At 39.5% G+C, this 144,179-nt stretch overlaps 10 protein-coding genes across 12 annotated transcripts; 6 read left to right on the forward strand and 4 right to left on the reverse strand.

The window, feature by feature from the left end:
* Positions 1-3,471: 3,471 nt before the first annotated feature.
* Positions 3,472-54,494, forward strand: LOC115764907 (myb-like protein U). Of its 3 annotated transcripts, none has more exons than XM_030708204.1 (3): positions 3,472-5,785; positions 31,841-32,321; positions 53,245-54,494. In XM_030708204.1, exons 1-3 carry the CDS (start codon positions 4,068-4,070, stop codon positions 53,671-53,673), a joined length of 2,628 nt encoding a protein of 875 aa, XP_030564064.1. In that variant the 5' UTR covers positions 3,472-4,067; the 3' UTR covers positions 53,674-54,494. The 3 variants fall into 3 exon arrangements, with proteins under 3 accessions (XP_030564064.1, XP_030564065.1, XP_030564066.1); XM_030708205.1 differs by lacking the exon at positions 3,472-5,785 and adding an exon at positions 31,081-31,749; XM_030708206.1 differs by lacking the exon at positions 3,472-5,785 and adding an exon at positions 31,081-31,740.
* A 48-nt stretch (positions 54,495-54,542) lies between these two features.
* LOC115765062 lies at positions 54,543-55,118 on the reverse strand. The gene is made up of 2 exons (XM_030708436.1): positions 54,896-55,118; positions 54,543-54,838 (listed from the first exon to the last, which is right to left on the reverse strand). The coding sequence occupies exons 1-2, from the start codon at positions 55,116-55,118 to the stop codon at positions 54,543-54,545; spliced, it is 519 nt and encodes a 172-aa protein (XP_030564296.1).
* A 1,881-nt stretch (positions 55,119-56,999) lies between these two features.
* Positions 57,000-57,574, forward strand: LOC115765002 (endocuticle structural glycoprotein SgAbd-9-like). Its single transcript, XM_030708348.1, has 3 exons — positions 57,000-57,068; positions 57,129-57,256; positions 57,321-57,574. Exons 1-3 carry the CDS (start codon positions 57,051-57,053, stop codon positions 57,544-57,546), a joined length of 372 nt encoding a protein of 123 aa, XP_030564208.1. The 5' UTR covers positions 57,000-57,050; the 3' UTR covers positions 57,547-57,574.
* A 666-nt stretch (positions 57,575-58,240) lies between these two features.
* On the forward strand, positions 58,241-58,970 carry LOC115764991 (endocuticle structural glycoprotein SgAbd-9-like). The gene is made up of 3 exons (XM_030708327.1): positions 58,241-58,277; positions 58,533-58,660; positions 58,725-58,970. The coding sequence occupies exons 1-3, from the start codon at positions 58,260-58,262 to the stop codon at positions 58,948-58,950; spliced, it is 372 nt and encodes a 123-aa protein (XP_030564187.1). The 5' UTR covers positions 58,241-58,259; the 3' UTR covers positions 58,951-58,970.
* Positions 58,971-61,259: 2,289 nt separating this feature from the next.
* Positions 61,260-66,679, forward strand: LOC115765063. Its single transcript, XM_030708437.1, has 9 exons — positions 61,260-61,374; positions 62,965-63,152; positions 63,213-63,421; positions 63,482-64,039; positions 64,103-64,260; positions 64,390-64,591; positions 64,655-65,784; positions 66,076-66,280; positions 66,343-66,679. Exons 1-9 carry the CDS (start codon positions 61,260-61,262, stop codon positions 66,677-66,679), a joined length of 3,102 nt encoding a protein of 1,033 aa, XP_030564297.1.
* A 1,330-nt stretch (positions 66,680-68,009) lies between these two features.
* On the reverse strand, positions 68,010-69,358 carry LOC115764948 (cardio acceleratory peptide 2b). The gene is made up of 3 exons (XM_030708269.1): positions 69,222-69,358; positions 68,621-68,785; positions 68,010-68,563 (listed from the first exon to the last, which is right to left on the reverse strand). Exons 1-3 carry the CDS (start codon positions 69,298-69,300, stop codon positions 68,343-68,345), a joined length of 465 nt encoding a protein of 154 aa, XP_030564129.1. The 5' UTR covers positions 69,301-69,358; the 3' UTR covers positions 68,010-68,342.
* A 1,121-nt stretch (positions 69,359-70,479) lies between these two features.
* Positions 70,480-75,739, reverse strand: LOC115764976 (transient receptor potential protein). The gene is made up of 14 exons (XM_030708303.1): positions 75,417-75,739; positions 75,117-75,360; positions 74,918-75,060; positions 74,661-74,862; positions 74,317-74,493; positions 74,021-74,255; positions 73,665-73,963; positions 73,039-73,406; positions 72,622-72,979; positions 72,208-72,427; positions 71,963-72,128; positions 71,741-71,901; positions 71,533-71,684; positions 70,480-71,470 (listed from the first exon to the last, which is right to left on the reverse strand). The coding sequence occupies exons 1-14, from the start codon at positions 75,554-75,556 to the stop codon at positions 70,601-70,603; spliced, it is 3,735 nt and encodes a 1,244-aa protein (XP_030564163.1). The 5' UTR covers positions 75,557-75,739; the 3' UTR covers positions 70,480-70,600.
* A 3,384-nt stretch (positions 75,740-79,123) lies between these two features.
* LOC115764943 lies at positions 79,124-81,167 on the forward strand. Its single transcript, XM_030708259.1, has 3 exons — positions 79,124-79,397; positions 80,257-80,553; positions 80,626-81,167. The coding sequence occupies exons 2-3, from the start codon at positions 80,424-80,426 to the stop codon at positions 81,060-81,062; spliced, it is 567 nt and encodes a 188-aa protein (XP_030564119.1). The 5' UTR covers positions 79,124-79,397; positions 80,257-80,423; the 3' UTR covers positions 81,063-81,167.
* Positions 81,168-97,175: 16,008 nt separating this feature from the next.
* Positions 97,176-99,879, forward strand: LOC115765064 (putative uncharacterized protein DDB_G0271606). The gene is made up of 4 exons (XM_030708438.1): positions 97,176-97,205; positions 97,339-98,496; positions 98,557-99,656; positions 99,780-99,879. The coding sequence occupies exons 1-4, from the start codon at positions 97,176-97,178 to the stop codon at positions 99,877-99,879; spliced, it is 2,388 nt and encodes a 795-aa protein (XP_030564298.1).
* A 1,617-nt stretch (positions 99,880-101,496) lies between these two features.
* LOC115764966 (protein kibra) lies at positions 101,497-126,981 on the reverse strand. The gene is made up of 9 exons (XM_030708291.1): positions 126,748-126,981; positions 106,221-106,522; positions 104,090-105,767; positions 103,843-104,023; positions 103,381-103,774; positions 102,999-103,310; positions 102,812-102,932; positions 102,531-102,740; positions 101,497-102,468 (listed from the first exon to the last, which is right to left on the reverse strand). Exons 1-9 carry the CDS (start codon positions 126,963-126,965, stop codon positions 102,072-102,074), a joined length of 3,813 nt encoding a protein of 1,270 aa, XP_030564151.1. The 5' UTR covers positions 126,966-126,981; the 3' UTR covers positions 101,497-102,071.
* Positions 126,982-144,179: the final 17,198 nt, after the last annotated feature.

Raw genomic sequence — 144,179 nt, forward strand, 5'->3', positions numbered from 1 at the left:
TTTGGCCGGAAGAGGCGACTTCCTGAGTGCCATGGAAATCATTTGAAGTGCCTGGCTGAGGAGTTTCCCCCCGCCCAGACAAAGAGCGCCGGCTAGCGGCTAGGCGGCCTCTTATTTGGGGCGGTTCTGTGGCCGGGTTGCCTACCAAAGGCAAATACAACATGTAAGCGTGTTTCAGTCGGGAGTGCTCGACTAGATGATACCCTAAAATCAGCACTGAGCTGCTCCTATAAACATTCCAGCTTCATTCTACACATACACAAAAACACATGTTCACTGCGAGTGTTCTTGTCCCTTACATTATGAGAAATGTATCCTTGATTAGCTTGGGTGCTTGGGTTATCGGCCGATTTTTATACATTTTTCATGATTTGAATATGGCCTTCAAAAGTGTGTGTATAAAAAAGCAAAGGGTTCCACGCTCTGAAATACAGTTAATACAGAAAAAACAAATGTGGAATAAACTTGGTTTGCATGGGAGATCGACGCGACGGACATGGTTAGATCTATAAAGAGATGCTTTATTCTGCGCGGAGCAATCAGTTGCACAAAACCATTCTTCCCCATTTGCTCACTTTCGTTGAATACAGGGTATAAAAGCGGTAATTTCAAGCAGCGACAACGAACGACCCCAGCAACCCCAAAAAGGAGCAAGATTTATATGTAATGTGGAGTTTGGATGTAAGTACATATTTTATCTATGTACGTATAAATGTGTGTGTGCATTACTTTATATATCTGGGCCGACTTGCTTTTGCAATTTTTTGTTGTCTGCTGTCAGCTGTGGGGTTTGAGCCCTGAGTTCTGCCGGCTAAAATAATTGTTTAGTCAGACAGCAAAGTCACTCGAAAGACGATTAGCGTTTATGTTCTTTTTAGCGTCTCCTGCAACATGCAATCAATAAAGATTTACGTATGTAGTTGTTGATGGGTAGGTGGGTGTGTGGAGAGGGGAGAGGGGGCATGGCGTGCCAATGCGGCAACAACAGCTGTTGCAACCGACCACAGCAGCCAGACGCCGGCGTCGGCCCTCAACAGACCCGCTCCAAATGCCAATCAATGCACTTTTGGCCATGTGCCAAGTTGCTCTTTACATAAGAGAGCTGTAAGTGAAATAACAGTTGCAGTTTCTCTTAAGCAACAGCTCAAGAGCATATCTGTTGAGACACACAGGGTAGCAAATAGAATATTAAGTATTTTCTTTCGGCATTCTCGAACTAATATATTATCCCATTTTAATTTGCTTGTTCTACATTTGTGAGAACACCTTTAGCAGCCAAAAACTGTTAAACTGTTAGTTAACAGCCTGCCCTAACAGCGAGCTCAATGTGTTAAGAGAGCGAACACCTTACAACTTAAGCAGAGCATGTTTCAATAGAGATGCACTTAACACTGGCGTGAGCGTGTCGTGAGTAAGCTACTTGGGTAAAGATACGAACTGAAAGCATGCCCCAGGCAAGCTTGAGTGAGCGTCAAAAAGAGAGAAAATAGCAAGGTTTACTAAATCTACATAAATATAAGAAAATATCAATTCTGCTTTTATCTACACAACTGTTTTATAGGCGCACTCGTGTGCGCGTGTAACCTGATTGTTTTTGTCACGCGCACATCATTGGCGTGCACACACTGGCGCACCCACACGTACGCACACACACAGCCAAATATGTAAACACACAATGCGCCGAGATTGAGCAAGGTGCGCTTAGCTCTTACATGCTCTCAGTTTATTTCTGACTCTCGTGCAAAGCGCAACGTCGAAACGGACGGCTCGTACGGTCGCTCGGTCGCTCATGTTGTGTGTGTGTGTTCGGTGTCGGTTTTCGGTGTCGGTGTTTTTTGTGTGTGTTTTTCGGTGCTTGACAAATGCAATACAAATGCAAATGCAGTGTAACTAATTTACATAAATATATATTTATAACAATTTTTGAAACAAGAATTTTTGATCAAAAATAGCCATGCTTGCGTGCGTATGCGAACGTGTTCCATTGAACGCACGACATTGTGTGTGTGTGGGTGACATTCTTTGAGCCTGTTTGCAGCGTCTTAGCACTTAATTAAATTAAACAAAATTTAAATAAAATAAGCCCAATCAAGCGAAGGCTCAAAGTGCAAGCTGCTTGTGCGTGTGTCTGTGTGTGCGTATGTGTGTGTGTCTGTGTTTGTGTGTGTTAATATTTTAATATGACGCTAATTGTTTGTTGCTGTAAGCGTTTTACTGTTATTTATCGGCCAACAATTGTTTGCTTATCGCAGATCGATTAACGTTTTGTGACCTAATATCGAGGCTTAAAGTTCTCATCACGCTTTTTGCTTTGAATTAATAAGCATTTGGCAAAAGAGAAAGAATCTTCAAACGAGTCCCTTATTCTTTTTTCTGAAAACTAAATTAATTTATTAAAACCAGTTTTTGGCATTTGTTCTAAATCATGATTTTGATTTTCTGTTTCATTTTATTTACTACACAAGCTGCGTAGATTTCCATATTCAACTGCTTTATGCATTTTCCTGTAACGGTTTTAAGGCGTAATACAGTGGAAAACGAAAAATCAAATTCTAAAATCGTTTTTTAATGACATTTCGTTAGTTTTCATTTTGTTCCAACAAAAATGAGCTGTGTCTTAAAAGTTTCATTAAATTACAATTTATTCTGATCACATTTGTAGTTCGGGTTTCTATCGTTTTTTTTTATGTGCTTTTTGGCTTAATTAAGCTTTCTAACAATAAAACTTAATTATGACGTGCTTTTTAGACGCCCGCAACGAGACACAAAAATCGTGCAAAAGCCAAACATAAATAAGGAAAAAATTGCTTAAAACACTTTCAAAATGCAACAACAATTATGTCATATTAAAAAAAGTGTGTATGATTAAAAATAAAAGTCATGAAAATTAAATAAGAAGTACAGTGATCGCTCGAAAATTGGAAATTTCCAAAATTTTAGTCGTCCAGAAACTGGAACCGGCATTTTATAACCCTTTCACATCTGATATTTTTAAAAATCCATAAAAATGTCACCACGGAAAGCAGCTAATTTAAATGTTCAATAATTTTAAAAATAGTGAGGTTAAGTTGTTCTTAGTGTTGGATAATTCTACTTTTTTTGAGCAATCACTGTAAGACCTAACCAAAAACAAAAAAACATATTTAAAACCGCAACCCTTTCACTTTAAAAACAAAAAAATAAAAAACTCACAGAGAATTCAAAGTGCAACAACAACAAAAACAACAACGAGCCAAACGAGTTTCAATAAGCCAATAAACCAATAAGCAATAAGCCAAACAGAATACGACAACAACAACAACAGCAACAACAGCAACAACAACAACAACTTTAAGCAGCAACTAGGCCCGTTAGTGCGCCGCCGTGGCCTATATTCAAAATAGATCAGCCGCAGTCGCAGCAGCCGTCGCAGTTGCAGTTGCAGTCAAAATGCTAACAGCAACAACTACAACATCAACGACAACAGCAACAAGAACGCAGCAAAACAAGTTTTATGCTAAATAATAATAAATAAATAAATAAACGCATCGCAATACCAAAATACAAAGCCGCCTTCCAAGTCGAGAAGTTGCAAAGGTGCAAAAAAAGAAAACAAGTCGGAACCTTGCCAAGCGGCAGCCATCGACTGCGCGATACCCTGTGTACAGTGTTGAAAAACAGCTGAAAACTGTTCAACGTGCGTCTGGTGCCTCTAAAACTGTAAGTGCCGATCAGTGACTTTAAAAAACGCGAAAAAAATAAGAACAAATATTTTGGACTCGATCGTAAGAGGAGGTCAACCGTAATTGAACTGCTCAATTTATTGGCTTTATCTTTTCAATTGTGTGTGCTGCAGGTTTTCACGTTTGAACCGCCGCCCTAGTAGGCGTGGTCAACAAATTGGTCGATAAACTAACGCGAATATACAAGGTTTTATATACGCAGTTGTTGGCATTATAAGGACATACTTGGTCCTCTGATCAATATACCCTCCATTCACATTTGTGCATAGGGTATAAAAAGTGACCTACAAATACGGGTTTTGCGCAGCGGAGCCAACAACAACAAGGCGTGAGAACTTGCCGCAAATGGCAACAACAGCAACAGCAGCAACCGAAATGCAGGCAACGCTTGCGGTTAAGCGGCCCGGTCCGCCGGTACCGCCCAGGCCCAAAACAACAGCAACAATGACAACAGCAGCAGGAGCTACGGTAGGTGCAGGGACAGCGGCAGCAGCTGCTGCGGGCACACCCTGCCCGCCACTCATACAAAAGAAGCCCACATTTGTTAGCCAACTGAGCGCAGTGGGACGCACCTTGGTCTACAAGTCGCCTTCGCTGAATCTACAAAAGAAACAGGCGCAAACACAGACGCCCACCATGGCGCTAGTTGGTAGCGCAACAGCAACAGCAACTGCAACAGCAACAGCTGCAACAGCCACAGTTGCTCCCGCAACAACAATAACAACAGCAACATCAACAACAACAGCAACAGTTGCTGCCCCCGCAACGGCGCCCAAGCCACCGTTAAAGCTGCGCAAAGCGCCGGCTGTGCCCACAGCTAAGCCGAGGGAGTCCGTTGTGGCCGTCATCAGCGTGAATCGCGCCAATTCTCTAAGCGCACAGAGCAGTCCGACGCCACACAAGGACACGCGTTTGAGTCTGGGCAAAGTGGATTATGAGCGTGCGGGTCTGCTGCCCACCACACAGCCGTTGCCCAAGCCGCGGAAGATTGTTCAAATTCCGGTCGCCACGCTGGATGTGGACGATGTGGCCGCTTTTGTGGCGCCGCCAGCTACGCCCGCCACTAGCATATTTAGGCGCTCCAAGACCACGCTGGATGGCCCGTTGTCGAGCCAGGGAGGGGGCAGCGGCGGCAGCTTTCTGGGCGGCAAAACGGTGGAGCTAAAGAATAACCTAAAGAATGCCGCAGAGCGTCTCTTCTCGGAGATCATTATAAGCCAATCTCAGAAGCAGACTTTGGCAGATACCACCATTATAACCAAGCATGAGCGCGCCATACAGCATCAGGCGCTGCTGGAGCAGGAGCTGGCGCAGGAGCGCCACAAGCGGCAGCAGATGGAGCGAGTGCGTGAGCGGGAAAGGGCACAGGAGCAGCAACAGTTGAGCCAGGTCATTCAAGCAGCGGGCAACTGCACGCGGATAAACATAAACCCCAGCAACAGCCAAACCCAAACCCAAATCCAACCTCAAACCAAAACCAAGCCCATCAAGACATCTGTCAGCGCTGGCAATACGCCGGAGAAGAAGCCAGCTTTTCATGAGCTGCTCATCTCGGAGCTGGCGGCCATGCGCAATCGTGCCTGCTCCCTGGAACAGTTGCCCACCAAGTGGCAGTCGCAGGACACGCCCACTAAAACAATGACGCGTCAGCGCTACAATTCAATTGAGGATGCCGACACGGAGGATGTGGATGCGGACAATGTGGAGGATGCCGATGGCGATGAGGAGGATACATTGACCTATGCCGTCAACAAATCGTTAAAGGACAATGAAACCCTGAATGGCAACTCAACGCCACGTAAACGCTGTCCCTCCGGCTGCTCCTCAGACTCCTCGCCCTATGGCACAGAGCGCTCGCAGCGCATCCGAACATCCGATTGGATTGAGGTGGGCGACAATGGCAAACAGGTGACCCTCACCAGCTGTCACATCAGTCTCGAGGATTCCGGCATGGAGGATGAGGAGCGACTGGACGATATGTCCTCCTCGGGTGTAGGCGATAGCTGGGATAGCGTCAAGGAGGCCGAACGCGAGAATGAGAAACGTTGTCGCAATGTCAAACGGTGAGTCAGAAATTTCAATATTATTTCTGGGCATTTACGGGCCAGCTATAAAAATGGGCTGGGCACATGTAAACAATTATATTTAAGGAGGTTTTTTTTTGTAATAAACTTTAATGTTTGAAATGCCATCAACGTGAGGAATTGACTATAGATGAGAGATGAACAAATTATGTTTCTCTAGAATATATTATCAGTTGTATTTTATAATTAAAATACACTATACTAGGTATATAATTAGTTAATGCTTATTTTTGGGAACTTGCTTTAAAATGGAATGGTTCGGCTGGATTACAATCATCACAAGTCATCAAATTCAAGGCAAGCAAATCGTATTTTTATTTAATTTTACTTTAGTGGATTGTTTCAAAATAACTATCTACTATCAATTTTGTAGTCCAACATGGGTTGGATATACGGTTCCTCTACCGATTTATTGACATTTTAAACCCAATTTGATAAGTAAGTAGCGCATATTCCGAATAGTTTTTATGCGAACATATGTGAATCACGCGATTACACAGTAATCTTTATTCTTATATACAATAATCATAGGGCACAGGAGAACCAGGGACAGTATTGAAATTTATCAGCGGACTTACAGCAAGCCCGTATATAGTTTTAGCAGGAAATAGCACTTATTCATGTGATATGAATGGCAGAAGTGTGACAACAAGTATATTTAGTTTAAGATGGGGGGAAAAAGGTGAGCAAAGAAATTAATAGCAATATATACAAAATATCAGTCAACTTTATTGCAAACTTTTAATCTCTGATACAGCAATTGCCAGTTTCTCTTGGTTCTTTTCAGTGTTCGACTATAAGCCAAGTTTTCAATGTCGATTTCAATGGCTTACATAACTAAAATACTTCTGCTTGGCTCATTTATCATCCATATATATTTATATATATATTTTTTTAATATAAATATATAGTATAATTTCGGCTTCATATAAACTCACATCGTGACTTTACTGCAGTCTGTAAGCAATATTATTTATGAAAAAATGTGAATTTTAAGCATATACGTGACCTTTAAGGAACTTAAAACAAAAATAAAGTACCCCGAATTGCTCGCATGTTTTCTTTTTAAGGTTTTGCCTGCATTTTCATTGATTAGTTTCTGGGAAATGCTGTCAAATGCCATAAAAATGCTTGTTGACAGGATCAATGTAGTGGAAGAATGGGACATGTGCCCTGAACCTTGTACATTTTGCCTGGCCCTTTTCTTTCTGGCAAAGGACACGTGCAGAGGGTTGGGTCGAGTAATCCTCATTGTCAACGTCATTTTCCTTAATTAGTTGCGGCTGCTGTCAGACCGCTTGACAGACCCTTTAGCTACTCCCACCACAGTCACTACCACTGACCCTGCCTGAGGGGTGAGGGGTCGTAAAAATGTTTTTCGCCACTTGCATTATCAAGCAGAACGTAGAATAAAAATCAATAAATGCTTGGGCCATCAACAGGAAGGCACGATAAGATAAAAGTGCAGCTATCTGACAGATACGAATAACTGTTGCCTGCCTCTGACTGCCATTTACCTGCTGTGGAGGGCTGCTTGGGCTTAGGGGCGTGTCTGTCGCCCACAGTGCGCCTGCTTGCAGATTCGCAACATGTGTAATTTTATTTATGCGCTTACCGCAATTATTTCACCGAGTTTCACTGCGCTGCACTGACACGCTTTACATGCCCTGGGCGACCGCTTGAGATAGCTCGTATCTTACAGATACACACACACATGTGTGCGTGTTGTATCTGTGTGGTGGCCCATTGTCTTTTGTCTCATGCAAATTGCTGGCAACGTTTCGGTTCGGTTCGGGTTCTCTTTTCAGACTTAGATGCGGTTTGAACAGCTTTGCCTGGTTTATTTATGCTATTTTTCATGTTTTTTTTTCTGCCGACTTTTGCTTCTTTATTTTGATAAATTATTGCTGACACCATTTCAAAGGTGTTGTTGCTGTGGCACGTTGCATGTGCGCGCATTACGCTCGATTGCAGTTGCGGCAACTGCAACAGCAACTGCAACATCTTGCAATATTTTCAACAACAGACTTGCCAAGTTAGCGTCTACTTATGTCTCCTATATACCCATACCCATTTATTTACTTATGGATTGTGTGTGTTTAATTTTTCATAAATGCTTATTTCAACAAATCGAAACTCGTTTTGCAGCCACTGTGCGATATTCAAAGCGTTGTTATTATAACTGCGCATATAACTCTGTAACTCTGGCAATGCACGAGGGCAGCTCCTGGGGTTAATTGAATAAATTAATATAAATTGGTAAATGTGATCAAAGTTTGCTTTGTCTCTAACTAGACTAATGTTAGTTATATATTTATTTAGTTAGTTGTGCCATAAGCCTTTCCATTTATATTGTCTCCTGTTCTGGTCACGCAGAATTTTTTCAATACATTATTTTATTTTTGTTGATTTTTTAATCGTAGTCATTAAAGTATTTTCCCTTATACATAGTTTAAGCTTACTATGTTAAATTTTTGATTCATATCGAAAGTTTACTTTGGAAACTAGAAAGATGTGTATTCCCAATTCTGCCCTCGCGCTTATAAGTACTGTGCATATTGTGAGACGTGTTTGCGGTGTGCTCAACGCTGATTATCGTGACTCACATTGTTTGGCATTTGGCTGGCGATCACACACATAACTACGATATATATATATATACACTCTTGCTCATATAGTATTCAATATAAATGCAAATACAATTCGTATGATCGTAAAAACTCATACGCAAAGCTCTCATATGCGGGTCTTGAAGCTTGTGAAACTCGTCCAAGCGTATCGTCTCCCAGAGAGTCTCTATCTGTTTCTCTGTCTGCCTCTCAGTCTGTCTCTGTCCTGCTCTTTATATTGATTAGTCATACAGTTTACGTGCGACGCAATGAGCCAAATGCTATAGTATTTAGCTGCTTTCCAGTCAACACACACACACACACACACACACACACACAGACAATTATGCTACATCGAGTTTTTAGCATGTTCGTAAAACTTGACACCTAGAGAAAGCTGTGAAAATCTTAATAGAACATGCCAATGAATCAGCTGATCAATTCGCACGCTCAAAGCAAAATTGCGTCTATGGGTTATTACTTCTTCTATGAGTAATACCACATTCGCATAGAACTGTTACATTGTGCACATTGGAACTCACAAAGAGACTAAAAAACAATTTAGCACATGCCTCAAAACATATGCTGCATTTAGTTTATACGTTTTGCTGGAAATTATTCGTATCCTCTAATTATGCGATCGTCTTGAATCTTGAAGATATTGATAATTTTTCATCTTCAGTCTTTAGAGTTAAATAAGCGGATGTGTGTTGTTGATGATTGAATTTAATGATTAACTCTTTTAACTTTTCCTTATTGGATGTCTTTGGGTCTCCCTCCTTTTTCACACATATTCATTCATTTGAGCTTAATATATAAATATAATAATAAGTATTATTGATGCTCAAATATGTTAAAAATAATAAATGTGTAGAAAAATAGAAAATTTGTTTTCTAATATATGTATATATATCAATTTCATATGTAACATGGCAGAATGCATTCTTTCGAGCCACTGAACAAGTAGGAAACGCCTCCAAATCCTACCATGGAGTATAAATGTTATGTCTTGGCCGAAGGGCATATTATAGGCAATAATTTGATAATAATAATATGAATTATGATTTCAAAGCCTCATCTAATTATTTGTGCCTCGATCATACAAATAGTTTCAATTTTTGGTCTTTATATTTTATTTTTCCGTTCGTTAAATATTCAAATTGCATCTTAAAGTAACTTATTTTCATTTGTAATAGGTTAAAAGGAGAATATGGGAATGTGAGGTCAAAACGAACGCAAACAGCAAGTTTGCGATTGAAATTAAACCTCAAATCTTTCTTTAAGCAAGAATCAAGCATAATCTTAGGATAGAGTATGCATTTAGTATTGCTTTCAACTGTTATCTGTACTTTAACTGAAAATGTATTCTCTTTTTATTATCTTATACTAAACGAACAATTTATAGATATATAAGAGAAATAAGTTTTATTGGCATTTAATTGACTTAAGCTTTGCTCAATTTTCTATCACATATTTTGTTTTAAGTTCTTTCTTTTCAAATTCTCTATAATCTGTAATCTTCAGGCATAAGAAATTGCAATTGGTTGCTAACAGGGCGCTCCAATTGATTTGTTAATAAAACCTACTCATAGATGCGCCTCAGACCATCCGTGAAAGCTTTTCTATGGTCGCCCGTAACCCGCAGCCGGCTCGAAAACCAATTATCCGTCTTCATATAGCAAATCAATTTGTGAGAGGCCACAAAAAAAACTTATATATGCTCATATGTGCACGTATAGGAAAAACTCTTGATGTGCTTCTTTTGTATCGCTTTCCGATGCAATTTCCTTGTGGCTTCCCCCGCTCTACCCAAAAAAAAAAAACCCAGAAAAAAAAAAAACCGAAACTGATTAAGCCATTAAAAATTCAAGCGCAAACTGTGTGCGCAGACTAACGAGCTTTTGATTAAATGATATGCTGCCCGAAGTATTTCTTTATTTTTTTTTGGGAGCATGATTTAATGCATATACATATAAAGTTATAAAGTAATTTTCAATCTGAATGAACGCAAGCTGAATATGCATGATGAATAAACCAGTTTCATATACTTAAAGCGGGCAATTGAGTTTTTTTGTGTTTGTATAGAAAGGTTTGTTTTCTACAATTTCCATAATTGTTAAATGTGGCACAAAGTAATTTCAGATTTCGTATCCTATTGATATTAAATGGCTGCACAGTTTCTTTAAAGTTGTATATAGCATTAGCATTAGTATAATCAGACAATTTATTTCTAAGTAAAAAACCTGAAGTTTAAGTTATAGGTGAAAATAGTTGAACATTTACTAAATAAGACTCATTTTAATCTTATGATTTACCAGTTTTAGTTTTAAGGTTCGAAAGGTTAAAAGTTTGATTTATACCCTGAACCTCTTGGAAATGGGTAAAAATGGTAGATTGATTTGAAGAGTATCAAGTCTTTACCTTTTTAACATAGGTCCTTTTAGTGCCCGCGCAGTACAGAGAGCTTTCTGATAATCGATAACTTTTTCCGATTCTGAGCGATCGATAATAATCAATATCGAAATTCTGTGTTTCGAGCAAATTTCTTTGCATTTACTGGATAATGTGTGTAGCTTAAAGGTCTATCATGTAAACATTTAATTACATAAAAAACTTGACTTTAAGCTATTTATTTGTGCACATTTCATTAAAAAATGGTGAAGAACAACAAAGAAATGCATTTCTTCTACCCAGTTCGAAGCACTTCCCATGCTCGAACAGCGCACAGCTATTTTTCGTATTGGTAATTGGGACTGTGGCCACATTAGAGCTGTTCTATCATTAGTTTTCACTTTGCATTTTCCCCATTGGAAACGGTTTTTGGGTCCTACATGCTAAGTGCAACTCGTGGTCGGTCATTGGCATTTAAACTGGCAACTTCTTGAATTCATTTCATTTGGCAATTGATGGGCCCATTTCTCGTTGCTGTTGTTGTGCGGCTTTTCACTTGCCCATTAAAGAAAAACAAACGTGAAAATACTCAATTCAATCATAAATTTTTCCAGCCCCTGCCCCCTGCCTTCGCTCGGCCCGCCTGCCCGCTTGCGATAACAATGCTGTAATTTGGCGCGCAGTTTTGTTTATCTAACTAACTCCAATGCAATCCGATGTCGACAATCGCGCCGTGGCGTCCCCTTTAATTGAAGTGTGCCTTTTGTGGCTTTCATTGCACTTTTACTCAGATACTTATGTATGTATCTCGATCTCTATACATACTCCATATCTAGCTGTGTGTATGTGAATGCGTGTGTTTTTGTATTTATGGAGATGTCTATGCCCGATCGATGCGGCACGTCAATGGGCGATTAACAAACCGAATTCGTGCAAATAATTAAAGGGGCTGCCCGCCTGCTGCCTGTTGCCAGATGCCAGATGCCAGTTGCCAGTTGCCCGTTGCCCGTTGTGCAGCATAAATTCAGTGGCAACCACTGTGCAACACGCTGGCAACGCTGTAATTACACGACTCTGGCAGCGACGCATGCGCCGACATTTTTATTGCCGCTGTTTGAGGATGTGGCACAGCAGCAACAGCAACAACAGCAACAACAGCAACACAAGCAACAACAACAACAACAACAACAATAACAATAACACAATAAACCATAATCCAATTTGCAAAGCAAATCCATAGCCAAGAGACTCGTGAGTGTGAGAGAGAAGAATCAACAACAACAACAACAGTCACAGTTTACTATTTATTTAATGCAATTTGCCATTTTCCTTTTTTGTTTTTTTTTTTTTTTTTGTTATTTGTTTTATAGTTATTGTATACCCTTTAAAGGTAAAATGTGTGCAAAGGGTATCCAAAAATTGAGCATCTCTGAAGTATCGGATCTGTTTTAATGCGTTCCTAATTTTAATTGAGTTTGACAATTTTAACTATTTTCAATTGAAGTTAAATTATATAGCATAATTATAACAAATTACTGCACTTGTAAAATAGATCTCTTAATTTATTTCAGTTTATTACAAATAATTTTATTTATTTCTTTGAGCGCTACCAGAAATTTTATTTTGTTGTTCACCAAAAAAGCAATAAAAAGACAAGGGAAAAGAGTGCAATTTTTTTTTTCGTTTTGCTTGTCTTTTTTTAAACGTAATTTCCTCTGGTATTATTATTGTTATTATAACATTTGTAATAATAACTAATATTTTTATTTTTATGATTATATAAAACTAAAAATAAATTTGTTTAATATTACTAATATGAAAATGATTATGATTATTATAATTATTATAAATATTTTAAATATTATTAACTTTTACTTTTATTATTAATATTAATTTTGTTATTATTCTCATTATTATTTTTATTATTATTATTTTTATTTTTATTAGTTTTAATTATTTATTTGGTTGGCTCGAGTTCCGTAAATTTTATTTAAGACAAAAAAAAAACAATTTTGTTTAAAAATATCACCAATAACATGGAAAGGTCGGAAAATCCAGCATTCTTATTATTATTCTTGTTATTAATTATAAATTATTATTATTATTAATATTATTATTATTATAGTAAATATTATTATTATTACTATTACTACTATTACTATTAAAAATTATTAAATTTATTTTTCCATTAATTTAGATCAGCTTGTAGGGTATTTCTTATTCGATTTTCCCCACTAGTTTCTATTTTTGTTATTTATAGTTTTTTTTTGCATTTGTGATTGCAATCGTATTGGAAGGAAGCCGCTAATGCGCATTTGAAAATATGAAATGCCTGAATTTAAATCACACAACTCTCAACTCACAGCGGCGACTCGATTTTACTGCTTATGGCTCTTAAATATATTATTATGCCAATAATATAATTTATCACATGTGTCCATATATACATGTGTCCGCGTGTGTGTGAGTATCTGTCTCTGGAGGCTGTCGGACGCGTCGTTTCCTATGTTCGCGCTGTGGATAAAATGCAAATTGTAAATTGCATCTTACAGATGCAGTTTTCCTATGCCTGTGCATAAGCGCAGTTATATACACTACACACACACACATAGCTGGCTAAGCAGTTGGCATCGTGGATTATAAAATAAATTCAATCAAAGCGAAAGCAATTGCAACACTCGCAACAGGCGGCAGCAGCAACAACAACAACAACAACAGAAGCAACTGCAATGCGATCACCCGACTGCCTGCTGTTATTGTTGCTGTTGTCGTTGTTGCAACTTTATTTTAATTTAATTGCATAACTGAGCAACAGTTGTCCGTTGTCAAGAATTGCCAACCAATTTCCGCACCGCACACAGCATAAACACCTCAGCAGCTCATACTGAGTCAATCAGATTCTAAGTATTTCATAACTTTTGCAATTTCCAATGGAAACTTTCTCACACACTTGACTTTGTCTTAACTAAAGCGTTTAAAGCTGGCAAATATTGTTGTCACCATTTAATCTCTTCTTTGCTTTTGCATATTACATTTAATTCAAGAGAAGACTTTTACCCCTTACACATTTTTGAAACTTGTGCTTTAATGTTTAGAATATAAAAATACATTTTGGAATAATTTAATAACACGAATAACAATAATAATAATAAAACGAATAATGATAATAATAAAAAAATAATAAATATAATAATGCAAATAATAATAATAATGAAAATAATAATAATAATTACATGAGGAACAATAACAATAAAATTAATTATAATAATTGAACTTAATATTAATTGATGAGATAAGGTTTTCTAATATACGATGGAACAATTTAGGCATGTAAACTTTTCCAATTTCAAGCACAATTTTTCTTACATATTGACACAAATATTCACAATTTCTGTGTATTTCTTTGCTTTGCCAAAGTTAAAGTTTAAGTCGCTCGATTGCTTTTTTTTGGACTCTTCCAACTTTTACTTTTCAGCGGATCACTATAATTCAAAGCAAACATGGGCGTCGCTCTATGCGCGTCATCTTAAGAAATATGTTCAAATTTACTAGGAATCAAGTCCCACCCATGCACCCCCGCCGCCCCTGCGCATGCCACAGTCCGTTTTCTATAATTTGAGCTAAAAGTCTTAATTTACATGCTTCAAACATTTCCAGCCATAAGTTTGTTTTTCTTTTCTTTTTGTACTCTCTCGCTGCACATTTTCAGTTTCGTTTGCCTTTGCGATTTGTTTCCTTTGAAAAGCGCTGCGCATGCGCAGCTGCTAGAGCGAGGGGCTGCCTAGCTTTGACTGGGGGAGAGGCCGGTCTAATAGACATTTGCAAATGATTATTAAAAACGAAACGAAAACTGTGTCGTAATAGCGTCGACAACGCGAAAGGCAACTCCAACTCCAAATCCAGCCTCAACGGCGATTCAACGAACAGAGACTCTCAATTTCCAAGCATAATTTTCTGGGAATTGCAACAGCAATAAACAGCAGCAAACTGCAACAGCAACAACAACAAACAACAATCGAAATGTGCCTCTAGCCAAATGCAGTCGCAGTTGGGTTTATTTGTTTCTCTATATTTGCCCATATATCATTTGCATATCGGTTGGTATATTTACATGGAAATTCTTGGATCATAACTGTAGCAATAACCATTTTCTATGCCAAACATTATGCGGTCTCTAAGCCAAGGGTTTCCTTATGCCACTTCAACCGGAAATACTCCGCTCCCTACCAACAGCCTGGCCTCGTATTTGTGCAGCTAAAACAACATCAAATTTTCGAGTGCTTCCTTAACGAAAACGTTGACAAACGAGCAAAACAAATAATGTTATGGTTCAAGAAATAGATTTCATTTGACAGCTGGTCAGTGGCCGGTTCTTCTGTATTTTTAACTTCATTCCATTTTGTTTGTTTTATTTTATATGTACGTGTGGAGGGCTGGGTAGGGGGAGGGAGGGTTCTTGATTGATGAAGTGCTGAAAATAATTGCCATGTTATATTTTACGCACTAACTAAGTAGTTTTAGCTTATTTTTAAAGTCATTAAACTAATTTCAAGGTGAGGATTTGATTGATATTTCATAATAACATTCTTGCAGCGCTGATGAGCTTGACCTTAAGTTTTTCCTATACGCTTCTGGGCTTGGAAATGACATAGGTTGCTTGAATTTAAAGTTTTTAAAATTATGCAGGTTATCTTATGCTCTATTGAAAATATTTGACAAGCCTATAATAAAGTTGCATAGTAGTAAAATATATATATCTCTATATATAAAACTGTTTGTCCTGACTGACTGATTGACTGACTGACTGACTGACTGACTGGAGATCAACGCACAGCCCAAACCGTAAGAGCTAGGAAGATGACAAACGACACCTAACTTGTTCTTCTGAAGTAAGAAAAGTTACATGGTACCATCGAACTACCCCAGGCCATATACTTTGCATATAAACAAATCGACAGAAAAATGAATGAATTCTTCAAATATTTTTTTTTTGGAGATCAGCAGAGTAGTCACACTAAATTCTAATGAAGTTACAAATAGAGTTTATTTCACTTCTTTATAGCCTCTCCTAACTTCTACAATATTGAAGAAGTACAATATTTTTCTACTTGGTATGTTAATAACTAGAAAAGTCAAATGGAGTGGAAAACTCAATTGAATGCACAAATTTCAAAACATATTGTTAAAGACTTAACCCCACATCAATCAAACTACAAGGTTTTGCTATCTATTAAGATCTGTTGATTTCTCAAAATCCCACACTCTGGGCACCTGAACTAAGGATCAATTGTGGACTGTGCGAATCATTACACAAAAGCCATCAATTGAAGCTAATGAATCAGAATTGATTTTAATGATCAGCAGCATTCATAATTCCAAATACAATTTGGCCGCAACGTGCAATTCTCGGGCCAAACATAACCCCCTTTGCCCATGTCTGCCCTGTGTGGGCTGACTGCGTTGGGTCCATGGTGCGAGCGTATGTAGGTGTTTTTATTTCTTTTTTTTTTTACCACAGAGACACGAGCATGGATTCAAGCCAAGTTTAGACTAATAACACAGAAATGTAAAATCACGCAAAGCAATCATAAATTATGAACACTACGAAAGGCTGTGGAACTGCGCGAGCTGAAGCCAAGTCCAACTTTTAGACGTTTGCCAGTGCCTGTGCCTCATGTGGCTGTCATTCAGTCATTCATTCAGTCAGTCACTCAATTGTTGCTGTGGCGGCGTTGTAATTATGATGAGTGCCACTCGCTGCCAAAGATACACACGCCAGATTCGTTTGCCCGAGAGTGTGAGAACCGTTAAAGTATGGCAAAGCGACTCTAACCTGAACAACTGACGGACCGACTGCCGGACTGACTGACAGACTTTTTGACGTACTGTCTGGCTGACAAGTGCTGGCCCTCTGTCTGTTTCAGCTACCAAAATAGTTTTAGATGATGTGACAGAAATGCAGGTTGAACGTGCCGAAAAGCCCAAAAAACAACGGCCAACAGGAGAAAACTATAACCAACAGACTGCCGAAGCTTAAATACCCTCACAGCCAAACAGCCGACGTGGTATGTATTTCTGTACCATATCAGCTAGTTGACGTACATCATAAAGCACACATCATTTTGAGTTTGATGTGGAAAAAAACATTATAGCTGTTCATATAATATGAGTCGATTAAAGGTCCCAATTGTAATTGTGTTTTGTACTATAAAATCGATATGTGCTTGTGGCCAGATCGACACCGAAATATATATTTTTCGCATCAAAAATAAGGGCATGTGTCAAGTCAATATCGACTCGACTCGACCCTGCTGAAGAGCATATTATTTTCATGGCCACGACATCTCTCCTTTAATAAGTTACACATTTCGTGACAAAATAAAAGCACCCTGAGCAAGGGTATAAAGAGACAGCTCGAAATAAGTAGCACAAAGTGCGCGCAGTGTTCAACTCTTAAGTCTGGTTACGGTTATGGGTTATGTCGTCTAAAAGTCAGTTCATTCAGTCAGTTAGTCAGTTAGTCAGTCAGTCAGTCAGTCAGTCAGACAGTCTGCTGTTCTATGTGAAATGTAAGTTCCTCATAATCATCATAATTGCTAAGCATCTGACACTTTACTGTAACTGATTGTAACTTCCAGCTGAGAGTGCTTACAGTGACAGTTGCTGATCTGTTTTATGGGCCTGGGTAGGGAAACTTACTCTGGCAGAGAATTGTGTGTGAGCCGTCACAACACACACACGCACACAATAAAGTTTCAGATTCTTCAAGATTTCAGCGCGTAACGGTATTTTGCCTCTTTGTTTGGGGGCCTGTTCTATGCAGCATTTTCCAGCTGTACAAATATTTGGCTTTGTATTAGCTTTGGGTCAAGTGTAAAACCGCTGCAACTTTCTATACGAGTTTTTAACGCTTTGTAAACTGAGCTATTTTTTTTTCTTGGCTTGTTTGTACAGAATATAACAAAGTTTGGGTTTTTAAAAGGAAACATGTTTTTTTTATGGTACTTTTTTTTAATTTGGTGAAATTTTCTGTTTCTACTTTTTTTTAGAAACATTATTAAATAATGTCTTCTGATCTGTATACAAACATAGATATAATCCAGACGAGTTTATTGAGATTCTCAAACAATTCTCCAGATCTTAAATAGATAACACATAGTATGAGTTCAATTTTCAAATTTTATATTGGAAATAATTGGTTCTTATGTTTTATGTCTGCACTATAAATAGAGAAGACAACTTATCCTTGCTTAAGGTACTGAATGTTTTTGTGCCTGGCATTATTTCAATCCACAGTAGATTTCCCATTCTCCTACTTAGGCAAGAAGTATTTAAGTGGGAGTCCATGTTCTTGTATACATACATATATTTTTAGATACAAGTTTTTTGATATATCTATTTATTTTCAATAACATCATTAACCAAATATAATGGCTATATGTAATTCTTTTGAAAATATAAATTAAACTTTCTTTCTAAAACTTATGCGCATGTATACGTACATATATAAAATTAAGTTCTTTCTGAACTTAAGATATAATTCAGGTCATTAATAATCGATCTTACATTATGTTATATTCTTCTATTCTCTCTTTTTCTTTCACAACTTTCGTAACCTTATAAGTTGCAGGTTGTTTCTGAGATTTAACAACGATAAAAGTACACAACTTATGAGTCATAGATTCTTATATAAACTAAATAAACTTGGAGCGTGGGACTTACATACTTAGAGGGAGGTCGCCGGCTCAAATTCAGCAGAAGCTCTCAACATTTATACTTGTTAAACAAAAAAAAACAACAACAACAAAAATTCATAGTCTTGCCAAATGAGCATAAATTTGTATATGACACTTTGTTGTTTGTAACGTAAGCTATAATTTGGGTCATTATTGATCTATCTTTCATTATTTTCTATTCTTCTATTCTCCCCATTTTTCCACAACTTTTGGCACTCTTAATTTCTGATTGTTTGAATGTCGGCTCAATTTGATTGTTCTTTGTTTTTGAGAGTTATTAAAGACAGCTGGATTTTTGTTTGACTATACCGATTCCTTTCTATCTATTCTCTCGTTAACTTTTTCAATCGATTCGTTTCCCGTTCCCACAATGCGAAAACAAACGCACTTTAAATAGATGTGGACAAGCGTGTAATTAATTTTTTGTTTTGGCCATTTTCTATTATATAGCCTGGCATTAGATAATTAAGCGATTTTTCAGCCGAACTTTGCAAATTTTATGCAAACTCATCGACGTGAGAAAAACAACGAAATAAAAACTGTAAATTTGTAAAAACCGAAAGCTAAGAAAAAAAAAAAAACAGCAGCAGCTGTCACAGATGCGGAAAAATTGGCCAACTATGTGAGCGGGTACCCGTGTCTGGGGCGACCTGGAAGTGGACTTGGATGTGAATGTGGATGTGGATCTGGACGCACATGCGCGTAGGTAGCCCCGACTGTCTAACTGACTGCCTGGCCGACTGGCTGGTTGGCCTGCCTTATATAAACCCACATGACGATACAATTTGTGTTTTTATTTTGCAGTAGTAGTAGTTTTTGTTGTTGTTGTTGTTTGTTGTGCTGTTGCGTTAATTTATAGCATTAACCGTGTGTTTGGCTGCCCAAAAATGAAGCGAAAAGAAAATTGTCAGAAAACTGAAGCCGCTTACGAAATGCGGTGCAAACTTGTGACGAGCAGAGAGCACCACCGCAGCACCACTTGGTCACAAGTGTGTCTGTGTGTGTGTGTGTGTGTGTGTTGGCCCATTGGACTCGCTGTAGTCGCAAGTCGCAGCTACCGGAAGCAATTCGCCAGTTAATGCACTTGAGCTCACAGTTTTGCGCTACAAATTTGAATTTAAATTTCAAATTTTTGAATTTTCGTATTCAGCTTTGGCCAGGCTTGGATTCCGGCTTGCGAGCGAGCTACTCCACTTGCTAGCCGGTTTTTGTTTGCTCGAATCTGGCTGGCCAATTCCTAGCTGAACCCGGCTAACGATTGCCTATCTATCTATCTGTATCTTAAATAAAGTTTTGTATCTTTGCGCACTTGTCTCACCTTTTGCTTTGTTTCTTTCTTTTTTTCGTTTTATTTTGATTTTTTTAAATTTAACTCAAGTGCTTTTGGCTCAATTGAACTTTATGAGTTTGTTGTGTATTACCCCAAAATAGCAGCAACGGCAGCAGCTGCTGCTGCTGATTTGTATCTCATTGATACAAAACGAAACTATGCAGTCAAGTGCGCGCATTGCTCAAGTTTCCTGCTCCAATCGGCCACACTGACTGGCCAAGAGCTTTGACTTTTGTCTAGCTCTTGTTGTTGCGGCATTTCACTTGGCTTAGAAATCGCTCGTTATTAGCCAAATATGTGTACAGCGCTGCCAAACTATAACGATGATTTAGGCACTTCAGATTTGGCAATAAGGCTCGAAAACAACTTGGCGTGCTTTTGCAATATTGATTTGAAGTCAAGAAGTCATTGTTGCGCCAGGGACAAAGTTATTTGATATGTGCAGTTAAACAAGCTATATATGTAGATAAAATAGATAGAAGAATGTTTTCTTTTGACTAAAATTCTTTGGACCCGAAAATTATTGTAATAGAGAGAGTTTTTCAACATTTATATCATATATATATTATACTTATAGCATGTAGGTATATATATAAATATGAGCTTTACGCAATTTTTAACATCAAGATTTTAAAAATTCCTTTCTAATTAATCCATATTGGTACATGAAAAAGTAAAAAACAAATATTTTGATTTTTACCAATATGCAAAATTTTCGTCGGCGTAAGGAATTCTTTTTCTTACTATGAATCAAATCTTGCTTGGAATCAGTTACTTAGAAAAGTCAGCCGAACCTTATCCCTAGTCGAGTAACACATCTAAATAATGTATTAGGCTTAAAAACAATAAGCCAATATTCAAAACAAGGCTGAAAAACAAGATATTATTTTATCGTGAGATTCTTTAAACCAAAAAAAAAAAAAATACAAATGAGTTGTGGAACCGAACCCAAAGGCATGGCATTAATCCCGTCAATATGATTTTGTTCTGTCCTTGAGTTCAAATAAAGTATAAAATGTATATTTGAGTTATAAATTTAAAAGGGCTTACAAAAATACTTGCTATTATACTGCTCTGGTAGGAACGAAAATGTATTTAATACCAAGGTATTAACTTGATTTCCCTTGAAATCATATTTAATTGTCACAAATCCCATTTTTTAACGCATACATTTTTGGTATTCAACAAATGTATAATATAAATATATACTTGATATAAAAGCAAATACATAAACAATATAGGTATTAGCTTGCATTATGAATGGGTTGACACAATAATAGCTGGCTTTTTTTGCATTCAACGTTTGTTGCTTTTCGTGTTGAATTTTTAAAATAAATTTTATATTTTACCTTTTAGTTGTCGTATTTTCGTTGTGCATAATATACGTAAATAATTCACCAAGCATATTTGATATATTACCCAGACGACTTTCGCTTTTGTCTAGTCACAAAAAAAAAAAACCAGGTAGTTTCTAGCCCAAAAACCAAAAACCCATCGACCCAACGTTAAAAGCCAGCGATGACAAGCTGCATAAATTAAGAAAACCCCCCGCCCTGCTATTCGCAAAGGTGTTGGCCACATTTCTCGATGTTTGTTTGGATTTTTGTTGTAGCTGTTGTTGTTTTTTTATTTTTTTGGTTAGTTCTACTAATCAGAAAACCGAAATCAAATTTCGCTTTTCGTTGGACTCGAAAGAGAAACCCGAAACGAATCGTATGGAACGCAGGTCACCGGACTAAACGAAATTTGTTCGTATTTGGTTAACCAAGCCAGCTGCTTATTCTCTCCTCTTCCTCTTGGCTTATTTGCATCTGATTACTGTGAGCTGTTTATTTACAGATTTCACAAATGAGACGAAGCCAGCTTAGAAATCAACTCTTTACAAAATTGGCCCAGAAACCAGCCCAGAAACCTAGGCTATATATATATATATATATATATACCCCAGTGCACGGCGATTTTGCGTATCATTGAAATGAAAGCGAATGTGATATGAAATGAGTGTGTAGAAAGGTGGGGGCGTTGTACGTGAGAGGCCCTGCATATAAATCCACTGATAGCATTTCATTTATGGCTATGAAAGCGCATTCAATTTCAGTCAAAACACACACAACTGAGCTTGACCCTCTTTCTCAGCGTAGCTCGTTAAATGTTTTTATTATTGTTTTTGCGATTCTTTGATTGTTAATACACTTGTATTGGGTATCATAATTTTATCACTAAATGTGTAACATATTGAAGGAGAAGTCTCTGTCGGCATTAAGTATATACTATATTCTTAATCTGTATCAAAAGCTGCATAGTTATAGCTTTATCTGTGTATGTTCAAGCGAATCTTTCATATAGATATATATATATATATATATATAAATATATATCGGAATCGACGAGATTGGATAAATATATCATTAATCTGTCAGGGGGTCAATCGTTGATTTTGAAAACATTAAACTAGACAAATCTTAACATCGAACAGCCTTATAATTTTGCTCCAATGAAAGAATCGAATGAGAAACACATTTTATTGTGATACTTGAAATATCTTGACTAAACTGAACAGACATAAACTTCCCTATTTTAGGAGCGAGAATCAATCTGTCGAAAATAAAGTTTTTTTTATGAAATACTTCTGAGCAAGGGTATTTAATTTTCGTGACTCTATTTGCCTTTTTTTTTTTCTTGCTGGTTATTTACCATTTAACGCACTCGTCATTTGGCTTTTGTTATGTGCAAGGTTTTACCCAAATTACCTAGCAACAATTTTTGTAGGCGACTTCTCAGTTAATTAGCGCTTTAGCTGCTATCTCTTAGAATACAATGGTTAAATTATGGCCCATTAGACAGCGACCCTCTTCCCAGACCCCCTGCAACTAGCTGGCATTGAAAGATTTGAGAGCCATTGTGGGATTTGTTACACACTTTACTCACGCAGCGGCTTTCTGTTGCCAAGTTGAGCTCTAAGCTTTCGTACTGAAGAGTCTTTTATAGTTAATATTCTTTGTGCAGCAGCAATTATTGTGACCTGATTCAGACTTTGGAATCGGTTGAAAATACTTAATAAAGTCGTACATCTGCGATTCTATAAAGTACATATATATTGTCTATATCAGTCAGTGGAAATACCTAATTTTTAAAGGTACGTCATTGTGCTTTGGTATATACCATATTTGTATACCACTTTATCACCATATTTAAGTCCTGAAAATAGTTTAAGGGTCGGACTATAGATACCATAGAGTTAAGCTAGCACACACTTTCTATGCATTGTGTAAGGCACAGGGAAGAAGTTTCTGAATATTGTGATCTTCGGAATCATTTTCGAAATTTTATTTTGAATTTGATATTTTGGGTTATATAAATTGTGCTTAATGCCCGATCACGGTGACCTTATTAGCACTGTGAACCTGATCAAAGTTGCTTTCATATTGAACCTCTGGTTCTCTCTCTTCATACAAATCTCAAAGAATACTTCAAGTTCTTTGGTTTAATCAGACAATGAACTGTGAGCCCATTTGATTTGATGGCCAAAAAAAAGAAGCTTAAACCTTTATTAAGCCAACTTCATAAACGTTTTCATTTCTGGGTCAACTATTGATATTATGATCACGTAGCTTGGTTTGGCGAGAAATCGCCCCGAAACGACTCGAATTGCCACTGGCTGAAAAGGCATTTCAAGATTTATGACAACGTTGCCAGCAAAATGGCGCCATTGTTGTCGCTGTTGCATTCTTTTGAGTCGCAGCGCATCCCGTTCATGCTCCCATTTACCACCTGCGCGATTGCCTGCACTATTTTCGGTGATGCGCCGCTGTGTGGTGCACCACTCGCCGTGTCTCTGGGCGGTGCGTGCGCCGCTTTTCCGAGTTTATTTTTAAAAAATGCGACAACGCGCTCCCAATTCGTTTTACTTCCCGCACACGGGGCAAGGGTGATGGTCTGGTATGTATTTATTATTTTACTTTTTGTTGTTTTTTTTTTTTTTTGTATTTTTTTTATTTGGTATGTTTGTCGACGCTGTCGGGGAGCTAAACAAATTTGATGGCATCCACCTCCTCGTCATCGTCATCAACATGTTTAACAAATTTTTTTGTTGAATGAGCATTGCGTTGTGCCCGATTTAATTTTTGCCCCAGTGTCGTCGCATGTGTTTTTGTTGTTGTTCTGTGAGGTTTTACCCTTTCGCTCAGAGCGGAGAGTAGGCGGAGGCATAAATATGATGTACTACATAGAGAAACAACGTGTTATATTTGTTATTATCTCTATAAATAGATGCAGTAGCGGCTGTCGACAATCGGTACAGGGTGGTCAAGTCATAGAACTATAGTTACGGATCAGCCAAAATACACTGAAATAAAATTACTACAAAGAATTAACATATGCGCGAGTTTCGAAATTTCCCGATCGAGTGTACAGTGTTATTATAACAAAACTTTTTGTTGTCCCCAAGAATTCCCCAACTAAAAATACAAATATTTAGAAAAAGTAAGGATTCAAGAACTTCAGCTCTCCCGACAGTTCATTTCTTTTCAATAAATGTAGACTTAATTCATGAACTTGAGTGAATTTAAAAAAGTTGTTCTCCGTATTATCATTAAACTTTATGCATATGTATACACACCCAATAACTCTTTTACTCTAGCTTAATCTCATCACGCCTTATTGATTTTTTTCTGCCTTAATGATTTTCCAACCCTTTAGATGCTCAATCAAAGACAACATTTAGGTTGAGATAGTTTTATGTTTAGATTTACTTTGCTTATCTCTTAAATGTATCGGGCGACACACCCTGTTTGTTATTTTATTTTTATTAAATCAATACACGCATTTCTTATATATTTTTATCTTTGTCTTGGATTTTCTAATTTTCTCAGCTCTTTCAGCAGTGCTCTGCATCTACGTTCACATATAACTAAATATACATATATGCATCTGATAGATAGAGCTGTGCGCCTTTAGTATCTTTTTCGTATCTCTTCCGCTCGGCGCGAGAGAATGACTCGGGAGATATTCGACGTGGCAAAAAGTCGCCAACGTTTGACTTTTAGTAGCACGCGAATTTCTCAGCGCTATCAAAGCGAACCAACATATTCTCAGTCAAAAAACAAAAAACAAAAAATAAAACAGACCAAATCCAAAAGCGGCATTACAATAAAAAAGCAAATTATATGTTTATAATTCCCATATTGTTTTTACAAATTATAATTAGTGAGTACGCGTCAAAAAGCCTCAGAACACGGCGCGATCAAAATATTTACGCAGCATTTGTTATGGTTTTTGTTGTTGTTGCTGTTGTTGTTGTTGTGTGTGCTCTGTGTGTTCTGTGTGCGTTCTAAAAACAAAACGAGGCTGCATAACAATTAAAAATAATTGTGTTGTATATAAAAAAAAAGATATCGAAAAATATCATTAAAATGTTGCTATGCCTCGCAAATGCGGCTAAAGAACTGAGCCAAAACGTTCGCTGCGAGTTCGAGTTCCGAATAGAGATCTGTATAAATTATATAGTCGTTGTTTAATTTTTGGAAAAAAAATGTGTTTTTCCTTCTTAATTAATAGCAAAACTGCATTCAAACAACATTCAAAGCTGTGCCTACTTACATATATGTGTATATATAATCGTGTATACGTTTATTTTAGAATGTGCTTATACCTCAAGAAATGTCTATATATATATAATACTCATGTATATGTAGCAAAAGTTATTTGTGCTGACCTTAAGCGTACTGCCTGCACGTGGAAAATCTTACATATGTAGTTCTATGTTGTGAGCATTTGTGCCTGAGCTTTATGGCTTTGCTTTGCCTTAACTCCATCTACAGCAATCCAAGTGTCATATCATATTTGTGGAAAGTGGAAAATAGAGACATTTATTCTGTTCTTGTTATCATTTTTATTAGCTGATGAGAATTAAGCAGACGATTTTTAGTGGTTATCTCATGCTTTCTTTTGGTTTTTGTTCACAAATCGGTTTAATAGTCTTTGAAGTCTTATACTAAGTTAAATCGTATCGCCGAGAAATAAAAAGAGTAGTTATAAAACTTGCAGCCTTTTACCCGAGTATTTGGAAGAAGAAAGAAAATATATATAGAGGTCATCATAATAACTGCTTAGAGTTCTCAATTATTGTCGTTATTATACGAACTAGCCCTAGAGCTACATTCTAAGTGCATTTCTCGTAATTATAAACTTTCTTTTTTGTTTATTTTGATATGTTTAAGACTTTTGACAATTCTTGTTTGTCTTAAGAACTTAAAGAGTGGCTGTAAAATGTACTTTGCTATTAAAGCAACTGTTTTTGAGAAATTTTACTATCTGCGGATATTCTGAATATTAAAAATGTTTATTTGCATTTGAATATTTGATAGCATATATTTGGATTTTGAAAATATCTCAAGAATCTTAAGATACATATATCGACTTCTGCTTCTACTTGAACAAAGTTCCATACATGTTATTCTGCTTATACCATTCGAAGTTTTAAACAACTGGACCCTTATTTAATATCTCATAAACATTCCCTATTAAGTCAAAAGGAAATTCTAAGGGATATACAAATACTGAGGAAACGATTTCAATAGACAAGGGCTGACAGCTGTATTGTTCTTATTCCATGACGTAATACAAAAATAATTTCTGGAAGTTCCAAGATGATTCTCTATATACTTACTTTCTTCTTCACACATTTTATATCGTAATACTCGTGTTTAATCGCCCACGCAAAGCTAGCCTCAATCAGACAGTTCAGACCATACCAGAGTCCGGTTGAGTTTTGTTTAAGCCATTTTTGTATGCCTGAGCTAATTAATTAAAATATTTAAAAATTTGTAGCGCGTAGGTCGGCCAACTGCAAAAAGGCGTCACCGTTGCCATAAAAAAAGTGGCTGCCACCAGTTGCTATCAAATCAGAAATCTTCATTCAGAAACCGCCAATAGCCATATAGAGCTGATTAACTGATCAGACCATAAATAAATCAATTTTAATACTTGCTTAAATAGTATGATACGTGTCTGGTAAGACCCCCGAGTGATTAGGTATTGGGGGGCTAATGAACTTGCCATATGAATATGAAGTAATCAGCCAGATGGACGAGGCATAAATAACAACTATGCTCTGCATTTAAGGCATATTTTTCCAATGTAGGCTTAATTAATAACAGTGTACTGAAGACTTGCATGCTGTTGGTTTTGCTGACATTTCGCTGCTTTAGAGCAAATGCAAATTTTTCTGAAAAGTGCCTTTTACCATAATTATCTGTGCACACTAAGTCAGGTGAAATTTCAGGTGCACGCTGTGGAAATGACGGCGCCAGTCAGCTGCCAAATTAACTGCATATTGTTTACGGCTCATGCCGTGCGCCACACAGCAGGCTGTTTTTGTTTTTCTTGCTAATCAACCAGAGTAGGGCAGGAATACCAAACACATATATATAAATACATACATCTGCACTCGTTAAAAAGTACCATACGTACATATCTTTACCAATTAGCTGACAAGTTGGTGCTGCGAGTAAAGCCGTAAATCAGGAAAATAATTTTAGCTTTCCTGCTCCATTTTGATATCGTAATGTCATGCGTGTACAGAGAATTCATGTGCTTTTTCATTAGCTTTTTCATCATGTACAGACTTCATTTCGTTAGTCTTTATGCGAGATGGATTAACGTTAATTTGAATGCATCTAAAACTGCATAAAGTAGCATACTTAACAACAGTGAATGCACAATCGATCATTTTTATCGATCCATATTTTGCGCAGTTTTTGTTAGCATACAAAATGTTTAGGTTATCGATAAGTAAGTGTTATATCTATCGCTAATAAAGAACCAATCATTTTAATTGTCCATTTTATCAATTAGTAAGTATTAGATAAACTGAAATTTTATTAAAACTCAGCCTTAAATAGTATAGAAATCGATTCATAATTAGCCTGACAGAAATCTCGAATATTTCTATCTTATCGGTAGCTTTTATCACTAATGAGAGTTGACATTAGTATCATCTGTAGGAGTAACAAATAATTGCTTGTAATAATTGTACAAAACAAATTTTAAGGTTATTGATCGATTACATAAACTACTATAGCTTTTATCGTATAGTAGCTAGTATAATAAAAATTGCAATTTGTGTAATTGAATTGATTGATTGATTCGAATAAATTTCGCAAGGTACGTCAGACCGAAATTAACGAAGGTGTCACCACAAAGGTAAAACATAAGAAATCGAGTATTTTTTTTATCGATAATTTAGTCTTTGACCAATTGGTGCAAAAATCGTCTTTAATCAATCAAATACATTTGGTACATAGCCTAGCAGTCATCTCTAAAGGTAATAATTAATCGGTTATATTTGTTCACAATGTTGTTGTTGACCAATTGGTACTAAAATCATAACTTTTTACCTTTGGTACTGCTTATTTATAGCTCATATCACGATGATCAATCAGATTTAAGTGCATCGCTAACAGAAGAGTAAACGCTTAATACTTGGCTATAATTTTGTTTCTGGTTTTTTGTTCACTTCATTTTTAATTTTTTGTGCCCATAAGAAAACGTTGTCTTTTGCCTGTTTTTATTGTTTATTACTTTGTCGTTTAAATGCTTCGAACGTGCTAAATATGTATATTGCACTTAATTTTTTTTTGCGTTTTGGTGATTGTTATTCGAGTTAATGGCGAAGAGTTGCAAAAAAAGGTCTGCGGCCGTCGCATCGCTTGAGGTTGTGTTTTTTTTTTGTAGTTGGATAGCAATGTCCGCTTTTGGCAGCTGTTCATAAAAATATACATATTAAAAAATATATAGATACTTGTCTAGCTTAAAATATGAGAGTATTTGCGAGCGAGAATATGCTATCCAAATAAATACATGGCATGGCAATTATGTTACAAAGGCACGCAGCTAAAAGCTCTTAACTTATTTGCGATTATTGCTTCCTGTATTGCAGAATTCTTTGGTTTTATTATTACAACTTTTTTAATATTGTGAGAGCTTGGATTGTTGTGGCGTATTTAAGGTGAAATCGGGCATTCAACTGGCCAAGAAACTGCGGCGAGCTACAAAAAATATCTTTCGCAAATAAAGATACTCTGCTGCTGTCTGCTGCTGATGTTCACACAAATTAGCGATTGGCAAAGCCTAGCTTCTGCTTATTGATTACACAGAGCGCGCAGCAAAAGTCAAGCAATTAGCCAAGTTAAATACATAATGCATTTGTCTGGACTACGCCGTCCGGCACAGTCACTGCGTCTACGTCTTAACTTGGCCAACAAGAGATGCAGCCAAGCGTTCGGTTAGTTTGCTTCGTGCAACCGCAGTAAATAATATCTTAAGCCACGCCGTGACCGATAAATCTGGTAAAACGGGCGAAAAATGATTGCCATGTGGATCTGCAATGGGGTAATCGTATTGTCTGAATCTTTAAGTGTGGCTTTTGGTAGCGCCCAATTTGCAGCTGATCTATGCAAGTTATGTTTGGCGATTACCGTTAAACGGCAGCATATTATCTACCTGAGAGTTAAATCGCCTTTAAATGCTATATACACAACTCCGATTTAACCATTTGCCCAGCAATTGGGTCAGCTGCGAGCTGCGATTTGCGAGCTGTGTGCTGCATGGCAACAATTAAAGTATCTCAAACCGCACGCGGCTCGCATTGGCAAATGGTTCTCATAAGCGTAGCTACTTTTGTATCTGTATCTATGACTGACTTCTGTGGCCTTTGATGCAACTTGTTTTGGACTCGTTTGTTGGCATTCTGTTCGCCAATGCGACTGGCGACAGTGAAGCGTTAAGTCTCAAACTGGCATTCTGCAATGATATATGGATTTCAAGTGCCCGCTGTGCTATTATTATAATAATAATAATATTCAAAATATTGCCAATACCATGCCGAATTTAAGAGCTGTTATGAGAGCATTTATTGCTAGTGTGGCAAAATATAAAAATATAAGGTTTTAAGCTAAGGAAAAATGAGTTCGTCAGAGCCGAAAGTTCTCTTGTGTTGGCAGGTTTAGCTTGAAAATGGCTAATGATTTTAATGACAGAATTAAATCTGAAAGTTGCGAAGAACCTTTTAAAGATATAAAGATAAGCAGCTATATTATATTTCCGCTAGTAAAATTATTTGTATATATATATATATATATATACATTTATTACTCTTAAATAAATAGCTAAACGTAGTATATTTCTTTATTTTCGGCGAATTTCAAGCTATGTCCTCAAAAATAAACATTTCCTTTAAGTCGTCTAAGACTAGCTACAGATACCTCAGATAATCTTTGTCAATTTGTCTCTAATAGTGAAGCCCTTTGGGCTTGATCAGCCTAAAATATCATATGCCGGCATCAGCCGCTAAAAATGCAGCCCAAAACTGGCATATTGTCCGCGCTGGCTCCAGATCGGTTAGCTGTGCCAGTGGCAGTTTTACTTCAGCGTATAGCTGCTGGCCTTGGTTACTGGTTTCTAAGCCGAGTGTCTGGTTGCCTAACTCGAAACACTTGAGCCTATATATATATATATATAAATATATATATATAAAATATATATATATATTATATGTGTGTATACGTATATATATATAACAGACTCTGCGCTTGTGGCTAATAGCAGAGATTGAAATGTCATTGTTGTCAGCTTATCGTATGAATAAATGCCCCGGCGAAAGATCAGCCGCAGCTAAAGCTAGAGCTCAAATTCGAATGCGCTACTTGGTTGCTAATTTTACATTTTTTTTTCATTTTGCTAACACTTCAAATATTTTCGTTGCTCTGTTTATACCCTGTACATCTTGAAATTGGTTAAAAGGGAGTATAGGCAAGCTGCGAATCCACTCATATAGAGTATGTATTCTTGATGAGAAATACGATTCCAATCGATGTATTTATTTCCGTCTGTTTGTCTGAGATGGCCCTTAAGCCCTCCATTCTCCATTTGTGGCATATAAACACATGTTAAGGTCTTTAAGCGCTGAAAATGTTATAAAAATGCAAACTTATGCCCAAAAGGCCTTTAACAATTAGTTTTCCATAGCTTGTTTTCGTGTTGCATATTGCACAGCTGTACATAGGGTATCTGCTGGTCGGGCCATTCGACTAGAGCATTGTTGCTTGTTTGCTTGTGTGTGTGTTGTTGTTAATTTTGTTGCTTCTCTGTTACTTGTTGTTGTGTTTTGAAAACTACCTCAAAGTACTTCAATTCTCAGTTTTTCACACTCACTCGCTCTCGCTCTTACGCTCTCTCACTCTCTCTCGCTCTCTGTGTCGAAAAAAATATGTTTATCGTTATCTTTTATATCGCACACTGTCAATTCACAGCTAATGTCTTAAGTCGTTTCAAACGCAAGCTAACAACTGCAATACGTATGTCCGAAGATCTGGACGAGCTGTTTTTGTCGCCGATACCGGCTCCAACGCCCGTCGAGCTGCAGCAGTGCATCTTGTTTGGCTTCCGCCGGCGCCTCAATCCCGACCAGATACTCGACGAATGCCGCAGCGCGTTTGGGCCATTTGCGCCGACTGCGCAGTATGTGGCCAGATGGTATCAAAGATTTCAAGATGGACTCTTTGCCATAGACGCGCACGACGACGACGACAACGTGGAGGAGGAGTGGTGTGCGGGTATAGGCGCAGGCGCGGGGCGTGGCCAAACGCCCACCACATGCAGCGACTACAACGACGATGATGATATTGACAATGACCATGGCCTGTTGCCGCTGGTCTTGAATGATTTGCTGGGGCATGGGCATAGCGATAAGGATAGTTATAACAATGATGATGATGATTGTAATCATGATAAAGCTGATCATGATGAACTTATTGATGATGGGCACGTTATTAGTTATTGGCAAGGCTACGGCTATTTGGGTGGCAAGAGGTATGCGAGGTATGCCAGGATCAGCAATAGACTAAGTTTTGTAATCAAAGCCACTTGAATGTTTTCCATTAATTTGCATTTATTTTTTTTCCATCCACAGCGGAATGTCAATAAGTGGCTTGCCGCCATTGCCGAAATCTTTGAGTGGATTCAACAAGCTGCTCGGCTCCGATTCGGGCTTATTGAGCGATGTGGAGTTGCAGCAGGAGCTTAACAACAACAACAACAACAACAACGACAACAAGGAGAACGACAGCGGCAACAAATTAGCAAGCCAAATAGTTAGTGATAACAACAAAAGCAACAACAACAACAACAACTTGAGCGGCGATAAGCAGGCATCTAAAGACAGCAGCAAAGATAATGCAAACGATAAATCAGCCACGGCTACAGCAGAGTCTGCAACAGCAACAACAACACCACCAGCAAAGACTTTCAATGCAAATGAAAATGAAAATACATCAACAACAGCAACGGCAACAACTGCAATAGCCACAACAACAACGCCAAGCTCACCTGCTAAACTCAATGTAACGGGCAGCACTTTGGACGCGCAGATAGCGACGCTGCGCAAGGAAATGGTAAGTCGATTGCCCAGCAGTTATACCCATATATATATACTCTAACTTTAGACGGAAAGCAACTTGATTTAGTCAGGCAGTTTGCAGGCAATGTATCTCGTATCTTAATGAAATTTTCCATATAGATAGATAGATTTGAACATTTTCATTATAATTATAGCAACAAGGAAGCTGAAAAAAATGTTTTGTCTTCTCGGGGCTCTATCCTTAAACTTCCCATGAATATAAACAAAAACAAAACATTTCAAATAGTGTTAAATTTCCTTTATAGATTAAAAAAATATGAGGTTAGAAATTTTCATTACTGGCTTATAACGATAAAAAGAGATTTGCTATAGGTCAGCAATATGAGAAGTTATATGTATGTATGTTATATGGAACTGATGTAGCTTAACTACTTATGGTTACTTTGAAAGCATTTTAAAGGGTTTGTCAATTGTCGAAAAGATGTACTTGGCTTGCACTTCGCTGCAACCAACCTTCAACACAATTCTATGAATTTGATAGAGTAATTATTCATGCAACTCATGGGTAGGGTATATGTATTTCGACCAGCTGTAAAGTGATTTATGGTTACTCTTCTTTTGATCATATTGGGGTTTCAGGGAGCGTCATTTACATACGAAATAAAGCTAAGCTAAGCCAAATTCTGTTACAATCAAAGTGAAAATGAATGAAGCGAACGGAAATGTTTTCGATTTGATTTATTCGTATTTGTTTGCTTGTGTGTGTGTGTGTGTGTGCCAGCCTGTCTGCACATGCATTCCAAAAAAAAGCAATTTCAGATTTCACTGTTTGAAAATTCTTCAGATTTTGGTTGCACATTTTTCATATGGATGTGTGAGTGCAACTTCGAGTACTCGTGCTCGGTATCTTTTTGTTAGTTAATTTTTCATATTTTTGTCTGAGCAATAACAGAAAAAATTGCATTTTGGGCGCAACTTTCTACGACTCTGACTGGAGCTTGACTGATGATGTTATGTGGAGGGAATATATTGGTAGATATATTTATATATTATTATTCTTTTTGCACGTGATCAGCTTTGGATGCAGCTGCGCGCATTTCTATAACAGCGAAAAGAAAGTGTAGACCATGTCGCGATAACTTTCGGTTTTGTTTGGTTGGTTCAAAAGTTCATGAATATTTCAGAGCATTAAATATATTCAGCCATGTTTAAACTCTAAACTTTGACATTGTCGCGCTTGGGACTAAGCTGATTTATAAATGGCCATAAAGCGGGCAAATGGCTAGCGAGTTAGGTCAACAAAGCGAAATGCAAATGCAGCTTTAATTCATTAAGTCAAATTGGCAAAGCAATTATCTTACCAGTTCAAAGAGATAGAAAGATAGATAGAGAGAGAAGTGGAGAAATGGCGAGTGAGCGAGCTGCCCCAAAGCCACGGGGCGGCCTTTGGCTTTAAAGTTGACTAGCTCTTTGTTTATGGTTGGAGTTTGGCGGGGCTAGCTGGCATTTAGCCAGACACTCTGTCAAAGTTGAAAGCGCAGACGCAACGCTCATTTTGTCGTTGGGCTCTCGAAATAATGTATTCATTTGACATCATGTCTTGGGGCATCATCAGCAGACGCGTGGGGCAAGGGGCATTGATGAGCAAATGTCGCTTTAAGTCACATTTATAATTGCGATGCATCAACAACAAAATGCGAAATTAAGCGTGCAACAATTGATGCAAACAAGACGATGCGCAAATACCCTCTAAACATGATTTTAATATGAAGTGAATAAGATGAAAACTGATTGAGATATTGAGAAGAGTGTTACGTTTTTAAGTCTTAAATCGTTTTGTCTTTCAATAATATAATATAGTTTTAAAATTATTATATTCCAATATCTGGGAATAATTAAAGTGTAGGCCAAGGCTGCAAGCCGTTTTTCAATCGAATCTGTTCCCGAAGTCGCCTTTTTCTTTATTAGCTATGAGCCTAATCTTAACGAAAACCAAACTATTTCAAACACCTATATGATTAACACATGTTCCTTAAAGATTATTGATGTGGAAAGTCAGTTAAACTAGAATTTTAGTTCCAGATTTGTTTCGAACCGTGGCATTGGTTCGGACTATGTTCGCAGCCTTGCATAAAATTTCAAAAATATATCTTTTGAAGTATTGTCTGGCACAGATATCTTTTGAAGCAAGTTTCTTATTGATTGGATAGATTTGATTTCAAACACAAATGAGTGTAAGTAAAGTTAGGTAACACAAAAAAAGTAATATTAAGAACATCTTTAGGCTATATTTGGTTTACCTTAATTAATCTCAAAAATGTGTCAAGTTTCAAGCTTAAGCTCCGACAAAGGCCGTTTAAAATAAATATGTTAATTACAGTTCCAATTAAAATTTAATATATTATATAGAACATGTGTTAATTAGCAGGTCACAAAAGCTCATGGAAATTGGTATCTGTATTTGTAAACTTCAACTGATATCCGTTTGCGATGCGGATTCGAATGATTTGAGGTTTCTCACATGCCAGAGACTTAAGGTATTTGGCCAGTTTTGAGCTCTGATCACGCTGATCACGAACTGCACATGGCATTCGCATGTGAATTGTGACACGTTTTGAGACGGCAGCCACCTGACTTGTCTATTGGTCTCTTGGCCAGGCCCACAATGTCTGAGCCAAGCGCTGCTGATGTTTTGCACTTGACCAAGCCTCTGCGGCATCCAACTTTACACATCAACATCAACGTTGTTTTTTTCGTTATTCAGTTGACAGTTGATTTGTAATTTAGTGTTTGTTTTTGTTTGAAAATTTTTGTTTTTGCTGCAATTAAATAAATTAAAATTTGTCTGCACTTGCGCAATAATTTAACAATTTGTAACGCAACTGCGACTTGTTTTTAATTGCAATCCGATTGGGCTTTGTGGGTTACACACACACATTTTGCCACAGCTGAGAGGCTTGAGGCTTGCCAATTGCCGTCTGCCGCTTTTAACCGGGTCTAAAGCTCTAGCCAAAACCTTTCACATTTTATGCCTGTGCTTAGGCGACCTTTTACAAAGAACCTGTTTAATGTACACCTAGGCGTAGGTGTAAAACTAAAACAGAAATTACAATTGTGCTGCGACTGCTGCCGCTTGACTAGGAGCGGCCACGCTTCGGCTCGTATTTGGTGCCCCCCTTCAAAATAATACATCTAGACTATTTGTTACCACTGATTTCGGTCTTTTTTTTGGCCTTTTTATACCCTGAACCCAATAAAAATGGGTAAAAGGGCGTATTGTTTTTATAAACAGGATAACGAGCTGAAACGTTTTAGGCATGTTCATCTGTCTGTTTTGCTTTCCGTATGTGTGAACGCGTCATTCTCGGAAGCAACAAAAGCAGGATTCTTGAAATTTTAAATATATAATCTTGTATGTTATACCCAACATGAATTTATTAACTTTATCTAAATATTTCCTCCCATTAATATTCCCTGAATATCGTTAGGAGCTAAATACATATGTACATTCACATATTAGGAACACCTAATTTTTTAGATACTTCCCGTCATATCTTCCATATACAACTGCTGAAAATTAATAAATGATCGGACTACCGAACCAAATCTAGAATGCAGTTGCCATGCATCATTTGGGGCAAAGAGACGCACAGCTGCTGCTGGGTGGTTTGTTATACATATGTATTTATAAAAGGATATTCAAATGGTTGTGTCCTCAGCTCGGCGCTGGGTTCAGGGTATCTTCTAGTCAAGCACTCCCGACTGGCGTTTTTTATTTTGTGGCCTATTGTGTGCTCCGTTTTGGGCTCCAATTTTGTGGCAACTAAGTACGTGAAACATTTAAGCCATTTGCCAATTTGCATGCCAATTGTGCAATAATTCTGCGACTCTTTTTATTTATTTTTTTTGGGTCAGGCGTCATCTGGTGGGCTGGGCTGCAGTTTACCCTGCCCCTCTCCGTATATCTGTTGCCTGTTACAATTAAATTACAAACGGTGCTATGTGTCTTGTTACCAATTACGCTTCACTTGCTGTTGTTACCATTATTATTGTTATTATTCTTGTTGTTGCTGTTGTTGTTCCAACTTATTTCACGCGTTCAAAGTCGGCTCGAAGTTAAAGCCAAAATGCCGGACAACGCCAACGCGCGCCCAATGACACAGTAATTGGTCATTGTTTTTGCCCAACCATTATGTATACACTGCAAAAAAATGATGTACTATGCGTTTAGTTACGTAATGTGCAACATATCATTAAGCTAAGGCATAGGTGGATAAGTCGTCGTATATAAATCGGAATTCATGTTTGAAATATTGCAAATATAAGGATATTTTTTCTATTAGTTTTTTTTTTAAGTTTTAAGTTTATGCAAGCACTAAAGTTCCGTAAAATATTGATATATTTTGGTGTACACAAAATAAACAATATTTTTTTCGAATAGGTTTCTGTATATATTATTAAATGTAAAAGAACTTGTTTATTATGTATATATTATGTGCATTAGAAAATATTTTAATACTTTAATAGTTTTTTTTAATTATATACATTTTTAAAAGTATAAGTGCGCGTTTATTAGATTAAGATTATGACAGTTTTTTAAATTAAAAATTTAATTTTATAGTGTATATTTTAAGTCGTTAAGCTTTTAACGTTAGTTAGTACCAACGGATAAACATTTAAATGTACTCGTTTACAATTACGCGCGACCTGTCGCCGGGCCTCGAGTTTGTGGGGCTGGGGCTTGCGGGCTTCGGTCTTTGGGCCTGGGTTAGTTTTCCTTTGTTTTTTTGCAAATGTTGCGGTTGAATGATTAACGATTCAAGCTGTGAACTGTTGGTGGGTGTGTAGCACACACAGAAACACACACAGACACATTTTGCAGTGTGTGCTGCAATTATGTTAGTTGGCCGCTTTTGCTTTCAATTGTTCAATTGCTTAGCAGGCGGCAACGATAAAAACCAAAGAAATTGATACTCTTTTGAATCGACATACACACACGTACCCGCACATATGCGGACGCATTTATTTATAGGTTTTTTTTGTTATTATAATTTTAGCAATCTGTCGTTTATGTTCATTCGGTTCAATTATAAAAAACTGAAAGTAAACAGTTGGCTGAAGGTCAGTATGGCCGTTTATAATATTAGATCAGCTTTCAAATATGCCATAAACGCAATTATATTATGCAAACTTCAATTTGTGTCAATTGGCTACAAATGATAAATTGCTATATTTACGATAATAACAACATTTTGATTATGAGTTATGGCAAAGACTGAGTTTTTCTAGGCTTACAATTGAAATATGTTTCGCTCTCTACTCAATAAAATGAATCCTGTTCCAAGCTTAAGCCAGTTGAGAATTCTAAGCGAAAATTTAGTGAGCGGGCGAGAGAGGGTTATAGAGGGAGAAAGAGGGCGAGAAATGTGATTAAAAACAACCTCAAAGAGATAGACAGATACAAGAATAAATGACAGTTAATCACAGAGAGGGGGAGAGAGAGAGAGAGGGAGAATGAGAGAGAGAAAGGGAGAGAGAAAGGGAGAGAAATAGAGAGTGAGATAGAGAGAGAGAGAGAGAGAGGGAGAGTAGGAAAGAGAGAGCGCAACAATAGGAAGGGAGCAAAAAGGGGTGAAGACACAGAAAGAAAAACGGAGAAAGATAAAAAATGTAGAATACAGAGAAAAAGTTAGAGAGATATAGGGAGAAAACTTCAGGCCGAAGGAGGGAGAGAGAGTGATTACTGGTCTCTCAAAAACGTAGCATGCAAATTGATTGAGCTGCTAAACTAGATGCTCGTCAATTGTAATTGCTATGCTGGGGCTGATTTTCTGCTTCCTTGGGCCACAACTCAATTTTCCTTTCATTTTGTATATATATTTCTTTTTATGTTCGAGCTCCGATTGATTTCTAGGCCTAAGCCACTTACATGTAGAAGCTGTCTTGCATATCTGCTCATCTCGAAGCTGTCAAGTATTTTGTAGCTTTAGACAGCTTTCCCCGTTGGCCTTCGCATATTTCTGGGCAGTTGAGATGGGAGTGCTGCGCCTATAGAAAACCACATGCATTCCATATTAATGAGCAGCGCATCTAAAGTCTCGTCAATTACAATTATCCAAGCCAAATTACGCTCAATTGTTGGGCCTTTGTTGTCGCCTTAAAGTGTGTATGTGTGAGTGTGCACCGATGTAGATTAAGTAATAAAATCTTTTTTATAGTGCAAGAAAACGTATAAAACATATACCAGTCAGGCAGCCAGCCAGGTAACAATAGAAGAAAATCAGGAGTTGAACTAATCAACGCATGCGCAGCCATTAGTCCAAAGCCGGAGCAAGAGCTAGCGAATTGAGCCAACTAATTTTCTTGCCTTGGCTTATGGCTGGCGAATTAAATTTATGAACAGCAAAAAACTAGCTGCCAGCTGCCACATTAGCCGCAAGCTAACCGCCAAGACAACCCAGCAGCAGCCGCAGGGCCAGGTTAGTGAGAAGAAATGCATCAAGGCATGAAATGACTTTTTATGGCTTTCCATAAGACGGCCTTGAACGCATTGGCCGCTGGCCGTTCTCTCATTTATTTTCTTTTTTTACCCTGCTAGAGGTTATTCTTGAATTTGTAGCGCATAGAAAATAAACCTCGGACATCATAGAGTATAAATATTCTTCATAGGATCAATAGCCGAGTCGATATAGACAGATCAGTCGTTCGGGCTCTCTGTATCTATGCAAACTCATCTCTATGCTTTAGAAAAATAATATTTTAAAGCTTAAAAGCCTTTTGGATTTTCAAATATCTTGACCAAACTTGACTTTGCTTAGTTTCAATCTGCTGCTTTCGCATGAGCTAAATCTTATCATATATATATCATATCTCATATTGGAAAAACTTTTTTAATTTCCATTTACATATCATTGTAGCTAGAATTTTGGAAAAATGATTTCGTCTGAAATTGCAAGCTTTACAATTCTCCTAACATATCAGCGAAAGCGTATCAATAAATTCGTAGATAAAAACACGTCTAAGCATATATCTGCAAGGGCATTTAGTCTTCGACTTGTCTCATATACTCTTTCTTTTCCGTTTTTTTCTACACTTGGTTTCCTCTCTGTTAGCCAAGACTTCATAAGCTTCTGCGTTTGTTTCATATTATGTGGCACAAGCCACGAGCAAAAGCTAAACGAAATACCACAAAAACACATTCATTCTACAAGCTCAGCGTAAAAGATTCATTTGAATGCGTTGCAAATTTGTTTAATGCTGGTCACACTTGAAGCATCACAGTCGCCATTTTGTTTTGTAGTTTATTGAACCTTTCGGTAAGATCTTATGTATGAGAAACTGATATGCGAACACAAGCTAATGTGCTAAGTAAAAGTTGTTCTTCTGTGATCTATAGGCATTTTCTAGTCAAGCCCCGTATAATTGCGAGATAAGCCGAACTCCTCATACAGTTTGGCGTTCAGAATGATGCATAGAGACTGTTATAAGTGTCTACATTTTTTATATCTTAAGCTTTTCGATAGGGAGGATTTCCTCGAATCCCACAATCCATATCTTAAAGGTGTGCGATGATCATTTTGTTCGTTTTGAAGAGTTTTTTCTAATTTGGGCTGTTATAATTTTGATGCATCTGAAAAGTTGTGCATTGATCAGCTTTGAGCCTGGATCTTCTATAAAAAGGTTCTCTTACCAGCAGGCTCGCCGGTTAATGTTTTTATTGTCATATAACATATTATGTATTAAGCTTGAATAATTCTAATAAAATAAAAACCATTAAAATAAAAGTTTGCTAATTCCATTTTCTAATCAACTTTATTTTCTATCTAATTATGCCCCATCAAGTATTCCGTTTATTTATAGAAGAGGCGGTAATTATTTATATGTTTTGTTGTATTATTTTATTATGTTTTTGCTTCCGTTGTTTGTTTTGCTGTCTTCCGCTTATGACTTACCCTCTCCACGGCTTCTTTAACTTCTGTTTCTACGGTTCGGGTCTTCATTTAACGATGCCGTCATTCCAGTACTTGTTGTAGACCTTTCTTTCGAAAATTTACCATCCGGTGGCGGTTACTCACTGCCGCTGCGATTCTTCTGCCCTGGGGTCAACGTCACCCATAACTGAGTTCCCCCTAGGCCGCCTCTCCACACCTGGCAACCTTTGCATGCATCATGCAAAAAATCAGCGAATGGAACCAATGTCAGTCGCGGTTCAAGTCCGGCTGCGATTATATCACAGGGGCTTGTGTCCAGCTCCCCTACTTTTATTTTGTCTGTAGTGGTGGGGTAAAGATGGTGGCGGGCAGCATGCATAATTAATAACGAAATGATTTGGCGCACTGACATTGGACATTGGCAACGTCCGCAACGAAGTGGGAGCTGCTTGCCACATGGCCACAGCGGGTGGTTCTTCCAGGTTGCCGAGAGATTGACTCAGCTTTTACCCAACTGCTTTTGTTGTTGTTGTTGTTTCTCCTTCTGTAGCGCCTGTCATGACTTCCACTAATGATCTATGCGGGCGCCCAGTTGGCAGACTGGCAGACTGGCAGCCGGGCACCTGCAAAAATAAACTGCAGAAGTTTTCACGTCTATAAATAAAGCGGATTAATGTAAATGCCCTGCAGGGAATGAGGAATTGCCTGGCCAAATGGGAAAGTTCTTGCAGTGCAGCACAAAATTAGCCAGACTTTCAGAGAAAAACAGCACACACAGACACACACACACACGCAGTTATACACTCTTACGGTTGGGTGTAGAATTTGCGTGCGTGCATTCCTTGCCCTTTCACACAGGAAGTGCTTGACGGCTGAAAGCGAAAGTCTGCTGTAAATTGATAGAAAGAGAGAGCAACTGATACAAAGAGAGAGAGAGAGAGTGAGATGTGCTTTAAGAAAATTGTCACTGGATTGTTATTATATCATTTTTGTATTTTTATACGCTCAATAAGTCTGTGCATAATTGTTGCGACGCGTTGGAGGCGACGCTAATTGTGGCAACAGCCAAAAAAATGTTGTCCAGGAAACAGGTTACAGCTCAAGTTGGTTGATATCTCTTGGCTTACATACCATCATCATAATTATCATCATTATCATTGCTGTTGTTATTGCCTTTTCTTGTTGTTATTGTTGTTGTTTTTATTCGTCATTTCTGGCTAATGCCTCGCAACTTAGCCAACTTCTGCTTGTGCGCAGCTAACTGTGAAATTCACTTTTGAAATTCGCTCTGAAGACGAGCGTAAAAAAGTAAACAAATAAACAATTTAAACATGATTTTTATTTTATTTGAACGCCATTCGAAACGCTACAATAATTTTTCGACAATGGCGCCGACAGCTTCAGTTCTGTAGGATTTGTTTACAGCACAGAAACGAATTGTTTGCAGAATTTTGTAACCTTTAACAATTGGTAATGCTTCTTAATGCGACAAGAAAAATAGAAAACAGTTATCTCGCAGTTCCAAAGACTTAATCCCTTTACGGAAATATAGCGAATGTGTGTGTAATGTTAGGAAATAAGATTGTTAAAAAAATAAAAAATAGAAGAAAAACAGAAACAGACAAAAATTAATTCACTCTAAAATGTTACTAAGAATATATATATTTATAAAAATATATGGTAAATAGAATTGGTAAAGTCAGCTATAATTACATTGCAAGTATAATAATTATTTATGCTGTTATTATATATGTCCTGTCAGCCCAATAATATATTTAAATACAAATCTGCGGTATTCTATTAACAACATAAAATACTTTTTAAGTATTTATTTTTCATAAATATTTATAAGGAAACTTCACAAGAAAAAACTTTTAATCTTGCTGAAGGTTAATAAACTTTAATTTGATGAAGCATAGGTCTTGCAGAAGGTTTAAAGCACTTAAACTACGCACAAAGATAAAAGCATAAACAAATGTATTTCAAAACACATTGTTGTTTCAAATAGTTGAACGAATGTTGTTGGCAGATTTCTTCTGGAATATAAAGAAACGATAATTTCTAAAATACTAACGAGTGTTTTTCTTATAATAAACGAATTGGTAGCTTCCTGTTTACATTTTCGATATACGTATATATATTTACAAATACCTATACATTTTTTTCATATATTTATTTTAGTTAATATCAACGTTATTATTTGTTCTCCACTTACTCCACTTACTTTCACCCCGTATATTATATCAGTGCTGTGTATGAAACTGATAACATATTTGTACTTTCAGAACATTCCATTGCCAACACTCAATTGTTTATCCCCTTTTAGTAGCTACGCCTCTGGCTTATGGCCAATATTTATGCGCGATATTTTAGTTTTAAGTGCAGCACTGTGTAAACAATAACTCGACAACCTGCTGCGATTTGCAATGGTTATTTTGTACATTTATTTCTTTAAATGTTATTTATTGTATTGCCCAGATTTGCCATCCAATGCTTTTTATTTTCTGGCTAAATGTCAGCAATGCCGCCGATTCTTTTTGGCCTTTGAGTTTTGTGTTTAAAGTTTAAGCCTTGCTGCAAGTACACAATAAACACACACACAATATTGGGCAAAAGAATAGCGCTGCGCGAAGGTTGAGGTTGGCTAATTGAATACTGAGTAGACAATAGCCCAGTTACCAGAGCAGGCCACTTCCAGCCGCACACCCGCGCCCGCGCACTCAGCGGCTCAGACAAACACGGACACGGCTGCGTGGCTAATTATGTGCGAGTCACTGAAGCCGAGTTCCGTTGGGGGATTTTATACTAATATATATTGTAAATAATGCATATAACGCAATAAAGCTCATGGCGCAATAAGCTTATAATATGCAAATTATCTGCTGGTGGGGTGGAGCGTTTAATATTTTGGACAATTGCAGCAACGAGGTGTGTCACTGTCACAGGCCATAAACACACTTGTACATTAAAAAACAAAAAAAAAAACAAGTTAGTGTTCTGTTTAAACCAAATCGACCCGACGATACCTTGCACATAGCCCATGCAGAAACCCAGGCGCAGGTTGCTCCTCAAATTGTTAAATTTTTTCTTGAATAAACTATGTTTATTGTGCATTGATTCTAAGATCTTAAATCAAGACTTTACAGTGGGTTTTTAAAATTTATAGGATCCATATTTGTCCAGAGCAAATTGCGCCACATGCTCAAAAAACGTATTAGAAAGTTTATATATCGAAAAAAATATGTCGTGTTATCGATAATTTGATATAAGCTTTGACTGCTCGTGCTCTTAGAGAACCTTTTTTTAGTAATTCCTTTAGGAACACATGCCTGTTACAAACATTTATAATGTTCAAATATACCGTATTCCTGTCCGTATTCATTGAATAAACACCATACAAAATTAATATTTTTATAGTTATATATATATATATGCATATAAAACGATTTGTGATAGCGCATCGAGATGAAAGCGTCGCAGCACGTAAAACTCGCATAAAAAATTAATAAAAATTGATGGCAATTGTGCATTGGGGCGGCTGACAAATGCACAAAGCGCCAAACAGCCGCATGACATGCAAAGTGGACACAATGCTACAAATTCGGGTGTGGGGGTGTGTTGGGGAGCGGTTAAGCGGGGCAGTCCGCATGTGGCTCAGTTCAACCAAAACAAACAAATAAACATTCGCTGCGCTTGCAATCAAAATAAAGTCAAACTTCATTCGATCAGGAGGTGGCTGCATATGCGCGCTGTGCATCCAGTTGTTGTCATTAACTTCCAAGTGAAAGTTCGACTTGCCCCCTCCCTGTTAACCATATGTTCCCTGCCCCTGGGGCGCATGCCCCAGCTGCAGTTCCAGCTTTATCCACAGACTATCCAGCCTGTGGCTTTGGCTTGCGTTGACAGTTGCACACAAATTACAAAAATTAGCGTTCACATGCAACGCAGTCGATGCAGGCAGCGATGCCTCCTTAATCTTGGCAATCTTCTCCAAATCCAACCCCTCCCGCTGCCTCTTTCAGCAATTGTTAGTTTGGGTCGCATTTGCGCTTCTGGGGCGCTTTTGTGCAATTAGAAAATGGCAAATGCCAAATGCGGCCATGCAACAACTACAATAACAAACAACCATAACAAAAGCTTACACGATGGGGGCTTACAAGCACCATACATAGCGACAAGTCGCCTCCACAGATTAACATACCCACAGCACCTCACTTAATTTGCCCAGGGCCAAGCAGCCAGCAATTGGCGGATAGGGGGTACGGTACAACCGTAGCTAAAATCTGTTGCAGCATTGAACAATTTACGGTTGCCCCAAAGGCAGCTGCAATATGCAATATGCAACACTGCGCAACATTAGATAAATCACCGAGTGACAAATATGTTCAGATATTAGATATTTATTGTGGTTAGTGCCAACACTCGACTGGTCTTTCTCTTTTTAATCGGAGCATTCGATTGTGAACGCAATACCGCATTTTATCTTAAGTACTATTTACCGTTCATTTCATTACGTACAGCAACTTGCAACTTGTCCTTCATGGTCACTTGGCCAGACGTATGCGACGCAAATGAAGATAACTTTTAAATAATATAATCGCTTAAGTCGGAGATTTTATTCCTTTACATTTTTATGATCCTCCAGAGTAACGTTGGCGTAAAATAAGATTCACAAAAGTCGTAAATGCTTTACCAATTTTCATGGTCCTCCAGTGTAACTTTGGCTTAAAATAATGTTCGCTAGATTCGCAAAAGTTTAACCAATTGACTTAAAAAAGAAACAGTTAATGTCGAAAAAAAGATTGCAATTTGTATGTGCATCGCATGTCCCGTCAAGTGACCATGAGGGTGGAGAGGTAGCAAAAACTGATGAACTGACTTCTCTCCTTCACACTATTCTTTCATACCAAAAAAGTGACCATGGAGATCTTGGTTTTCATAACATATTTTTACTAAGTAATATTTTAACAATCTCAGAATAACTTTTATTACCTTAACATGCCTCACAAAAAGTGACCATGGAAGATTCGTTGCTTGTGGTAAAGAGCAAAACCTAAAACACTGCACACACAAAATAATCTTTTAATTTTATACACCGTATTTTGACATTTGAAAATATAAATCTCCTATCTTATTCATGTTCAATCTCCATGGTCACTTTGTGAAACAAATGCGACTTTTGCCCGTAAACATTGTTGCTCTTTATGAGCATATGTATGCAATAAAAGACATAAAATATATGAAATTTTAAATATCACCATAAAATTATATGCATTTTATACCACAACATTCTATATTTATTGCTTGTTTCGGAGAACATATTCATCTTCAATATTTTATTTCGCCCTTAGGAGTATAAAAGCTCTTGGTTTCAAGCTCTTGCCTGCTTTTCTCTCACTTCTTGTCACATATGTGTGTGCCTTACTTGAGTAAAGCTTGTTGCCAATAGTTTATTACCTTCCTAAACTACACCTTTAATGATCTTTATAACGATCTGCTGGTTCCGAAATGTTCGCACTCCTTAAAAAAAACTGTTTACTGCTGGAAAACAATCAACACCTTTTGGGCCAGACTAATATTTTAATGAGCTGCGCGACGAGTAGCGGCCCCTGCTGCTGCTGCTGCATTTGCTGCAACTGCAACTGCAGCGGCAACTGCAGTGGCAACTGCAGCCCCTAAACAGCTCCTAAAACTGCAACGCAGAGTCGACCATAGAAATTACTTCACTTCGTTTTCGGGTCTGGAATATGTTGTTGTTGCTTTTGCTCGTTTTGTTTGTTTGTTTGGCTTATCAATCAGTGCGGAATCAGGCACAAAAATGTTGCGTAATTTTGCATTGCAGACACAAAACAAAAACAAAAAACTAAATAAATAAAACAAAAAAAAAAACTCACACACAAAAATAAAAACAAAAAAGTTGTACAAACCGTTTTATTTATGGCTTTGAAGCAGTTTTTGGCTACCGTTTTGGCAGGCCAACTTTTATGTTGCCGGTTTGATGCTGTTTGGGGCAGCTGCGTGTGTGCCAGGGAAACTAGTTGGAGACGCTTGCAACGCTTAGATGTGTGTCTTAATGCCACTAGGCGACGCAATTCCAAATGGTTTGCGCCTAGAGATGGAAGCGTGTTAATTCATTTGCTAATAGGTGGCCGGATAATACAAATATCTGTATTTAAAATTTGGTAAATATGCATAAATTGCATACTCAGAAAAAGTGAAAGGGTTTTGAAAGCAAATTAAAAAGGAATTACCGTTTCAATACCTTTTCCAAATACTTGACCTATCCTAACAGTTTTAGAATTTCTATTGAAATTCTAGTTACTATTATATATCATCTACATTCTTTTAGTTCTAAATAATCTGATTCTCAACAAATTAAGGAGACGAAAAATATTGTGCTTGACCCATGCGTTTTCATGCCCGATCAGCAAAATCTATATTCCCGCTTTTGGCTTCATTCAAAATATATTTAAATATGTGTACGACGGTTTCTTTTGCCTGCGCATTCCTGAGGCTTCATATTAGTTGCTCCTGCCTTACTTTTCTCTCCCTCCTAGTTTGTTGTTGCATTAGGTGTTTCTTGCTAACATTACGTCCTAATACATATGCCCCTATCGATAATACGATATGTGTCGCCTCAGGGACGCCCGACAAAGGCCTATAAGTCAGCTGCACAACTGTTAACTCGACGTTTGGCGGTTTGCATATAAATTGAACAAGAAGTAAACCGATTGCAAAAAGATGCGATTCAATTGGATTTGAGTTTGGTTTGGACATGCCAACACGTCGGCTCGTGGCACCCATAAAGAAACCAACATATTGGCCATATAGGTATACGCGACGAGCTTATGAGCCCGTTAGATGAACGGTCTATTGACTCTATGGGATATATATGTATATATATATATATATATCGTTGACATTTTATCGTATTGTACGTGCCGAATTGTACTCCAAAAGGAGTGTAGGGCCTTTGGCTTGGTTTTGGAAGGCGTCAAAATGCGATACGGTTGGGTAACGGGCAATAAACAAGCGACATGTCTAAATATGCCCAAAGGGCGGCGGGGAGGCGACATGGAGCTCAGCGAATGCAAGTGCAAAAATTCCAGTGTTTACAATGTTCTGGGCACGTCAAAATGTCGCCAACGTCTTGGCAGCTACATAAACACATATCTCCATATACTACATATTACATACATACACATACATATATCTCCGTATCTTTGTATCTGTGCAGTTGGCGCTTAAGTTGAAAGGCGTGACTGGTGCATTGTCATCGGTTGGCAAATGCAAATGCCAAAATGTTGTTGTCGTTCGACAACAGCAACAACAAAAGTTGGCTAAATTAAGTTGAAGCAACAACAACAGGGGTAGTAAAGCGTGCTTTACCTGTGAGGGCACGACTAGCAGTTATCCTGTAAACATTAAAAAGAAATATGTTTTTAATTACTTGCTTTTATTGAAATTTTCAATACGATTAGATTGAAATTTGTGTAAAATCGTAAGTATAGAATAGTGTTTTTTGTATTTAATTGAAAATATGGGATGACATCTAAAGTATAAAATATGCACACCTAATTTGTGTATGCCATATGAGAGTTCATATAACCCAATTAGACGTTTTACAATCACCGATGTTTTCCAAAAAAAGCAGAGCCAAATACGAACGATATTGGGAATACTTGGAAACCTTTTGATAATTTGAATAAATACAAATAATTATGTGCCCTTAACACATTCATATAGACATACATACAGATACTCAGATGCCTGTTGATGCTTCGAGCTGCCAAGCCTTTTTTTTGTGAACTACATTTGAATAAAGGGTATATCAACAGCTGCTGCTCAGAACTGTTACAAAATCGCCAAGAAAAAACAAAACAATTTTCGTTTTTGGCCAAGGCTTATCTCTGGGGAGGCGCTTCCGCATTTGCAGCGCATTCTCGGCGGCGGTCACCAAAGTTCACGCTGCAAGAACAACGCACAAATGTTTGAAGTGCTGCCGACGCCCCAAGGCAAAACCTGCTGCCCGCTCGCGTACCCCTCTCTCTCTAACTATATCGCGCTGCCGCTAGCTAAAGATAGATGCAGGCGCAAGCTGCAGACACACATGCATAATGCAACATGTAACAACAATAACAAGAACAACAGCAACTTTGGTGCCGCATGTTGCGCCGTGTGCTCACTAGTTTATGGCCATTGCATCCATGAGATACACGTACTTTAAGGGCTTCTGTCGCGTCGTCGCCTTTTATTACGTACTACTACACAGCTAATGTGCATAACAAAATACTTCCCTTTGCCTTTGTTTTATTTTTTAATATTTTTTAACAACTATTTTTAAACGCAATGCGCTTAAGGCTAATTAAATTTTCAACAACAATTTTCCCTTATCGGTGGCAATTTACGAGCCACTTGCAGCGAAAGTTGTTTCTTTTTTAGCTTTTGGCTAATGTCGCCATATGTTGGGCTTAATTACACTCTCCAACACACCCTGATTACAGCCGCGTGCGGCCTACCATCTGACCCCGGTTGGATAAAGAAAGAACAAAAAAAAAACGTTAAGAACAAACGCTTTTAAAAACTCATTAATGCAAAATTTGTGGCTGCCAAGTGTTGGCTGCTGTCTGCGTTATATGACTTGCAATTTACATCTCTGAAGCTCATGGAGCTCACTTATATATGACTTTATGAATGTATATAAATAACCATGACACATGCCTCGACAATAGTTAAAAAGATCCACAGCAAGCTAAATCATTGCTGAGACATGACATTTCTTTTAAAAGTTTTCAATTCGATTTTATGAGCTGAATAGTTTTTACTGCTCGTATAATATCTATTCTTATGTTTATTGGCTTCTAACTTCTCTAATTGGCTCTTTGATTTTGTATTGCCAGTTTTTCACTTATTTTGCAATTTCAAATTAAACAATTCCCATCTTGGTCACGTCTATATATTTGCATGCAAAGCTATGAAGGTCATATCTTTAAATCTTGGAAAATAAAAAAAATTGCACTTTGAATTCAAATAAAATGGAAATAAAATAACGAAATCTGCCGTTGATTGCGCTTGATAAGGCAATAATCTATACACAGATAGAATGCACTTTAAATCTATTATGCCTTGCTGTGAAGTAATACTTTGAACAAGGTTGCATACGGTATGCATTTTTAGTATAACGAAATTTATATATTTTTTAAAATTTATTTTTAAATGTTTTTCAAATTTAACATTACAAATTTCACAATAGATTCCAGCGCAAAATAAAAGTTGTATATATATATATATATTACAAAAAAATGGGGTCGAAAAATAGACAAAATTCATATTGATACACAAATAAGTGTTAAATCTAGTTTAGACAAGATTTATTATCATCTATCCGATCTTTTAAGCAGTTGCTCTAAACAGTCTGTCCAGTGTTGGTCAACAGCGTTTTGTATCTGTGTATCTTGTATCGTGTTGGCTGCGCTTGTCATCATTTGCTTGAAGGTCAAGCAAACTGTTTGCTAATTAAGTAAAATTGTAAACAAAACCAGTTGACGAGTGTTTTTGGTTAATTACAAAATGATGCATCGCAATGCTTCACTGACATTGAAGTGAGTAGTTTATGAGTAGTTGATGAGTGGCTGATGAGTGCAGTGGATGACTGCTTGGTCGCATCTCCGTGTAATGCTATATGCAAAGCGTATATATTGCGCATACGCTCTGTGGGCACAAAGTTCAAAACGAAGTTGGACTTGGACTTCTATAACACAGAACTTGTGACGCTTCTTCTTCAGTTTGTTGTTCTTATTGTGGTTGCGATTTTCCAATAATTCATATAACGCTGCGAAGCCGCAAAACTTGGGCAAAGGCGGCGGTGTCTGTGTTTGTCTTCCGCAAACAGATTTAATACTCGGCTACAATATGCAAAATTCCATTGGTTCGAGTCGAGGTAACTTTTTCAATATTTCATTCGCTTTGCCCGCTTCATTTGCGTATTTGCCTATGGATATTGTGATTCTTTGTGGGCCGGCAAGTATTGCGGAAATGGGCATATACCGACGGCTGTATGCGAATACATATAATAGGTATATATATATATATATATATATCTCGTGCGGGCGTGTAAACTGGGCCAGTTTCTTGGTGGTTATTGCAGCTGTGGCTCGGGCAATTGCAAAACCTGCTGCACTTGTCGCATCAGGGCTTAAACCCAATTAAGCGCTAATTAACATACATTAAGTACAAGTGTGTGCGTGTGGGTGTGTATGGGTGTGTGTGTCAATTCGAACTGTGCTAATGCATGTGACTGACCCGCATTAGGGCGCTAGTCAAGCTAAAAAAATCAGCAATTGATGCTATGAGCTACGTAGTTGCTATACCCAGCAATATAGTTGATATACCCCGTAATTTTTTAACTCAAGCTTCTTTGGATTTCATATTAGCCTTAGCCACCTAATCAAGTTTCTGTGCCTTTGTCTTAATTTCCTCCCTGTAGCTGTGTTAGATGGGTAGATACTTTACGTATACCAAATGTTTTTAATATTTTGAATATTTTTCCTCATTATAATATAATCAAAGCGAGTTAAAATTTTTTATGAAATATAGAGTAAATTTCTTCTTCTTCATCTCACAACTTATTAACTATATGTCTTCATTCCTGAACAGCCGGGTTCATGTCCCACCGACTGTCCGACTGTCAGCCTCTGGCCAGATCATATATTACCCAAAAATATGTTTTTATATACTTTTTTCAAGTTTTTCATTCAGAATATTTACGATGAAAAAGGTGTTTTAATCAATGCCTAAAATTGATTTACAAACTAACATAAAATATTACAGTTTTTATGTGCGAAATGTTTAGTGAAAAACATTCCGCAGCTTTCTCTTTGTGGGGGTTTGATATCTATTTGGGGTAGTTGTGTCAATAGCCTTGGATGTGTCAGGATTACAGGCGGTGTGACAGACCAAAAGAGTTGGCTATTTGGCAGCTGCAGCAGCTTCAGTTCACAGCTATCAGATGGCCAAAGATGCAGCCGCAGACAACAGCAGCCCCCTCATCTGGCCGATCTTGCTGGCGTCTAGCGTATTAGCAGCCCACTTTAGAGTGGGAGTTGGTTGGTTTGGATTGTGTGGTTCGAGGTTATGGGGGGAGGTGCATTTGTAGGCTTTGAGCGGATTTGTTTAAAGCCGCGATGGTGGCAGCGATGCAGAAAGTTGTGCTGCTTTTCTTTTTATTTATATTTATATTTTTTTTTTTTGCGCTCGCGCGAGATATTATGCGGCGATATTAATTGACAAATGAGATTTTTCCTTCCTACTCGACAGCGACAGGGGAACTTTCATTTTGACCACAAGCGTCTTGTTGTCAGCCCGGCTCAAACTCAAACTCAAGCTCCAGCTACAGCTACAGCTACAGCTCAAGCCCACAAATGCAGGCCAAGGCAATATGCATATACGTGGCTGGCCAATATGGTTAGAGCTGGCTGCAGCCGGCTGCTGTTTGGGTTAACGCCAACTGTCTGGGGCTATCAAACGCGCCGCGAACTCTTGTCAAGTTACTTAATGCCATAAATGCGGCTTGCATACGCACAACAACGTACCGCTAGGTTAAGATACGCCCTCTTCTGCACTGCAGCCCAACCACCCAGTCCGGACCACACCAAACCGCACCACAGCACAGCATGTCTTCTCGATAGCAGCCGGCAGATTGATGAACGCTGTCATGGCATAAATATATCTTGAAGCGAAATGCGAAAAAAATAGAATGGAAAATTCAAAAGATATTGATAGCTAGTTTGGCCATTATACTATAAGATAAGGGATAATCATATATGTACTCTAAGATGCTCTTTGAATTTGTGATACAAATGTAGTTTGAAGTAGTGCAAGTATAATATAATAAAATAAATAAAATGCGGCGAATAGCTTCTCAAATATTTAATTTATGACAATAACTACAAATATAATCTTTGATAATAAATGGAGATTGTATAGATTGGTAGATAAGATGAATTTGTGATGAAAAATTGGTTAAATAATTAATAATTATTAATTAGCTTGCCAATAGACCAGAGTCCCTAAAATCTTATATCTGACAGATATAGGTGACAATTCGAATATTTGAAAATATTCTTATATAGAAATATATATCTGCGATATCTATCCATCGGCGATAACTATCGATCATAGATGACAACCTATTGATAATTATCAAACATTAGATTATAAACCTGCAATAACTATCTATCACAAGTTGAAATCAAATATTAATACATTAACTAAGCGAAATTTTAAAATAGTTTTCCATATTCTGAAACATGAAGTGAATATTAAAAATTTTAACATATGCTGCCATAGCTCTTATATTTATATATATATAATTTTTATATGGAATTGCTTTCGTCAGACCGTATTTATTTAAGTCGACAGTAATGCTCTAATTGGTGACGTTATTATTTTAAGCGCAAGCATCATTAATAAAATATTAATCAGAGTTATAATGAACCCGTGTTCTGTGAATCATACCTTGTCTAGATAAGAGCTACAATCAGCTTGAGAGAAGAGTATTGTGTATGGTTGATTATTAACTATTGACAAGTCTTTTACTTTTGACAATATTTATTTTGTGCATTTGGCGCCAAACTTGGCAAGGAAGTCGTAGCGTTCCAAATTGACGCAAGATTCTACATCTTTAAAAGCCAAATGGCAAACCTTTCTATGGGCTTGTGGGTGTGTCCCGCGATAGACAGTCGCCGTCAGTTTTAGTTGCCTGTGTGGCGCTGTCAATCAATGCCAATGCAAAGCGCTACAACAACAACAGGCAGGTAGTCAGTCAGTCAGTCAGTCAGCCGTTCAGCTAGTCAAGTCTTGGCTTACGCTTTATATGTATTGGTTTGCCTTGGCTTTTTGAAAATTGCAGCCTGCGCTGTGGCGCGTTGGTGGCCACGTCAAGAACTTGTACATGTTGCATATTAATTTTATTTATTTGTGTGGCAAGCGGCGTTTGACTAATTTCCTCCTTTGCTTCTCTTTTAGTATGGACTGCGTCAATTGGATCTCTCACTGCTGTCACAATTGTGGGCGCTAAACGACTCTATACAGGAGTTTCGCACGATGATCGAAGAGCAGGAGGACGAGGATGATGACGGAGATGTTGATGATGATGACGATGCCGAGCTAGATGAGATGGGCAATCGCAGGCATTCACCGACGCCCTCATCCTATGATTCGGTTAGCTCCGAAGGCGGCGCCGATGCGGAACTTGTCATGCAGGCCAAGGCGAAGCGTCTGGGCACCATACCAAAGGTCATAACGACGCAGCCAAAGCAGCAGCAGAAGCAGCAGCTGCAGCCGCGGGGCGATCTGAAGCCGTTGCCACGAATGCGCAGCGCACCGCCGCCACCGCCGCCCGTCGCACTCATGTGCACCGCACGCAAGGCGGCGGCACCGCCACGACCCACATGATGTTACCTAACCGACTTCCTAGCCGGAGTCAGGATGGTCATGTGCAAGGCGATTGTGAGCGATGTGCCGCCGCCGCCGACGACGTCGACGTCCACATTGGGCACCAACTGAGCTGGAGCTGGAGCTGCAGCTGGACTTAAAATTAACTGGAGCAGCACATGGCAAGGGCATTGTGAAGTCGGTTAACGAATGTTTGTTTTGTGGCATGCACCATCCCTAGAATAGTTTACACAAACGATAAACGATAGACGATCAACGACAAACGTTAATCGATAAGGGATAATCATACATATATACACTATAGCTTAGCGTTAAGAGCGCAATTTAATTAATCCTAAGCCGCATAGCCATTAAGTTTAGCAGTCCTTTGTGTGATCTTCAGTTGTAAGTTTATTGTAATTTGAGTGTGCGCGTTTCTTTTTTTTTTAATTTTCTTCTGTTGGCCCAGGCTCTACAACATAATTGAGGGCTAATTTTTGGGTTTTTCTTTTACTGGGTTCACCTACTACTTTATTGTTTTTTATATATGAATATATATTTTTTGTTTTACGATTTTTAATAACTATATCCTTTCAAATCTAACGCAATATTTGAAACAGCACCCGCTCACAGCAGAACCACAATTTAACACTATAAATATATATACCGGAAAATAAAAAAAAGAAGCATAAAACGTTGCTGTAGATTTAAGTAAGGAACTGCACTACTTGTATATAGAGCCTGTCACTAAACAAATCCTGCGCTAAAACTATCTTAGGCTTTCTTTCTGCTGCTGCAACACCAAGCAATATGTCTGCGAAAATAAAGAATCTAAAAACGAATTATTAAACTCAATGAATTTATTTAAATTCTGTTAGTCGGCACGTTCTCTAGGCAATACTTATGCCATCCGTGCCCAGTTTGAGGCAGGGAAAATCAAAGGCCATCAGCTGGTTTTCTGAAAAGCTGCTATAAAAACTTGGGCACATGTTGATGTTCGTCAGGCCCGACAGTTTGGTGCTCATCTTTAGGCATATCGCCATGGGCGTTATTTGTGATAGCACGGGCACACAAATACTAGGCGTGGTCTTGGAATCGAGAGTAAACTTGGACACTTCATTGTTGTCCAGCGTAACAGTCACATCCACCGAGGCCTTGAGTACATTTATTTTAAATGTCATGCAAACTTGGAGAAAATTGTTTAATTAGTTGGCTATATTGTTTTCTTGTGGCCTAAACATACGCGTCTTGTTCACATCCATGGACTTAATGACTGCGCCCTGGCAACAGTTGCAGCTCATGCTCAATGAGCATTTGCAATGCGCTGGAAAGGATAACATATTCGGATCTTCACTGGAATCGCCGGCGGCCTGCACAACTCCGATGCCGACCAGGCAAAGCCAAATGCCCAACACCAAAGCCAGCAGGTGCCATTGCTTGGCTAGGCTCAAGGTTGCATCTACCATAACTGAAGTATTGTCGGATTTATTTTAAACTGGATAAAGCAATCACAACGCGTGCCATAAAACTGACTGAAATAATCAGACACTGTTTACTTTTTGTTCAGGGAATTTGCACGCAAAAATGAAGAGTTTCACATAAATTTAATGGAAAGTCATTTAAGTTTTGGTAATTAAATATAATTAACAGAACGGTTCATTTAATTTCCATGGGCGTACACAGGTTCAAGGGTAATCAAGCAAATTTTCATATCAATTTTTTCGTGATATTCATTGGCCTAAGAGTAGGCAGCAAAATGTTAAGACATTCTGGATTTATTGATCCCCAAAGTATGCAATTAAATAAGCTATTGTTTCGGAACCTTGTACAATGGTTGCATACTTTCAAGGGCAAACAATAAAATTAAAAATTAATACTGACTTTAGATATATAAATATTAATAAATAGATAGATAGATAGATGCAAATAGCTGAATTTATGATCTTAAAAATATATAGCAGACTATCTTAAAAGGCATTGATATTTATCTCGATTGATATTTCTATTTATTTGTCAAGAATGTTTCGATATCGGAGACTTTATTAGCAAGAGGCATTATATTCGACGTGGAAGTAAACCAAACTTATTTCCCAGTTTGCCTAAATTCAGTAAATTAAATTTCTAATCCTTTTTTTTGTCGCATATTAAAGTTAGATGCCAACTTAGTATAGTTTATTCACGTATAATACGTACATGTCAAGCGCAGAAATTAAAAAATATTATGAATCATTTTTTCCACAATTTCTATGTTGCATTCTAAGCTATGTGTATGTGTTGCTGTTTTATTTTATTTTTTTTTTTTTCAGTGAAAGTAAATTGGTGCTATGGCTTTCGTCTAGACGCGGTGGAAAGAATTGCGTTCGGTACGGGTTTGAGCCCCATTGTGCTCGTAGAGCGAGCTGGGTGGGGTAGGAGGGTACAGGGTATCCACTAGACGGGAACTCCCAACTATAGTCATAGTCTCTTGTTTTTATTTTACTTTTGAAAATATGAATTGACATTCCGACACTCATATTTTTTCGTCATAGGATCCATTCAATTCTAATGATAATGATTCATGGCGTAGTTTCCCCGATTCTTTTACAAGTTCATATCTGTAAAAGTTTTTCATGACAACATTTGTCGTTTTTAAATTCTTCGTTTTGTTAGTGGCAATAGAGATAGAATGGCAAGGCCAACCTGTACAAGTCTCGCACAGAAATAGCAAGTGGCCGAAATGATAGACCATATTAATTAAATTTGTTTATGTCATATGAAACTGGTTACTAGAAGCGAACACAATAAATTTCTCATGGCCATGAATTAGCCGAAAAAAGCGAAAGTATATGTTTATCAATTCTCATATGATTTATTCAAATTCAATCAATATTCCATATAAGATCAGAAATATAACTAAAACATGCATCAAACAAAAAGCGATTCCAATTTGCAACGTGCCGGGCACAATCCAAGCAAATTCGTTAATTCTCTAAGGTATTTGCGAGGGCAACTCCAAAAGTAGCCGGTTTACATTTCGTTTATTCTTAATTTGGTTTTTGTCTAAAGGTAGACGAAAATATAAGCAAATTTTTACCTACACATTTATTTGATGCATTTTATGTATAACTTTTCTCAGAAAGGGTACTTTCGTAAATAGGAAAATTGAAATTCAAAGATCATTATATTTATTTACTGCGCATAGATATCCTCTCGCCATTTAACATTTATTGTGCCACCCACGTAAAAAACATGCAACGAGATGCCAAACCAGTGATAATTAATATGAAGATTACGTATACGACGCATCGGCTATCAAAAGTTGTCGACGACTTGCTTAAATATTCTTTGATGATCTTTGCTGTTTGGTTGCGAAAAAGATTGCTATTCAGTCTAGTTTTAGAAGTGCAGCTTGCTTCAACATGACAACTCCAAAATTGGTGAATATAACAATTTGAAATTAAGAATATATCTAATTTATGTGTATATTGTATTTGTAGATACTTTTTGTTGCCCTGGTGGCAGTCATGGCAGCCAGCTGCTCTGCTGGTTTCTTGGACTACGTTTTTCCCACTCTCATGTCTGAGTATTACAACCAGGTGCCCACTAAGGAGGGTTACCGCTTTAAGTAAGTCCATTTATTCTGTGTCAATTCCATTCAGTTCCAAATTGTTCTACCTTCATCTTAATAGCTTGAAGGATCCTAATGGGAGCTCTCGTGAGGAAATTGGTGTTATTATGAATCCGGGCACACCCGAGGAGCAGCTGGTTGTGATGGGTACCTACTCCACCTACGATGAGAAAACAGATACGGATACTATTACCATGTATACTGCCGATAAGGATGGTTACAAGACGCGCTATCAGATCAAGAATCGAAAATTGAGCGGGGGAAATCTCAAATCTTTAGCTGGCTAACATTAATTTAAAAATGAAAAAAAATATTATATTCTAAATTTTATGGATTCCTAACCTTGAACTGACCGAAACGAATTCAGAAATCACAAATATAGCAAATTATACAATTATTTATGCTGAAACTTGCTGGGAACTGGCGAATTAATTTTTCAGGTATTAAAACAACACCCATTTTAAGATGAATAAGTGTCGGAATTTTGAGCATTAAAATGTGAATTTTGCATTGTTAAGGCCGAAATTTATGACAGCCATTGGCATCTGGCATTTGAGTCTGTGATAACAACTCTTTGACGGTATTCCCCTGCACAAAGATGACAGCATGGAATCATTATTTGTCATACCACCCACGTAAATGGCACGTCTTAAAGTTGGCAGCCCATTGATCATTAATTAATGTGCTTAACAACTATGTAGGTACGCTGACCGAACCGAAAGAAAACAAAACGTAACACCTTAAGGTTTGGGTTTTGCATAGATGCCGGCTAGCATTGGCGCTGAGTCTGTATCGGGGACCGGTTTGAGCTAATAGTAGCAACAGCGAATTAAAAAGCAAAAAATAAATAATAGAAAATAGAGGCAAACTATTACATATACGGCGCATCATATGGTGGACGCCGTCGACGCCTCGCTTAAATATTCTTTGCAGATCTCTGGTGTTGGATCGCCGCACAGTTCCATCTCAGTCTCGTTTGGGAACTTCAGCTCGCATCAACATGACAGCTGCGAAATTGGTGAGTAGTCGAAAGGCCCAAAGGCCATCGCCAGCCAAGGCAAGGGTGGAGACTGGCGATTGCTGACTGCCGATTGACGTTGACTACTTGCATTTGAATGGCATTCAAAGTATTCACAATCCGTTTCGAATGCTTGCAATTAAAATGTTTAAGGCTAATGCCGCTGACTGCAGCTGCTGTTGAACTGGACAAGCGATTAGCTATAATTACTCAATCAAGTGCATATCTTATATTGTTTATAAATGTATCTTGTAGATATTTGTTACTGCTTTGGTGGTTGTTATGGCAGCCAGCTGCTCGGCTGGTTTCCTTGACTATATTTTCCCCACCATCATGACGGAATATTACAACCAGGTGCCCACTAAGGAGGGTTACCGCTTTGAGTAAGTCCATCAAATCGGATTCAATTCCATTCAGATTCTAGCTGACCTACTTCTATCTCAACAGCTTGAAGGATCCTAATGGCAGTTCCCGCGAGGAAATTGGTGTTATTATGAATCCGGGCACACCCGAGGAGCAGCTCGTTGTGATGGGTACCTACACCAGCTACGATGAGAAAACTGATACGGACACTATTACCATGTATACTGCCGATAAGGATGGTTACAAGACTCGCTATCAGATCAAGAATCGCAAATTGAGCCCCGGCGCACTGAAATCTGCCGCAGGCTAAGAAATGTTTAGAATATTTAGTAAAAAAAAAAAAGTGATAATAACATAGTAAAATATATATGTATTTATTATTGCTGATAATATGTTTGCATGTTGAAACTGGTTTGAAAACTTGTTGGTAAATTCAGTATGGTCTTTGGCCAAGATCAAGTTTAGATGTTTCATTATCAAGCGGTCATCTGGATAGACAAGTTTGTGTATTTATATTATTGCGTAATATAGTTTGACCTTTAACATTCTTGCAGCTTACTTAGCCATGAATCTTTACAGAGATTACAGAATTCTACTGGCGTCAGATCTGTGCATAATTTTCATGCTAATTAACAACTTTGGGAGTCATGAGAGCTTTTATTAATTATTAGTCACGCTAATTATGAGGCAAGCCTTTTTGCAAGATGACAGATTATTTGTGCACACGAATCGAATTGAAGCTAATGCAGTTTTAAGCGTTCATGTTCATTTTCAATTGTTAATTAGCATGCCTAAATAAATACCATTTGGAGACAAGAGTGCAAGCACAAGTTTAAGCATAAAAGTTAAGCTAAGTTAAGGTCATGGACACAAAAAATAATGTTGAGAAAATAATGGGTATTTTATAAAATTAGACATTGTTGCAGATTTATACACAAAGTACTTAGCTACTTATTCTTTGGTGAAATCTAAGCAAATTACCTGCTGCTCGACAGCTTCCTCATTGCTCACTTTTTAGATAATTATTGTTAGTAATGTTTAAGTAAATAAAATTTGACAATTGACAAATTTAACAATAGGCTGTTTCCAACTTCATAATCGATTTAATGAGCGCATAAATCGTGACTTAATTTAATTATCTAAAAATTCGACATGTCTTTGGTTTGTGTTAAATTGATTTAATTATGGTGATTAATTTGAGCCATCAAAAATCATAATTTCATATTTGGAATTTAATATTTAACGCATGGCTCTTCACCTTGAGCCGCTTCGGGGATTTTTTAGCTAAGCCTAAATCCGGAATTCACGTCTACAAAATTTGCCCGCTGTAAAACTGACCAAGACTAGTTACTCTGTTTTATAGCAATCAGCAATTGCGTGCTTGCATTAACAGCTTTCGTTAGAGCTACTGTTGTGTTAACAGCAAAGCTTGTGGGTATTCAAAAATCGTACGTTATTTCAACAGAGTTTGGCAGCACGAGCTCAAAGCTTGTCATAAATTGAAATCGAGTTGGAAAAAGCTGAAAATCAAAACAATGAGGCGCGAATAATGCCAAAAAAGCGGCATTTTGTGTGTAAAGCGCTAAAAAAGCGTTCGAAATTGAAAGCTCTGAATTGTTTATTAGCTGCGATTCGGCTTGGCGCGCAATTGCCCTGTTGGATTGTTGCCACAGGTAACTGACCAGACACAAAGCGGCCCAAACAGAGAGCCGCGAGACGCAAGCTGCGAGTACTCAAACAAACAATCGTCAATGGTGCAAGATACACTGAAAAAATAAAATTGAAATAATATTAGGCATAAAAATATATGTAGTACTAAGCAACTTTGCTTCATTTAAAAAAATCCAATTAAATTCTCTAAAAAATATATATTCTTATAAAACGATAAGAAATTTAAGCAACTAGAATATGTTGTTAAGTTCCACAAACCGAAAAATTAAAAAAATAAGTGAAATTTAAGCGAATAGAATATGTTGTTAAGTTCCGCAAACCGAAAAATTAAAAAAATAAATGAACTTTGAATATGTCGATGAAAAGTTATATTAACATTTGAAAACAATCCTTCAGAAGCTCTTGTTTGTATGTTTACAAGAGCTTCTGAAGGATTGTTTTCAACTTTTAATGTAGTATGGATATATAAAATTTTAATAATGTATAAGAACCACAACATATTTTAAAAATATAAAAAAATTAAGATGTAAAACTCAAACTAAAATTGTATTATAACTTGTAAAAGATACAAGAGTAAATAATAACCAAGCTATTCGTAAACTATACGCGTACTATAATTTAACAATCAACTTTTTTCGCTAAGTGTACGCACTGTACCTGTGTTATCCACACATAACGACAGCAACAATAACAAAACAAGCAACCACCAGGGCAGAGCCAGAGTGCGCCCCTAAGTTTGGATTAAAACGTAACGCTCAGTTCCCGGACAACTTTCAGCGATGCGAGAACGCGACGGATAAACTAAATTTTAAATGAAATGCTTTTGGTGCAATATTTGGAAAACTAAAGATGGTTTTAAAATTATTCATAAATAAAATAGTTAAAAGAATGTGCAATTGCGGTAAAAGTTGTTAACTATTGGCTAAAAAGAGAAACCAAAAAGTGGAAATGAAAGCAAAACTGACGCGTTGTGTGTCAATTTTATTGTTTCTGGTCATTTTGAACAAGTGCAAGGGGCGCGGGGTTGAGGCAGTTGGACAGGCGCTGATACAATTAAGTCACGGTAAGTTGAGCAACAAGCCAAAGTGAAATTATTTGTATTGTTCAGATTGTCCAGCAATATGTTTGGGTATAAATATTTTCGGCTGTGGTCGCGGCTTGAACTGACCCTTCAACTGTAGCTGGTTGCTGGTGTTGCTGCCACAAGTAATTTGACCTTTGGCTTCATGCGTCAGTGCCCAACAAAAATTGCCCAAAAAAAAAAATTCACTAAAATCACGTAAAATTCGACAGCTAGCCAAAATGTAGGACAATCAATATAATTTATGAGTAATTGCAGCCACAAAAAAAAAACAATTGCTGGCAAATCCCAGGCAGCTGCACAAACAGGTGCACAAATATGCGTTAAAGTTAATTGCGCCGCCAACACGCACACAAATTGGTCAACTCTGCCACAAATAATTTCGGTGGCATGCCCCCGCAGCAAGTGCTAATCGATAAATTTATTACTGTTGTCTAACCGGGCATTGTTGCTGTTAGTGCGCGGTCATCATCATTGAGGCCAAGCGATCATAATTATGCCTGGCCTGCTTTAAAGCATAGCCAGGCCCAGACAAACAGCCTTAGGAGGAGGTTGGTTGCACGTAGCATAATTTGAGCAGCAACTGTTGCTGTTGCATTTGCATGCAATTGATCAAACAAACTTGGAAATGCGGCATTAAAATAAGATACATAAACATAATGGTAGCGAGAGGGCTGCCATTCCAACTTAGCCCAAAGTGGATTACGTTGGGTAGGTAACCAGTTTTCATGATTTGTCGATAAATTGAACGACAAACTGGGAATTTGTTTGATGGCTTACATACTCTGTGGTGCTTGTAGTCTGCATGTCCCTAATATCTATTCTTATACACCTACTTCTTTGGAAGAATATAATATACACTACAAAGTAGTCCTTTTACATTTCGAAAGGTTTTGTTACACTTTTTAAATTTGTATTGAATAATCTTTAAGGCATATGTTATACTATTTTTAAATTGAAAAAATAACTGCAATGTACTTTTTTATAAATTAATAATAATTATCTTCCTAATACCATTATTATATATATATGTACTAGACAATTTAAAGGTTACTATTGATTTCCCTTATTGTCGTGCCTATATTCCTTATATTATTATATATATTTTTTTGTAATTATTTCAATGAATATATCCACATACACTATAAATTTAACTTTTCTGATTTTATTAATTATTTGTTAAGTTCTCTGTTTTTTTTTTTTTTTTACATTAAATCGCTTTTGATGTATATTTTTTTAAGAGAAATTAATCTTTTTTTTATTTAGAAGGGTTTTCTTTGATTCGATTGGCTATTTTCAATTGCAACATTTAATAGCTTAAAAAAGAACTCAATTAAATAGTAATAAATATAATAATTCGGAATAAATGAGCACTCACTTATATAGCATAATCTAAACTCCTTTTAGACAGTCTTACCTACCTGCTATTCGTAAGCTAGCTCACAACGGTCTATAAGGTTTTTTTGCAAGCCAGTAAATTACTATAGCAACGTTCTCAAAGTTCAAGAAACTACCAAATAACAAGCCACCAGTTCGCAAATAAACAGCTTAATAATAAATGTATATATGCAGATGATGATTTGGATGATAACTATCCGGAAATCAAGGATGAGGTGCATTTGGAGGATTTCTTCTGGACGGGTTCAGGCGACGGGCCGCCCGACTATCTGAAGAAGGTGCACACAGGCATCAGCAAGGGCAAGGATGTGATAGTCAAGACGGAAACCGTGGTGGCCACCGTCTACGTGGATGGCAACAATGTTAGTCTGATCAAGATACAACTAACATGTACAGTTAAATTAACTGTTTGTTGTTTTTAGGAAATCGAGATACCGATTTGTCTGGACTGCAGGCCTGATGATGGTGGCGGCAATTGGGATTTGGGTGCACCTGGCATGCCGCCACTGAACTACTCCTCAACGGATCGCCGCTATTGGCTGCTGACTGTCATGTCTGGGTTCTATACGGCCAGGGATAATCCCATGCTGGAGGAGAGGCTGGCGCGTCTATATCGGTTGGCTTTTACTAGGTGAGTATGGAAATGTTTACATTTAGAGCTGCCCTAACTTCCAACTGGGCTGACATACAGACAGCAGACACGCCACCTGGGCATAAATGGAGCACAACAAATTGCGGGCGTTTCTATAGAAGCGTCACGTGAGCGCCGCCAGCCGGGGCCAGACATAAGCAGTACGACCACCTCCTGGCCGGGCGATGATGTCGAAATACTCGATATGCAGGTGGATACAACGCATCAAATCAAAACAGTGTGGGCGGCGGGTGCGGAGCCCGAATGGGCAGTCGCTGACTCAGCAGAGTCAAGTGAGTCGCCACTGAGCAGCTCCACGGTGGCAACAACAGCGACAGAGTCCATGGACTACAGCGCATATGTAACGCTTATCCCCTGGGAGCTAATACAGCAGAATGGCAAGTCGGAGAAGTTGCAGGAAATGCGCGAGGCGTTGTTGAGTCAACAACAGCAAGAGGAGCAGCAACAACAACAACGACAACAACAGCCACTCTATAGGGAAGACCGAGTGCGGGTTGTTATACACAACATCACGCAAGTCAGCGAATCGGAGCTGCTTAAGTGGAACAGCTCGGCTGGCAATGTGGCTGACTCCGATGCGTATGTTAACCTCAAATTGTAGGACCAACACCCCCATTAACTTTACCTACTTATACTTACCTGCATCTCTAATCTCATCAGCCATGAGCGACCTGTAGCCAATCAAACGGAACTCATCTATACGGTTCTTGTGAATGGGCGACCAGTTTTGGCCACCACAGCTGCTAAGGACATGGAACTGGTTAGCGAGGCGGAGGCAGTCAGCACGCTGGGCAAGGCCATATATATGAAGTCTGAACGTAAGTCAAAAATACAGTTAGCTTCGGCGTGTCGAATTCTAAATACCCTTGCAAATAGAGTATTCTTTTTGACGCTTTGCACATTTTATGCAAAGGATAAAAATATCTGAAAACTTTTCCGCTTTACAGCTTACATTAGGGAGCCCACGGCTACTGCCTTGGCGCCGGTGCCACGCAGCGGACAGGCGGGCTTTTTCAACTCTGTGAAGAACAATGTGGTGCTGGTGGTCATTAGCTCTGTGGCCATTCTGCTGTTGATGCTGCTACTGGTGGCCATCCTGTTGCTGGGACGCACACGTGCTCGCCAGCGTGAGCTCAGTGCGGTAAATAGGTAAGTCCACAGAATCAAAGCAGCCGTTAATTAAAGTCTAATGTTCTCCTATCAACCTCACAGAACCTCCTCGCGCAACGAGCTTTTATCAGAGGGTCAGTCCATGCGACCCAGCTCGCGTGGCACTTTGCTGGACAGCGCTGCGGGTGGCTCTGCTCCTAATCCCGGTGATCAGAGCACCACACGGTCTCGGGATGTGGGCGTGCAAAACTTTTCGTACGAGCGAGAGCCACGCATCAGTTTTCCGGCACCGCCAGCTAAGGCACACACGCGTACACGGCGTGATTCCATTTCCTCAACGGATAATACCTCCGACTCTTCAGTTTATTGTCCCATTAATCCGCCCAGTGCCGATGTGCAGCGTATATTGGACGACAAGGCGTCGCGCCTATTTGACGGGCACAAGCGACGGCGGCATCAGTATGACCGTGCTGAGGGAGGACTCGAGGATACCATATATGCCTCGGTGGTGTCTGAGAAGAAGGGCGACAAGTCGCGCCACAAGTCGAAGCGTCGCTATTTAAATGAAAATCGCGTTGGGTCGCTGGAAACCAGTCCGGTGCAGGGCTCGTTGGGTCAAAGCAACTCTTCCACGGAAGAGGGTAACTCGCCGGCTGCCACGCGTCGCGGCTATGAGAACTTTCAGCGCAATGAGGCCTACAATCCGCACAACAATTACCATCGCAATAAGCTGCTACAACAGCAAACTATCTTTACGGATAAGGAGTATCCGGAGGATGATACCGTTGGCTCCCCAGAAGCCATCAACAGGGAGATGATACGTTCACGCGGCGCACAACCATCGGAGAAGTCTTCAGATACGGCCAGTGTGGGCTCCTTTCTGTCCATGGCTTCGGTACGCGCCTTTCCCAAGAGCACACTGCCCGAGCCACTAAATCGCGTGCTGGATCCCGTTTTTGTCACCTACTACGACAATGTGAATGCTGTGGCACCGCAAACCGCAACAGCACCGCCGCAACAGAACTCCACCAGATCCCTGAAGTCACACAAATCCCTTGGGAGCAGGGATAGCACCATAGCGACCATTGCCAGTTTTCCCAGTCCAAAGGCGCCACCTCCAGTACGGAATGTGCGTTCCGCTTCGCACAGTGATAATCCGGATCCGGGTTGTGTGGGCCCCGTCGTCTGGGAGCGGCACAAGAAACGTCTCAGCAGCAGCGCTGACAACCAGGGTGAGGCGGGTGGACACAAAGATGATGATGATGTTGATCATGAAGTTGATGATGATGATCATGATGTGCAAATTGGGGCACAGACACGCTACTAACTGGCAACTGTAGTTCTAGTTGTTGTTATTCTTGATGTTGTTGCCTGCACACAACTGTAATTAGTTAACCCAGTTAGAAACCATAGAACCCAAATATATATATATATATATAAACAAAACAGTCCACTTGCAATTCAACTGAACCCAACTGAACACAACTGAACTCAACTGAACTTCCTCCAAACATCTTCCGCAGAGGCCCGGAGCTATGCTGACTTTAGCCCCAGTCCCATGCACGATGCTTCCGCCATACGCAACCACTATGAGGGCTTATTGGAGGGCGCCATGCAGATGTACGCCAGCCAGGATGATCTGCCCATGCCACTGCCCTCGCGTGATTTTACCAACAAGCGACGTACCACAAAACGCGAGCATCGCGGCTCTTCCGCCGGCTTGCCCAGGTATGTGTCGGTGCCTTCAAACTTGGTAACTGCGTAACCAGCGTTTTATCTATCCCTTACAGCAATCCCCCAAAAGCATATAACACTGCGGATCGGCCGGCCACTGCACAGCCGGAGAAGACACCAAAATCGGCCCAATCCACGCAGCCGCCATCGCCCACCTACAGCGCTTGGGGCAGCAGTCTGCACGGCTCCCACTCACCGCTGGTGCGGCCACTGAGCGCTGGTCCCTTTCTGCGGCCTGAAACTATTTTGGAGATTTCCCGAGGAGCACTTATCACCTCCAGCTCCACAGCAAATACGCCGGGACGTGAGCGTAAGGCATCGGCGCCTTCGGCCGCGCCACTTATCGAGGCCATTCAAAGCGAACTGCGCAAGTTCAAGCAGCAGAAGGATTAAATAAACCAGAACCAATAATAAAGAACGAGAGTGCTCTTCGTTTTATATAATAACATAATACGCTGATAAACGTAAACTCTTTTCCATTTCATTACAATAAATTTTCACATAACTTGAATACTCTCAATTTTAAATTCAGGGTAAAAAAATGATTAATCACAATGCAAAAAGATTTGAATGTAGAAGTAGAATCCATGCATCTTTGCTGTTAAATGGGATTCAACGATTTTTAGGAGGAAGGCTTAAGTTTTGTCTGACTGGCTTCAAACTTACTTTCAAAGCCCACATAAAATCTTATTGAACAAGTGTTTCGGCGATTTTTGAAATTCCATCCGCAACTATGGGAATTTTTTCGACCACTTATGACCACAAGAGCGGGAACTGATGTCTAACATTTGAAGCATAAACTGTTTTCGTGTAAACGTGCTCAAGCCATGCTAGATTTATTTAAGTGCATAAAAGTGATAAAACATGGCACACAATGGTAATGGTTATATTAAATCGGTTATTGCTAAACCGGAAGAAGACCCATTCTAACAAAAAGCCCATCAGACTCGCAAATATGCTACATGCATACACCATAAAGCCGCTTTATGGACAATGGATATCGGGACGGGGGTTCGAAGGTGCCTGGCTAAGTATGCTGAGCTTTTCCGCCTGATACAGTCCCAGTAGGAACCACTTTTGTACTAGCCCCGACTCGCGTACTTGGCCCACGAAGTGTTTCAATACATTCGAAAGGGAAAAACCAGGACGCACATGAAACGTCATAAAAATCATATTATAATTTCAAAGGACAAGATCAAACAGGTTCGTGTTCCAAATATTATTGGACTATACACGGCAATACTTAAGTCCGACACCAAATTCGCGCTAATATCAATACATCGATCTCCCTCATAGCCTATAGTGAGTGCGTTTATATATTCTCGATATGAGAGGGGTAAAATATCCTTAGACCCGTTTACATAGCACATAAATTCTTTAAACAATACAATATTACCGCTTATGGAAATATTTCCGTCGGGTGTTTAATACTGTAAAAATACATTTTGTTATCGGAAAGAGAAAAGATAGTAGTTGGCTCACTCTGGTAAAAAGCAACCAGAGATCGGTACTGACCCACATTACCAAATTTACGGTATTTCTGTCGCTCCACTTCAGGTAAGGTTTGGTATGATTGTGGTGGCTGTTTGGAATAATGAAAATGGCTTTACTTTTTACCTAAAAAACTTTCCACAGCTGCAGAAGAAAGGAAGAATTTTTGTGACGACAGCTTGGCGCTGATTACAGGGTATTCCCTAGTTGGGCACTCCCGACTAAAGCCATTTTACTTGTTTATTATTGTATTAAAATCGCCTTTATAAACAAATATAGAGTATTTACATTTGTGAAGCGTTTCGGGATTTTTTACAATTACATTCAAAAGACTTACACCGATATAGTATGCCCTCACCAGCCCATTTATATATGTTATATTTACTTGTTTATTATATACCCATTATAATATTCCGTTGCAATGTTGATCTCTTTGAAGCTTTAAACAAGTGGTTCAAGTGGCCGTAAATAGTGTACTAAAATTTGTAGATTCATAATAAATATATTCGAGAGCGTTTTCGAGCGTTTTGTGGTTTCCTTCGGGTGCCTTTGCCTTCCTGATCATTTAGAACAATTCCTTTTGACCTTTTGTATCAGCCGGATAGTCCTTGACATTGATGCTACGCTTGCCCAGACGTGGTCCAAACCACATGCCAGACGAGGCGCTGGGTCCGGTGCGTTTGTCTAGCGCCTGCTGCAGTGCCAGCAAATGGGCCCATTTTCTCAGTTCAGAATCGCTGCGTCCCACACGAGGAAATGGCACCAAACTGGCGCGCTTTTGATACTCTACAGGCGATAAAATAGATTTAAATAAAAATTGTAATTAACTGAATTCTTACGCACCTTCAAAATCCTCAGCTGAGGCATCACCAATGCCGTAGAGGGTCTCATAGGCGACCGCGTCGTTGTCATCGTGCAGGCTGTTTACCAAGCTCGGATCGCTGCGTCCGACGCGTGGAAACGTATAGAGACCCATGTTGGCACCACGACGAGTTTTATCATGCTCCACTTTTGATTAGAAAAGGTAAGAGCAGTTTGAGAAATACCCCTCTTATATACCATATAGTTGCTATAAATTTTATAAAATATTGCTCCTCGTAACTTAAAAGTGCCTCAAATATAACGTAAATGAATTGCGTCCGAGTCTATTCATAAATATATACGCTTTAAGTGTCCGGAATAGTCTTTTGCCCATTACATTGGAGCGAATGTAAGGATACTTGTACACAAATTAGTTAAATATGTTTTGTACAGAAGTCTCACTTGCTGCTCAGCTTAGGCTTTAATGAAAACAAATTGAAATGGCCTGAGGACTGTCCCAGTAGAGCTGGCAGCTGCGCAGAGATTTATTGCCCATGGATTAACACCCTGCTAGCCAAGGCTTGAGTTGAGCTATATTAATTGGTCACTCAATGTATCAAATCATTTCCATTCTTGGACTCACCTGCAGCACTGAATTTGGTCAGCAAAACAAGCAATAAAATTGTGTAGGCAATGTTGAGTAGTCCCAGAAACGACTTCATTTCTCAACTTTAAATTCAAAATGTATTATATCTCTTAGATGTTCGCTTGATGTTAACTTCTTGACGCTCACAGATATAATGCTTGATGCTGCATGAAACTCTCGTCCTTTTATATTCCAAGGCAGGCAATGTGGCGTGTGGGAACAATAGCTGCGACTTTTGTAAGCTTTATGTGCGTGTGGTTGTGTCTCTAGCAACCAACCACCTGTGGACTGGGAAATGTTGCTAAGCCGAACACTTGTTGCCAATGGCTGACGCAAAAGTTTGAAAGGGATATGCGGGGATTTGCAAGCAAATTGCAATTGCGAAATTTGTAAGTTAAGCGCGAAAGGTTTAAAAAAATGTGCACAAAAAGAGCTTGGATGTAGGGGTATTATTTTCAAGTGGGCTCTTAAGCTGCGACTTTTCGGAAATTGCCATCGTGCATTTTGTTTTAAAGGAGGTCGATAAACAAAAAAGGTTTTTAATCAAAAATCTAGTTTTCGACCGATCGTCCCTATGGCAGATATATTATATAGTAGTCCGATGTAATTAAGTTTTCACTATTCTGTGAAATTTTTAATTGCCGTGTTTAATCAAAATATCTTGAATGACAAAAATGTTTTCCATACATAAACTTAATTTTAGAACGATCGTTTCTATGGCAGCTATATGATATAGTGTACCGATCTTAATAGGATTTTGCAAATTTATGAAGAGCAAGGTAAAACTAATAAATGTCGAGTTTGGTCAAGAATTCTTGAAAACAAAATGTTTTTTCATACAACAACTTAATTTTTACCGATCGTTCCTATTGCAGCTATATGATATAGTGGTTTGATCCAGCTGGTTTTGACATATGTGCTGCGTGCAACAGAAAGATAGCTTTAAAAATGAGAGACTAGTTCGCATAGAAATAGACAGACGGACAGACGGTCAGACGGACATGGCTATATCGACTCGGCTGTTGATGCTGATCAAGAATATATATACTTTATGGGGTCGTAGATGTCTCCTTCTATGCGTTACACATTTAACGACAAAATTATAATACCCTCTGCAAGGGTATAAAAACTAGAGAGTAAAAAGTTGTAGGACAATCTACCACAGACGCTACCACAGATGGGAAAAATACATATATTAAAAATATGAATTTATAAATAAGAAAAATCTGTTATCTTTTCAGTCTGAAAATGGAGGCCAAGGTATTTTTTATTTTTAGTTAAAATTTCGTTTATTTGTTCACACACATTTTAAGTACTTAGTTCAGCTAGGAAAATCAACGAAAGTGTTATTGAAAAAGTATCTTTTGGCTTTGGTCCTACAGCCAACCGGAGATCATGCGGCCTGTGACGGTGGATTTGCCGCGTTCGCCGCCCGCCGCGGCGCTGCTTTGGCCCACTTTCATGGCTGGTTTGAGTGGCGCCGGGGCGGGTTTCTTATCGTCCTCTGGTTTCTTAGCGTCTGGCTTTTTGTCTTCGCTCGGCTTGTCTCCAGCTGCCGCTGTGGGTTTCGAATCGCCCGGCTTGCCACTCGGATCCTTTTCCTTCTTGTCATCAGCCTTCTGATCCTGTCCGGTTTTCTTATCCTCGGACTTGCCGGCCGGTGTGGCTCCGCCGCTAGTCTCATTTGCCGCCTTAGTGCCGTTGGGCGTGCTGGTTGTCGCTGCGGCTTTTGTATTGGTGTCCGGCTTGGAATCCGCGGGCGCCGAAGGCGCTGCACTCTTGGTAGCTGTTCCAGTGGCCGCTGCTGGCTTAGCCGCTTCGCTTTTGGTTGCTTCCTCCTTCTTGGCGACCGCTTCCGGCTTTGCGGTTTCATTTAGCTTAGGCGCCACAGGCTTAACATCAGCGGGCTTTGCTGGTGGTGCCGGTGCATTGGGCTTGGCTGCATCGCTCCCAGATTTCGTCTGTTCACTGGGCTTAGCTCCACTGGAAGCAGTTGGCGGCTTAGTTGCTGGCACCACGGGCTTCTGTTCACCTGGTTTTACGCCAGCAGCAGGTGCTTGGGGCTTAGCATCGGGCTTATTATCGCCATTAAGTTTCTTGCCATTAGTGGTTTTCTTGTCATCTACTTTTTTATTATCCTTATTGTCCACACCGTTGCCTTTCTCGTCCACATTCTTGACGGAGGCGCGTGCGGCCGCTGCCAAGATGGAGGGACCTCCGCTGGCACTGCTTGTCGATTTTCTGGACTGCAAGTCCATCGTTAAGTAAACTACAAGCTATTTGTGATTGGTGAGTAGATTCTACTTACGCCATTTGCGTCTGATTTCTTCTCATCATCGCCCTTAGTGATTTCATCAGTCTCACCCACAGAAACCTCATCGGCCGCCATCTTCTTTCGCATAAACTTCACATAGGCTACGCGAGTGGCACGCGTCACTTCGCCCAGATTGGGATTGAATTCTGCATATGAGGAGAGACATCAGCTTCAAATTAGCTTAATTGTTACTTTCACCCACCTATCAACTGGGTCTGATCCATCTGTAGACCCTCGTTCGCTTGCTCAATTATCTTGCGCCTCAGGCTGCGCTGGCTGTGACGCTGCATGGAGGAGCGCTTGGAGCCAATGGGATTCGCAGTAAACGTGTTCTTTCTGGCAATGGCATTCCAATCCTTATCGCTGGGAATTAGAAACAACACTAGCTAAGCAATAAATCCTATCAAGAAGCGAATGTGCCTACCCCTTTTGGGTCTTCTTTCTGCCTATGACCTTGGCCAGTGAGGAGAAGATGTCGAGTCCGTTCGCACTGTCGTCCATTTCCTGCTTCAGGTTCTCCACAAAGCCAATCTGGAAGTCCTTCATAATGCGACGTTCCATTACTTTGCCTTTGGTGGTGCGCGCGGCAGCTGTCAGGGAATGGGAGATTGATTGGGATTGAGTGGTGGGTGGCTTAGCAACATGTTGTGTCAAAGTCGGTGTCATTACCTTGCGTCTTCTTCTCAATGTCCGGCACTTCCCAGCTGTTATTGGTGAAAATCTCCAGGAGCTCAAAGCGTAGTGAACTAATATCCTGGCGCACCTCAATGATATCATCCTCGGTAATGCCGTAATCGTCACGACGCCGCTGCTCAGCGGTCACATAGCGACGCACCAGCAGCTTCATCACTTTGTCATGCAGCGTCTGCGCTTTCTCCATGGACTTTCGCTAGGGGGTGGGATGTGGGATGAGAGATGAGATGGAGGGAGTCAGTAACATGAGTGCTGAGCGCATTTGCATTGACGCAGCAAAAGCCACAGGAGCTTTATTGAAAAATATTTGCCAAAGGATTTGTCTTGATTGCGGAGTCCAAGGGCTAGGGTTAGGCTGGAGCACATAATGTTTTGGGGGTTGCCACCTACCATGAAGCTCTTGGTGCGAGAAGGTCGCTTGCGTCCAAGTGTCTTGCGCAACATTTTCATATTGGGGCACAAATTGAAGGGCGGTGGTATGGTGCCACCATCCTCAAAATAGCTCATCCACAGCTGCGACCGGGCAAACTTCCACTCGGTATCGGCACGCTCCGAAATGATTTGATACGAATTAGACATCATGGCAATCAGCATGTTGAGCAACACAATAATATTGATAACCGAGTATGAGCCGAACATCAGCAGCGCCCAGAAGCGTGTGAAACTCTTGATGCCAGCCAAATCAAAGGAAACGAGATCCACGAGACCAAAGGACGCCCAGAATAATGACTGCGAGGTCTCAAACAAACTGCAAGTGTATATTCCTCAGAGGTCTCACTTACAGGTTTTTTACCTGTTTGAACTTACTTGGAGAATCGCCGCCAGATGGTGCAGGCCTTTTCCTGGTCATCAAAGTCCGCCACATCGGGATGCAAGTGATAGCATTTGTTCTTCTCCAGTTCCGCATAGTACCAGAGCAGCTGATTCAAGCCACAGCCAAAGGCAAACAACACCAAGGTATAGATAAAGAAAAACTTTATAATATCGATAATCATGCGTCCCAGCGACACTTGCAGCGGTCCCAAATGCGGATTAATCGAGAATATGTGCACCAGCTTCAAATAGGAGAAGACCATGCCCGCAGCAAAGGCACCCTCGGATAGCAACATGGGATCAAAGGGATGCCAATGCTCACGCGGAAAGTAGGGATCAATGCCTCTGAACCACAAATCGCGCTGAAAGTAATTGATAACGACTCTATACAAAATCGATAGTAAATCTATAATTATTTATGAAGTAACAGATAAGTTATCAAAATGTTATTTTTATGAAAACCAAAAGTAATCGAAAATAAATTGATTAAACCACGAAAAAATAAATTGGTAATCAATAATTTATCGATAATATATAAAGCAGGTTTCGATAATGTATCGATTATTAATCGATAAGATATTGTAAATATATTCATTTTCTATCTTGTAATCTCAGCTTACATGCACTATAATCCAAGCGGTAGCTCTACAAAGTATCCAAGTGACATAAAACATATTCGATATGTAATCCACAATGTTCCACAGATCCATGATGTACTCAAACAAGCCATCGGAATATAGACTCTTGAGCTCCTCGAGAATAAGCGCCGCTATATACATGATAATAGCCAGTTCAATAGGTCCAGGCAGCGAGCCGCGTTCGTGTTTGCGCCAATCCTCCAACATGGTCAACATCCAGGGAAAAGCCAACAGCTCGAAAGTAATTTGCACCACGCGCAACGAAGCAGCGCCCAAAAGCACTAAGGACGAAAAGTGTTTAGGAAAGCGGATAAGCCATTGATATATCCATGACTCACTCAAGAAAAACATGTAGGAGCAGGAGTGTGTGATGAACTTAACGAACGGCTTGCGCATGAATTTGGCACCCTCCGAGTCCGGCGCCAGGATATACTTCAAGCTATAGATGGGAAAACTACAGCCCAGCTTGATGACTTCCATGAGTTGCTGGGAGGCTTGTTTACGTCGAAAACCAGGTAGACCCTCGTACCAAATGGCTGCTAGCAATTGTTGGACATTGGGATGTGCCACAAACTGTCGATAATATAAGTATAAGTGGTATAAGTTATTTAAGGGATATAAGCGGTGTCCTTACCGTCTTCTGCTTGTACCGTATCGCCAGTTTCAGACGATCCAGTGTCTGCCGCTGGCCGGGACTCCAAATTGCTTGTGATGGCTCGTGATTAAAATTGAGCATCACCTCCAGTTCCATGGAAGTGCGCGCGTGGTCCAGCAGTGCCGTCACAAAATCCTGCACCGCTTGACGCATTTCCTGATCCAAGCAAGCGCATAATATATAAGTATATATGAAATATTAAATAATATGAATATATATATATATTAATCTATTAAAATTATTTATGTTTTTGTGTAAAATTTACTGAGAACGGGATGAATTATCAATCATCCAATCAATTAGTCGGTGTCATTTAGCCCTACCGTATATTCCGCACGAAACTCCGATTCCATGGCTTGCAACCGCTTCAGTTCCCAGGACAATTGAAACGCGGTGAGCACAGGATCACGCGAGCTCAAAGCTATCAGCGAGCTAGCCGAGAGTGCACGATAAGCATTTATACGCGACTGCGAGTGACGCAGGGAGTCGGAGGTCTGCGAGGTCACGCACTCATCACAGCCGCACCTACAAAAGCAGATATCTTATGTGGAGCCCCAACTGCAATGTGCTGTCCACTCACTTGACATCGTGCGGCATAGGCAGCGTTGCACCGCGATCCAGCAGGATCTTGAGTATCTCATAATTGTTGCGATGTGCAGCCAGAATTAGCGGCGTTATGTCCGTAGTGAATGTAGATTTGGAGCGATCCACCGATTCCCAGCTCTGTTCCGAAGGAAGCACGAAGTTATGGGTGATCAGAGTGTAGGCGCATTACTCACATAGGGTTGTCCGTCCTTGTGATTGCTCTCCTCCCACTGCAGCAGCTCCTCGACAGCCTCCACATACTCTTCGGAAATGGCATGCAAAAGAGCATCGCCCACCTCAATATTATTCTCAAGCAATATAACCATCAGATCAAAATTCTCATTCTCAATGGCTGAAATCAATGCGGAGCGATTCATGGGATCCGTGCAGTTGATGTTAAACTTATCGGATGGTGTTTGGGCATATTCCTCAAGAATTCTACAAAGCACATGGGTTGCCATTAGACTGCCAGGATAACACAGAGAAATACCAACTTCTTGACACCTGGCAAATCACCACGCTCGCAAGCTAGAATGAAGTTCTTCTCCACATCGCTGAGTATATACTCCTCGGCCATCATCAGATCGTAATCCAGGCGGGAGCCAGCCGCCTTTTCGGCATCTGTTTCCGTCATGGCGCGGCCTTTGTTAACACAATATCGAATTCAATCAAAACAAGCAGAGTTGCCAAACACTTCACATTTTCAGTTAACACAACACGAAGTATCCTGGCTTAATCCTTTTTATTTTTATCTTTGAGGGGCCTCCGACGTATCCCTTTGTGCTGCACGATGTTGTGTCTCCAATTAGCCGCGTTGAACTGCCCGCAATGGGCCAGTACAGCGTGGTATATGCCGCTAATTACATTAGCGTTGGGCTAAAACTCGGTCAATGTGTATGCAAAACAAGTCAATGGGCCCCCTCAGGGCCCTATGATAATCGCCAATTGACTTCAGCTCTCTGATTGCTAAAACAGAGAAAAGATGAAAAAAACATTCTGAACATTTTGCATTTGCACCCACCTTAACGGGCTAAGAAGCGACGCACGTGAAAAATGCAAGGAAACAAATGCAGAATGCGAGACATAAATTATGTTCGATTTTCGATTTGAGAAGCCCTAGAAAACGGGCAGCACTCGTTTACTAAAATGTGCTATGCCCAGGCAGTTACATATACAATCTGGTAATCGATGATAACAAAAATAACTAAGGAAACTAAAACAAGTCTCAGTTTAATTTACGATTATATGATTAGGTGTTTGTTTTATTTGTTATTAAATTCCTTTCCATTGTCTTTTTATATTAAAGACAAACAGCGCCCTGAATTGATAATTTATTTATAAATAATACACATTAGTACACATCTTAAACAACAATTGAATAGATTGTTTTAAGACTCCACGGATAAATAAAATAATTAAACAAGATAGAACAAACATGTTATTGTATCTAATACTCTTATTCATGATAATTGCATTGACATCTTTTGAGCTGATTTTAAAGTAAAATATGTTTTAGTATTCTTAGGGACTCAACTTTTAACTTCCTTCATCGAAAAAGAATTTATTACAAATTTGTAAGTTTATTTTTCAGGCATATGTTACAAGTATATACTTCTCTTATAAATATAAAATAGAAAAAATAAAATATTTTGAAACACAGAATTAGGTGTTTAATTAAACAGAGTTATACGCAAAGTCTACCACATCTGAGAAGCTGCAAATATATGTGACCTTGCTACTTTTATATATAACAGTTAGCAAGGCAAAAGCTTCATACAAAGCTTTTATTAAACTTTAAAGCATATTTATAAGCATGCAACTTTAAAGCTTCAAACTTGCTCTTAACAAAGAGAGAGAGAGAGAGAGAGAGAGAGAGCGTTGTTAAGATAAATGAACATTTTTAAGAGAGGCATGAAATGCATTTCCGAGAGAAATTGACTTAGCAATAATTCAGTTGAGTTAACTATAATAAAGCACGGCAACAAGTTGTTTTAAGAAACCTTAAAACCCTTTGAGTTTTAATATTAATAATAATATTTGGTGTATTCCAATTGAAAATGTTAATTAATAAAAGTTTTAACAAATTTTTAAAATCGATGACATATCACATACGGATACCGCAAACAAAAGCAACAACTGTCTCTCCGATTGCATGGGGCAAATACTTGACTGCATTTCGCGTTGCCTACTTTTGTGCGTTCACAGTGCGTGTTTCTATGTCAATGCACTTGTAAATTAATGCGCTGCCTGGCAATGGGATGTGCGAGTGCTTGAAAATCCGCGGGAGAGAAGCTCCTTTGACATGGACCTGGCACAGGTTGCCACAGTGGGTGGCAAGCACGAATGGCGTCGTACGTGTTTAAGTTGTGGAGAGTGCAAGGTGCACGTAGCGCATTGCAACTTGCAGAGTGCAATGCACTTCGCTGACATTTCTCTGTGTGCTCGAAATGGTATTTTGAAATTAAAGTAGCGAATGTGAATGACTGGATTGTGAATAGGTGGCATTAAGGTTTGTGAACGACAATTAATACGTTATACGTGTGAATTGAATTCTAATTCATTTTTACTGACAGAGATGAACTATATTGCCATACTGTATCAAGAATAGGCAAAGAAGTTATAGTTCGTTTATATTAATACTTTCTGAAAGTTCACTAATTATAAAAGTTCATGTCATTATCATTAAACATTCAAATGAACTAGTTCCCACTGCTGCTGTGCCTTGAAAATATGACGCGAGCGCTTGAAAATGCTTAACTCGTGTACAAGTAGTCCTCACTTGTATCCAGTTTCCCCCTTAGGTGGCCATTTGCGTGTGCAGTGCGCATAGAGCGTGGTAAAAGCCGTTACACTTAATAAAACATTGGCCTCCAGAAGAACACGAGCACCTACACGCCTCCCCCTGCTAGATGGCCTCTCCTGCGCGTTGACAGCAAGGCTTTCGCTTCAGAAGGCACTTGTAAACGAGCGAAATGTATCTTTCAGCCCTTGAGAACCAGAGGACGTTTTGCTGCTTGTTAGCACAAGTTGCACTTTCACTGACTTTAGAGCCAAAAGCAACAACAACAACAACAATTACTATATGCTCACAACTTTCGAAGCGGGGTGAACTTTTGCTTGACAAGTTTCATTTTTTTGTGCACAATTATATGATTTTATTTCAGGAAAAGATGCAGGTGTATGAGCTGTCAACTTAGGTGAACTTGTGCCTTTTAGCAGAGGACGACTGACAGGGCGACTGACTCAAATAGAATAGACCACAATAAAAGCAGGAATACTTGAGAATTGTTGCTTCCAAAAAAGCTGTGTTTCGAGTGCGATTTTAAATCAAATAGGAATTGTAGTCGGATCATAACAACTTAGCAATACTCAATAAAAAAGTGCTCTAAAAAATAAAAGCTCTTCTAGATTATTGGGATGATGATTTTGTTACTTATGTCGAATTCGCCAGTTATTATATCATGCCAAAAACTTATGTTAGACAAACATTGGAAATGGAAATTAAAATTTTTTTACAATAGCTTTCCACAAATAATTTTTTTAAATAAATTTTAGCGTTTAGAAAAGGAGAAATGGCGCTTGTGTAGGAACAAATTAGGATAATCGAAATTTAGCTCCATGAACGATATACATATGCGAATTTAACAATTGAAAAATGTCTCAAGCTTCTTTAGTATGCTTAGGTTCTTTACGAACCTGGAATAAGCGGCATGCAAATAACATCAAAGCAAAAACCGTAAATCAATACCCCTTTCACACTCAAACATTGCGGTCAAGTTGCATGTGATATTCTTGAAGAAGATGTATGTGTATGGAACAAAAGACCCTGGTGTTCAGTCTTTCAAACAAAAAACGAGATTAACACTACGAAAGTATGTGTAAAACTAATGTGGACTTTACCGAGCTGTTTGAAAAACAAAACGACTTCAAAGCGGCACCGGTTAAAGTTAAAATGCCCGTTAATCATGAATTTATTGTGGCCATTCTTCCTTCGCATGAAGAACTTGCTCGTAACTAGCCGCATCTCAACTTGACCTAAACGCAGCAATAAGGGAATAGAAAGGAATGAAAATGCCCGCCCATTGGCCACCCACAAGCAGGAACAGCACGAGGGAAATTCACCACCAATTGTCGCCCGGCTATTAAAGCCGACGTCAGTCTGTGGCAGGCGCTCAGTGCACAACTTGGTGGCCAGGCGAACGGACCTACCACACCGCAAGGATAACGCGCGCCGGTAAACTGTTGCCGGATAAACATATATATATAATTTCTAGTTTTATATTCTGTTTTTTTTTGTCGTTACTGAAGTGTAAACAACATAACACAACTCTGTATATACGTACAGTCACTTTATATATAGGGGAGCATCGAGCTATAAAGTACAAACAGAAAAAATAAAAAACATTTCAGTGGCAACAATTGCAGCTTACAGAATCGGAACGGAGGCGAAGATTCCTGTTTGTTTCCAAAGCTGGGTGAGTGAAAGTGCCTCTGGCCGACTGCAGCTCAAAGGATACGCCAATGTACATATTATGCTGAAAATATGTTTTTGTTTTTCCCTGGCAGAGTTCATTGACTGTCCTTTCCAAGAAACAGATTCTATTATTTCTTCTGTTTTCTAAAATATGTTTTTATTGTAGCAAATGATTAATAATATAATTTACAAGAGTAGTATATTTCTAAAATAAATCTTTTAGGAAAATGCTCCTTTTCGAAATAATTTAAATAGTTACGTATACGCCAGGCTATCCACAAATTTGTCTGTTACACAAACGTATACAAACACATAGGCAAATCTCTTTTTTGCCCATAAATTTAAAAAAAATCGTGTTGTTACTTATTGCCTGCTCCTCCTTTTACTTGTTGTTTGCAAATATTCGCGATTGCGTGGGTATCCCTAACGCAACTAACATTGCGATTTTCCCCATTTATTAAACTAAATTCCTATCGAGCAATTGGAATTTCATTTTACGGCTGTAAAGTATTTGACTAAACAATTTTTCATTTTGTATTTTGCAAGAATTTATATTAAAAAATAATACGTTGATGGGAGATTCAATGGATATGCCTTTGGGACAGCCAAACCCGAAATATGTAAATATAAAATAAATTGCTTTTACTCTGACTGCGGTCTTGACTAATGGATGTGCATTTATCGTGGCAAGCATTAATTTTGCATTATCGTAAAAGCAGAGCTACTAAGCGTTATAATAATTATATAAATGTATCGTAAATATTTATGAACTTATAAATGTCAGGTTTTATTTGCGTTATACGAGCCGTAATATAAATAAATATACCTTATAAAAAGTATTTTTTTGTTGTCTATGATAGATGCCAAACTGATCTTTGACTTAAAATAAAGTACAATCCATACAACAAAATGTTCCACAACAAGCGATGCCATAAACTAGCTCAATAAATTCAAAGAGTGTCTCGCAACTAAATACCAAAGAAGACCATAGAAATCTGATAAGCCAGGGGCAACTCAGGAGCTCAGAATGCATCAGGTGCTCAGCTATGAGACGGCTGTGAGGGCCAACAGCAGCTCGCGCGAATATCGCGAATATGTGACAAAACGCACCTGCGCCTCACTTCTGCTCACCATTGGTTTCTTCATGCTCATCTCAGGTGTGTAAAGCCGAGGGGATTGAGGGGAATATGCTCTGGGACATGCTAATGAGTCGTTTGTTTGGTTCGCAGGCTATTTGCTCGGCAATTTCGTGACGGAACGCAAATATTACATACGTCAGCTGCTCACAAAAAAGACAATCAGGCTTGACGATGCCAGCGGAGGCGAGAGCGAAGGCGACAGGTATGTGCAGCTGAATAGCGCGGATTATGGCAATTTACAGGAACTGCGCGCCTATCAGAAGAACAAGGACCAACTGCTGTCCGCCGCCCAGGTGCTGAACAAGCTGCTGCAGCAGGACGAGAGCGAAATATATTTGGCCACATCCTTGAACACGGAAATCTTCAACAAATACATCAGCTGCACACAGGACATACCCCCTAACACGAACATTAAGGCCAGTCAGTTTATAGAACAGCTAATTGATAATACCATAGCCAGGCAGCGGGATTGCATGCGGATTATTCAGGTGGTAATCGATAATCATCTGGCCAACAGTCAGCTTTAAGCCCAATTGACATAAGAGAAGTAAGCGTTAAACAGTCGCAGTCGTTAATGTGTTTTTAGTTTTAAATATAATGTATATTCTGTATTTAACAAACAGAAATTATTTTAAATAATGTAGCGCAAAGATTTCTATGAATTTTTTATATATACATATATATTTATGAGCTTGTGTATTTGTGTGTGTGCGCGTAGACAGTTTTCATATTGTATTTTCAAAGCAAATAAAGTCTAACCATATTAATATGTGTTGAAAATAAACTGTCAGCCAAGTCAGAGCCGAGCAACCTTGTCCATTAGTTGCGACGCGTTTGACAAATGATGAGCTAGCACAACAATAGATCGGCTTAACATAAATATATTGCTGTATTTATATATATAGGTGTATATGGAGGAAACGCAAACTAAAGCTGAAAGCTTTTGTTTTTTCGGGTCTTCAACTTTTCACACGCAGTCAGCGCTGGTGGGCGTACTGTGGCGCCTCCGGCGTCAGCCATTGGATGCTGTGCTGTGGGTGTGCACGGGAGAGCTAATCACCTGAGGAACAGCAAAGCGCACAACTTAACCAAATTAATTTCTTATTTTTGTTTTTTGAAGTTTTGTTTTTTGAAATATGTAAAGCAAAGTGCGCTGAGTTGATGCAACACGAGAAATTCAAAAACGAAATTATTGGACAAGATTTATGATATTATTAGTTGTATCGACACTTTGTTACATAAAAACCAAACAGGTCAATTTCGGGGCAGGGCTGGGCTGGGCTGGGCTAACTGGCCCCAAACACATTCATAATTAATGGTTTCCACTTGGCATTTTGTTGTTTATGAGTGTTGCCCGCAAATTCACTTCATTATTGATTGCGTTTCTTATTGGTGTGAAATAAATATAAAAACATAACGAAATTCTAATTAAGTGGTCTGCGTAGAAAGTTATCTTTCATAACTGTCCATAGCTTATTCTAATTTAATTTAGTCGGCAGTTATTTAAAAAAATAAAGCATAATTGTTATACTCCGCGCCCGAAGAGAAAGAGGTTTTTAATGCATAGTTATTAATAATATAACCGCCCGTCTATGCGATTAGCTGAAATTTAGTGTTTTTATTGCACAATCATCCCGAATTGATTGCATATAATGTGCATAATTTAATATCACTTAATAGTCATCATCATTAAAACTTGTTTTTTAAATGACATTCGATAATCCTGATCCAAAGACTTCAAACATAAATATTAAGTCTCAAGTAGCTTTAAATGAAACATTTTTTTAAAAACTTAATGTATTTATTTGAGTCTAATTTAAATGCGAAATTAATCTAGAGGCCAAGCCATGACCACAATTAATATAAGTTCAGCTGTATCACAGTTATGCCAAATTGAAATCTAGAAAGGATTCAAGAAAATGTTGAAGATATTCCAAAGGCTTTATTGATACTTTTCATGTCTCAAATGAAACCTTCGAAGTGTCAGTTGCAGCAGCTACAATTTAATTGCAGGGCTTGGAAATATATATTGCATTACTGTGTCAATCATAGCTGTTCAATCAAAGAGCAAGTTTCTCTGGCATCACTTTGAGTATTTCAGCCATTTATATAAAAAGATATCAAAGCTCACCGAGGTCTCTTTGAGAAATGGCAGTGTACTGCAGACAAATGTCTACGCCTGATGGAATGACATGATGGAACAAAGCAGCGCTGCCTATAAATGCCCAGCAAGTCAGTAGCCTAACAAGAAAACAATGTGGGGGTATCAAAAGTCAAACTGAAGCTGCCTTTCGCGGGTGTGACCACAGCGTGGCGCACAATTAACCGGCTGCCAAATGATTGATTTGGCTTATTTAAAAACTCATTTCGTATAATCTGGAATGGACGTAACCGTATGAAACCAAAAGCTAACCCGAAACATGCCATAGCTACCAATCCATAGCTGAAGATCCGTATCAGATAGGTCTATGCGAAGAAGATGATGATGATGACCTCCAAACTTAAGCCCCAAATCCAAAGCGAAAATGCAAATGAGACCAAAATGCGTTGGCAAATGTTGTGCGTGTGTAAGTTTATGTGTGTATTGTGTATGTGCTTCCCCCTCCTCTCTCAGCAGTGCCATCTATATTTCACACCTTAAACGATTGGATCAATGGATCCATTGCTATTTCATTTCTATATTTGCATTTCAAATTATTGCCTGCTGCTCTTATTGACATGTTTATTTTAAACGCGCCGCACACAAAGGCCTTTGTCTTACCTACGATTATTTTGCCTCTTTTTTTTTAACCGATCGAATATGAACCAGCATATCATATTTTTTAACAAATTTCTCAATTGTTTTGTGCTATTTATATAGACATCTCCAAGTTGATCGTTCGTTTAATTTGCCACTAATAAATATAAATATCCGATTGGCTGCATTTTTGACTGAGGGATTGACTGAGGCATTTTGACAGGCGCATGTCATAATAGAGACACGAATCCCTCACGGTTGAGTTGATTATGAAGACACGTGTCTATCAGACAGGGGAAACACCCCACCCAAACAGTAGTTATTAGTTGTTGATAAAAGGTGTGCCAAGTGGCATAAAATATGTTGTAAAATTAGCGAAGATCAATTAAAGTCTTACAACATTTCGCTGAATGGCGGATTAAGGCTTTTAATCCAAGCCCAGCAACGAATTGCCTTCAACTTATTTGCAAAACATGCAACAAATTTATTCCCAAATAACTTTTGAGATTTTCTCGAACATTTACATTTTTACGGCACTTAAATACTGGTATTAAATATGATTATTTTATATTTTTCAAACTTTTTATGAAACTGAATAAGTTATCCCAAAAAAATAAATAATGTTGAGCTATTTCTACCAAAGGATATCCTTTATAGTATTTTGTGTTTATATTAAGGGTATAAAAAACGTCATATCTCTTAAACAGATTTTTATATTGTTAGCTGTTGTGGGCTAAAAATTTTTCGCAGCTCCTTTGAGTTTCATTTCGAACAAAATCGGAGTGCTAAAATAAATAATATTGCGTAATTTAACATGACATTTTACACTTTTCATTAGTTAGCTATAATAGCCACAGTGAGGGTATGTGCTGGCTCCTTCAAAATGTATCAAAACAGCAACCACAAGACTTCATTAAGAAATTACCCAAAGCCAATGGGTCCTCATGGTAGCTGGCATTTTCAATTTCCAGTAGTTTTCAAAAACAGGAGGCAAAAATGTGGCTCACGTTCAGCCCGAAGTTTATTTCGGAATCGTGTGCAGCTGGCGCTGCGACCAGGTGATTCTGGACAGGCTTTGCCACTTGCTGGCTTTGGGCCCCTATCAAAATTTGCTCAATGCACAAAATGCCAAAAGCCTGCCTAGTTGGCTGCCAGGTTGCCAGGCACTTTTTGGCCAAAAGTCAAATTGAAAATTTGTTTCTTTGAGGCCGAGCAGAGAAACGCATATACGATACATATGCGATAAGGCGGTAAACCGAAAAGGGTGCAAACGGGTTCAAAAGCGCACAAGGCGATGCGACTCCACTCAAATATCAAAAGTCACGACGAAGAAAGCAGGTTTCGAGTCGTAGGCTATATGGTAAGCTATGGCATGCCGTGGCACGGCATGGCATGGTCTTTGGTATAGAGTACTATGTCTCGAGATCGAAGTTTGGTTTTCTTTGGGCGCAGGCTGCGCCTTACAATACGTTCCGCAAATACGAATAATAATATGCACTAAATGATGTGGCTGTGACTGTGCCTGCGCCTGTGCCGACTCCAACTGTTGTCTGCTGGCCATGTGGCAAGTTGTCATGCCACACAGCCGCGCTTTTCACTGCCTCTGCCTGCCGGGGGTCGACAGCGGAAAAGCTGCACAGCCAAACACTTCACAGCTCGTCGCTTGCTCAAAACCCAACTTGCGGTGCGGTATTCGTGATTTGTTGCCAATTTTGTAACGCACTGGAGGTCATAGGCATTATCTGATCTTATTATAGGAGTAGACGCTTGCAATTGGAGCTTATTTTCCTTTTGTGGCATTTGAAAACAATTGTTGACAAGTTCACACCATTTTTTTTAGTATTTCCATAAGCCAATAAATATTGTAAATCTTTGCTTTCATTTTCTGTGCACCGGAAGAAATAATAAGAATTTTGTATGTATTAAAATCCAAAGTTAAGACTTGTTTTAATTCAAAATTTCTTAAGACAAGACTAAAAATGAAAATAAAGTTCTCAATCCAAGAAATTTGTTATTTCACTAGGCAAATGTTATGCCTATTACAAGCAGCCAAGTTCTTTCTGTTGTTTATTTAAAATCAATTACTTGTAATGCACTTGAAACTTTAAGTATTAGACTGATGAATCTTATTTAACATTTCGAAAAACGTCACTACTAGTATGAATATTATTAAATAGTTTGGGTCTGAATAAATTAAACAGTGCATAAAATTCGAGGTAGTCTAAAAATGAGATTCTAGCCTAAATAATGACAACTGAAACAAGCAAATTGTTCTCCTCTTTAGTTAATATCTTCAAGTTTCAAAAATAAAAAAATGTAAGCCTTGTTTATTAGTTTAATTTTATTTTATTAGTATTAGTTACGGAGAAGAACAACTTATTTGTTGCACTTACTCCAAATCCTCGAGCTAGCTAAGCCGTCAACTAGAAATTAGATAGACCACCAAACAATCAACGCTTAATGAAAATTGCTTTTTTATAAAGAGCATGCCATAGTTAATGCAGTTTAAAATACACTTAAAAGTGCGTTAAGGTCAATCATTCATGGCCAGGCGTAACAATGCTTCCAGATCTTTACCTGGCCAGCATCCAGACGCAGACTTGGCCAACAGTTGAAGTGCGGCAATGTAAACAAAAAGTTCATGAAAATATATCACATGGGCTATTTGCAGACTTTAGTTGCACTTTTTGTTCAAATGTTGGTCAATACGAGAGAGCTTAGAGGAAATGGCTAAGCAAAACGGAAATCAGCTGTGCGGACAGTGCGTAGAGAAGAGCTGAGCTAATTTGCATGCGCAAATGGCGCTAATTTGAGAGAAATTTTTACCGCGAAATGGCCAGAAAATTTGGCGGAAGCTACAGCCGCGGTTAAGGCCTGGGCAAGCTTGAAATGTGGCGCGTGTTCCCGCTGGCCTTTTGGCTCTGTAGCTCTGAGTGCGGCTCATTAAGATTTAGCCAACGCTGCAGGCAAGGATGTTGGCTTGGCCAAAACCAGTTGCTGTTACCACGCGAAGACGCGACCGAATGCGGTTAAATAACTTCAAAGCAGCGTCATAAAACAGAGCCACAGCCGATTCGAATTGGAAAGTGGCCAATGATGCGACGTCTGCCAAGCTGTCGAAAATGCGACATGCGTAAGACCCAAGCGAAAAGCTTAATTAAATAACAGCTCAGCTTATGTGTAGAATGTCTCGTTTATGATTGCATCATATAGGCAGAGCGTAGACTTAATTTGCAACCGTTGCAAGTTCAAAAAGCCCATAAGGGCCACTTTTATTGCAAGCGAACAAACAATAACAGAAAAAACAACAATATGCTAGCAAATAGCAAAGGCAGCTTTCATTCATTGGGCTGCCAGCCAACAGACACAGTCTTAGCCATGATCAACAGTTGGCAACATTGATGCTGACATCGCCGTCGCAGTCGACGTCAACATCGCCGTCGCCGTCGCCGTCGCCGTCGCAGCAGCCGTCGACGCTGGCAACATTGCGGCAGCATCTTCAGCTTCAGCATGGTCCGCTGGGGCAGGCAAGGGAAACCTAAAAATTGAACGCTTGCGCTTCAGTTTCAGTCTGCAGCGAGCGTTCAGACGGTTCAGTTGTTGTTTGCTAGCGGCCAGCCGCAATCAGCTCTTCCCCCCACAAACCACCAAAACAAAACAAAACAAAAAAATAAATCGGAAAAAATAAAGAATTAAAATACAATAAGAAAAACCAATACAAACGGCTAACAATCTATCTATCGGCCGGTTGTTGTTGCTCTCGGTGTGAACTGTTCGCTAATTTGAGGAAAACGTTTCGAAGTTTTGCAATTAAACGAAATTAACACTCCAAAAATTAGAGTGCAACAGGCAACACTCGTTATAAGCGGTAAACAAATGAAATGATTGAATATCTCAGACCATAACAACAATACAACTATAAGAAACCTTGTGCGTCTAACAACAATCAAAAGAGTTAACAACTAATTCGCGTTTAATTTGCTTCGATTGATACAGGAAACGTCTGGCAACAGCTCGGATTACCCAAAATTAATTTTTAGCGAATAATATGCATGTGGTAAGTATTTACGATCATTTAGTGACACGTGTATCTGGATAGTTCTCTGAACACTTGGATAGCATCTAGTTAATTATATGAGCTCTTTGATTGCTGTATACCTCGATCATGAAATGATTCCTGCATCCACATAGTTCTACGAGCGCCTCCATTTTCCTATAGTGGAGTATTTAAGACCTACTGGGTTGTATGAAGATTAACCTCTGAAAGATCAAGTGCGTTAGTGATCAATGATCTAGTTCTTTTTTTAATGTCATCAAGAATTATCCAAAGCTTCGGATTATGTGTCTCCTTTTTCCATTACTAGCCAAAATGGCAATAAATCATCAGCTGCAATCGGTTGGCGTTGAACTTTCTTTCAGTGATCAAAAATATAGAACTAAAAAGTTGGTTATATTTGAACTTTGCCATGTGCAATTGTTGTCTGCTGAATTCGGATTGGGACTAATTCCTTTTATCTCGCAGATCCTTCAGATGTAATCTCTAAGAAGAAAAATTTTCTAATTTGAACAGATTTTTCCAGGCCTTCACATATTTTACTGCTTGACCCAAGTTTTATGTGCTCCCGAACGATCTATGATTCTCAACCTATCATAAGATCCAGACTCTATAAATTTGTAAGCCTTTAATAAAATTAAATTTTCATCTGATATAATCGTCAGTTAGCTAAACATGATCAATAAGCCTCACTTCAACTCAAGTGATCCTAAATTGTACCTGGCTGTCCTATGGAAAGTTTCATGATGAGCTTTTAAAAACCAGTAGAAAGTTGTACAATTGTCCGAGAAGGGGCGTGTCTATGTGCTGACTGTTAATTAAATTATAGACATACACACGCGTACGATCATCAATTAGCAAAATCGAATAGTCAGCAACGCCCAAATTTGGCACTTTGACAGTCATCGCGCAAAGTGTGGGAGTTTTGATTGGCAAAGCGAATCGATCAACGAATGATCACTTATATATGTATGCAAAATGCATATACACTTGTTGCTTTTTTTTCTCTTTTAGTCAGATCAAATTATGGAAAGTCATTTGATTTGCATGCCAAGTCATTTGTGTAATGGCTTTTTAATGCCATTTAATGATTCAATTTTGAAGCGATGTCCACGAGGGGCAATAAAACAATTTAATATGTGTTATGTGGAGCTCATTTGGTTTACAGATTAATCTTAACTTAAGGTAGATACTTGAAACGCATAAAGATCATAAAATGTAAAAGATACCACTTAATTTCAGGGCTAATTGGGCCGAAAGCAAATATTGCATTTGGAGCAAATGGAAATAGATGATATATGTGGTTGCTGTATTGTTAAGCGGCAGTTTTGTTCGGATTAACTCAATTAAATCGTTTGCTCCTCAATCAGGTTTTTATCAAATGAGCGGTTTACTGGTTCTTTGATTAACCACGTTCATAAACGCCAAGCCACAATTTCTCAGCCAATGCCAAGCAATCCATAAACGCACACCCTGGCATATCCGATTTCGACTTATGCAACCAACTACAAAAATATATAATATACAAAAAAGTTGCTGCTGCTGCTGCTGCTAGCGACCTGTTGCAAAGTTGAGAGTTGGCACTGGGCTCTCAACTGGACGCTGACCAGGCAGCCACTCAGCCAGGCGAGTCATCAGTGAAGACGTCCCAAAACGAGTAAGATGTGTGCATCTGTCGCCTGTTGTTGACATGCAATAAAATTTCACTTTTCGCCATTGCATAATTGCAGTTTGACAATGCTTAAAATTGATTATGTGCCTGCGTCTTCTTCTTTGCCAAACTGCTGATTTCACCATCAGCCAAAATTAGCAAGCTGCCACATAAATCATGTACTGTCCACGCTTTTCTCACCGCAAGACCTTAAATAATACGTAAACAAGCAATAAGCATTTCAATGCGAAAATACCTTTACAAATACTGCTTCATAAGGGTGGGTAATGCTACGGGGAATATCAGCAATAGATTTGGAGAAGAGAAAAAAAATATGATAGTATCTCATGTTGTGCTTTTTATAGAAATATGTAGGAAAAGATCTATAAAAATGAAAGCAGTGCAGCATCAAAATGGGAGATTTTAATTACCTACCGTTGCATATTCCTTCTCAGCCATTACATGTGTATAGGGTATAGAGAAGTGTTGTTTTATTATAATTAAATAAAAGTAAAAGCGCAACACACACTCACGATCGCTTCATTCACAAGGCATTCAATTCATGAACTCCAAAACGCCCGCACAGTCAGTTCGCCTGCTGCGATAAGTAAGAGTATCGTGTCTATAGATCTGTATCCATCCACAGGCCATGCACGATATTGTGCAACTGTCAAAATAACAATTTACCATGCTAAAAAGGTTTGCTTTGCCAACACCACGTCGAGCACATAAATCAGAGACATGCAGCACCGAGACGGACACCGACACCTGACTTTAAGCTGCGCCGCATGGAATCATATCCATATCCATGTGGAGCTGCAGCTACATACGTCTGGCATCAATTGTTGAAAGGTATTTGACATTGCGCGTAAATAAATCTGAATTGAGTAGTGTGCATAATTGTAAGCACGCAACACAAAGTTTCTTTTGTGGAGGATTTAGTGGCAAGTTCGTTGCCTAAGTCTTTTGTTTTTCGGCATGACCCTTTCCATATTACGTTAAACGTTTTGATGACTTGACGCGCTATTATTGTTATTATTATTGTGCTGAAAGGTCAACAGCAGTCCAAGCTCCCCTCTCCTAGCCTAAGTGGCACACGACGCTGCACACACAATGTAAGCGATTTTACATAATACATAAAAATAATGCAACAATATGAGCAAAACAAAGCGGCAGCAGCCACAGCCAAAGTCGCAGATGGAAACGCAGCAGCCCAAGCAGCAGCAATAACAACAAAACAGTTACCACTTGAATTGGGCAAATGACAAAGGCGACTGCGATGACGACGGCGACGGCGACGGCGACGGCGACGGCGACTCGATCATCTTCATCTTCCTAAAAGCCAGATGCTCGGGCGTCGATAAAAGTGAAACCGAAATTGCCCATGTGCCTAGTGCCGCTGACTGCGGAGTGCCGAGTGCCATTGACATTGCATTTTTACCTCAACGTGCCATTAGATGCAAACAGCAAAAAAAATCAACAGCAGCAGCAGAAAGAAACGAGAAAGAAAAGATTTGCCTTCGCCTTCCTCTGCTCTCTGGGCTGATCAAGCAACTCATCCAACTGCTGCTCGAAGACGCGCAAACAATGGGCGAACATTACGCGAATGCGCCCGCAAAAAAAAAAATAAAAAACCAAAAACAAAAAGAAAATAAACAGTCAAAAACAACAACTAAACAACTGTTTTTGTATGTTTGTTTTTCACTTTTTGTTAATTTATTGTAATACGCGCCCATTGGTAATTTCGTATTATTTTTAGTTTTATTATGAAATGCTATGTGGATATACAACCATATATATTTGGTATATAAATTATATATATTTTTTCTGGCTTGGCCAATCGCTGAGCTTGGGATTTTCATAGTTGATCCAAGCTTGAATTGAGCCTACCATAATGATTGAGCAAATCTGTTTAAGCCATTATCTAATCTGTTGTTATCATTCATATTCAATTTGATCAACAAAACATGTCAAATGTGACAAGGTTCAACTTGAACTTCAGCTCGTTATCGGCCCCATCTGCGAAACTTGACCTCTGGCCAATTAACAAAGACCAGACTTGTTCACAGCCCAAGCTTAGCATAAAGACAATGGCTGCAGCGTGGCAAAATGATCTGCGTATCGTCGATATTTGTGGCCACAGCTAAACGAGTTGAAACGAAACCAAAACCCAATTAAATGCACATAAATATGCAAATGGATATTAAATGAATTGTAACAAACAGACTCTGAATGAATTCAATATCGATAAACCTATTGGCCAATAGACGGGCACATACGCATACACACACACAGAAAGAGACACACGCATGCCAATCAAAAGCTCGCTGGCATGTCAAAACATGACAATCATTTTAGGCCCAATTCCAACGACAATCCCAAAATCTTTTGACAGACCCACAAGAGGAACCACTTGGAAGGGAGCCTCAGCTCAGATTTGGTTTTTTAGTGTGAAATTATGCAAATGTATTCGGCTTGTTACAGATACGGCTGGACAGGTGCACAAACATACACACACACACACAACAATTACATGGCATTTTATGGGACTGCGCTTTGGTTCGACGACAAAACATGGTAGCAACAAAGGCAGTTAAAAGCTCATAAAATACTGTAACAAATTCATTGGGCAACCGCAGCAGAGAAAATTTAGGCAAATGGACTGTATACAGAAGCTTGAATGCCCTTATAAAAATATTAAAAACATATGTATATTGTATGATAAAATAGAGTAAAAGAAAAAATGGGCTTACGAGAGATTTATTTAGAAAACCAGCAGAAATTTACATATGTTTTGAAGAAGATTTTATTTTTTTTGGGAAGACATTCTGTTCGTGATTCTGTAAGGCTCAGCGAATCATATACACAACAATCACCTGATTGTCAATCAATTGGTTACCAGACCCGCCTTTCAAAGCACGTTCTGGCCCCTCTGCTATAATTTATTTTACTGGAGTTGTGCCAAATAGTTATTATAATTAAACTACAATTTTAATATCAAGCTCAAATATCTGTAAAGATTTTATTACAAATTATATTTTGAGAAAAATAAAATGTATAAGTGGAAGTTCATCGATCTATCATCTATCTAATGCCAACAGCTGATTAACGAATGTAAATTTATTTATTGAGATTGTTTTATTTTGAAAATATTATTTTATTCATGTGAGGTTGGGCTTATGAACAAATTGAAATATTTCCTCTTTATACAAAGACAAGAACTTCTATAAATACTATGTTTATACAAACTATGTTCATTCATGTTTTTCACGTGGACTTTATACTGCTTACAAGCAATTCCAACTTAGCTGCTTGTAGATGTTTAACTGGCAAACTGTGTGTTAAAAAAGGTTTTACCCGCTATTACTCTTTCGCATGGCATTCAATCGGATGATTGGGCGTTAACTGGCTGCCTCATGAAATAGATTTTATTGCCACTTAATGATATTATGATATTTTATTGCAATTTATGATATTGCTGCATTTTATGACACCGCTGCGCTGGGGACTTACAAAACTAATATTAATATTTATGCTGGCCTACATAAAGCATAAGCAAACAAACATACAATAAAATTTGCACAGACATCGGCAGATTGCGTTACTCACTAGATAAAATCAACTCGTATAATCAACTCGAAACTTTCGGCCAGGTTTTCTTTTTATACCCCGCACCCATTGTACATTGATAAAAAGGGTATCATGGTTATGATGTATATGAATGCAACATGCAAAATAAAGAGACTCCAATGAGGTATATACTTATCTTCTTGCTCAGTTTGGCGAACCGAGTCGATCTTTTCATATCTGTAAAACTCGGAAACTACAAAAGCTAGAGACTTGATATTTGAAATGTTTTTTGTCGTATGCAGAAGAAGTCAATTATTTTTCTTTTTTATCAATTCTTATTTTCGTAGTTTCAATAGAAATAATTTTTAGGTCGTTTGCTTTCAAGCAGAAATCGAAAATTATACGAGCTAGATACATAAAACTTAATTTGGTTTTCATATAGTTTATGCAGAATAAAATGATTATACCCTTCGGATACCTTATCCATTCCCTCCGGAAGATATGATTTTTAAACATAGTTCGGCGCTTTGGTATATACATAATTTTGTACTACACATGTAAGCTATGAAATTTGCATAAGATCGGACTATAAGCACCCAAGTTAATCAACAATGCATTCATTACTCATAGTGTAGGGCCAAAGGAAGAATAATCACAGCTCTTAGACTATTTGTGCTTTTGTGTATGTATTGGAGGAATTTCAGGGTATCTCCCAGTCCTGACTAAGCCACTCTTGTTTTCTTTTGAAGGCTTAATACAAATGACTAGGTGGCAGCTGCTTAATAGTGCGTGGATTGTGGATGCCACTGGACGGTGTCCAGTTGGTTAAGCAATCGCAATGCCCAAATGCAACATGAAGAATGCAAAATGCAGCTGTTAAAACTACAAAAAAAGATGTATGAAAAATGCAAAATGCGAGATGGTCGAGCGGCGATCAGCGGGCGTGAAATTAATCACAGAGCGAGACATAAGATTCCCTCGCGAGCCTAAAGGCCTAAAGGCGGCTGTCAGCTTAAATTACTGGACAATGCGACGTATATGAGGTGCCATTTATCAATGGAACTGGGTTACCCAGTCTTCAGGTCTTGCAGTCATTCAGTCTTTCTTATGATCTTCCAGTTTTACACGCGCAGCCAACGAAAGTGAAGTTTTAATTTGGCCAAAGATGATTACGTAAGTGTTGTACTTTTCACTCACCGTTGGCTTCTTTCACAGCGTAAAATACAAGAAAATAATAATAAACAAAAGATGGAAAAAAAATAAACAAAAAAATACAATTTCAGCCCACGCTTTAAACAATAAAACGAGCAATAAATATAGACAGTTTGGCTTTTGTGCATTGATTTATTGCTAATTTATATGGTTGGCTCGGTTGTTAAATCATTTTTACACCTTACCGCATGGGGGGAGCATCGCCTCTTGCGGAACTTAAGCATCCCAATCTTATAGATGAGCCTTAATTAAAAAATATTTATAAGGCATTTTTTGCATTAGCTTGATGTTAGAGCTGCACGCGATTGGATTTTCTTACTGCATGCCTGAAAATTAAGATAAGGCGTAGATTTGTGTTTTTATACAGCGGCGGGGAAAGTATGGGAAATATGAGAAAATATCATGAATTAAAACAAAATTATGACCCAAACAAATATTTTGTTTTTTTGGGTTTTTTTTAAATATATTATTATGTGTTTTTTTTCTAGAGTTTAGTGTAAAGAAAACTCACCTTCAATAGCTGATGATGATTTGGTTAAATGAAGAGGAAACATAAGATTGTACTTTATTGTAAATATTATGCTTCCGCCTGGCTTTTCAAGTGCTTTTCATTTTCATAGTTTTCGCTTATTTCCATGTTGAAAAACTAAATGAAAATAAAAGAAAACAAAACAGAAAAAATGGTATTTTATGTACACTGAGCTAAGCTTTTAGCTGGCTGGTTTTAGTTGGGACTCGTAATATAGCCGTTAGATTTCCCAGTGCCTTGGCCTGGGCATTACAATTTATGATGATTACCATTTTCGAAGGCATGTGTATAAGGCTGGCAACTTGATTAGCGCGAAAGACGACCGCAAAGCAAGCTGCTGGCGATTTGACGATTTGACGACTTGACGAATTGACGAGCCGGCCATCGCAACTGAGGCCGGCGATGATTTCCATAGTGAAATTGACGCAAATGAGCAGTAAGGCGGACAACAACGCTATTGATTTTGTGGCTTTTTATTTAGCCAAAAAAATAAATGAAGAAAAAACCTTTAAAAAAATGTATATATATAAAGAAAAACACAATTCAGGCACCAGACAGAAAGTCGGCAATAAATTTTGTGGCCGTGCAACAAGAAATCAAAATCAATGTTAGATATTTCTTCAACTGCAAATTATTTCCCATCAAATGCTGCAGTTGTCTTTTTTTGCCGTCTTTAGTTGTTTATTGGCTGTCAAACTGCAATCGAGCCAGGAGTTTTCTCTTCACATTTGCCCTCTGGCAGAACTTGAACTTTAACCTTGCGCTGGGGCGGCGCCAAACAAAAAACAAAAATACATTCAGTTAACTCGGAAAAATTATTATCATTATTGCGCTTTTGTGTGAAAATGGCTGAGTCATGTTGAAATTTGATTGATCTTGTAAAAGAGTGCTGGACCGGCTATTTAAAAGAGGTAAAACACAATACACAATGTGCATAGAAAGTTGCATCCAATCAAATTAAATTCAAGCAACCGCAGCAATTCGCTTACAACTTGCTGATGAGCTGTTAAATTAAGAAAAGATTAATTATTATTTTGGCATAAGTTCGAAGAACGCGGGGCATAGGCTAGTTTAGGTTGGTTTGGATTAGCAGGCGTCTAATGAGGATCAAAAAGGGTCATATCTATATAGAGACTTAAGCTAGGAAAGGGGATTTCGAAATTGAAATCTTCAATGATGTGCAAAAGGCTGAATCCTATACAGAAAGAAAAGAGGGATAGAGATAGAAGCAAGGGTTAGGTTAGGTAAAGGCGAGCTCAAAGAGTTTCCAATGATAATATCTAAGCGAGAGAGAAAGAGAAATTGAAAGAGGTAATAGAAAGAGAAAGAGAGAGAGAGAGAGAAAGAGAGAGAGAGTGTGTGAGGGAGAGAAAGGGACTGAGAGAGAGAAAGAGTAAAAGCGCACTTCGAGTCGAAAAATTTAACTTGTTTTATTTCATATATTCTATTTCATATCTATATGTATATCTACATTTGTATCTATGTACTTTGGGTTTTCAATGCTTGTAATTGAAATTGGAAATGTATATCGAGGAGTTACTCCACAATTTGCCCCTTTGGCCCTGGCCCTTCTCTTCAGATTATATAAGTGCCATACATTAGCATAATTTTTGTGGTTAGTTGCGCTTTTCTAAATCGCCAAGATTAAGCATGGCGGGCGCATTTTTGAATTTTATTCCGCATTGCTGATTAAATAATTTAAGTGCTCCCGAAAACGAAATCAATGCGCAGCCAAAATCGAGCAACAATTGTAAAATTTGGCTGAAAACAGAAGAAAAACAAAACTAGCCAAGTGCCAAGTGGCAGAAACGTGATTGCCAAAATGCTGAGCGGCAAACCCGATACCCAGGCCAGACCAGACCAGACCAGGCCCACTTAGAGAGTGACAGGTGGTCAGATAAGTTTGCTTTGGCTTGGCATGATCGCTATGGCTGTGGCTGTGGCTGTGGATTGGCGCACCACTTGTTGATGCAACAATTAGTCTAAACTTTCAGCAGCGTCCAAACAAGCGTTGCAAGGCAATTTGCAAACAGTTTCGTTTCCGAGCCACAGTCAAAAGCCAGGGCCAGAAATCAATCGTCAAGCTGTTGAAAATCGCAAATTGTGCAAAAGCAACGCAACATTCAGCATGCCGCATCCCCTTACCCCACTGCACCAACTCTGACTCGACAATCTCTGCGGCAGGTTACGTGCTATAATGCGTTATGATTTGCCGTCTTTACAAATGCCGGAAAGATGAACATGCACAGATTAGCGAGCCATCGCTAGATTGTACGTACCCGTGCTTATATACATACGTATATATATATACTCATCTGACTGGAGGTTGCAACTAAATGTTTGGGTTCAGCAGTGAACGTACCCAATCTGAAGCGCTACTGCCCTCAAATTATGGGTAGAGTTTTCCAAAAAGGAAACATATAATAATCGAAAAGCTATACAAGTTGGCTCATAACACGAAATGACCTTTATATGGGATGACCTTTATTATAAAAAAATTGAGCCTTAGGCAGGGTTATTCCACTTGTGAGTCCAATAAGCCAGACATAGCCTGTTCTTCGAAAGATATATCGCCATTGGACTAGAGTGACAAATTTTTAATAATAATAATAATTGTAATAAAATATTTATATTTTATTTGGATCGACTGATTGACACTATACACATATTATACACTGACAGAAAACTGTCATCCGAAATTTTAGCTAATAGGTTTAATATAATATAATAGTATCTTGCGTCATGCAGCAATTATGCTTGCGAGTTACACTTGCTTTTAATGATCTCAAATATTCCAAGATTATTTAACACTCGCTCTATTTACGGCGCCTCCAAGGCTGCATTTATTGCCATTATCTCAAATGAGGCTTGAACTGTGCACTCCACCATGCCGCGCCCAAATATAATAGTGTGGGACGTGGGGGCAGGTGGTGGATTGCTTAGCCAAGCTTATTGAGCCATCTAGTAAATGCCTCAATTGCAGACCCCAATGCTAATTAGCATAATTGTTGAAGCTAATCTACTTACTCTTTGACTCATCCCATTCCCAGAGACATTGCAACACGCTGCCCTGGGCGTTGCTGCTGGCACTGCTGCTCGCCGCGCTCATGCTCCAGTTGGCAACTGCCGATGGCGTTCAGGCGGATGAGGCGGCCACAGAGGTTGAGAATGTAAGCACTGAGAGCAATGAGATTATACCACGAGAGGCCATACAGAAGCTGGACTACTCGGTGCGACAGGCGCTGCTGCGTGCCATAGACAAGCTGGAGCGAGAGGAGGCCTCTTCGCAAGACGAGGTGGAAGCGGATGCGGAGGCGTCAATCAGTGCGCTGCCGCTAAAGCGCAAAGAGATAACCACATTGGCCCCGACACGGGAGCGTGAGGAGATTCTGGAGGAGAGCACCAGCTCCTCGGATGCTGTGGTGCCCACCGTGCAGTTCTATACGGCCACCTTTGACGAACGCAATGCCCAGGAGCAGTTGCTCTCCTCCTTCATCGATCGCTCTAAGCTGTGGAAGAAGACAACAGTCCGCAAGCCGGTCACCATCGATGCCAAGCTGGATGCGGATGCGGGTCCCGATTCGCGTCAGCTGACACGCAGCGTGGACAGTTCGCTAGGCAGCAATGAGATTGCACACGATGGTAGCAATGAGATCAAGTTTGAGATACGCAACGTGAAAAAGGCAACGACGGCAACAACATCAACATCAACAACAACCACAACAACAACGACGACAACAACGCCAAGGCCACGCACCACCAGGCGTCGCACGACCAGCACCACAACAACCACAACAACAACAACGCCACGCCCCACACACAACGAGGATGGCGAGAACATTGAGCTGGTGGACAAGGAGGATATACGCATACAGGCGGCGCCGCTCGTAACCGCCTTTACAGTGGATCTAGATGAGCGGGGCACGGCGCAAAAGTTTCGCCCGCTGCTGCAGGGCGAGCAAAGCTTTCCTCAGCCCCAGCAGCTGCAGCAACAGCAGCCACAGTTGCCTTTGCCACTGCCACACGTTGGACCCACCATCACCAAGCTGAACGTTCTGGAATCGGAGCTACCTGCAGCGCCGCTCACCACACAGAGTCCCACGAGCACCACCAGCACGAGCACCGCACAGACGAGTCTCAACCATGCGGGCTTCTCCACAACGCCCGCCTTTCTCAGCGGCAGCAGCTCGAACAACAACTACATCAAGGTAGGTTCGCATCCAAGCAAATGACACCGCACTAATCTTGTATAAATTCTCTGCATTTAGGAGCCGCTGGCTAGCCCCAGTGTGACAGCACCCGTGCCGCCCAGCGTCAATAGCTACATCATTGAGCGACAGCGCGCCCTGGAGCAGCAAATCTATCAGCTGAAGCTGCAGGCCCAGCAGCAGCAGGCGCTGATCTTGCGCCAGTTGAAGCTTCTGGAGGAGCAGAGTCAAAGTCGCTACCAAGTTGCCCCGCTTGCGCAATCGAGCACATTGCAGCCGCTGCAGCAGCAGCAGCAACAGCAACAACAGCAACAACAGCAACAGCTTCAGTTGCAGCAGCAGCATGCATCACTGGAGGCAATACAAACGCTGCAGCCGCCTCTGCCTGGTTACTCCATCAGACCTTCGGTGGAATTTATACCCAGCACACATACGAAGACCATTATCTATCCCACATATCCAATTGAGCAGCAATTGCCGCTGCGCGATGCCGTTGCGGCTCATAAATTTGCCCTGCACGGCAGCAACGGCAACAACAACAATAACTATCAGAAATCGCCAACGGCAACGAATGCAGTGCAACAAATTTTCCAAAATTTGCAACAAAATCTGCAAAAAACAGCGGAACATGCTGTCAGCAATAACCAAAATCCCAATAGCATTACCAGCAGCAACATAAACAACAACAACAACAACAACAACAATCATTTACAGCTACAAGCCTCAAATCAGTTCAGCTTTGCGCCTGCGGAGGCATCGCTGTTGCAAGCACCACCCCAAAATAATTACCAGCAATTTCAGCAGCAGCAACAGCCGCAGCAGCAACCGTTGCTGCTGCCCAGCTATGTAAGCAATGCGCTTTATCAGCAACAGCAGCAGCAACAGCAACAGCAGCAACAGCAACAGCAGCAGCAGCAACAGCAGCAGCAGAATCGAGCGCGTTTTTTTCGACAGGAATCGGGTACCGGAAACTTTGGGCTGAATAATGAAAATGTGGAAATCCAGCCGAGCAACTCCTTTGCCACCACCGTTGTAAGCCAGCAAAACAATCTGGAAAATCAAAATTTCTATCGCCAACACTTGACGCCGCAGCTTAGCAGCCAATTGCAGCAAAATGCGCAGCAGTATCTGCAACAGCAGCAGCAACTGTTACAGCAGCAGTCAAAGTCAACGACAGCAGCAGCAGCAGCAGCAGGAGCAGGCACGCCCAGCGTGAGCTCAGGTAATCCAAATTCTAGATTAATTATACCTAGCAATCAGTTAAGTCCGTTTAATAGTTTAAGAAATCTGGAAGAATTGAAAGTAATTAGTAAAGTTTTAGCTCTCAACCATGGCATACCGCAATTTGCATCACAAAACCTGCACTTCAATGGCGCCTTTTGAGCACCACCAACTGCACCACCAGCACCAGCACCACCACCAGAACCAACACCATTCCAAACAAAAAAAAAATGCACATCCAAATATCACCACCAATCCAAACAATCCCCTCAGCCGGATGTCTGCCGTTCCATATTTGCCCGTTAATTAAGTTCTTCTTGCAACATCTTTGTAAATACGCACTTTAAAGCATAAGCATTATAATAATGAATACGCGACAAGGAACAACCGAAGCAACAGGAAGTTTTGAACAGGATGTGCCGTGGCGGCCGTGGCGATTTTAAGCTCTGCTTGGCTAAAAGCTAAATATCGAAATGTAATAATTATTTATTTTTATGTGAATAAAGTTTATGATAAAGTACAACAAACATACTGAAACTGACCTTAAAAATAAAATGTTTTTAAATAATTAATTAAACAAAAGTTTTTGATTGTGGACCCAAGAGTATGGCTTGAGCTTATGGCTTGAGTGTTCCTTGTATGGAACAAAATTCAATTTAAAGAAAATCTTTTCATTCATCATATTAAAAACTCTTCACATATTTTCAAGACCTAATTTATCCATCCAAGATATTGTAATTTGCAGCGGGGATAAGCAAGCATACAATTCAAAAAGTTGTAAGACGTTGCATACTTTTGAGCTGCTTGTGTTTTTGAAGTACCGTATTTTATCACCAGATGGCGACTGAAAACAATTTCATGTGAATTTGGAAAGTGTTGCCTTCTTTCCGGCCGCCTAAAAAAAGCAGTACCAAACATCGTATTTTTGATCCAAACATATTGATACATTTTGATAGCCAGAACTCTTTTAATACTAGTTTAAGGATTTCGACAATGTATTTAAGCAAATTTGATAATATTTATAAAATCACCTTTATGCCGGTCATTTAAAGGACATGCAATCAGTAGCATACAAATTGCTTTAGCAAGGTTATATTCCACGGAAATTCACTCAATAAATTATCATTTCTTTCAGTTATGTCAGTAGAATTTTGTTGTTGTTTATTGCACAATTACAATATACATGTTCTCATTCATATAATTTATTATAGCTAAATTACTAACGTATATATATAAAAAATATGTGGGGCTCTCTTTCCGTTATTTATATTACTGAGTTGGCTAGCGGGGAAGGGGCGGTTGGTTTGAGGAGCGGGGACGGGCGCGGTTAGTGTTAACAAAACAACAGCGAAGCTTACAAAGAGCTGAGAAAGCAGTAACTAAAACTAACCTAGAATTACATTTAACTTAATAGTTTAGATTTTCATGTTTGATTTGTTTTGATTTTCTCATCAAATTCATAGCTCCGGGGCAATAGTTTAACAATTTCAACAGGCGCGCTTTACAGATTTTTTTTTCTTTTGTTGAGGAGCGGTCTTAGCTATACCTATGCGGCGTATAGCGCTTAACTAATATGGTACATGGACTTTTTTGTTTTTTTTTTTTTCATAGGTTTTTTTATAAAAAAAAATAGTAGAATTCGTTTCGAGCTTAACAAAAACGCAAGCTAATTAAACTAACAGATTGGAGTAGTATGCACTCATCCATTTCTGAGTAATGGGTATGTATATAATAAATATATTTTTTTTTAATTTTTGTATGTTTTGTTGGTGTTTGGACTAAACTAATTAAAAATGTATCACTAGTCTCTATATGTACTATGTATATATTTATATATAAAAATATTCCTCTACATTCGTATAATTTGCTCAAGTCTTAAGAATACAGTTGGTTTTCAATATGAATTTGACAGTTTCATAACGTGCAATGTGCGCGTTTAAAGGGGCGGATGGCGGGTCGGGTGGCCAAGTTTGTAAGACATTTGCTTTGCTCTTTTCGTACAGGGTCAATTTTTTGGGGGTTGGTCAGGGACAATTAGTACAAACTGACTATGGGCCTATACTAATACTACAATTTATGCATTTAGGGCTAGTTAGTTCTATGCAGTTACAAATAATTATATCATTTCTTGCATATTTCGTGTTGCTGTTGTTGTTGTTGTTGTTGCTGTTGGTCTGCTCCAACTCTTTCTCTATAAGGCACAGATATTTGTTACATCAGTTTCATCTAGTTTCTCTTCTATACACATATAAATACTTTTCGCCTAATGCAAATAAATACCAAAAATAAAAATAATTACAAAAATATACAGCTCAGGTGGGAAGGGGTGTCGTCCAGCACAAAGGTAGCGGAAACTACACCTCCACACCGTAGTTGCGGTCGACGACATAGTCGTAGCGTTGCTGCTCTGGCTTGGCCTCATCGGCCAGTGGCGCTGCTACGGGAACGGAGACGGGCACAGGAATAGGTGCAGAAACAGGGGCTGGGTTAATGGCTGGAGTGGGGGTGGCAGCCAGTCTGGACAATGCGCCGTCTGTTGATCGATGGTGATGCTCACTGAGATTCTTATTTCTATTGCTGCTGGCCACCAGAGCCGTGTTAATGGCAATGGTTGTTTCAACCACATTGTCCTCCTCATCATCATCGTCATCCTCTTCCTCTTCTTCGATGGCATCCGCATCGGGATGCATGAATTCGATTGGCAGCTCGGGCACGGACATGCCCTTGCGTGTAAAGAAGGAGATTTTCTCTCTGCAACAAACAATGGGCAAGATTAGCAGCTGGAGACGCTTTGGTCAGCTAATATAACTCACTTGAAGGAGACCAAATCGGGGGCGCCTTTGGGCACCTTGGTCTTGCGTAGCTTGTGTATTTCTTTGGTGGTCTTCATCAGCAGTTTCTGCAACAGACGCTCCTCGGGGAACTTGGCGGGATCGGCACGTGCAACCAGACGCTGGAACTCTTCGTTCTCAATGGCCCAGGCGGCAATCAAAGGATCCTTGTTATCGCACGCCTTCTGAAGACTACAAGAGATGACGAAGCATACAATTAGGAAGATAAGCAGGAGGAACGTTGTGCACTTCAAGCTACTTACACTTCCTTGAGGTTCTGCAGCTTGGAGATTTGATCGTTGAGAAAGAAAAGCTTGCTGTGCTGTGCTTGTAGATCCAACTCCAAGTCCAAGCTCGTGCGTGGTATGTGGTTATGATGCAGTTCTAAAAGCCAAAGAGATTATTAAGTTAGATTCAAGTTACCAGAGTGACGTTTTACGTTGGACTCACTTGTAACAGACTTGGTCGCCTTGGGTTGGAAGCGCAGCGAACGTCGCTCCACGGCGCCGCGATGGAAGGTGTGTGGCGTTACGCCAAAGTGCATGGCCGAGTCCGAGTCGCTGCGATTGAGCCGACAATTATAACGATTCTTGCTGACTGCCGCCGAGGGCGTAAACGTTTGCGAACGCTTCACGGGCCTGTCGTCCAGCAGCTGCGACTGGCTGCGTAGCTTCTCTGGTGGAAAGGCGCAATCGGTGTTAGTTTCCTTATCGGCATACTCCTGCTTCATGTTCTCCAGGTAGGCGTCCAGCATGCAACCAGCTAATGGTGGGTTTACAAATTCGGCATAAGTTAAGAATTCATGTGCTGTTCGAAGAGTTCGACCACTTACAGTGCGTCAGGCCGAGTGTGCCGACCAGCTGCTGTTCATCCTCCTCCTCATCGTCGTCGTCATCATCGTCGCTGCACTGCTGCTCGTTGTGGCGGACATGCTCGGGCAGTTCCTCGGCTATTTGCGCCTGCAGCTCCAATGGTGGCGCCTGGTTGCGCGTTAGCGTTGAGGTTTGCGACGATGTTATTGTGGACTCATCCGAGGATTCTTCGCGATTGTTGGTGTTGCTGTTATTGTTGTTGCTGGCGGCAACGGCGGCAGCTGCTGCCGCTGCGCTTGTGGAGGGCAAATCCAGTGACTCAAAGCTCGGTATAAACTTGGAACTGAGCACATTGTACCATTTGAGCGTGGAATCTTCCGGATTAAACTCGGCCATGCTGATCTGCACAGTGCCCTGAAAGAATCAAATCAAGGCAAGGATTAGAGCTTAGTCTCTTATAATGTACTGCAGCTACGACTTACAATTATCTCCTCCTTTTGTCCAGTCATGCTGACCACGGTCACCTGCAGGCTCTTGGTTAGCAGCTTGTCCAACGAGATGGGCACCGCGAAGGTGTCATTGAAGACGGGCTTCTGGAAGTCGCCTAGCGCCTTGGTGCGTATGGAGGTCAGCGAATTGGGCAGCAAAGCGGCGCGCAAATAACTACAAAAGGAGAAAATGGAAATGTGAGCAACTGCCTTTGAATGGGATCTGAACGGGCAGACTTACACTTGCGAGTTGTCCGTAGTGGCTGTCCAAAGGGCTGACAAATTATTGGCACGCTCTAGAGACACGACAAGCACACCTTCCTGCTTCAGATATTTCAGTCCAATCTGCACCTGGGCCAGTTCCTTACGCGGCAAATGCGCACGGGATGCCTCAAAGACGCCGGAATCACCGGCAACAGACTCGTTGCTCACAGCTGCCGAAACGGAACGCGTATTCGAGGTGGAAGAGGAACGACTCAGCATCTCTTGCGGCAGATCTAGCAGCGAGGGCTTCTCCGAGATGGGCGACAGCGGTCCATTCAGATTGAGCGGTGAACCGAGGTTCAGCTTCTGCAGTTTTGCCTCCAGCATCATGCAGTCCAGCACTGTGGAGTCCAGGTCATATGGATGAGCACGCACAGCAGCCAAAGCCAACGGGATGGCAGGTGGAGCTGCGTAGGCGGGCGGCGCGGGTATCGTAGGCAGAGCGGGCAACGCATTGGCATATGTTGGCTCCTCTTTGAGCTTGGCCTGTGCCTGCGGCTGATCGGCAATCGCATTGTATTTCATGGGCGAGGCGGGCGGCGTTTCCATTGAGAGGCTGCTTCGCGGCGACAGTGAGACCTCCGAGGATGCCTGCGGCTGCGTCTGTTGCTGCTGCTGCAGGGCTGGGTGCACGGGTGGCAGTCGCTGATGCTGCTGGAATAGGCGCTGCGAGCGTCGTTGCAGATCCACCACATCAATGGGCGATTCGCCCACGGCAAAGGGATCTATGTAAATGTCCGTAAAGCTGAGCGCGCTCTTACTACTGGCAGTGGAGAGGGAGCCCAGGCTGCTGCCGCTGCTAATGGAGAAGGTGCTCTCCGAGGAGAATGACTTGAGGCGCTCCTCTAGCAGTTTGGTGGACTTCAGGGCCTCCTGCAGCTTGTCCAGCAGCAGTTGTTTCTCCTCGTGGAAGCGCAGACGATTCGCTATGCATGTGTTGGTCGCCTCGTACGCCTCCTTCAGATCCTCCTCCAGTTTGTGGCGCGTCTGTTGTATGACCTGTTTCTCCTCGGCGCTGCGCGACTTAAGCGAAATGCTGTTTAGGTCGTTGAGCAGCTTCTCCTTCTCCTGTATAAGCAGAATGCGATCCTTGTCCGACTCCAGTTGACCCGGCTCAATGCGTTCCACATGATCCGCCAGCTGCTGTTGCAGCTTCTTGATGTGCTTGCGCCACTCTGCATATTGCAGCTTCGTCTTGGCCATCTCGGCGAAGCGTGCTCCGCCATTCAGATGCTCCCCGGCGCCGCACAGGTCCGTCTGGCTGGCCACGCATACGCGATCAAAGGGTGAAGCGGCACTCATTAGCTCGGCGTTCTCCTCATTTATCTGCTGGCGGCTCAGCTCGTTCTTGATCTGCACCAGACTGCGCATCAGTTCCTCGCGCACCTTCTCGCCAGAGACAAGGGACTTGTGCACCTTGAGCATCTCTTCGCGTATCGCTTGGACCTCGGCAATGTCGTAGCAGCCGTTCTTGCGCGCATTGATCTTCTCGCCCACGGAGTAGAGCGTGTTCATGCCCCGCTCCGTGTAGGATATATCATTTGTAATGTGAGTCAGCTCCTGTTTCAGTTGACGCACGCGCTCACGCGCCAGCATCAAATCGGCACGCAACAGCTCCGGATCGTGTCGGCTCATAGAACTAGACGACGAGCATACTGCAAATGAGAGGAAGAGAGAAGCGGGTAAGTAATGGCTGTTGATAGTTAAAAAATACTCTACAGTATTCGGTATTTATATATATTTGGGCACATACTATGTACAGAGAGAGAAGCGTGTAAGAAGTTAACTGTAATGTCCTGATATCCCCCCCAAAGGGATTGCTGTACATGAAATTTGAGGGAGAATCGGGTAAGTACTCTACGTAAAAGCCTCCTATCGAAATCAATTCAATAGATAGAAGATTAAGTAAGCTGCCTTATCTGGACGCATGTCCAAAATAAAAGAGTGTGTTTATAAGCTGACAAGAATGCGGCTATCATTAAGCAATAATTGTGAAATCTCTTATCGCTGTCGTTTGACAGAAACAATATAAAAAAAAAAAAAAAGAAATCGGTTAGCCCTCGTGATAGTCGGCCTATGGAGAAATATGTTGTGTTGTGTATACTTACAGCTGCTGCGACTGGCCGCCAATTTGTTAAGGTGATTGTATTCCTCTTGGGCAAGATTGAGACGCTGCTGTTTGACATCGTACATCTCGCGTTTGTTCTCCAGCTGATCCTGTGCCGCGGACAAGTAGTCGCTGAGCATTTGCTCCTGTACGCTCTTCCACTCCTGGCGCGGATCCTCAAGCTGTGTGCTTTGTGCTATGTGGTTGATATAGTAGCGTCCAATATTCGAGTCGTACGCCTCCTCCCAGCCCACAGGCAGCTCGTCGCCCACACAATCCTCAAAAGATTGCGGTTTTGTGTAGCTGCAAGAAGAATCAAGACAGATGCAGGTTAGCCATATAGCCAGTTGTACGTGTATCTGGTTTTGACCCAAGCATATTTAGCTTATCAGCTTGTTTGCATAGAGACAACAAATCGCTAATGAATTTCCGTCGAGCAGATTTTGGTTAGTTTTGTTTTTTTCTTGCCCTATCTTAGATGTATCGTAACCTGTTTACTGACTCTGTTCCCACGCCAGCTAATTGGAAGCGTTTCTCTTGGGCCCATTCGATAAGATTAGCGACAACTTTGTCTGGTATTTCCTGTGTGTGTGCATTTTATTTTTTTTTCGGTAAAAGTGGGCAAAAAAATATATATACAGACACACTTCTTAGATTCTCAAATATTTACCATGCAGCATTAGCACTTGCCTAATGGAATGTCTTCTCACTGCAGCGTTTGTTGTTGCCATACAATGTGCCCGTAACCCCGTACCCTCCCTATGCCATATGCTTTTGCCATATGTCTAATCTTATCGAGGTCGCAATTTTCCCGCTGCGGCAAAAGAGCTAATGACGATGACGTTGTCGTTGTCGTTGTTGTTGTTGTTGTTGTTATTGTCATTGGCTGTTGTCGTCGCTGCGGCTGAGCTTTTTACTTCTTATTTTTGTTCGGTTATTTGTTTGCGAAATTCAATTTCAATATCAGCGCAGACAACAACATTTTCGCATTCCAATGATAATTACTAATCTTCATAAATTAATTGCTCCAATAGGTACACACACACACACACATGCACACATACACTCGCTGTAGTCTACACTCTGATAATGGGCTTCAATTGAAAAAAAAAAACAATATTTGTTGTTTTCCTTAAGGCTGGCATATTTATATGATTTGTTAATTAATCATTGCTGTGGAATTCACGCCATTTAAAGAGCAGCGCGCAAAAGGCGGCCCGGCGCGATAATAAAATGTGCGCCATATGCGCCACACACGCACACACACACACAAATCGACTTGTACATGTGTATGTTTATAGAGCATCAGTAGAGTCGTTGTTCAACATGGGCTCAACCGTCCGACAGTTGCGCATTAAATAGGAATTTTCCAAGAATAAAAGCTGTTTGACGCAGTGGCTGCAGCTCAGCCCAAAGATTATGCGCCATAAACAAAAGTATCTGTGAGTTTGCGAATGTATCTCAGCTAGTGTTTTGCTTAAAATAAAGCAACAATTCTTGCACATCAAGCAATTGTAAGCAATTGAAGCATTGATGGACATTACAAGTCTACACTAATTTAAAAGCCTAAGAAGCTTGTACTTAAGTCAGGTGCAAGTGTTCTTAAAGTCATTGTCGATTCCAGACATTTTGAAATACAGAAGTTCTCTAATAAAAGACTTATTACAGAAATATAAGAAATGCATATTTGTTGTTAGACTCATTCTAAAGACTAATCCAAGCATTCATTTGTTAATGTTGTTAATCAATTAGAAATAAATAAATCAAAACTTAAGACATTCTATTTCGGCCATAATGGATAGCGTTTTTCTCTGAGTGTAGCTATATAGTTTGCTGACTAAGCAACAGATCGTGTGTCGCACATTCGACCCAGCTAAACAATCTTCAAATTCAAAGTCTGAAATAGAGATTCTTTAATTAAGCTGAGTTTCAGTTTGCCGATCAGTGTGGAAATATGTATTTATTTAAATTACTCTAATGAATCAGCGAATTCCATTCGCCTGTTTAATTTATGATCAGCTGATCATTAATAGCCGCAGCCAGTTGTGACGTATCTGAAGGGGACGACGTGCACTTGGTCAGGGACGTTAAAGCGAAACCGAGTTGCTGTGGGCTTCTGGCGATAAGCAATCATTAAAATTGCATGTGTTTCACAAGGGTTCGATTTGCGTTTAAATAAAGAACAAATGGCATACAAAATGTGTGCCATATAAAAGTGCTTTGTTTAGATACAATACAAAATCGGTCAGACGGATGGAGGGGGGATTATATAGCAGCTTGTGCAAACAGCAAAAAGTGCAGCCGTAAATAAATAAACATAAACACACTGACAAAATGTAGCCAAAGACATGTTCCAATCTCGGAACAGAGTCCAAGTCTGAGACTGACACACAAAACGATCTGGCGATCGACAGAACCTGATAGCGATGTCAACAAAGCACCCAGAGAGCAAGAGAAAACAGTGTGAGAGGGGGGCAAAGGCAGTGTGAGGGATTCATAATAAAAAAGCGTCGAGCTCTTTTTTCATTTATTTATTTTCATTGGCTTTTCCACGTTAGGCAATGGCACACAGTTGATATCTGCTTGAATTACGATCGCTCATTTGTTTATTTTGCATGCGAGCTAACTGTGCAAATAAACATAACGATCGTCCAACTGAGACATCAATATCACGTACAGCCCTAAAGAGTATATAGGTATACATACATACATACATATACATAGATATATATATATATATAAAGAAATATACATATATAGGAGAACTCATCTGTTGATCAGCTGAGTAGAGAGTATTTGATTATATATGTATTTATATATTTTATTTAATGTAATTTATGTTCTCGTTTCATAAGAAACGTGCTACTCTTTTTAGGTATGAGAATTTCAGCAATAAGTATCTTACACCTCACCCAAGACAATTTGGTTCTAAATCATTTGGACATTACGTTAAAATTGATAATCAACTATGATTTATACTCAATTTAAGAATAAACGCAAATGTTTTTCTTCAAGTGCACACGATCGGTTGTGAAATTTGAATAGTTTGCAAGTTATTTCGATTTCTGTTTCATAAACTCAATTGAGGTTTGCACAGGTGGCAGCAGAGCGTGCGGCAAACGCAGCTGGCAATAAAAAATGTTAAAAAAAATATGAGAAAAAAAGTTGCCTTTTAATCAGCTTCAATGGGCGAAGTGCATGCAAATTTTTATGGTTTTCCATTAGCGCTTGAATTGGATTCACATTTGACCTCAGCGAGACCTAAGCAAATCAAAAATCAATGAATTGTGACGCGTGGTGCGTGGTGTGTGGGACGTTGCATGCATTGGCATCAAGTAATAGGGCTTCTTCTCAAGTCTCTTGACAACCAACTATCGAGCGACCCGTTGGCGTTGGCCTTTTAACAGTTGTTGGCTTAACTAACTGGCTAACTGGCGAACTGGCGACCACTGAATGGTTAAATTGCCACAGCCCACATTAAACGTGGCGTTCGGCTCAAGAAAACTGCATAAATTAAATAATTGTAAACAAAATATTTATGGCGCAGAGCGTCGTTGTATAAATTCGCGCTTTATTCAACAAAAAAAAAAAAAACATAGGAGGTACACAAAAACAAGTTTCGGGCCAACAAAATATTTCAGCATGAATTTCGTTGTCACAATAGCGACAGCAACAACAACTACACAACTACAGTGAGGCATGGCTGGGCATGGCTGGCCGGCCAAGTGGTCATTGATGGTGAGGACAACAACAGCTTTAACAGCAAGTTGTCATTAGGCAGCACTTAAATGAAATGCACACACGCACACACAGTTATGTACAACGACATATATGCAGATACAGATACAGATACACGCACGCAGCATAGATACATTTGTTTAAACAAAATTATTTAACTGTTTACGACGCGTTTTATGCTAATTGGCCCGCTCATAAAACGTATTTCTTCCGAAGATTCTTTGCATATATATGTAAAGTATTTATTTTCTAAGTGACTTTTGGTTATATTTTTGGCTTTATGTAAATTTTTTATACAAGTTTTGCATTTTTAAGTCTAGCTTACGGCCCTTGGAAACTTTTGTTTTCGGCAGCCTTGTTACAGAAAATATATTAAAGACGCCACAAAATTCTATACTCTTTCATCTGTTCTAATAGTCGATCATTAATTCAGTTAAAGAATTTCCAATCGGCCTGGCCCGAACATCATTTACCAATTCAAATTCAATCAGGCATCAGAGACAGAAACAGCAACAGCAACAAAATAACAGTTGAAGCCGGTTTTCGAGCAATTTCATACACATCTTTGGTCAACACAAACATTGGACGTGGAGTAGTTTTTTTTTTTTTTTTGTGGGGTATCGAGTTATCTATCATCTATATGGATGTCGCTTGGGCTTAACCAAATCACGTAGTCACTGTCAAGTTCTGCTCTAATTGTTAACTCTATTTCTACGCTTGTTTTGTTTTTAACGGAACTGAGATAATAAACCATACGCTCTTCTATATAGTACACACGCAAACACACACTTAGAACGCGACTAAGACAACGATTTCCGGTTAATATAAAAGTATAAATAAATATATATGCATATAAACGACAATCGCATGGCCCACTTGGCCGCAGCTCAGCTCGAAGATTAGAACAACATCAACAACAACTACAACAGCAGATTTTTATGCAAAAATCACAGCTCACACATATCTACATAAACATTAAAGTCAATTTATCAAGCAGTCAATCGAACATCACCTTGACATACCTACATGTATTTATAGGTACGGGCCCCGAGTAAATATAAACAAAACAGTTGACGCAATTGTCTGAGTTTACGGCATAAGATATTACGTTATGGTCGTTAGACATACGTAATATCGTATGATCGTCACCTGCTAAGATAACTAGGAAAATCAACGGATTAGAGCATAACTATTGAAATTCACGATAAGTGTATTAATCATAATGTAGAAGATCAAAACTATATATGAAATACGTGCGTCATTTATGGACATTTGATCGTCACTTGACAGGAATGTCATGACAGCCACAAAATCTTGGAATGTGAAGTTGATATGGGAAACTCCCGAGTTGCATGTGCTTGAGTTGAATAAAGGATTACAGAAAACAAGAATGGAACAAATTAAACTTTTTGTACCTGATTTTTGAAGAAAATCTACTTTAAATTTAAAGTCGGATTCCTTGTGGACTTATTTTTTTCATATTAAATCTACAATTCTTAAAATAAATACACAATTCTTGAGTCTAGTTAAAAATCTTATTTGAAGTGGCAAATTATAAGTAAATCTATGGATAGATAGTTTAGCAAGTTATTAGATGCATCTTAAAATTATAGATCAGTATAATAAAGTATAGCTAATAAAGCTAAATAATAAATAATATTCCTTTAGAGATCGTATCACACTATCAAGAATTATTTTATACAATATTGGATATCAACGGATAGGTAAGAATTTATCGTAAACAGAATCTGTCTGCTTGAGATACAAGATCAACATATATGATCGAATGAGGTTGTCTACAAGTAAGTGCTTAAAATTATGAGTCAAGATTATTTTTAGCAAACATCATTATTTAAGATCTGAGATTATCAAATTGCTTTCAGACCCATTTAGTTGATATACATCTAATGATGATCATTTTGAATGTGCTTTAAACGATTTTCTTAAATTTAAAACTTTAGATATACATGAAATGTATAAATCTGATAAGCATTAGATTAGATTAAAATATATCTACACAAAGGTTGGTGTACAATTGATTTGTACTTTCGCAAGATTTAAGTATATTAAAACCTGAGCACATTTTTAAGTTTGCACTTTCGATATCTATCCATAACTTTTAAAGAGCAACATCAACTGATCTAATATGAAATGACACTGTGACACACATAAATGAAATGAACATGGAATCTAGAGCAGAAATAAATGTTTTTTTGTATTATTATCACATGTTTTTGCTGCTGGTTACTTGACTTGCTTTGGGTTGGGCTGGGATCGTTTCAGTTGACTCGGTCGCTTATCAGATACGCGTATAGAAATATTTAAGAGCTTAATCAAATTAAGCTATAAAGGTCGTACGTCGTTTTTATCTTATCGCCCAGCTGGTTGTTGTCGACTTTGTGTTGATGTGTAAGTATATCATAAATAAAAGAAGAAAAAAAATGTGGAAAATAATATAACCCGGTATTGCTCTATGATTACTTTTTGTAGCTTGTTTCAAGTGTCGTTCACATTGAAATATTTCTCGCTTGCAGCCATTTTACTTGTTGCCTCGAGTTGTGGCAAATTAAAAAGATATTAACTGCATTTCCTGTGCCTCATGACTGTCTATCACACTTTAACTTCCTTCCGGCTCACTTTTCTATAATTTCCCAACGCGGAGGGTCGCTGGTGGAGCTGATAAAAACGGAAACGAAAACGTCGCACTTCAAGCAATTTGGTGTGGAGCTTATCAAATGCATTTTACGAGCCGGCTCTATGCATATTTTTTAATAATTATTTTACCGAGTGCCTCAAAGTCAATGAACTGCGCATGCGGTAAAGCTATATTTGTCTTCAGCTCTTTTATATGTTATACGTCTACAGACCTTCTCCGAGGAGATAAGCCTAAGGCATTTTCTGGCTGTTCTTTATCAACTATTAAGTTATTTAACAATCTTCTAAAAAGCATATACGTATATGGGGAGGGACACAGAGTGTTAGGTAGCGATATCTATAATATTTTTGTGGCTTTCTTTTAGAGACTCGATATCTACAGTTCGTAAGTGGGTGTCAATTACAGCGCTGAGGCGCTGGCAGAGGCACAGAGAAATATGTGTGAGCACAATTCGACCTGAGGCAGTATATCGGCCAGTCTTGGAGCCATTTAAATGGCGTGGGCCGATGACATTAGTCACAGAGACGCTGGGAACTACATGGAAGACCCACTTATGGAGGCCCACAAACGAGTGACAGCTGGTAATAGCCAAGTTTTGTTGCTATTGGTGGCCGCACTCTTCGGCGCATTTAGCGCTCATTTCGAAATCACAAAATGTCTACCATAAATTCCAAAGTGAACAATTGAAATAAATTTTTGCGCCATGCGCAATGCCAACTGCATACAAATTAACTATTAAAAAATTCATAGAATTTATACACAGCCACACACACACACACATACACTTGCACACACAGCAAACAAACATATGTGCGGAACAACAAAAGCGCCTACTTGGGGCAAGCGTTCAACATGCCCCACTCCCTATTTGTGGCTCATGGCAAAAGCAAAATAAACTTAAATTGAAATTTATGATATTTTATGACTTGTTGACGGGCATTATTTCGTTTTCTTCTCTTTTGTTTTTTTTTTTTTTTTTTGTGATTTTGGCTTAGATTCGGAAAAGCGTTTGTTTACTTTCAGCAGGCACTGTTCGAAATTCCAAAAACTTGCACAGCAAATGGCAGAAATAGCAAAAATAAGATATATGGTGAATTACCCAGAAAATGCCAATGAAATCTGAGGCTGCCTGTGGCCGAAATACCCTGGACCTATTAGCACTCTTAAGAGGGAGTATTGTTTATTAAAAACATGAAAAAGTTCAAAGGCTTAATAATACGCTCGACTAAACGATAAAAAAGAAAAATATATCGAAGTGTTGCAGATAAACTGAAAGTGTTATGCTAGAATGAAGCTTAATGTAGAATTAACCTTTTCAATATTTGTGTACAGGGTATTGCTAGCCGTGGACAGCTACCAAGTTATGCGGGCCAATAGACAAGGTGAACATTCTGATCATCATTCGCTGTGCCATTGATCGATGAGCGCTTTGACGTCTTTGGATTCACATGTTCATATGTGTATGTACGTATATGTACATACATATGTAAGTACGTGAATGCCCCCATGCATATGCTAATATGGACGACCATTTCTCAGAGGATGTAGGTATTTGCCAATATTTCACTGTAACAAGTATACGAAATTGCTTTCGAAATGCTTCTTCATTCAAACTGCTGATGTTGCTGCTCGCTTTTGGGAAATATGCATACGGTATTCGGTACGTCAACAAAAATTCGAGGTATGCGCATTATAAAGCTTTAAATTCGACACGACAACTCGGAAACATTTTCGTGTCGTTCGAGACGCCCACATGGAACATGCCAAGGCACAAACAGATACACATAGGCACACACACACACACACACACATGACCAAATATTTCACACAAAATTCCTGCTAAATACTATACACATATGAACATTTAGCTGCTCTATAAAGAAACCTTGACAACGTCAAGAGCAAAAAAAAAAAAAAAAAAAAAAAAAAAAGAAAAGACAACAAACAAGTGCAAAGTTTGCTTTAAACATCTTGGCCTGCAAAGTGTCCACCTGTGCAGTTTATTTTCGCTGGCATTAGCCGATTCCCGGAATTCTTGAAGTAGTTGCAAATGGTTGCCACTAGCTAACAAGGCTCTAGATACATTAAGAGGTAATAGATGCTTTTGTAAAAATTATGTGCAGGCTATAGATAACTTTGTCCAATAGTATCTGCTGCGATCTCCGGCTTACATTTATTTACATCTTTAATATTTGTTCTATAGTCTTTAGTCTTAACTTCATTATTATTAATACTATTAACTTTGCGGGTACGATCGTTCGCCTCCTCCTTGCATTTTAGGATTCCATAGTTTTGTTTGCATGGAATAAGTGTAGCCTTTTTTTTGGCAAAATATACTTTTGATAAAGATACTTCTATGTGCAGTTAGCACGCTATAATATGAGCTCTGCTGCCGACTCTTAGCTTAAGATACATTTCGAGCCAATAGATACTTAATACTAAATGATATGCAGTCTAGAGTTTTAGCAAAGAGTCTCGTTGATGTGATCGTGCGCCAGCCCACTCCTGGCTCTATACTATAAGGTCTATAGTTCCCATCAGCATAACTATTGCCATTACCATAGCCATCGTCGTCGTCGTCGTCGTTGTCGTTGTTGTACTCTGTCATTAACAAAACAACTGTTGCGACCTTCACATACCAGAGCAGCCAAGCGACTGTGAGCCAAGCGAGCAGCCGAGCAGTTGAGCAGTCGAGCAGTCGAGTAGCTGAGCAGCAGCGCGCATGTGCACATACGTATGTAGATACTTATATATATACATATGTATACAAGCTTACAAACATATCATACACATGTGCATATGTATGTATGTATATATATATATATATATATATATATATATATATATATATCGCATATTGAAATAATAATAAGGCGAAAAATCCAACTGAGAAACGTGAATGCGAATGCGAAACGCGAAATGACGACGACGACGCGACGTCAAAGTCTCAGACAGCAGTCGACAGCAGAAATTTGTTATATACTATATAGACTTGTATCTGTATCTGTAGCAGTAGCTGTATCTGCTGCTTGTATCTGATAGAATGTGCTCGTAATAATGCGCGAGTGCGCCGCAAAAGGGGAAGTTGCATTGTAAATATGACGAACGCTTAAAGTTGAGCTGGGGGCGCATTCCTCGCATAAGGTCGAGCGTATAACTGGGGAGGAGCGCACTATAATCACACTCACACAGCACACACACTCACACACTCACACACACACACACACAAGCTGTGAGTTAGCTGGAAGCAAGTCTTAGTTTATTTAACTTATTTTCTTGCTGGGAATCCGGCCATGGGTAACGTCTGACAAAAAAAAAATAAAAATAAAATGGGGAAAAAATTATAATTTCTTTGCAATTTCACTGTAAAATGCCAAAAGGAAGCGAGTACAAATTTCTTTGGAATCGTATTAAATACATTTTTTTGCATTTGCCATCTGAAAATATGCATAATTTACGATTCGTTTGTTTCTTTTTTTTTCGATGTTGAACTTGTTTTCGCATTTAGAAATTTCTGTTAGCTAAATGCGATTTCATAATTTACAGCTGCCAATAACAAATATTTCACAAATATATATTTCCACATATCTGCAGCTAGACAATTTGATATATTGTTCGTAAATACGCTCACAAGTGCATAAAATTTAGAAAATACCCCCGTTTGCGAAATGAAGAGCACAAAATTCGCCCGCATGTGCATAGAATATTGAATTTATTTATAGACGTTGATCTGTTTGGAAATTCTCAGCACGAATGCGAAAAAAAAGAAGAAATAACAACAACAAAATTTAACCAATTATTTTATTTTATTTTTGTTTTTTTTCTGTGATATTGTGTGCGCACACTTTGTAGACAGTTTGGCAATTCGCATCACGGCCAAAATTATTTCAAAAATTTATTCATTAATTTCAGCTCATATATGCGTATAGTATATAAACATATTTTATTTTTGCTTTACATGCCAACAAGCTACAACCACAACAACCATACAATGGGCTTGAAAATACTTTTCGACAACTACAAAAAAATGCCAACAAGAATGAAAGCTGCTGACCAGAAAAAAAAGAAGAAAAATGCCGCATGTCAAATGGGCCAATTAACATTTCTGTTATTTGCTGCTTTTGTTTTCAATTTGGTTGTTGTTATTTTTGCCTTTTTTTCGTGTCTTTTGTTTATAAATAACGAAAAATGTTTTTGTTTAAGTTTTGCTGTTGTTATTGTTGTTGCATGCAAAAATATTTGTGCGCTGTTATTTTTAACGCCAGGTCATAAATAAATAAATTATGCATGCATTTTGATAGCCCTCATGTTGCTTTTGCCTTGCGATCGCTTTCGGCAGCTCAGCTCGGCGCATTCTTCTCTAATATTCTAATATTTTTTTCTATATACATGAATGTGGCCGCAATAAAAACCCCTCCCGAAAAAAAATTACAAGATTATTGTATTCAATATTTGCTGTTGTTTATCTTTTTCAATAAACACACACACACATACACATATACATATAGACAGACGGCGGAGAACGTGGAAGATTTCCAATTTTATGGTCAACGCTCGTGACATTATTAGGAATTTACAACAAACTAGTTGTTATATGGCTAGAACCAATTGATTTGAATACATATTTTTGCGTTCTCCAGCTGAATACGAATATCTTTTTAAAGGTAGATGAGTTTGATAAAACAGCGATAAGGCTAGGCAGAGCTTGAACTAGAGATCGCATGGCAACAGCACCACAACAAGAATCTAAGAATCATTTAAGTAACTCTAGTTGCAGCATAAGAGGTACATTCAGATACATTCTAACATACGCCTGAGAATGGTTAGCTCAATTACAATAGACGCTCCATGGGGTCTATGTACAACTATCGGATACATGTTGAAGTATCTATTAGAACAACACACAATTTATATGGAAGCAATACATTTAGGAAAATATATGTAGTCTTAATGACATTTAGAAAGATACATTTTCGATATACATTCAAGCAGCTAATTGAGCTATGCATGCTGCAGCTTTTGTTATGCATAGTTGTAGTTGTTCAACGAGCGAAAATGCACGACAAATGAGACAAAATGTTTCTAATCAGCAGCAGATGTACTCGCTGCAGATACATAGCTACATACATACGTACATATGTGCCCACATGTAGGCTTATGTGTGTGTGTGTGTGCGTGCGTGTGTACGCGATCATTTACTCCAAAGCAAACAAATAAACAAACGCACAAACATGCATAAATAACTATAACTCGTTGCAGTTGCAGCAGTTGCAGCAGTTGCAGCAGTTCCCTCCAGCAAAGCAACTCACACAGTTACTGGAACACACACATACACACACACACGCGCACGCTAGCAGCAACTACGTCGCGCCGACTGCGCAGCGGCAGCGGCTCAGGAATGCGGTTTTGACAAGTTCTTCTAAAATTGTACGAGCAACTTTGCTATTTACGCTATGAAACGACAACAACAACAAAAGCAACAACAGCAACAACAACAACAGCACCAATGACGAGAGCGGCAACGCGCGAGTGTGCGAAGGAGCGCGGAAAGCAAAACAAGCAAGAATGCAGTACACTGAAGGGGATACTGAATAGCTAGCATACCCTGAAAATAGATGTGTTGTCAACTAACTAGGCGTTGACTTGAAGAATGAAGAGTTACGAATAAAAAATAAATAATTGTTAATATTGAAGTTCAGCATGTTTAAAGAGTTATTTAAACAATTTATATAATATCGCCTTCTTCTGACTAACATAGGCCCTAGAGTATTATATTATTATTAGCAATATTTGTTTACACATCTTACAATGTGCAGCAACTACATAGCCCATTATAAACCTTTGAGTGCAGGGTATTTAAGCGAGCGGCTAGCAGTGGGAGCGGGCACACGGCATGGCGTTAAAGACGCAAACGGAGAGCAAAGAGGCAAGCCCAACAACAACAACAACAACGGCAGCAACTGTTGTTGTTGCTGTTGTAAAATATTTCAAAGTTGCAGTGAACTCGCAGCAAGCGCGGCACCAATTGAATGCAATTTGTGCGCCTGTATGTGTGTGTGTGTGTGCGCGTGTGTATAGATGCATTTATTGAAGCAATGCGCGCATTGCCTTAAATGCCAACTTACTACTATTTCTGCTGCCATACTACGCTACGCCCAGCTTTTTAGTAGTTGTTGGTTGCCTTTTGTATTTGGCAAAGCATTCCAAACGGCCATAAAATGTTCTTATTTATGTATGTATGCAGCCTTTGTATGTTTGTATTTAGCAAGCTGCACACGAGTTGAAACTGGCAGCGGTATACGGGGGAGATAGACAGCCAGAGAGAGAGAGAGAGGGGGGAGGCGGGGGGGGGGGGGGGGGGGGGGGGGTGTGTGGCAGCGTGGGGACAGGCCGCGGAGTTGCTTTGACATGAATGTCAGCTTTGCGCATTTAAGCAGTTTAATCAACATTTTTTTTTTATTTCTTTTTCCTTTTTTTATATTCCTTTTTATGCTGCTGTCTTCTAAGACGCGGCTGCCAGCAGAGAGAACCGGAGCCGGTTTGTTGGCCATTTCATGCATGCAGCTAGGCCCCCTCCCAGCCGTCTCCTCCATCCCGTACACTAGACATGGCATGGCATTCTATGTGCTGCACTTGAGTGCAAGTATCTGTAACTGCAGCTATAGCTAGCTGATGCCGCGTGTATCTTTCTGTCTATATATGTTCTATACATACATGTGTGTGTGTGTGTGCTGTCGTCGTTGTCGCTGTCGTTGACTGCGGCACTTCGCGTATTCGTATTCTATGCAACGTTCAAATGTGATTGCACTTTTCTCAACTTTGCACCAAAAATACAAAAAAAAAATAACATGACCAGTTGGCGCTGTTTGGGGCTGAAAGTGTTGCGCGTTGATGCTGACCTACAAACCAATAAATTCCAGCTCAAGTATCTGAGGAATGCAACCGAAAAGAAGAAGCAGAGAGGAAGCTGAAAGCTGCAAAAGAATGAATAAGCAGCAGATCGCGCACAAAATAAATTATGCTCCGCTGTGCTAAACATTTTGACAGCAGATTGGCCAAAGCCAAAGATACAACTGCTGCAGCTACTACAGATACAGATACAGATACAGATACAAAATACAGCTATAGCTTTTTGGGGCATTCGAGGAATGCAGGCGAGAGACGACCTCTGTCTGGTTTTGCCTTATCACTTCATTAGGCCATAAATTCGACAACAAAGCATGAGCACAGAAAGCAGCATGAAAAATTCCACAGCGCGTGTTTTCTTCCTCTTCTGTTAATTTCATGCATTTTTTTATTGAGTAGCAGCATCAGACAGATACACAGTTACAGCAGCAGATACATTGTGGCAGAGTTCTGCCTGAAGCTGCTGCTGCGTCTGCTCCGCCTCCGCCTTCGCCTCCGTCATGTTAATTATGCAGCATGCGCTGCATGCATCCACAAGATACAGATACAAATACAAATACGAATACGAATACGAATACGTAAACGCGTGCGCAGAGCCATAAGCCTACACTTCGTTCTCCAGTCTCGCCCAGATACGAACTTAAGAATATGTTACGCGCACTCAAATGGCATTCGGAAAGTGCTACTGAAAAAATAATACAAAAGATTCGTGCGTCCAACAAAAGAAACACAACGAGATAAACGAGATGGAGCAGAGGAGAGGGGGCAGCTGAGCTGAGCAGCATGCAGACTGTATCTTTTGGAATGTCTTTAAGCTGTTGTTGCCTGCACTTCCTCCTCTCCAGCTTCAGCTCCATTCTCTTCTCCATTTCAGCTGCTGTCTGCGGCAGTGCCTGGCTCTTTGGTGATCGCATCTCATAAAGTGGGCTTCGGGCTTGGACTCTGGCAACAGCTGATTACAGCGAACGGCAGCGCCTGATTAGGGCAATTAATTGCCAGCGATTGGAATGCGCAGCGCACCCGACCCCACCCCACCCCACCCCACCTTCATCTCCACCTTCGCCAAATTAAGGCAATGGAATGCCAAGCAGATCTGCAACACATGGCGCACATGCCAATTGTGGCTTGGTATGTTATGGTAAGGTATGTGACTTGGGTTTTGGATTTGGGTTTGGCTCAAGAGAGTGCCCGCTGCACAGATAGGAACATTAGATCAAGTTAAATTACGTGGCTTTTAAAGCTAATCAAAACATGGTATGCTTGATCTAAGAAATATCTACTACAACGAGATTAATTTCATTTTCATTTTAAATTATTTGAGAAATTTTTATAATATTTTTAAAGAAAATCTTATCTTATTCTATGCCAGCCATCTAAAGCTACATCCCTCAATATGCTTCAATATCAGGAAATGCTCGGGCATATGTCTATATGCCTGCATATATTTTATTTTATTTCTCTGGTTACATATATTTTGGGTCTGTCTGTCTCCTTCCGCTTGGAAAACAAACAACAACAAAAAGTGCCATAGCAACTGCAACAGGCATAAACAATGCAAAAGTATCTCACAGCAATTTATCTTGAGTATGCACATTCCTGTGCATGTTTCGTTTCATTTCACTTGAGTTTTTTTTCCCTCTTTTGTTGTTGTTGTTTGGTTTCTTTGCTTTATTATTTTTCATTTCATTGCATGCATGGAAAATTGCTACCTTTGCAGGCCAAGCTGCGGGCACACAAACGCATATATCACGATCACTCAAGAGCCCAGCTCAGCACATGGCAAGGCCCAAAATGTCGACGAATGCAAAAAAGAAAATAAATAAATAAAAAGCAAGGAGCAGTTATGTAAGGAATGCCGAAGTTTAAATACCCTTGCTTAACATACCCTATAAAATATAACATCGTAATTGCAAATTTTGCTTGAGATAACATGAAATTCCTTTTCTAGCGACAGCTATATGTTCAACTGTTGCTAAAATACAGATCTATATATATTATAGATGCATTCTTCTTATCGCTATAAGCCTCATGACGCACTTATAATACCCTGTGCAAGGGCATAAGTTGGTAGAAAATCGCCTGCGGAACGCGCAGTTTAAACAGCTCGAAATCCAATCCACAGCCACAGCTAGAGACAGAGACAGAGCCTTAGTCAGAGTCCGAATCAGACTCAAGCTCAGGAGGCAGCGCCTCAGTTGGAGCCTTAGCTTGAGGAGACGGCACCCATGGCCCCTGTAAGAAGGGGCAACTTAATTTTCTGCTCACGTTTGCAGTTCTACAGTGCGAGGCGAGTGAAAAATTGGCCAGCTGCGGGAATGACAGCTGAATTATTATAAATCGATATGGCTAGAATACTGCTAGAGCCCACTGTAAAGAGATCGGAGCGATCAGGCAGCATTATTTGCTTTCAACTGCGAACCGAGCTGCTTTTCAAGGGTAATGCCACGGCGAGCGGCTCTTAATTAGCACATGTTGAAAAGGAAATCATTATGCCTGATAAAAATCACAAGTGTTGATTGCTACAAGTGAGGACGAGGAGGACGATGCGAAGGGGGAGGAGCGGCAGGCGGGGTGGCTTGGGGCAAGTCGGTAGTCAGCAACAAGTGCGAGAGAGTTGACAGGAAAAACTCACAGATCGAAAACTCAGATCGCAGTTGGCTTGTTGGCAGTTCGCAGCTTGCAACTGGCAACTGGCAACTTGCAGCTTGCAACTTGCAACTGGAAACGAAAGAAAGAAAAAAAAAAACAGCCGCTAAAATGGGCAAAACATGCAGCGCGACTAGCAGCGCACTTATGTATCTGCCAGTTACATTATGTATCTTCTCTCCATGCATGTGGCATGGGGCATGTCGCTGCCCGTTGCACGTTGCACGTTGCACGTTGCACATTGCAAGTGCAAAGAAAATATTTTTTGACGCTTTAGGCCGCTGCAAACTAGAAAATGTTGTTGCTGCTGCCGCTGCTCCTGCTGCTGCTGGCGACGTCGCGCGTTGCATTCATGCGCGTAATCAAATTGTAATCACGGCTTGGACGAGGGCAGGCAACAGCAGCAACAACAACAGCAACAGCAGTAACAACAACTGCAACTGCAGCCGCAGCAGCAACAGCAGCTTTTGCTTGCTGTTGTTGTTGTTGTTAAGTGGAAATACTTGTTGCACAAATGCAATGCGGGCTGCTGCTGCAAACGCTGCCGCCGCCGCCGCCGCTGCTGCTGCTGTGTATCAACATCTGTACAGTGAAGCCTCGTGAAATGCAACTGCGTATGTGATGGCAGAAAATATATTAAAATCACTTCAAAATTGGAGCTTAACAAAATCTCAATTCACATTTCAAAACGTATGAGTTGCCAAAGATCTACAATTTTAAATATAAATTCATGTATAGGGTATAATCGCGTCAGTTGGTAGCCAAAGGTTTGGCGACGCCCACTTAGCGACAGGCATAAAGCGAATAGATATATGAATAACAATCTGAGCAGATAGATAGATTATATAGATAAGTCAAAAAATAATAATTACATAAATAAAAGTACAATGTGAATAATTGATTACATGTAAAAATGCATTCAAGGGTATTTCTCTTTCGGTGTTTGCAACAGAAAGTCTTACTTTTTGCTTGACTCTGTTGTTGCAATTGCTGTTGTTTTTGTTTTTGTTGTTGTTGTTATTGCAATTGCCTTGTGCAATTTATTAAATGAAAAATGCCGTTTTGCAGCTTTCCAAGTTGCATTGCCTGCATGTTTCTCTCTCTCCCTCTCTCTCTCTCTCTCTCTCTCTCTCTCTCTCTCTCTCTCTCTCTCTCTCTCTCTCTCTCTCTCTAGCTCTCTCTTTCTAGCTGTCTTTCTCTCGCACTGCTCGTGTATGTGTGTGAATTGGCTCTGGCATCTTTTGCAGCAACCAAATTGAATTTTATGCAAATTTTACTGTTTCTGCTCCGGCAAGAAAAAAAGTTGTAAAAAAAATCGCCACATCTAATGCATAATGGCACGCATGCTCCACACACACTCGCACACACACACATGTCTCTGGCATTTAGAGGTTTTTATGCAATTGCCAACGTATGCATTGGCAAATGCCACGGGTTGAGCCAAGAATTAGAACGCTTCATTTGAGATACAGATACGCATATCGGCCAGATAATTGACGTTAGCTGTGCTGCATTGCCCCAAACCCCCTCCCCCTCCCTCCTCTCTACACACCCCTTAAACAAGTGGCCCCTTGCCGCTGGCGCCACTGCGTTCGACTTTTATCATAGTTAACAAGCGGCCGCTTTCGCTAGGCCCATTTTGGCGGCGTAGTCAATAACGATTTTTATGTAAAACAAACGAGTTCGAGCTCGAATCCGAATCCGAATTCGAATTCGAACTATCGACTATCATAACCGGTAGCCGTGTTGTTGGGGTTGTTGTATTGGCTGCTGTAACAATGGTGATCCCTGATAATATGTAAGCCCTCAATCAACAGATTTCGGCTAGGCTAAGAGCTGATCCATGGGATCATATGGATGACTGATGATCGCAGCTTTTGAAGTTCCATAGTTTGTTAATGTTTTCTATTTCTATGTTTTCACAATGATCGATGAAACTGTCGACAGACTGTCACCAAACAAACCAAAAAGAAGAAGCAAGATCCATGCTTTACAGTTTATTCAAAATATATGTATGTAGGAAAAAATTCCACTGTGCCGCTGGGTTGGGGCAAACAATTTGCCGAAACTGGCCAAAAACGTTATTAGCATGGCCAACAGCGACGCTGACGCAGTCGTCTTTGACTTTTTGTTTATATAAAAACAACAAAAAAAAAAAAACGAATTAAAGAAAAAGAAAAAACAAAACAAAAAAACGCCCGTTGAAAAGTTGTACAGACAAGTGAAATACACAAGTATTTCAATACACTAAGTTAGAGTTAATCGACTTGGTTGAAATGTTGGTAGCACCCAGAGAATCGAAAATATTTTCAGATAATTTACACATAACATCATTTTTCTCTAGAGTCTCGTTTCTTAGAGTTGGTCATATTTGACAAAACTCATATCAAAAGTATACAGAAAATGCGCATAATTTGTATATTGAATTGATTGATCGATCGAAATATCTACTCAATATTCATCCAAGTGTCTACATATTTTCAAAGGTATCCCCAGTTCGGGCTTGCTTATCGCCGTGCTGGGATTTCTGTTCGCCCCGAATGGGCCCCGAGGCCTGGCTCGCTTCGCCTCATGGTATAAATTTATTTATGGCTTATTGGAATTTTTGCGCGCTACCGGCAGCAATTTTTAAAAATTTAATAACAGCTCGTATGCCGGCAGAGCGAGATAGCAATAGTGTGTGTTAGAAAGACGGCGGACACAGCCATAGAGAGAGAGAGAGAGAGAGAGAGAGAGAGAGAAAGAGAGAGATAGCGCAAGATGGGGCGAAATAATTGTGGCAAAAATATGCGAAACGTGCAAAATGCCAATAAATTGAAGCAAAAAAAAACATACAATAAATACTTGATGGAACCACACACATATTTGTTGGGGGGGGAATTTTTGTGGGGAAAATATATGCGAGCACGTTGCTAACGTTTGTTTTGTGATCAGTTTTGCTGGAGATTAAAGTTCCATTAAATGGAGAAGTGAAGGAAGTAAAAGATCCCCTTGGCACATTATGAGAGAGGGGAAATTTCGTATTTTCAAGGACTTTTGCCACTGGAAATCGCGCCATATACTCATCAGCTAATCTCGTTCTTATTCCATATGAAATCTTGGCCATTTTCCACTTGGCACATATTTATACATATATGTATATATGTATGTGTATCTGTATCTGTATGTGCACATGTGTATGTGTGTATGTGAATATATCGACTTGATGCATAACCCTAACAAATGCGCAGATGTTTCATTTCATTTCTCAAGCAAAAACGTATCGCAACAAAACAGCGAACAAAAATTCCACAACGCTTTCGGTTTGTTTAATTCAGTGAAACATTTTGAACAATGTCCATGCGATTTGAAACAAACAAAGGGAATGTTTGTGTTAATTGAAAGCGTGAAGCACAGCTACAGACACACGGTCAGATACACACATACACACACACACACACACATGCATAGAGCAAAAGAATTTGAGAAATCAATTATTTCGAAACTGCAAAATTCCTACATACATTTGCAATTGTTTATGGTAAAAAGATAGCAAAGCAAGCGAGAGGGAGAGCGAGACGAGAGCTAGAGCGAGAGCCCCAGCTGGAGAGAGCGCACAGCAACAAAATGTGAGCGAACGTCGAGGCGAAACGGCAAATGGCTAAATGCTCATGGGGCCAACTAAAATGTATCTATGGCCTGATGTGAACGTCGCTAGCAGCGCCGCACCCCGCCGCACTTCTCCATTCTACACACCATCCGATCAGACAACTGTGCCTATTGCAGCGCACACACGCTCTCTCTCTCTCTCTCTACCTCGCTGTGGTTCACTTTGTATGTGCGCGTATGACATACACTCTACACACACAACTCTACACATTACGTATGAGGGATTTTTAGTTTTGCTTGCCTTTTATTTTGTTTTACGTCGTTTTTTTTTTTTTTTTGCGGATCATTCGGTGAGCTTTATTTAACTTTTGCTCTCTCTCAGCTTGGCCCCACGCCCCGGTGCCCCCTTCACTGCCCAGCCCCTGCCGCCGCGCCTTGTTGTCTGTGCTGTCGCCGTCGCTCGCTGTGCCGTTCGCCTTGCTGTACATTTTTGTTGTTGTTGTTTTTTTTTTATTTTTTTATTTTACATTTCAGTTTTTGTTTGTTGCCGTTGCTTCAGTTGAGTTCAGTTATACTTGGAGTCTTAATCATCGCATTGGAATGTTTACATGCTCAAACTTATTTCTTTTTGTTTCTGAGTTGTTGTTTTTTTATTTTGTTTTGCTGCCCTGCTAAAGTATGTAATTTATTTCGCTTTTATTGTAGTCTGCCTGCTGTTGCGGTTGCAGCTGCCGCGGTGCCTCTGACTTCTTGCCGCATTCCAATGCACACACACACACACACAAATACGCACGCACACTCATGCGCTGGCAGATGCGCAACGCACCTTTTCTTTCCGGTTGGAGCTCGAATTTATATGGTTTTTTTTTTTGTTTTAAAAGGCTTCCTTGACAAGACGTCTCTATAAACTACATACATATATATGTGTGTGTGTGTGTATATATGTACATAAATATATGTGTATATATATATATTATTCGAATGGTATTCTTACCGATCTCTGGGATCCAGCCATGTGGTCTTTTTGTTGATATGATCTATGTAGTAGGTCTTGCCGTCAAAATCCCTGGCAATGTCCCAGCCCTCCGGCAGCGGGAATTCGCTGTGCTGTCCAGGCTGCTGCTGATGATGATGATGCATATGATGATGATGATGATGTGGATGTGGTTGTGGATGCTGTCGCGGCTGCTGCTGCTGCTGTTGATTCGACATTTTGGCACAAAAAAAAACTTGTCTGTCACTTGGCGCGCGTTTTTCTTCTCTTTTTATTTTGGCTTTTCGGTTTCTCTTGTTTATGCTATTTGTATTACTTTGCCTTGTGCAATGTACTACATATATACAACAACATACTTCCACGGACGCGATGCACGATAAGCGAGCGTAGTTCGCTCAGCGAATGGTAGAGAGAGGCAGCTAGCAAGGCGCGGGCGCGCGCTCTCAATTATTTATTTACTTTTTTTTCATAGCTGCATTCCATTCCAGCACACACACACACACACACACACACTAGCTCGCGTACGCACACACAAGTCACACAACGCAGACAAAAACTCTCGCGCACGACGCGCCATACGATCACTTTGTTGTTGGATGTATAGTTGTCGATGCTGCTGCTGCTGCCGTTGTTGTTGTTGTTGCTGCTGCTTCTTCTTCATTCACAAGTCACACAAAACTGACTGCAAGCGAAATTCAGTTTTTACTTGTTTGCTAGTAATGCTTAATTAAAACTAATTAAAAAATAATTCAGCGTTTGTTTATTTTTCGAGTTTAAAACGCGGCAGCAACCGTACCGATCGATAAATATCAATTAAAACGTTTGGCGAGTATATTATTGCTTGGGTTTCTTATAATTACTTATTACGGACACATCATTTTCTTAACAATGCGCCTAGTTTCGACTATTTCTTGCATTTAAACTGATAAACTATTTAGGCGACCGCAGAACCAACCGCTCACTTCAACAACACATTCTACAATAACAAAATTTATGTTACCCAACATTGTGGATGGGAACACTTTAACAGACTGTAATAAAAAGTCTAACAGAGCCATGTTAAACTAACACTGTGTTCAAATAAATTAATGACTTGCTGCAATAGCACATATTGGCACTGTTATTAAACAGGTCCCATTTAAAGGATCGCATACTTAGGCCGTAGAAAAGACACAGGCAAAAAAAGGATCTAATTAATAAAACTGTCAAATAAACAAATGACTTCATTAATAGTTAAGGCGCTGTTTGCTCAATTTCTTCGCAGCTGCCGTTGGCGTGTGGAGCAAAACTGTTATGTGTGGAGCAAGGTTTTCGTTGAGTTGCTTTCGTTATATTTAGACTCGCGTTAGAGCAGTGTAGAGTTGCGCACAGAAACAAAAACGAGCACTTGGTAGCGCCAACTATATAATACAGTGTTTATAGCTTGTGGCAGCGCCAGCTATATGTGAATTATACATTTAAATTGGTAACAGAAAGTGCTATGACTTGTGGATACCCTGTAGACAGTGAAAGTCGCACTACAGCAGCAACAAAAGCCAACAGAACAAATAGAGTAAAACAATAACAAGATGAAATATTAGATAAGATGACAATGAGTAATGAACACAACTTTGTTTTTCACTTTGAAAAGTTTTATGAACCTTCTTTTGTTTCGCGCATTTGTTGTTATGCCAGTCGCAGACTTTGTTATTATTTTATCTTATTAGGGGCAACTGCACTTTGCAACACTGTTTTTAATGAAATGTTAATTAGTTTTCACAACAGCGCACCTTTAAGTGTGCTCACACACACATACACACACATGTGGGTGTGTAAATGTGTGTGTATGTGTGTTGCGTACAAACTTTTCAGCGCAATTACGACCGAAGACAAGTTCAACATTTTCGCATTTACGCCAAACACAAGTCTGTCTCTCTCCTTCTCTCTCGCTCTCTCTCTCTCACTCCAGCCTACTCTCACTTGCTCCTTCGCTCGCATTCATTTGCCACCTATCGCCACTTTCACTTTGCGCTGTCGTCGCTTTCGCTGCGCCTGAGCCGGTTTAATCAGATAAGGCACAAGGTGGAGCTGCCAAAGGGGCCACGCCATGCCACGCCCACCCACACACACATGCACACACACACGCAACGCTGTGCTGTGCGCAAAGGGCGCTTGTTACGATTTTTGGGGTCTGCTAAATCATTCGGAAGAAGAAGATGAAGCCGATAATATGGAAAACAAAAACAAAAACAACAACTGCAAGCAAAGATTTCGATTTTTTTATTTGATTTATAAAATATTTAAAATAATCGAAACTTATGTGTGAGATTTAAACTCTTATTTCAGGTCCTTTTTCTAGGCTAGATCGTTACAAACGAGAGAGTGCGTATATCTCGGCACACCGAAGAATGAATGCCCTTGTAGACACTTGCTTTGCGGTCTTGCAGTAATGTGAGAATAATGTAGGTCAGTTTCATATAAATATCTTGGAATACAAGATACACGAATATTCTTATCGGGCGATCATTCCTAGATGAGATACTGGTCCGATTCGTATAAGATTTTGCATATATGCACGGAGTACAGTGAAACCTCTAAATAAACAAAAATCTATTTCACACAAGAACCTGATTTTCGACCTATATGACATATTGGCACGATCTGGACGGTTCCGATATACATATCTACTGTCTGCAAGAGGAAGACGGAGAGACTAAGTACTGAGAGACTAGCTCGCATTCAGACAGACAGACGGACAGTCGGACAGTCGGAGTTGGCTTTATCAACTCGGCTGTTATTGCCGATCTGGACTGGAGTATAAATACTTCATGGGGTTGGAGATGTTTGTTTAATAATGTCTCATAAAGTGGATCTATAAATGTATTTGATCCAATCTGAAAACAAGACGTAGCGTTAAAAATAACTAAATATACATTTTGATTGACTATACCCTATACTATATATGTATGTATGTAACAGGTTGAGTCGAGCTAGCCATGCCCATCTCTCTCTATATACTCTATAATATCTTATTCTATACTCTGTTCACAAAGTAAAAGAAGTATATTGGCTTTGTGTGCTGCACCTACATACAGTAATAAGTAAAAATAGTTAGTTTTTTTATGACAAAGAAGTACGCAAATTCTCGAACAGTGCAGTTGAAATACGCGAGCGACCACTGTGTTAAGGCAGGATCTGGAGGAGTAAGCCCATGGTAAACGGATAAACCTATGATTAGCTATTGGCTGCACATGGCAGAAGACAAACTTGAATGGAATGCAAAGGGTATGCGATCGGTCAAAGATGTGCATAAATCATACGCAATTAAGCCAGAGCTTTAATTTATGCATGTGTCACAATGCCAAAAACTTTTCATTATCAACCTCAAACACGTTGCAGGTGCGCGCTGCCAGCAGCAGGTGGGCGAACGGACGTTCAGCTAAAAGCTATGCTACGATAAGCGTTCGTCGGGCAGAGAAACTTTCTCTCCATGAGAGAAATACAAAAAGAAAACAGAAAAAAAACTGAAATTAATGACACAAGCAGGCGACGGGCACATGCGACCCGTAAACCAATAACAAGAGTAACCAGAAAGTTGGCAAACACTCATGCAGCATGGGATGCAGCGAGGGGGGAGGGACGGGTGGTACGTTGGCATGCAGTTGGTAAAGTGAAACTTGAGCTCATCGGAACGGCACCTGGCCAGATCAGGGTCATAATCCGCTTGCCCAAATACCAACAGACGTATCAACAAGAACAAAAACAAAAACAACTGCAACTGCCGGACCATCAACTTCGACTGAAGCAATGTTCCGTAAGCGGAAGGACCTCTACACTCAAAAAAAAAAGAAGAAAACATTTACTGACAAGCTATTTTTTTTAAATTGCATTTTAGATGTCAAACGAAAAATGTGACTTGTATGGAAAACTTCTTGTTAATTGTGTTCGTAGATCTCGATTTTACTGTTTTACCCTTGCATTATAATTTACATTAGGCCATATATTGGGGTAGAGTATATAGTCTAGATCAGCATCAATTGCCGAGCTTATATAGCCACATCCTTCTATCCGTCTGTCTTTTTCTATACGAACTAGAATCTTAGTTTTTAGTGTGTTCTTCTTCTCTATGAAGAACATTTTTCACGATGCTTCCTATATCTATACAAAATCTTATAAGCATTGAGCTCATATATTATATAGCAACTGGGCAGCGTGTAAGTTTACGTCTCAGTTCTAATTGGATTATATTCAAAAGCGTATATTATCTAACAAAAGGACTTTAGCTAGGAGCATAAAGCCACACAATATTTAAACCGAAATAGAGACTTGTTTATGCAAGACTCGAATTCAATTTAAGCCAATTTCGCACTGTTCTAGGCAATTAATTTCTTTGGGTGTAGATTTGAGCAAGGTGTGTGGATTCTAGGGGGGTGGAAAGGGCCAAGGGTGGGCAGGTCTGGGATTGCGACAGTCGATACCAGTTGGTTTCTATTTGCTGCAGGCCCAAAACTAGCGCTGGCTTTGGCTTTGGGCTCGTCCCGGCCACAAATCGTTCACTAAAACCCATTTTGGCTTTGGCCATGCCCCTTGACACGCCCCTGAGACTGCAGTGTCCCATGCGTCATGTAGTCAGGCACCTCTCTGGTAGCATTGGCGAGCGCAACAAATTAGATTTCGGCGCAGTTTCCATTTCGGCTTTTGCGGCTAGAGTCGAGTGGCCCTTGCCCTTACCTCAAAAAGAGAATGTAATAAAAAAAAGAGAGACAAGTAAAGCCTTGTCCCAAATCCAAGGTGACATCGACAGACCCAACGCACCGCAACGCAACGCAGTCGAAACATTTTAAAAGCATCTTCATCATAAATCCTTCAAATTGAATAAGAGTGCAAGTGTGCAGAAGTCACCGACTAGCCTATACCCTGACTCATAGATAATCTGCTTATTTAATGAATTCCATAAATAAATAAAATTCTTCATATTGCATTACGTAAGCTCAACTTGTGTTAAGCTATTCGATGTTTATACGAGACAGGGTATCCATTAGTCTAAATTCTGGCTATATGAGAGAGAGAGAGCCCACATGCCAAAGTTGTGGACTCTGGCTCTCAAAGTGCCCCAGTTCCCAAAAGGACTGAGGCACCGCCAAGGGATCTGCATGAAGGTACTTGGCTGAAAGGACTTGACTCTTCACATATATAAATACTTTATAGCTAGTGAGATGCTCCACTTTGTTATGAGCCGCTTTTTGACTGAGTACGGGGTATAAAAATGCTGTAGCCACAAATACAAGCACATACACCCACACACACACACACACATATATATATATATTTCCATATGTATACCCGGTATGCAGATATTTATAAACTATGTTCGTTTGGCACAAATTTAGTTACATATTTTGCCGTTGTTCTATACCCATTGATAGAGGGTGAAAGGGGGTACAATGGTTCTTGTGCAAGTGTGTGGAACAATCGAAAGGTGGCTTCTCCAGAGTAGGAACGTATCATATATTGAAGCATGGGATCAACAGCTGAGTTGAACTTGCCTTGTCAATCCGTCCGGCTGTCCCTACGTATGAAATACATTCTACAGAGACTATAAGTTTAGTATATCTTTTCTACAATATTACACTCCACTTTCTCCTAAAGATGCTCTGGCATTTACAGACATTCGGAAGCAATATTTATACCCTGTAGACATCTTAAAGATCCGACAATAAACATCAAAGTTATTTAAGAACTTAGAATGTTTGCATTACACTGGGTATGTACTAGTCGGGCAGAGCAGAGCGCTCTTGCTTGTTTTGTGCTGCGGAGTTATTCCTGCTGCTGCTGCAGCTCCTGGAAAACTGATATTGGTCCTTGGTGGCTTAACATGTCATGCGAATGCCGAGAAAGGATGACAAGCTGTGCGAATCCTTTTTGCACTTGAGTTCTCTAATACACTTACGCCCACACTCGCCGTCAGAGTCGTAGTCACAGTCACAGTTACCTGTGCTTGCAATTTATTATTCGCAAATAATCATAATAAATTCGGGATGCCAGCACTCGAACTGTTTTGCCTCCCTTTTGCACTAGTTCAACGCCTGCTTTTGGCCTGCATTTAGTAGCCAATTTCTTTCTCCACTTGGCCGTGTGCACATTTCGCTAAAATGTTTTATGGGCCCGCATGCTCTCCGAGATGTGCAACACTGTATGTCCACTGATTGCGCTCTCTCGTGGCTGGATAACAGCTACCCGGCAGCAGGTCACAGAATCCTGCAACCAAGTTATTATCTCAAGTGCCGACTTGTTAGAGCTTGTTTGTTGCGGCAACTTTGTGTTCTGTTTGTTTGAGGGGCTGCAACTTTGTTATGCCTCAAGTATTTAACCACAGCATTATTATAGCTATTATAATACTTAATTATGTTTACATCGTTCGCCATAAAATATAGATAAATTATAAAATATTGAGAGTAAGCGATATGCATGATACCTAGATATACCTCGATAAACCATGACTCAACGAGATCCTAACTTGAAAGACGGGTAAGCTTGAACAAATTTTAGAATGTTTGAGAACTATGAAGAAAGAAGTTTGATAGATAAGTTTAACAGCTTAGAATATCTTTATAGATAAATAAATAAGATATAAATCTCTTAAGTTCCAGTTTTACGCACGCTTGAGCATCAACAATCTAACTCTTTGAGTTAGGCAAGAGCTCATTGGGAACTCTAAGCTTAAACAGGTTTACTTTTTGTTTAAAACTATGAAATTGGAGTTATATGTTGGCTCTACTACAGGCATTGAAAATGCAGTAAAAGTCTGGAAAAACATGAAGACGTAATCAGGTCGGAGCCGTTTGCCATTCAAGAGGTTTATTGGCAGCCATGCGGCAATTTAAAAAGTCTGTGCCTCGGGGCGAATACTGCAAATGAATGCGGCTGAAATGAGCACATGGCCACTGATTGATTATCGACACTGTTTGGCACTCCAAAAAACACGAATGCTCGGGCTTTGAATGATGATGGGCCAGAGCCAATTCAATCGGTTGATCCATGCCTCATCGATTCGATGTGCTCCAATGCGAAGCAATAAGAATCGGTTACGTAATGATTGCCACATTATACTCTTTGTGCTTGCTGCCGTCTTCAAATGCCACGAATAACGAAATTGCGAACAACGATTGGTAGCAAAAGGATGCCAGGGACTATGCTGAACTATCACGAACTGTTCACGGTATCAACAAGTAGGAGTGCTCGGTGGGGCGTGCACCATGAGGAGATAAACCTAAGGACAGTTTCCACTTGCCGTCAGAAATACTCTAGTTTCTTTCACACAATTTTTTTTAATTTTTGTGGAGAAATGGGGCGAGGTTTGTATTTTGCACGGTTTCCTTTTCCTTTATTTCTTGTCTCAATCAACGATTGAGTCATTATGTTCTTTTCATATTCTATGGGTATTCAAAATCTATACATTTTTGTGTATTTGATGGTTGATTCAAGATTCAAGTCCTAAATGGATGCCTCGTTTTGAAGCTGGCTATATAGATTTAATGTTACAGTATGCGAGATGATTCATGATTTTCATGATTGCAAACACATTTCGTACAATCTGAGCACAAGGTGCCGGATATCCTAGAAGTTCGTTTGGCGCGCCTAATTAGAGGCAACTCCTTGAGTTCGTCCAGGCGGTGGTTGCCATTGTTCCACTCGTAAGCGGCTTGGCCAGTTGCCCATTGTGTACGCATTTGAGCTAATGAGTTGTGCAGAATTTGAATTGGAGTTGGCTGCTTAAGAGATGCCTTAACAGTGCCTACACAAAGTACAGTTTGTGTCTGCGTGTGTGTGTGTGTATTGTTATATTAAAAAATTAGTTGATGAGCGTGTGTGCGTGAGCAGGTCTTAAGAAATCAAAAAGGATTACCTGCAACTGCAACAGGTTGCCCAGGACCCAGAACCCAGGATCTCAGCTACTGATTGCTTGTTTGTGGGCGGACTTGCTGAGCAGGTCTGTCTGCCTGCTTGTCGGCCTTTTCGTCAGCCAGGACTAAATTAAAAGCAAATGAAATAACCTTCATCTGGTTAATATAGAAAGCTCTCGGCTTTTGTGACCTGCGTCCATTGTTGAACATCACAAAGCGCCCAAAGATGGCCGCTGGCCCAAGACCCAAACATAAACACGCAACGCTCCCAATTCAACAAACTGTTTGATGAGCTTTTGGGCTAAATAGTACCTGGAATTTTGGATTAAATCAAGCTGAAAGTTGCCAGCCCAAAAAGAAAGGCAGATGCCAACAATATTCTTTTCATACCCTGTAAATGGTGACGAAAAGAAGTTTTGCAAAGGAATGTCTGAGAAAGGCGTCTGTGAGCTCATAAATATGCTGCAGTCCATGTCCATCAGAGATTTTAATAACTAGATACTTTAAGTTTGTAATAAATGTTCTCGCATCTCATACGCATAAGTTTCACTTATCTTAATTTTTTAAATTTAAAGGATAAATATTGATTTTGTGTTACCTTTTATGATTATGCATTTCTTATATTATATTTGTATAGTATTTTAGATGCCTTAATCACCATTAGATTTAAATTTAATATTGGCCTGACTTCTGGAATAGACTCACATCAAAATGCCAACTTATAAAGAAGCACAACATAGGAAATAACATATATATATATATATATATATATATATAGCGCAGGGTAACCTCCAGTCGAACACTCTCTCCCAAAACCCTGTTACTTGCTACTTCTTGTATCTTTTATTGGCTGAGATACGTATGTATCTTAATGCTGTTTGAAACACCAACGTGGGACACATTGCCTAATGAACAGTTCGAAAAACTATAAAGCTCAATTAATAACAATTTGGTTAGAAAAGTTGGTCCTGTTTACTATCAATATAAAAGGACTTCTTCGAGCTGCTGTCCTGTAAAGCGCGCTGCTCAGCAGCTGAGACCAGGCTCTTATGCTTCTCCGCTTCTCCACATGAAGGCATGCATTTTAATGTTTTATAACTGTGGGAGCTTCTGTTGTTGTTAATGTTACTCCTGTTGTTGTTGTGCTTGTTTCTACTTCGATTTACCTTTGTTTTTTATGATGCCACTGGGAGCCATACGGCAAAAAAGTAAAAGCTATTTAAAAGCCAAAACTTTTGCAACAAACCAGCAAGCATGAGTGTCTGTGTGTGTGTGTGTCTGTATGTGTGCAGCCAGTGTGTGTTGTTGTGCGTGGGCTGGTATGTGGCAAAAGTTTGTGGCAAAGCGCGCACTTCCGCATTTATAGCAAATTTTAAGCGCCTGGTCTTTTGTTTTGTTGGTCCTCTCAAAGCATTAAGCCAGAGCAGCAGCAGGTAGAGCACTTGATGCGATCCATTGAATTGGTGGCATTAACTGTCCAGCACCATAGCAACAATACACACACACACACACACACACACACACGTACATTTACGTTTATACAGCAGCTACCCCCCGTCCGCTCCTCGCATTCTCACCTGCAGTTGGCTTCATTTGGTATTCAGCTGGCAAACGGCGTTTGCTTCTTTGTTTGTTTTGGCTTTTTTCTGGCTGCAGCTGTCAGTTTGCTCAACTGGTTAACTGGATTGCATGCCACAGGACTTCAGCTCTTTCTGGCAGTGTCCTGGCATTTTACAGACCAGTTCAATAATCAATAAATACTTGGCTCTTAATCAATGTGTATGCTGTGCTGTCGATTTCATTGAGCAATTATATAATTGCAAATTGTTGCACTGAATAAGTCATTATTTAATAAGAATGTTTTAGTTAAGGCCGCTCGACTTGCAGATACCCTGTACCCCGCTGTAAATGCGGGCTTTACCCAGCTCTACACTATCCAAAAGCTTAGTTTATTGGCTAGTTTATCTGTTGGATTGCTTATTGCAGATATTAAATTATTACGCTGTCTGTATGTATACAGAAATTCTGACAATTTGCGCTACAAGCCCCGTACGTATTTTTCTTCCCAATACTACAACTTTTGAATGTCATAATCTTTTAAGACAATTGTAGAGGGTTTTATAATTGTATCATGAAATGTGTAATGCATTAAAGGAGATAGCAAGTATTATACATGTATTTTTGATTCGCACCAAATGTCGAAACTTTGTTTAGGTTCGACTTTCTGTTCCAAAAGCACTATATCATATAGCTGCCATAGAGATGATCGGCCGAGCATCAAGTGATGGTATTAAAAACTATTTTATTTTCAAGAGATCTTAACTAAATTTTGCCATTGTATTCTCAACCTTGTCCCTTATACACAAGCAAAACCTTATGATCTCGATGATTATGCTCAAAAACCGACATACAAAAAAACCGATTGTATTATAGACAAATTTATTGTTTCCCAAAACATGTTGACACAAGTCAGCAATAATTAGCTTCACTATGCTCTTCACATATATAAAAAACCATGTCATATGTTGTACAAGAGTATTCAAGTTTCGGTGTGACGAAGACAGACGTTCTCTATTGTTGTTTTATTCAAATGGGAAATAAATAAAAAGGCCTTTGCTAAATTACAATAATGCCAAGAGGATCAGTTGAAATACTAAAGTTCATTATCACAAGTACATTTTAAGCTCCACAGTTTGTCAGCACAATTCGGATTTGCGCATTTATGCCATTAAGAAATCTGACCATTTGAAAGCTGAAGTAGAATTAAAAGCAAAACAAATGTTCTTTATGTTTTCTTGTAAATTAACTTGAGATTTGTTTCGTTTTTTTGTTGTTTTTGTTGTTGATGGGGCTGGCAGACAAATGCTTTTAAAAGCGAAGCGTTTAGCCAAAGGACATGTGTCCTTTTATGTGTGGAAGCAGCTACTTTCGATTTAGCTAGGATTTCAAGAAACGTCGACAAAGCAAATCAAATAAGAGAGCTGGGGGCTCTGGAAGGGGGCTGGGAAGTAGCAAAGATGAATGGCAGGAGTAGCTAGTGCGCCCGTGCCACAGAAACTTGTTTACACTTGGACAACTGTGGAGGCGGTCAACACGCTCTCAGCTTGCCCACTTTTGTTGTGCCCATCTCACGTACCACTGTGACTCTGTGTGTGTGTGAGTGTGAGTGGGGACATTTCATTGTGCGCCACATTGTTGCTTTTATTGTTGTGGCCTGGGCCACTTTTGTTGCCTGCCACTTTGCTACAGCGAGCCACAGAAGTCTTGCGGATGTGTTAAATTATTTTTGTAACAGCCCGAAATAACTTGAAACGAAATGCATTAAACAACGGCATTTGTAAGCGAGCAACAAGAAATTAAACTTAAAGCTCAACATGACGTATACGCAATGTGTGCCAACTGTCACTCCAGTGCGTACGTGCGTGCCTGTGTGTGTGTGTGTATGCTGCGCCCAGCTGTTAATTGTCGTCTAACGACTGATGCCAGCTAATTCAAGGGGCTCTCAAAAAAGTTTTCACTAGCGTCAAAGACTTAACCAATTCCTGTTTCACTTACCGCCAGCTCAGGCCTACTCTCAATTCCCGAGCGCTATTTGCTGTTTCTGTTACCGAAACACAGAAGCGCTCACGTATGTGTGTGAGTGTGTGCGATTGCTACCTTAGCAATTTTCAGGCTCTTTGACGCTTTGTCGCTTTGGCCCTTTGGCTGCATCCAGGCTGCATTCCGTCAACTGTTGGCATGTTGCCTTCAACCATTTTTTTCTCTTCATTTTTTGCATTCCTGCCTGGGCATGAGTGCATGCGGCTTGTGGTTGCCACAATATCATTTGGCCTTTTGATGTTGCCACCTTTTGCATAGTTGTTTTTATGTTGCCTGTGGATACTAACATTTACTCTTACACTTTGAGGTGGGTTTTATAAGTACATCATATATCACAAAGTTGTGCATTTTTCAACTCTTCCTTTTGGTTTTTTTTTTTTTTTATTTTTTTGATTTGATTTCACGTTTGCATGCTGCTGCTCTATCTCTGAACACTCCACCACTCCCACTCTCTCTATTTCTATAAAGCAGCTTTTTTTCGAGCTTAGCTCCAACTTCCGCTGTACATTGTTGCACAGTTTACATTCGAGTTTCCATTTAGTTTCTAATTTTGTTTTTTGTTTCTGGCAGCAGCAGCTGGTCCGCTTTTTATGCTTCCTTTGGCAGTTGCATGGAGTTTTAAGTTTTTAGTTTTTAGCGACATTCGAGCTGTTTGCGCTTTGACAGCGTTTATGACAGCTGCTACACTACATTTTTTTATACCATTTACTTATAAAAAGGGTACAAAAAAGGGTATTAAAAGTTGAGCAACATGCAATTAGAAAGTACCATGAATTTATTAAAAAGTATAAAAAGGGATTAAAAACTACATCTACTTCTTAGATATATGAACAGAGCAGCGTTCAGCATTTAGTAAGGAGATTGACATAATATAATGATATTGATATAAATAAATATTAGAAAATATTTCAATGTTTTTCCAGACTTTTCCAGATATTAAGAAAAGCTTTCTACTTTTCAGATGAATTTTTCTATATTTTTAAAAATGTATGAATTATTTAAAGACTTTGTTTTTCCAAATAAATGGAATACATTACCTAAGGCTTGATTTCAAAGGGCATATTTGTAAATCGGATGATTTCCGCATTCTTTTCTAAACGTAAATTATTATTTAGGACATCAGCTAGTCATGGTCTGTCGACTGGCGCAATTCCATTTGCATTTTGCCACATTACTTTAACCATTTACTGACTAAGATAATATCATGTAATTCCCTGAAATATAATGCGCTCTGTAGTTTAGCAGCTGCAACAATAACGATCCCTTGGAGTTAATTAAGTGACCCACTTGACGCTGTTGCCACTAATGAGCCACTTGAATGACCCTCACACGACGCTAAATGCAACTTTCAACCAAATTTATAATGGTAATTCGTCGACAACAACAAATGCAATAATGTGGACGCACAACTGGCCGGATTAAGCGAGTCAAATGCAACAATGTGGCCAGCGGAAATGTAACAAAAGCAGCCAAAACTGCGCACACACGCACACACACACACACTTACGGTCAAGGTGGGTGTGTGGTGGGTAGCATAGATAGAAAGAGCATTAATGTTCATTTTGTGGCTATTAAGTGCACATCAGCACACAGACATTGAATTGAAGGAGTTAGTCGTATCTGGTACTCGTACACCTGCTGCCTGCTACCTGCTGCCTGTTGCCAGTTGCCTGCTGCCAGCTGGGTAAGCTGCATGCATCCATTGTGTCCGAAATCCTTGAATGTTACGCCCGCTAAATGTAATCTTGCACAGCGCTTCTGTAGCTCTTTTTAGGACTGCGTTCTATGCAAATGGATTTCGTTAAGTCGCGGAGAGTCAGGTTCTGTAATTCGATTCCAATGCAATATCTCCAAGATTGCAGCTGCTTTCACAAATTGTATTTTTATAGCTTATTTATTAAAATTTCAAAAAAAAAAAAAACAATTATAAAAAGTTGATTCAAAAAAGAGACTTAATCAAACTCAACTTAAAATTCATATGTGTCTTAATTATATTGCGAAATTGCGAAAGCGTACGAGACTAATATATTTATTTAAACCCCAAAAATGCCGGAAACAAAAATTTCAAAGCTTTAAAAATGTTAAAAAAAACCGGACGTACGAACAGTTTTTGATCATCCATTCCGGTCTTAAAGGCATCAAATGTATATAAAAATATTAAAACAATTGGATAGGTAAATATTTTGGTGATATTGAAAATGGGTTACTTCTCACATTTATGTTTCTTTTCTTCAATCGAACTGCTTCTTTTTGGAAGGGGAACACATATTTCACATTCATAATTATTTTTTTAAGCTTCGAACAGTGTGCTCTTCTATGCAATAAGCTGCTTTTGAACCAGACTAGGTTGAGAGCATAATATAAATGCCAACCTTAGGCCAAATGACTCAGCCAAACCAAATTCAAGCAAATTTTGTTATTTTAAAAATAGTTTGGTTTTAATAAAAACGTTTGAGTTTGACACAGTCTCCAACTATTGCAATTTCATCTTGAACAAATCTATAAAGCTAGACATTACTATTCAAAAATTTGAATTGAATATGTAACCCTGGGCATTTATTTCGTTAAACCTGTTGCCTTAAATTTGCCCATTTGCAGAGGGTACATAGGCAAACACATAAACATTTTACAGATGGGTTGGCAGCAGCTCATGGAGTCGAGCTAGCTTGATTCATTTTTGGGCTCAATTCGAAAGTGTAGACCTTTGATAAACTGCTGCGTTGTCGAAAGATTTTCAACTAAGAAAAAGCTATTCCTCATCAACTAGAACAAAAATCTCAATTTCTAAGTAACCGAACTATCTTAAATTTCGTTATAATAACTAAATTCAAATGTAGCTCTATTTGACGCTGTGCAAGCACAGCTTCAAATGTGGATACAAAATATTGGGGCTAGCTGCTGATTCCGGGAACACCTGGCCAGGCCACGCCCCGTGGCGAATTGCCAGGACTCGCATCCATTGCGGGGCGTGCTGAATGTTTCAGCTTTGTTTGCATTTCAAATTTGGCTCGTTGCATATTTCAGAATTTCACCTGCGCCGTCGAGTGCAGGGCTGCATCCCCCACCCTTTAGCATGTTTAGTTGTTTTTGGCCAGTTGCCGTTGCAGGCTGCCAATTGGCACTGCAGCTGCCACAGTAGCAGCAACAACAAGTGCAACTGCTGCCTGCTGCCTGCTGCCAGCTGCTGCATTTTTCATGTTTAATTTCAGTTAGTGCGCAGCTCGTGTCGCTGCCGGCCGCGTATGTGGCATAACTTTTGGTGCAGGTTCGATGTGCTGGCATGTGTGTGTGTGCGTGTTTATTAGATGAGTATGTGCGTGTGTGTGTGTGCAGGCAAGGTGATAGACACTTAGCTTGGCAATTGTTGCCCTTTGGCCCGGTGGTGTCAGTTAGTAGCGGCTGTCAATGCGGCCCAACATTGCGTATGCCTTTTGTGCGTGCTGCGTGTTGCTGCGAGCTGATGCGATTTGCCGCTTTCTTGTTGTTGTGTGGGTGCTGCAATTGCAACTTGTTGTTGCTTTCAAGTTGCGTACACCGCGCGCAAATAGATGGCAAATGGTGTGCACCGATGGAAGTGAAATCTCTAGAAGCACGGGTTTTATTTTTTTCTGTAGTTGTTGTTTCTATAGCTTTCACAGCTGCAATGCGGACTTGCTCGTCAATTCACTGACCAAACATGAAATATCAAAGCAAACAACTTTTGGGCGTACGGTAAGGATAATAAATTGCGTCTCTGTAGAACAAAAGCTCTATAGAACAAATTAGTTTCTATCGTATGCAATCAACTTGCTTCTAGTTGACTTGGGTATTTTAAAAAAATGGGCACTAACGTTTGTCTTTTTTAAGCAAACATTTCAGGGCATGGCACGGCGTATTAATCTGAAACCGATTGCTCAAAGGCTATGTTGAATAATGGTTGAATTTTGTACTTTCACAGCAACATTTACTTTCATATATTTCAAATAGAGTTCAAAACAAAAACAGATAAGTCAACACTAAAAAGTATTCAAATGTTCGGGTTCATAACACTTCGCTTTGGCTTATTTCTCACCTCAAAACATTTTGATTGGCAACTTTTTTTGCCACGTTTCACATTTGTTTTTTTTTATTTCTTTTCTCCAACACGCGTAAAAATATTTGTTCATAACTTCTTGCGAGAAAAGCCAAACGAAAACGGCGAAGCAGTCAACTACCCAGCAATACTCTGTTTTGGCGCGAGATTTGCCGAAAAGTATGCTTCAAAAATTGAAATTTTAATAAATTAAGAACATAGTGAAAAGTTTTAAAATTAAATTACAATTTATCGCTTAGGTTAACTCAAGTACGGCTAGAGGGAAGAGAAAGTGAGAACGCTTTTAAAAAACATGCAATAAAATTTCTTTGTCTATTTGTTACAGGGTATGAGAAATGACAAGAAACGACGCCAGCAAAAAAGAAACTAAGCCACAAAACAGCCAAAGCTCTGTGCTTAACTCAAGTGGCATTTTACAGTGCTGGGCACTCAAGAGTAGGGCAAAACACACACACACACACATACATAGTTGGGCGCAGTTGCTGTTAAGTGAAATTCAATAACGCATAAAATAGCAAGTCACAAAACCCACGCTTCAGAACGACGCAGCGACGGAGAAGGATAGAAGAGTGAGGGAGAGGGTATGTGGTAAGTAAGTTTAATACTCTCATACACTGTGCTCATACATATCCATTCATCTACAGACATATATGTGTGTCTCATGCATACATATATCAAATTATTGTTTGTCCACAATTTGTTAACTTGTGAACACTCAGATTGCTTTAAAATTTCTAGAGAATATTTGGTTAATGTCGCTTAACTTCCAGACGCTCCTCATGTATGAGCACGTATTTCATTCCAGGCCTCAATTAGTGCTCGCAATACGCGTGTGTTAAAGATTTTAATTGGTTTTTGCCAAAATCTTTTGCTGTGAGCGCTTAAATTCTTAGTTTATCAGTTGGCTGCTGCCAGACCTGGCGGATTAACTAAATATGCTGAATAAAAAAATAGGCAAAAAAATGTATGTTGAGCTTCGCAAGTCAAAAGCAAAACACAAGTCGACAGACTTTTTGCCTAAGACAAATTAAATTTATAAGCAAATGGCGTTCACCCAACAGCAGAAGCCAAGCTAAAAAGTTTACTTTCGATTTGGCTTTTGCATTTGCCCGAGGAGACCCCCTCAAACTCGTACTTAGCCAACAACCAACCAAACAACCAAACAACGTTAACAAAAACAACAGCTACAACAACAACGACAAATGGCAAACTCGAGAGCACATGTCAGTCCTTTTCGCATTCGTATTTGGAGAGTTCTTCCCATACGCTTACAAAGAGTACAATAACTATGTCTTGGGAAATGAAACACATGGCCATAGACTCCGCTGATTCCATTAGAAATTTATATTAGCTTAGCAAGGCTTAGAATAGGTATACATAACATCTCAATCTAATTACTCATTCATATATAGTGGTATATATTTGGATTAGGCCTTGGACGATACAATATGTCGCATATGGGTTTCTTAATATAGTAAAGAGTATTAAAACTATATCATGAGAAATGTAATACATTGCGAGAAACACATCCGTGTGCAGCATGCATTAATGAAAATTGGATCAGTTGACACGAGGATATCCGTTCCTCTAATCAGAAAAGAAATTCACCAGATGACATCTATGTAATCAATAATGGAAGGCAGCCAGATTTTTAACTTTTAACGTAGCTACAGTCCAGTCTATGATGATACGATTGTATATTGTAAAAGATATTAGCCTGAATTTAAAAGATTTTAAAACCTAAATTTTTTTCACATATTGCTTAAAGAAATTTAAAAAAAACGACCCATATGATAATACTCACATAATTATAATAATAAAGCTGATTTAAATGAGCTGCGTATAGGGTTGAGTTTTTTTTTTTTTCTTTTCTTTTT

The sequence above is a fragment of the Drosophila novamexicana genome, unplaced genomic scaffold (genome assembly GCF_003285875.2).
Source record: "Drosophila novamexicana strain 15010-1031.04,08,12 unplaced genomic scaffold, DnovRS2.1 tig00000877-arrow-arrow-pilon, whole genome shotgun sequence".
NCBI lineage: Eukaryota > Metazoa > Arthropoda > Insecta > Diptera > Drosophilidae > Drosophila > Drosophila novamexicana.

Coding starts and splice junctions, on each gene's coding strand:
- LOC115764907 (XM_030708204.1), top strand. CDS start 4,068: ATGGCAACAACAGCAACAGCAGCAACCGAAATGCAGGCAACGCTTGCG. Junction 5,786..31,840: donor CGTTGTCGCAATGTCAAACG/GTGAGTCAGAAA, acceptor TTCCATCCACAG/CGGAATGTCAATAAGTGGCT. Junction 32,322..53,244: donor CGACGCTGCGCAAGGAAATG/GTAAGTCGATTG, acceptor CTTCTCTTTTAG/TATGGACTGCGTCAATTGGA.
- LOC115765062 (XM_030708436.1), bottom strand. CDS start 55,118: ATGGTAGATGCAACCTTGAGCCTAGCCAAGCAATGGCACCTGCTGGCT. Junction 54,839..54,895: donor CATGGATGTGAACAAGACGC/GTATGTTTAGGC, acceptor ATTTTCTCCAAG/TTTGCATGACATTTAAAATA.
- LOC115765002 (XM_030708348.1), top strand. Junction 57,257..57,320: donor AAGGAGGGTTACCGCTTTAA/GTAAGTCCATTT, acceptor TCATCTTAATAG/CTTGAAGGATCCTAATGGGA.
- LOC115764991 (XM_030708327.1), top strand. Junction 58,661..58,724: donor AAGGAGGGTTACCGCTTTGA/GTAAGTCCATCA, acceptor CTATCTCAACAG/CTTGAAGGATCCTAATGGCA.
- LOC115765063 (XM_030708437.1), top strand. CDS start 61,260: ATGAAAGCAAAACTGACGCGTTGTGTGTCAATTTTATTGTTTCTGGTC. Junction 63,153..63,212: donor TCTACGTGGATGGCAACAAT/GTTAGTCTGATC, acceptor TGTTGTTTTTAG/GAAATCGAGATACCGATTTG. Junction 64,040..64,102: donor GCGTATGTTAACCTCAAATT/GTAGGACCAACA, acceptor TAATCTCATCAG/CCATGAGCGACCTGTAGCCA.
- LOC115764948 (XM_030708269.1), bottom strand. CDS start 69,300: ATGAAGTCGTTTCTGGGACTACTCAACATTGCCTACACAATTTTATTG. Junction 68,786..69,221: donor GACCAAATTCAGTGCTGCAG/GTGAGTCCAAGA, acceptor TCTAATCAAAAG/TGGAGCATGATAAAACTCGT. Junction 68,564..68,620: donor CTCAGCTGAGGATTTTGAAG/GTGCGTAAGAAT, acceptor TATCGCCTGTAG/AGTATCAAAAGCGCGCCAGT.
- LOC115764976 (XM_030708303.1), bottom strand. CDS start 75,556: ATGACGGAAACAGATGCCGAAAAGGCGGCTGGCTCCCGCCTGGATTAC. Junction 74,494..74,660: donor AGTTTCGTGCGGAATATACG/GTAGGGCTAAAT, acceptor TGCTTGGATCAG/GAAATGCGTCAAGCGGTGCA. Junction 73,407..73,664: donor CCGCTTGGATTATAGTGCAT/GTAAGCTGAGAT, acceptor AATTACTTTCAG/CGCGATTTGTGGTTCAGAGG.
- LOC115764943 (XM_030708259.1), top strand. CDS start 80,424: ATGCATCAGGTGCTCAGCTATGAGACGGCTGTGAGGGCCAACAGCAGC. Junction 80,554..80,625: donor TTTCTTCATGCTCATCTCAG/GTGTGTAAAGCC, acceptor TTTGGTTCGCAG/GCTATTTGCTCGGCAATTTC.
- LOC115765064 (XM_030708438.1), top strand. CDS start 97,176: ATGCCGCGCCCAAATATAATAGTGTGGGAC. Junction 97,206..97,338: donor CAAATATAATAGTGTGGGAC/GTGGGGGCAGGT, acceptor TCCCATTCCCAG/AGACATTGCAACACGCTGCC. Junction 98,497..98,556: donor CGAACAACAACTACATCAAG/GTAGGTTCGCAT, acceptor CTCTGCATTTAG/GAGCCGCTGGCTAGCCCCAG.
- LOC115764966 (XM_030708291.1), bottom strand. CDS start 126,965: ATGTCGAATCAACAGCAGCAGCAGCAGCCGCGACAGCATCCACAACCA. Junction 102,933..102,998: donor GGCGACCAAGTCTGTTACAA/GTGAGTCCAACG, acceptor TTTGGCTTTTAG/AACTGCATCATAACCACATA. Junction 102,741..102,811: donor CTGCAGAACCTCAAGGAAGT/GTAAGTAGCTTG, acceptor CATCTCTTGTAG/TCTTCAGAAGGCGTGCGATA.